We start from the raw sequence: 144,179 nt of genomic DNA on the forward strand, positions 1-144,179 counted from the left end.
CACTTCAAATTTCTTTACAATCTAAATAAGTTTAGGACCTATCTACAGGTTTGATTAGAACTTTTAGTTCTATGCTTTGGTTAGAAAAATCATATATGTTAGTCTATTTAAGAAATATATCCATAATATGTATTCATTTGGAAAAGTTGATTAAGAATTTTTAGAGATGCGTGCCGTCTATGCATCCAGAGTTCATGACTTGTTTATTTTAATAGTTGAAATTTTCTTTTCAGAAAATTTCTCAATGGTGCTGGGAATTTTGTGTATACAACTATCCTTTGTTCAGCTCAAGGCTCTGTTTTGCTTCATTCTGAATATTTAATAGCTTTATGGAAATTATGCAGGGAACGTTACAAGGACCTTATAAAGCAATGCCAGACAATGCATTCAAGCATAGGAACTGGTTCACTTGCCTATCCTGTAGGTTCAAAAGTTATGGATATGAGGACACCCTCCAAAGAAGCAAAAGTAGAGTGTAGAGAAGCTTCCACTGATGATACTGATAAAAGAGAGAAATATTCTGATCTCGGCAATAACTGTTCTGATAGCTCGTATATTGACCGAAGAGTGAATGTTAGTAATTCTGGTGACCTTACAAGTGTCAGGAGAAATGCTGACAGTGCTGCATACGATTCTTGTTCTTCATCGACTTCTGTTCCATGTGGTCCTTGTTCCTCAAAAAGAGGGGTAGACTGTAATGGGTCAGATTTCATAACTGAATGTGATTTTGATTTCCCCCCCTTACCAGTAACAGATTTGTTTGAGAAGAGTGAAGATGAGAAAGAATTTGATGCAAATGAGGAAGTGTTTTCTGCTCAATATAAATTGATGTTTGAGGATGATAATATGCATAGTTTTCAAATCAATAACAATGCTGATTTAATTATGGAATCAAATGTTTCATCCTCACTATCTAAAAATGTCTCATGTCGATATAACTCTGAAATTGAGTTGGTGACCTATTCTGATGACTATGAGCCAGTCCTCAGACCCAACAGTGTAAGTTATAAAACGGAAACAGTGAACAGATTAAGCATATCAAGTGTCCCAGAAACACCATTTGTAAATGCAACCAGATCACAAGAAGGGGCTGCCCAAGAAGAAAGAGTAAGTGAATGGCTTTGGACTCTGCACCGAATAGGTAACTTACATTATTTACGGCTCAAAACATTTTCCCCTTTCCTTATTCCATTGAATGGATTTTGTTTATTTGTTTTCTTCTTAGCTGACAGGATTCTTATTTTGTCAGTTGTTGATGTGGTGAGAACGGATAGTCATCTCGATTTCTACAAGGATACAAGAAACTTAGCTAGAATGTCTGATATTCTCGCTGTTTATGCATGGGTTGATCCTACAACTGGTTATTGTCAAGGTTTTTGTCTTCTGCTCATAACATGTTTTGCCGGACCTTTCTCTTATTGAATTGCTATTTATCTGGTCCAAAGGTGTGAAGATGCAACTTTAGGTTTTGAGTTTTAAAAATCTAATGCTAACTTTTTTACTTGAATTTTGATCATAGGTATGAGTGACTTGCTGTCTCCTTTTGTTGTGCTCTTTGAGGATAATGCAGATGCATTTTGGTGCTTTGAGATGCTCATTAGGAGAATGGTAATTTAAACTTGGTGAATATGTTTCTCTTGATCATTTAGGTTTTAATACTTGCACCTCTTTTCCATATGCCTCCAGCGTGAAAATTTTAAGGTTGATGGACCAACTGGAGTGATGAAGCAGCTGCAAGCACTGTGGCATATTTTGGAGTTTACAGACAGGGAAATTTTCGCACATCTCTCAAATATAGGTGCTGAAAGCCTTCATTTTGCATTTCCAATGCTGCTTGTTCTATTTCGGCGAGAGTTATCATTCAATGAGTCTCTTCGTATGTGGGAGGTCCGTGCACTTAGTCTCATTTAATGCTATCGTGATGTTGCAATCTATGGTACTACTATGCTATAATATATCTAGGAAAAAAAGAAGCATTGTGTTAAAATTTGAAGTGGCATGACTGTTGCCTGATTGAGCACAAAGCTAACAATAGTGAGGTTGAAAGCTTCTAGCACTGATTTTGTTGCCTATTTAGAGCATCGCTGCTGCTATTTATCTTTATTTCACTCTTGATTGGGCCCCATATTTCTGGAAATTTTTTACCCCCTTCTTCTTTTGCACCTCTGCAGTTTTCATGAGCCTGCCTATTGTGATATGTCATGGTTGTCTTACCTAGACAACTCCTTCTGTGGACTGATGGTATTTTTAGATGCAGGTCCTGAGTTCAACTTTTGGGGTTTGACTTTTGAGTACTGCATCTATTAGGGTGCTTTTACATTATAAAGTTAAAAGAATAGGGCAACAGGAAATTACTTAAAATTTCCAACAGATTTCCCTTAGCCCTGTAAAATGAGAGATCACTGCGAAGCTGTTTGTATAGCATGTAAGACGTGTTATTGGCTTGCATTTTAATTGAATCTCAAAATCTTGAATAACTCCATCTTTTTTTATTCTGAAGTTCAAATTCAATGTCTGAGGTGCAGTTAATGAGCATGGTTTCTTTTAAATGGAGCATAAGCCTATTAGAAGTTAAGAAAATAAATTGTATATCTCAAGAGCTTCTCATGATAAGCATGAATTATATTTAGCTTTTCATTTTCTTCCCCCCCCCCCCTTTTTATTTTTTTGAGATTTATACTGAGAATATCAACCTCAATATAGATGATGTGGGCAGCTGATTTTGACGAATCTGCCTCCTGCGATTTAGAGGACATTTGTCTAGAAGCATTGGTTGTACAACTTCCTAGGGATTTGGGGGAAGAAATTAGAGAAGAAAACCCAGAAAGTGGAGATGATGGCGTAAAGGGCAGCCTACAATCAAAGCATTCTTTGTCTGAGAATGCTGGATTTAAATCAGCAGCAGCTCATCGTTTTTGTGGTTTGACAAGGAATTTTTTGTCTAAAAATAATCTCCTCCAAATTTGCGGTCTTGTCTCATCAACTAGGAAAGGAGATGACAATTTGCCTGTATTTTGTGTAGCTGCTATTCTTATCATGAACCGTCAAAAAATTATCAAGGAAACCCATTCAATAGATGACATGATAAAGGTAAGTCTCTTAAAATTATTAAGTTATACTATCATCCTGTCTGTCTTTCCACTTACATCACATGATCAGCGTTGAATATCCATTCTATTCACAACCCCTCTCAAGTTGGATTTATTAAATTTACCTAAAGTTGAAAACGTTCTTGTTATGATGCATTGTTTTTATTTTACCCATCTGTAACTTCTACAAGTTGGAAAGAAATTTGAAAACATGGCCGATGGATTTGGTGCTGATCAAAGTGATACCTCAGCTTGGACATGATGATTTAACTTTCACTATGTTGCAGCCCTACAAGTAAAATTTGGTGGAGCTCACTCATATTGCTTGATTGATTTCCAAGTTGGTTCCATACTGAATTTTTTTAGAAACTACTTTTTGTGCTTAAGTGAAATTTAACTTACCACAGAACTCAGGTTTTTAGTGTAGTGACTGCATACACTTCCATGTTTATGGCCCTTTTATTTCCTGTATTATCTGTTATTTTTCAAGGCTTTCTCTCTGCTAAGCATAGGCCATTAAATTCCAGATGTGTGACGATTTTTTATGGAAGGGTTAATTTCTATGTACAACTTCTCGAAAGTGGAAATGACTGCTATCAATCCGTTTTTTTTTTTTGTATTGTTCTGTTGTAGAAAGAACTTAAAAATGAAAAAGGGGAAGATTTCCCTTTCTTTATTTCAATGGCTGGGATGCTTGTTTTAATTTCAAGTATTCTTCTTTTTCTTATCTATTGCAGATTTTCAATGATAAGCTTCTGAAAATCCATGTGAAAAGATGTGTAGGTTCTGCAATCAAACTCAGAAAGAAATATTTATACAAGGTTAGTAATTTACGGAATTATGAGTAGTGGCTATGTATGAATTCAACTCACTACTTTCCAATGAATCCTCAAAACTCTTTTTCTTTGTTTGGTCTCTTTTTCTAATGACAAAATGAAGGTGTTCTATATTGGAAAGGCTAATACAGTTATCATGCTTGGACATGTGAAAATGAGTACCCAATTGCCAATGTGACAAGATGCGAGTTAATGCATGATATGTATAACCCATGTCAAGAGAGGGAACAGAAGACTAAAAGGAAGAGGATTGATAGACCTTGCCTTTTACTTGGTTGCCGAGATATAGTCTTTAATGGAGCACAGTGGTTCAATATGACCCATATAGCAAATGCCATAGGGGGAAATGTGTAGTGTGTTTTTGGCAATGATTTTTCTTGACCATCACATTGCTTGCATTAGATAGTTTTCTGACAGGATTAATTCTCTTGTTTTAAATCGATTTCTCCTTTTGAATGGATTGGATGAGAATGTTAACATGTTTAACTAACATAATGAATTATCTCCATTGCTAAGTTACATTAACCAGGTGGCATATAAAATGTACAAAACTGTAGTAGGCCAAAGGACATGCATGGAATCTATTGTTTTGTTGCTCCATTAACTGTTTCACCTTCACAGTAACCTTTAGTAAATCTAATGTTTTGTTTTAATCAGCTAATCAAGAGCAAAAGTCACGCAGATCGGAAGATTGAGTAAGTCTGCAACATTTCTTACTGACTTTCATGGGGGGAAAAGGTGACAGCACTTTGAGCTGGTATTTTCTATCCGGGTTTCTTAGTTTGGACATGGCATGGAAGTTTATGGTGGGTTTTCTATGTTGGCATATAAAGCAAAGTGCTTTTGCTATCCAAAGACTCGTCCAATTTTTTCACCGCCATCATCGTCATGTCCGTTCCAAGGTAACTACTGTCCAGTTTCCATTTTGCAGCAGTAGTGTATTTGATGCAAAAAGAACCTATAATATTCTTGTAGAAATTGAGTCTAGCGGACTCAGTATTACAAGCTGGAACAACTTTTTCCCCTATCCTTCAGGTGACAGTTATTTAAGTCATATATAGTATTTTGGTTTTGTAAATTAATATATATATAGTAAATTTATGTATTACTAGGTGAAATCTGGACCTAGTTTTAATTTTATCAAAGACTTGAACTGTTGGTTGTCATTGATAGTTTCAGGGAACATCATCCTGTATCTGAGGCACATTGGGAGATGGGTGTAAAGTATCACCCTCCAAAAACCATCTAAATACATAAAAAAGAAAATAAACTTTTTAAAAAATTGAATATACCCATATCTGATTTCACACCCGTTTGAGTAATTTAGGTGTTTGCTAACAGTGCAATGCACATATGACATACTATTGATTCTCTTTTTGAACTATCAGTGGAATCAATTTATTTGCTTCATTTTTTGACACCTTGTTTGTGGTGTAACTTGCACAGTTTTCCTCCTTTTTGGCCCCTCGTGTTGAAGGCACCTAAAAAGAAAAAAAAAAAAGATTGAAAGTGGCTAAGAAGTCCCCATTTTATCGAGGTTCATACAGATATAGCAATTACAGGGAAATCTCTCCCAGGTTTGGCCAGCATGATCTGTTGGCTTCTTTTTACCATTATAGAGTTTAAATACTTTTTTTGTAAATTTAAATGTTAAGTTGTGCCTCAAAAGTATTTTATTTTCATTTTTATTTTTACACAGAAGGAAAAATATATGCTATGTAGTTAGAAAATGGTTGAACTTTTAGCTTTTCTATAGGATAATTTAGGGTAGGATTGAAGATATACAATTTATTTGTGGAAAGAAGAGATTTCTCCATTATGATGTTATTGTTTCTAATATTTATAGTTATACCGGAACAAGCTGACAAGTGAGGGTAACACAATAGAGTTTAAAGAAGTATTATATGGGCCAATTCCATTTGCTTCTATGGGGCTTGTTTCTCCTTTCTCAAAACATTTATTGTTCCTATTGATCCAAATACTCCATTATTTTAAGTTACTTTATGGTTTAGGGTGTGGAGTAGGTTGCAACCAATGTATTGGGTATCTGAGACTCTAAATCCCAATTCCGACCCCAACCATACCGCTTTAGCAAACGAGCATTAAAGAAAGAGATGATCCAGAGAATTACACATAGGGCAAGATTTATCCAAGTTTGGGTCTCTTTTATCAATAAATGGCTGGTTGGAAGAAGTGGAAGTGTTTGAGTATTTGAATACAGTTCAAATTTATTGGGAGGGTTTTACTTGAACGAATTTGAACTCTTTTCCTCTCTTGGCAGCCCATTATTAGTAAACCTATCTAAAAGTTGGGCCTTGGACAATATATTTTCATATTAGATTATTAGTAGACCTATCTAAAAGTTGGGCTTTGGACAAGATATTTTCATATTGGATTATTAGTAAACTTATCTAAAAGTTGGGCCTTGGACAAGATATTTTCATATTAGGGTTGGCTGCAAGTTGATACCTCAAGTATATCATTTATTTATATTTAGTTATAAATATTAGCATAGTTTTTTGATATGTTAAACTTTCTGTTATAGTAAATTAGGATGTTGGGTTGGTTCAGCTTGGCCCGGTTTGGGATTGGAGTAAATTTTTGAAAATTTTCTTACCAGATATCATTTAGAATGTTTGTTTTATGCTTCATAAAAATTAATGTTTTTCAAGACTACTTATTAGATGAATAAATTTTACTTTATTCAATTTATGGTATCAGTTGCTATAATTTTAGTAAATTTACTCCTTCGAGTTCCTATAATTTAAGAAAATTTTAATTTAGCATTTTTTATATAATGTTTACTTTAAACATGTTTGAATCAACATCCTCCTAAATGTTACAGTCATAACAACATCAATTGATATAAAACTCAATAGACATTAAATTCAATACTTGAATTTTCATTTCATCATACACGAGTTGTTTGTGCATTTTGTTTAAAAAAAAAACTGATGTCACAATAAACAATCAATATTTCAGGAACATCTCTAGCTCTATTAATTAATCGATTAAATTTCATAATACATTCATCATAACAACATTTATAAATTAATTAATTTTTATATTTTGGACTTCTATAATGTATTGGGCTGATATCTAATATATTTGACCTATCTATATTAGGTGATTTAGGTCTACAATATATTACTACTAATTTCAATTAACAGGTTAATTACCCAGTTTTATATCGAAGTAATTGATAATTAAAATTTCCAAAAACTTTTAACGAATCCTCTTTGATCAGTTAATTTGAATAGAACCAAAGAAAGCACACCCCTAGCTATGGCCATCAAACGACTTCAACCACCAAAAACAATAGATCTGGTGTGGAGGCTCCAAAACCCAATGAGATTCAACTAGGCGGCAACAACATTTTCTCCGCACACTAAAGGCCAATGGAGGAAGTGGTTCCTTTCCCCCTGAATACAATGATTGGAAGCCAAAGAAAAGGAAAAGGGTCGAAAATTGAAATTATTGTGCCGAGGGAGGAGAAGAAGAGAAGTCGGATCATGACAGCTAACACAAAGGCCGAATCACATTGTTGATGGTGAATAAAGGGAACTTTTCTCTTAAACTAAGAGAAAATGCCCTAGACAGATATGACAGAATAGTTTACTTTTAACCATTTTGATCGGTGGGAAAATCAAATGTATATTTTGATTAGAGGTGACAATTAGTTGGGTTTGGGTGGGTTATTTTGGGTTTGAGTTTTTTCGAGTTCTGATTTTTTTAGGTTTGGATTTTTTTAAGTTCATATCTTTTTGCGTTTAGGTTTAATTTTAGTTTGTTTTACTACTGCTAATACCCCCGTAGGTTGAGGAGCAAAAGGAGGAATCACCTCGAGGAGGGGCTCAAGTTTGATTAGCTAGTTGGTGAGACAATAGCTGGTCCGAGAGGATGATCAACCACATTGGGACTGAGACATGACCCAGACTCCTACAGGAGGCAGCAGTGAGAATTTTTTGCAATGGGCGAAAGCCTGACGGAGCAATGCCGCGTGGAGGTAGAAGGCCCATGGGTTGTGAACTTCTTTTCCTGAAGAAGAAGCAATGATGGTATTTGGGAAATAAGCATCGGCTAACTCTGTGCCACCAACCACGATAATACAGAGGATGCAAGCGTTATCTAGAATGATTGGGCGTAAAGCGTTTGTAGGTGGCTTCAATGTAACATAATTTAAATGTTTACATCGCAATATAGGTTATTACTTTGTTATATTTTAAGTAAACTTTTATTGTAATATAATTTTTAATTAAAATTAAAATTTGTTATTGTTACTTTTTACATAAAATTGTATAAAATTATTTATTTTATAAAATCAATTATGTCAAATAAATTCATTATAAAAATATGACATAGTACGAGTTAATTATATTGTAAAATATTAAATTAGGTGAACTTGATTATTAAATAATACATTATAATTTATATTATTATTCACTATGAAATAAGAAACTTTTAACAAATGAAATGAGTTTATTTGCATAATGGAAAGATTTTATGTTTTAAAAAATATAACTTGATATTCTATTTTTATTATTAAAGGCATTATCATTTTAGTTCATATAAAATCTTGAAAAGATATAATACTAAATAATAAAATATAATAATTATGTAAAAATATATATTACTTAAAATTATAAAATACATTATACTCTCATGTATTAATATTTAATCACATAAATTATGTTTTTAAGTATAAAACTTAAAATTAAACTTTTGTTTGAGTTTAAAATTATTTGCCCCAACTGATAAAAGTTTAAACCATACTTTATTATTATTATTATTATTATTATTATTATTATTATTATAACTTTTGGTTTTATAATTTCTCTACTTATTTTAAAATAAATAATGAATTAAATTATCTAATATAAATTTATTCCAAAAATCAAAAGCTAAATTCAATGAAAAATAATTAAAGAAAAAACTTGAAAATTAGGTACTAATACCATAGAGATTACGGTGTTTGTATAATAGTAGTTGTTAGGATAATTCACATCACCGATCCAAAGCTCGAATGAATTTTGGCCAGATTACAATAAGCTCGCAAAACATGCTTGCTTTCCCGCGAGGTTACATGTACATGTGTTTAATTTAAAGAAAGATACGTGTCAATAAACATGAGGCGTATCTATCTAGTAAGTTATATAAATAAACAATACATATACTACTAGTTGAAGAATATAAAGAAAAACATTTAAAAGTAGTAATATTAATTTTCTGAAAAATTAATTAAGAAAAAGATTTGAATAAAAGTAATAATTAAAGGTTGTATAAAAATGTTGGAAGTAGGGGTTGGGTTATTAAGTTGAGCACCTCCAAGGATAAGGACAATAATTGGGAATCTGACAACTACGGTATGGGGAAACCCATCACTTAAATCAAGACATTTTTGGAACCTCATTTTCTATGTCATTTCCCAATCCCTGCTTTGTGGAGACTCGAAAGTGCTCTTTCCTAATTTATATATTTATTTTTTTAAAATATTTTTAATTAGTAATTGTTACCTCAACTTCAACATGTAAATATCAAATAAAATGATGTTATAATAAACAAAATATCAAGATATTGAAAAATCTGAACTCAATCAACACCCGTTTCGTTTCCCTAATAAACAATCAACTTTTACTACACATTTTATTACATAAGGGTTTTAGTTTTCATTAACAGTAGTAATGTTTTCATTAAAAGGTATTAGTATTGTTATTACAAATGATTGTTGTAGTATTAGTGAATATTTTCCATTTTCTATAAAAACTCACTCCTTATTGGAAGCTTGAAAAAGGGCAAGATTGTCATTTAATAAAAGATAATATATTTCCCCTCTAATTCCGGTAATACAAAGAATGGAACTCGCAAATAATAATTTTAAAAATCTAAAAAACACAAGTTAATAATGCAAAGAGATGTACTTTTAGAACTTTTTTTTTTTTTTTTAACTTCAAATCAACACAGATTCCCATTTCCCAAATTGATTTTGATTGATTTTTCCACTTCCTTGTACTTTATCCATCCCATCTTCAATTTCCCTTTCTTATACAATTCTAACTAAAACCAGAATTACGGCTCCCTTCACTCTAATCTAATCATACCCCTACTCTTTTCCTTCTCCATCTTTGAATTTTTCTCTCTTCGTTTTCGCAATTCCTTACCAATCTGGGTTTTGCTTCTTTTCTGGCGGGAACTCTTCAGCTGGCTGGATGGAACCAACTTTCACTTAAAACATTTCTTTTTCTTTTAAATAAAAAATTCCTTTTGTGTTTCCATTATATTCTGTAGGAACATAAGAAAGGTGTGAAAATCGGAAATTTTTTATTTTAAAATTGATGGCGAACCCACCGGGGAACCATCAACAAGAAGCGAATCAAGCGTCATCTTTTAATGGAGCTCACTTGAACAACGGGAATCCTGTACCAGAGACCTCAGGTTCGGGTATGAAGCATAACCCTGGTATTTCCTTGGATTGGACCTTGGAAGAGCAAGCTATCCTCGACGACGGCTTAAAAAAGTGAGTCTTCTTTGCTCTTTTGGTTGCATGGGATTTTGGGGTTTTGGTGAAATTCTATTTTTGTGAAATTTCAATTTATAGTTCTAGAAATGTGAACTTTGTTGTTGTGTCATTCTTGATTGAATTTATCGTTTCTTTGAACTGGTTGGGAGTGTTTAAATTTATAAAATGGAAGGGAATGGAATAGTTCAGCAGCTAATACGCATGGTTACAACTTCCTTGTAAGAGTTTTGATGGGGATTGAGGTCTTTTGAATGTCGGAAATCTCTGTCGGTTGTTCTGGATAATCCAATTGATTTTTTTCCACATTTTACCGAATGAGCTGGTTATTAGCCTAATTTATTTTTAACTTTCTTCCCTTTGTTGGGATTGGGAGGATTCAAGTTCTAATTCTGATTCTCTTTGTGTGGCATCTCCTTGCAGATATGCGTCAGAGCCAAGCATAATTCGTTATGCAAAAATCGCCCTGCAGTTACAAAATAAGACAGTCCGGGATGTGGCTTTGCGGTGCAGATGGATGACGGTAAGCGTTACTGTTCTCAAAAGTTGATCTAAACTCATCACTTAACTGTTTGCCTGAGTTCTAGAATATATAGACTCATATATGTAGAACATATTTCTCAAGTGGCTTAAAATGCTGCTGCAACGAGGCAAGCTGTAATCATTGGAGTCAATTTATATTTTGCTGGCTTGATTCCATAATTCTACTCTGTGTTTTATATATAAAGTATATGTGTTTGTGTGTGCGCCTGCATGCACATGTGTGATAAGAGAACAATCTGATTTATGCTTTATGCAGAAAAAGGAAAATAGCAAGAGAAGGAAGGAAGAACATAATATAGCCAGGAAAAGTAAAGACAAAAAGGTGAGATTTATGGTTTTCTTTCTTCTGTGTGCTAAACTGTAATTATTTCTGTTTTCTTTACTCCTATGAGCATGCTCAGTTGTTTAACTCTTAGAACGCAAGATATTAGATATCCTTTAAAGGTAAAATATTCTCCCTGTGATACTGACTCGCAGAGAGCATATCTGTATTTAATTTTCTATTTCCTCTTTCACACGGGCACATCTGGAGAGATGTGAATGACTGCTTCCATTCACAACGGAAACCTCTCTTGTATATGAAAGGTAGTGGAGCAGAGCTCATTGAGCATAGGGAGGTCATTGAGTTGAACATAGTATTTTATATTTTTGTGGTACAGATGTTAGATGGAGATATTTTTTTGATGAATATGTTAGATGGAGATTTAATTGATCTTTAGACTTGTAATATATTAGATTCAAGCAAAATAATTTCTTTCAAAGTTGCCAATTCATGATAATATTTTGTTGACATAATAATAAATAGGGAAATATTTGTAGTTTATGATTTATGACCGTTTTGTGGACCAAAAGATGCTTAGGAATAGCTTTGATTTGTTTTCAGGAAAGAGTTGCTGATCCCACGGCAAAGCCTACTCAGTTTGCAGCTCGACCTAGTCTTCCTCCTTATGCACCCCCAATGATTCCTATGGACTATGATGATGGTATTCCATACAGGGGTAGGTGTTATCTTTGACTATTTTAAGTTGCTCTTAGTAGTTCAAAGTTTAGAGATGTGCTCTATTGGTTTAGATTTGATCTTTGAATCATTTTGATGCTTTCTTGGGGTTTTTTATTTACTTGATCCCTGCTATGCATATTGTTCTGATTTTAGATGTTCATAGCCTAAGCTATCTGTCAATGCTTTTGTAATTTATGTTGACAAAAGACGTCGAAACTTTGAAGGATTTGGATAGTGGGGGTGAAGCATTATTTCTGCCTTTTTCCTAGCCTGTGGGGCTTTAGTTGGCAGGTCTTATTTGATTCCCGTTTTATGTTCTGTTATGAGCTTTGTTAAACTACCAATTTCTAATAAAGACAAGAAAGTGAGAAAAGTGAAGAGGAAAATTTGATGTTCTTCCATAGATACATTTTTTGTCACAGAATGCAAGTAACAGAAGAAAGGGTCCAAGTCATGGCTAAAAATAGTCTATAAGAGAAGTAAGAAGTAGCCGTAATTTTTTATTGTATATGTTCTCTTCTTGATCATTGCAACAAATAAAGCTTGAATTTAGATTTATGGTGCTTGATTAAAATATTTTATGATGTTAAAATTGGAAATTTAATGGAAAGCTGCTTTATGCTATTTTACAGCTATTGGTGGGGTGACAGGAGAACTTCTAGAGCAGAATGCTCATGCCTTCAATCAAATATCTGCAAATCTTGCAGCTTTTCAGGTGAACTACCGATGTTATGAGTAGATTGTTTTATGTTATCCTTCTATATTTTTGGTGAAAATGATTGGTATTGAGAGGTCCCTTAACCCTATCTTTGGGACATCTTGATTTCTCACTTCTATGAAGTCTGGTATAAAGTATTTTACTAAAGCACATTAGAAGGAAATAAATCATCTCTGTTACATACTCTTCCCTGCATATGAAAGCAATCAGAAAGCAGTGCTGGAAAAAGAACTATTTGGTTGGATTCAACCTGGCTCAGTCTTCTAGCTATGACTTCTCATTGTTGTCCAACTTTCGTAAGATTAGACGAAATTGAAAGGAGTGCATGATTTCTATGTGGCTAATACAAGTGTCTTGACTGATTCATTTATTTGTTCAACCAGTTTGTGCTTCTGATGTATTTAAATAAAAGCTTTCGTAATTCTACAGTGAATGGGTCTGCATCATTATTTTCAAATATTTATGTTATTATTTAAACTCTGAGTCAATCGGACTCCAATTCAGTTAGGAAATTATTAAAATGTTATTCCTTAATTAAAATAAATTATATTATTTGAAGGTATTTTGGTCTTTTATTTTAAAAATAATAATAAGTTTACATGTGGTGGGATTTTAATATTATATTTACATTTTAATTGTATTATGCATACTTTATTGCTTCAATGAATTGTATATCTATACTTAAAATAAACCCTTGACTAGGAAATATAAAAAATTGCATGTGGCAGGATATAAACTCGTGTCTTTACATTAATATGTTAATTTGCCACTAAATTAAAATTTTATTTTAATATATTGTTTATATTTTAATTTTATTATGCATACTTTATTAATTGCATCAGTTGTATATTTATATTTATTATTATTTAAGCCTTTGAATGAGTTGGTGTCACGAGTCAATTGGAAACCAGCTCGATTAGAGAAATTATAGAATTGTCTTTTAGTAATTAAAATAAGTTATATTATTTGAGGGTGTTTTAGTTTTTTATTTTAAAACTAATAAAGAATTTGCATGTGGTTGGATTTAAACAAATGCTATTTACATCAATAAAGCATTAACTTTACCACTAAACTAAATCTTTATTTTAATATAATATTAACATTTTAATTTTATTATGCATACTTTATTATCTCTATTGATTATATATATTAATAATGTTGTTGATTGAGCTGGTGTCACAAGTCAACTCTATAATAACTTAAGATTAATAACAACATCATGATAAACAATTATAGTGTATTTAGTATTCTTAATATGATTTATGTGTTTAAATTTTATTTTACTTCCAATTAAAGTTTTATTTTATTTCAATATCTTACATATTTCATGTGTTCTAAATACGTAGCTTCTTCATATGATAGAATTTAGATATTTGTGTATAGCCATTATTTAAAAAGTATCTTCATTTAATATCAGCTGTGAGTAGGAGTTTGATATAAAAGTGAACAGCATTTTGTCTGATTGCTTGCTTCAGCTTTATGGGATTCTTGTTTTTATCTATTTTCAGATACAGGAAAATATTGGTCTTCTCTGCCAAACTCGTGACAACATTCTCAAAATCATGAACGAGTAAGTTTCAGCTTTCTATAAATGTTACTTGCTTTCTCTTGTCACATGATCTGCTAAACACTCCATTTACTTGATTAAAATATAATCCAGTTGCTTGAATTGTTATTCAGAAACTTCACTTTGGCAGTTTGCTTGATCATATTCATGCCCCATTTCCCAAATCCGAATAGAATTGTACTTGCTGCTACCGTCTTATTGTTCACTTTCAAACTTTTAATGAAACAATTAAAGGTGGTTATATGAACCAAGATATTTAAATACATATAAATTATGAATTTTCTAACGAATCTACTCCTGTTAATTATGCTATTGAATTTTTCTCATTGCTTGGTTAGCATTATGGATTCCCAAACTTGGTTATCATATCATACAAGTGATATATATATATTGCAGGTTGAATGACATACCAGATATAATGAAGCAGATGCAAGTACTTCCAGTGAAACTGAACGACGAGCTAGCTAACACAATACTTCCCCCATCATCCCATCCCATGCTTTCATGATGCTCTGCCTCCTGCTTAGTTTCCGATAAACGAGCAGGGGGTTGTGGTTGAGAAAATAACCGCCGATAAGGTCGACCCTCATTCCATTAAATTTTAAGAATAAACTGTGTTCCCCTCCCTTTTCTTGCATGTGGAAGGCTTAGTATTTTCTTACTTTTGCTTTTGTACTCTCTATAGTTTGTTTGTTAGTTCATGCAGGAGAAGGTGATTTAGGTTGCATTGGGGGAAGGGTTATATTACATACAGAAGTAGAGTTCAAATCTTATATTTTATTTCTCTCCGTTTGTATAGTTTTTTTTCTTTTCTATTTTGAAGTTTACAAGTGAATTTTTAAGAGGTTGACATTTATTTTAAATTTATTTTTAATAACCACTTAAATTAACATTGTACAAATGTATTATTTACAATTATTAGAATTTTATTTTATTTTTGCAATTGAAAAGATTTGATTTCGGTGAGTCTTTCTAACTTCCTAACTACTGTATAATGATAATTTGATTCAGTAATTCATGTATGTTTCTTTTCAAAAGTCATTTTCGTCATGCAAAAATTGTTTGCGATATCCTCACTTAAATTTTAAGATATTTTCATTTTAGTTACCTAAGACAGTTAATTGTACATTTCATATCATGTTTATACATTTATTTTGATCACTCAATTTTTAGATTGTTTTCAATTTAGTTGTTGAATTTTTTTAAAGTCTTGATGTTGGTAAAAAGATTTACAGATTAAAATTAAAAATTGTGGAAACTAAAATAAAATAATGAACTAAAATTTTCAAATTGTACTTGTCTATTCCATTGTAGAGAATTTTAATTTTTTTAGTTTTGAAATTTTAAATTTTAAAAATCAAAATCAATTAAAATTTGTTGAAATATTTTTATCTCTTGATAAAGTCAAGCAATTTGTTACCATAATATTAAAATTAATTTTATTTTTAAGTTTTAAAATTTTATTCTATGTTTCAAATTATCCTTAACAAAATCAATTTAAAATACTCCTATTTAATAATTATTTATGAAATTTTATTTTATTTTGATTTTATAATCTCAAATCTTCCATGCTAAAGGCAAAAAAAAAAAAAATTCTTGCAATTAACTAAATTAATTACTTGTTTTTCGTTTAGGTAAAGAAGTGATAAAAATAATTTTTGGTATTGTTGATTGGCATGGAAGATGAAATTAATTAATTAAATTAATTGCAATGATTTCTTTGTTTTTTTTTTTTTTTTAAGGGTGAAATCTTTGCTTTTAGTTAAGTAGGGATGATCCATGATCATGTAATCAAAAGAAATTTGGATCTCATAAATAATTATTAAAAATGAGTTACTTGATTTGATTTAATATGAAAACATAAAATTAAAATTTAAAATCAAAATTTTGGAAGGAGATGAAATTAATTAATTTTAATATTAAAATAACAAATTAACTGAAACTATTAAAGGATAAAAAATTTCACCAAATTATTTAATTGGTTTTGATGTTTTAAAATTTAAAATTTTAATATCTACTGAAAAAAGAAGAACTTTTGGCAAAAGAATAAACAAGTACAAGACAAATCTTTAATACATTATTTTAGTTATTATTATTTTTATTAACAAAAATATTTTATTAATAATTAAAATAAAATGCAAAACGTGTAGAATTAACTGTGGTTAAAAAAAAAAACTTTTGGAATTAAAATGTAAAATAGATTAAAAGGATTTGGTGTTGGAGATATTGTTTTCCATTGGCAGTCGGTTTTGAATGACGTTATCCTTATGCAATGATGTCAAAGGGCAGCCGTTTGATTTGAAATAAAAAAAATTTGACCGTAGTTAGTAAATACTGAATTTCCTTCCTTCAATCAATGTCTACATATGAATTATACGTTTTAGAAAAATGGGACCCACGTGTGGATGTTTATGTCTATGCAAATCACTTAAAAATGGAATATGATCTTAAACAACTTGAAGGCCGAAAGTGATTTTCACGCCTCCATTTCTACGTTAAAGTCACTTGAATTTTATATTTTAGCTTTTTAAGAAGATAATTTTGTTTGAATACAATTAAATATAATAAATAGGGAAAGATACACTATTAATATTTTAATAATCATTTAATTCATTACTATATTTATATTTTTCTAAATTCAAAGTAATACTAGTATTTTTATTATTTTACTATGTATATATACTAACATAATCTCAAAAATATGTGAAAAGTAAGTATAATATATATATTGTTGATATAATGATACAACAGGGAGAGGTTGCTATGAAGGTCGGTTCACTCAATCAAGATAAAGAGTTAGAGTTGATAAAGACCGAAGGTAAGGTGAGTGCTAAGGCTGAGAGTTGGGAGTTCAAGATATGCTAACAGAGTATTGGCTTGATATTTAAGAGGAGTCCCTCCTTTTTTCATCGTTCCAGGATGTATTTATAGGTGAAGGTCCGTGATTACGGAACACGTATTGGACTTGTCATTTAGCCATCATTATGAAACACGTGAGGTAGATGTTTTTGATGAGACAAAGATGTATGTGATGGGATAGATGTTGTCATTTGTCCTGACTTGATGGTATGAGGCAAGTGAACCCATATGATGGTTGATGACCAATAACTTTATGTTCCTAATGAAAGCTTAGGGACTTGGACAACGGATGATTTACACTTGTTTAGATGGTCGTTCCAATTTACTGTCAATTGACTTATTATTTGAAAACTTTTCTAGCTTGTCACATTCCTCGTGTGAATAGGAATATAAGATATATTAAGAAGGATTGATCATGTATAATCGGAAAAAAGAGGGATTCTAGTTGTAAGATATCTAATGAAACCGTCGCTAGAATTGAGATCTCATTCAAAGAGAAAGATATCAAATATCTGGAGTTTCTTTTTGTATATTATATGGATGATTCGATCCGTAAGGACCATTATTGAGAATTGTTTGATCGTCTTTCTCCGAGTAAGAGGCAAAACATAATCAACTTGAACTCAGGATAGCTATTTGAAATCTTAGTGAAAGACTGGATTTGTTGTCTCATGTTTGCTTTTCGTGAAAAAAAAATCAATTGAAATGGAGGATTTCTTCAAACAAAAAGGAGCTGGGTCAACTATTCAATCAAATGATATTGAGCATGTTTCCCATCGCTTCTCGAAAGGCAAATGGGTTATTTCTTTGCAAAATTGTGCTCAATTTCATATGTGGCAATTCCGCCAAGATCTCTTCGTTAGTTGTGAGAAGAATCCACATGAATTGAATTTTTTGAGGAATATATCGAGAGAGAATTGGAGTTGGTTAGACAATATGTATGGTTTGATAAATAAGAAAACAAAGGTAGATTTAAGGAGGATATATTTTAATTAATATTTGCTTTAATTTGAGGCATTACTATACATGATATAAAAATAATATAGAAACAAAGGAGAGTGGCAACGTGATTATAAAGTAAAAGATGTGAAACGAATTTTCATCCTTGTTCACGAACAAGACTAGTGATGTGTTTTTTTCAATCATAGAGGAAGGAGAAACAGCTTACGGTATTGGTAGAGTTCCCTCTACGAAGGTGTAGCGAGTCATAATCATAGTTAAAAATGAACATCAGGAGCATCTCAAAACTACTTACTTTGGCTAGAGTTATCTGAGTTACCTAACTACCTCCCATCTAAACAAGTGCCTTTGAATGTATTTCAACTTTAATGGCGGTTTACATATTACAGTGAAGTCTGAATTGAAGACATGCTTTTTACACTATTAGGCATATGTCTTTATCTTTTCTTTTATACACCACTTTTCAAACAACTCAACTTCACCACACCAACATTTTAAATTAATTATTAATTTAGTATTTATGTTATTAGTAAGGTTTAATTCTGCTTTCAGTCCATGTGTTCTACACATAATTAATATTTAGTTTTTTTTTTTAAATCTCACAAATTTACTTCTTTTTTCTATTGATTTAATAAGGTTAAAATATATATATGAAAAAGCTTTCAAATTACTATGTTTAAACAAGTTCTTATACTTATTTTGTAGTTAAATAAACTCCTAATCTATTTTTTCCTTTTAACACTCTTAGAAATTATATATATATATATATATATATATATGTTATTTTACACATGTCATAAGTTTATTAGTTACAAAGATTTATTTACTAAGCACTCAAAAGTATGGGATTAAAATTCTTTTAATCCACTAAAAACAACTATATATATATATATATATATATATTAAAACTCTTTCTTTGAAATTTTTCATACCCAATAGTTTGTTTTAACTAAGAAAAAAATTCAAACTCATTTACCTGAATTAATTAAACAAACAAGCTTAAAACAACAAAGGTGTATTTTTGACAATATTTAAAATTAATTTATTTCAATATGAATCTTAGATGGAAAAGGTCTAAAAGATAATAATTAATAATTAAAATACTAGTATTTTGCATGGGAATTCAAACTTTTTTGGTTGAAAAATATGAATTTCATTAAAACTTAAAAGCAGTTATTTTTAGATTAATTCCATATATTTGAGTGCTTAATTAAGGAATTTTTGTACATGTGTTAAAATAAAAGTAAAAGACAAAATTTCCTAAATTAAAATTAGGAGAAAAATTAATAGATTAAGAGTTTATTTAATTACAAAATAAGTATAAGGGCATGTTTAAACATAGCATAGTAGTTTGAACTTTTTGATATGTTAATCATTTAATATTTGAAATCTAATTGATAACACTATTAAATCACTTCCTACATTTATAAAATAAAAAAATTGCTCATATGACCAATTATTATATGTGAAAGTAGAATAAGAAAATACAAATGTTGAATATGAGGTTGTAAGAATTTTCAAATTTAAATTTAAATTGTAAAATTCTTCAACACTGTTACATAAAACTAAAGTCTTTTGCTCGCATGGCCCCATGTGACATTCAATTAGCAACACGAACAATAACAAAATTAAATATTGAAATTATTAATGAATATAAGTTTGGGAATTTAAATATAAGTAAAATTTATAAAAGGAGATATTTAATTGAAGAAAAAGGGACCAATTGGGGGTGGGGGGGCAATAAAGGCTAAGAAGTTAGATAAATTAATAAGCCATCGTTTTAGATTGAGATATGGACTTTGGTGCACCCGCATACGTTTTCTTTTCAAAAAGGAGAAAAGGAATTGCAGACGAATGACCACAATCTTGACGGAAAGGCAACCATTTTGACCATTTAATAATAAACTAAACTTGGTTTTTCTTGACTTTGGCAAAAGACACAGACAAACCAAATTGTTTTGGTTAATATCAGTTCCATTTATTTATATATTTGGTACACCCGAGGAGTAGTTGTTTCAGAAGTGGGTTCAGTAATAAAGAACCTTCAAACTCCATGTTTTATTGGAGATTTTAATCAAGCTGTCTCATCTGACTTTAGGATATCTCTGTTCTTGAAGCTTACAAAATCTGCAGAATCATTGATGACCTCATTCTAGAAGAGTCCAAGTCTGGGCAAGTTGTGTGTCAAACCAGAAGATTGAATTTTGAAGACTTTCAAATCATAAGCACCCATTCAAGCATTTATAGCAGAAAATTGTTGTTAAGGAGAGCTTTGAAGATTCATCATATTAACTTCTGTAAGTACTTTGAATGAAGTTTTAGCTTTTCTTTTGCCATTGTTACAAGTTGCAGATTGGTATTTGAAACTGCAACTTCAAGTTTCCATCGTATCTTCTAAACCAATCTTCTGTTTTACTGATTCTTTGATGTTAATTCAACTCTTTTACTAAAGGGAGAGTGCAGAGTCTAGAATTGTTCTTTGCTTGCTCACAAGTCATTGCTTTTACAAAAGTTTTGCATACACTTTATTAGTCTTATACATAACATGACGATGTATCATCATATATTAACCCATTTTTATAAATGAGAAAAGATATCTTTCTCTTTTCACACTTAAACTAGATGCCCTTTTTTGCTTTTCTTTTGCCAATACCTTGTTATTAAGTGCTTCAAGTTCCCTAGTTTTCCAACTAAACCTCAATGCTCCTTGCTATAAATCTTTGAAAAAGGTTATCATGTACCTTCTTGCTAGTTTCCATTTCTCTTTTCTAATATCTAATATTGCACTCTATGGTAGATAATTCTAGTCATCAATTTTGAAATTTAAACTCAAAATTTTCAAAAACAAGTCTTGTTATTAGGAACTTAATTTCAAGTGTTTTAGCTGTGCTTTAAACTTATCTGAAGGGTTTAGTTCATAGTTCCCTAGAATTTGGTTCATAAGTCATATTGACTTAATGGGTTAGTTAACATACCAAAAAAATTGGTTCGTTCCAGTTTGGTAGAAAAAAACAATGGCATTAAATTCTTGGATCAAATTTCCAGTCTAAATTCATAACATGTTTGCTTGTTTGACAGGTTGAAAATGGGCTTCACAAATGGCACAAGATTAATGGTGCCTTTATCGTTGATGGTGCTGATTTTAGCGTTAAATTTCGTAGAAATTGGTGGTAGTGCTTCTTCTCCAGGTCAGGCCTAATTAACTGACTTCTCTAATTTCCTTTTTAATTTCATCATATACAACTCAGTGACTCACTATAAACGGATACAAACTTTAAACTTTTTTGGCATTGTGGTTTTTTAATTTCATCATCTCTTGTGTTATACTATCTGTTGTATAAAATGCATAATCATTAATTTAATCCTCAATCTTTATATCATTTTTAATTTAGCTCTTATTTTTAGTTAAATTAGGCTAATAATTTTTCACAGAGTGAAACTGCTTTTCTAAATGAAAATGTTGACTACAATATTAATTTTTAATAATGTTGACCTATGTCACTTTAATAAATAAATAAAAATTTAAAAATTTAATATATATAAATAGTTCATAAAAATTTAAAAAAATAGCACAAAGTTTCTTGTATTTAAAAATTTAACGTTTTAGTCAGTATTTACATTTAAAAAACAATTCAATTTCTTTTTGAAATATTAGATGGTCAAATTTGATTCTTTTAAAGATATTGAGGTCAAATTTAACTAAAAAATTAAATTAAATTGACAAAATATGTAAATATTAAAGACTAAAATTATGATTATGCCTAAAAAAAACATATTTGATACAAGCCCAAAAATTTATAAGGGCCTGGTCTTTGTTATATAAGAAGTTTGTTAAGCTGAAGCAGTTAAATAATTGTATAATATTCATCATAAATTTAAAATGAAAATAAATCTATAATTTTTTTAATTTTTTTGTTGTTGTTGTTTTATTTTAATTAGATACAAATTCAAGCAATGAAGATGATACAGTAAGAGTGGATCCATTGGACAATTTCAACAAGTATAGAGGAGGATTTGATATCACTAACAAGCATTATTGGAGTGTAATTCTCTATACCAACCTCCCTTACAATTTCACTTTATTACATTAAATTTTTTATTTATTTTATTTTTTGCAGTCAGTTGTATTTACAGGGATCTATGGATATGCAATCGGACTCTTATGGCTTTTATGTGGAATATTGTGCGGCAGCTATCTCTTGGCAACTACTTACTGTTGCAAAAGAAACAGAAAACCCGACACAAAATCTGTCTGTCACAAGCAATGTTACTTATGGCCTATTCTCCTAGCCATAATCTTCACAATCCTGGCAGTGTAAGCTCTTCAACTCTCCAAAATGTTCATCACTTTGATTGAATAATGTCATGTTTTTCTAGCTTCAAAGATTGAAACCAATTCTGGGTTTTGTTTCCACCATTGATGAAAGCATTGTTTTTTCTTCAGAGCTGCTTCAGGTTTAGTTCTTGGAGGGACCGTTAGGTTCCATTCTGAAGCAAAAACAGTGGTGGACATTATTATTAGAACAGCAAATGAGGCATCAGACACTATATACAACACTACGGGCGCCATGAAAGAAATGAGGGATAGCTTGGGTGACACTAATGGAACTGGTGAGGCTTCTAGTTTTCTTACAACTACATCTCGGAGATTGGATGTTGAAGCTGACGATATTGCAAGACAGGCTAGAAAAAACAGACGAATGATCGATAGGGGTCTCCAGATAGTGTAATAAATCTCTCTCAAACTTCCCCGACATCTTTGCATTTTTTTTACTCAGACTCGAATGTTGATTATTGACCCTTTGTATCTATTTGTTCTTACAGGTTTATAGTAACCACAGTGACTATTTCCTTGAATCTGGTAGCAGTTATTGCTTTGTCTGGTATGTTCACCAATATTTTTGTATCTATGTATTTACTCATGCCATTGTTCTTCTGAAAGTTGAATTTTTTTTTTCCCTTCTGCAGTGACTGGAATTCTGAGAATTCGACGACCACTTTACTGGTAAGAAACTTAAGCATTCATGAATTTAACTCAATTTGTTGTGAATCACTCTGAGCTGAAGATTTTCATTTTTGATCAATTTTCAGGCTAATTGGATTATGTTGGATCTTGACAATTCTATGCTGGTTGTTCTTTGGGATATATTTCGTGTTGGAAAAGTGAGTTCAAGTTTTACTTTGATCTGATTTCCTCAATCTATATGTTATTTTTTCTCGAGTTTTTCCAGGTTGGAATTGAATTGAAAAACTCAAAAGGTAAATGTTTGAATTACAGTTTTTCAGGTGATACATGTACAGCTCTGGAAAATTTCCAAGAAAATCCATACAACAATACTTTGAGTTCGATTCTTCCTTGTGATGAGTTGCTGTCTGCAGAATCAGTCCTGTCTGATGTTAGTGCTGGAATTTATAACCTTGTTAATGAGGTAATTCAATGTCTTTTGTTCTTTTTAGTTCATATGTTAGCTGACTTGACACCAAATAACTTAAACTCCGAATAAAAAAAATGGTCCGAACCCAAATCCATGGAACAATTTAACTGACTTATGATTTCAGGTGAATGCGAACATAACGGAGCTGCGAGCAACAACATATCCGAATCTTGCTCATGTTTGCAACCCTTTCACCGCACCACCGGCATATACATATCAGCCAAATAACTGCCCCGCTAATACGATCAGGATCGGCGACATACCAAAGGTATGCAAAATCCAACATGTTCATTTCCTAGTCTCAGGTTCCATTTGTTGTTCTTATATGTTACTCTTTTCGAGTTCTCATGTGATAAACATCTGTAACGGATTTGCATGACTATGTAGATATTGGAAGTATTTACATGTTCGGATGCCAACAATGGAAGCTGTGGAGAGGGACAATTCATATCCAGCAACGATTACAAAACAGTGGAGGCTTACACAAGTTCAGTTCAAAACCTGCTAAATGTATATCCAGGCATGGAAAATCTAGTCCAATGCCAGTCCGTGAAGGACGCATTTTCCGAGATCCTCGGCCACCACTGCAAGCCGTGGAAGCGAGCCGCCCGCATGGCGTGGGGGGCAATGGTGTTTCTCTCAATCATCATGGTAATTTTGGTTCTCATATGGACGGCGCAAGCTCACCATGATCGACGACTTCATTCCTCAGACATTTCAACCAAACCCCAATCTCAAACAATGGATTCATTGGGATTAGAAGCAGTGAAAATCAAACATCATGATTCAGTTTAAAAGAAAAAAAAAGAAATGCAGATTTGAAGATTGTTACTTTGGAAGACAAAGCCGGCAGCAGCTTCCAAGAAACACTAGTTTTGTACAGGTGAGAGAGATACAACAAAATTAATTAAATTGAAATAAAGATAGATAGAGATAAATTATCAGAAATAGGTAAAGGAAAATAGAATACAGGGACCATTTTTTATGGTCTTAGATTGAAGTTTAGATTTTTATTTATTTATAATATTACAAGAATTACAGTTTTTGCTTCTTTAATTTGATAGTCAAATCTGGGGATCAACCCCTTAAATATAATGTAATATTTACTCGTTGACCTATAAAAAGAACATTTATTCATCTATATTTCTGGGTCAGTATCCTCCTCAATTTTTATTTTATATAGGTTTAAAGAATAATACTTTCCTAACCATATTCAAAGCATCATATGAGTCCAAACAAACAATACTGAATAAACTTTCCTTAAAGTGGTGCATCGTCAAGTTTCAAGGAACACTTAATGAGAATAAAGAGTTCCAATTGTTGTTGAGTTTAAACAATAAATGAAAAAACAATGAGAGTTGCTAATAGTAGCCAGCTGCCAGACTTCACAAGTAAAGCGACATCTCAAAAAAGAGCCCCAGATCCTCAAGTTGGCCGCAGTGAACACAGTCAGTTGGCAAGTTAATCCCTTTATTTAACAAGGTCGCCTTATAAGGAGCAAAACATCGTAAGCAACGAGGGGTATCGAGCTGCCCTACAAACGCGCGCAAGGACCATCCATGCTACCATGAAAAATGCTCGTAAAGGATTTAATCGCAAGTTTATAGCTAGAGCTCACCTTATACTGGCCACTCATATCAAAATGCCATATCTGACTCTATGGTTGCTGACTAAAACAAATTCGCATGCTCAGAATCCACTGAGCATCACAAGAAGTTAAAATTTGTCATGACTATATTTATTGATTTTTTAGAATTTGAATTAAAATTATAAATTTTGTAAATATTAAAGGCTAACGTTATTATCGGACCAATAAAAAAAATCATGTCAACACTTTTGTCAAATTTCAAATGGCTGTTAATATTGGATGACTAAAAAAATTTATTTTCGAATAGTTTAGTGACCAAAATAAAAACGCGAGTAATATTTTAGTAACCATTTCTATGCTTTCCCTCAATTATTTTCATTGAAAATGTTGCCGTCATAGACGAGAAATTCTTTAAATTAAAAATTAAAGAATTTTCAAAATACATCATTTTAAAAAATGTTAATGTTTATAACTATTTTGTTTAGAAAATTATTTTTCAGAATTATTGAACGAGAGAAAATAAATTCGGAAAAAAATGAAGAAAGATATTGAAATTTGTGAAAAGTGACAAAGTAGATATAGATAGAAAAGAAATACATTGACCAATGAATAAGATTTTATTTTAAAACACTATAATGATCAAATAAAGGTATTTTTATTTTATTTCTAAAAACAGGGTTATTTATCTAAATAAACATACAAAAGCCATTCCAACCCTTAATTTCAACTCTCTTCTAATTGTCTCTTACATTTTTTTTCGAAATCTCTTTTACCTTTTATTATACAAATAGTATGGGCAAAAATTAAATTGAAATTTTTGTAATGAAAGATATTGTAACATCATCTGTCTTTTTAATTTTAAAAACAAAATATTGTACACGAAATTATCATAAATAAATATGCTTTATTATCAGAATGATACAATATCTTTCACCCAAAAAAATTTTGAAGCCACCAAAATTTAATAATAAGTTATGAGTTTACATCACACTATTAATTCAAAATGTTAGGGTGGGTGTGTCTTGTAATTATCAGATTTCAGTATCGCTACATCAAAGTCAGTTGGCAATATCATGATGAGAATCTTCCCAACGTTGCGACGTGGCGACGTGTTTCCCACATAATCGGGTTTCTTCTCTCAGTTAAACCCTGCTATCTTTTCTAGTTAAATTCTTATTACTTTAGGGATATTTTAGTATGATTAGACTTCTAATCTTAGCCTCTTTAAAGGGACCTTATATCCCTGTTTTGAGAGACAAATTAATAGGCAATTAAAGGGGATGACAAGAAGTAGTTGCAGATGAGTTTTGGTGAGAGTTTTCGTAGTAACTATGAAGAGAATTTTGTACCCCTTTTGAGAGAACTCTATGAGAGTTAGGGTTTTGTTTTCGGGATTGCTCTATGAGAGTTAGAACTTTGTTTTTGGGGTTTGGGTTTATACATTTAGTACATTTAGGTTTATTTTCTCCATATTGTGCTCTCGTTTTTTACTCATTTGGTGAAAAGCCGAAACCTCCTTTGCCTGTGATTTTTATCTTCCTCGGAGGAGTTTTCCACGTAAAATTTATGTTCGATCTTCTCTACCTTTTCTATTTCGTTGTTTATACGGGTCGATCCCCAATAGTTAGCATTATTTAAATGAAAAAATTACTAACTTTAATTGGAGTAAAACAAAAATTTAACAATATTATAAGGGATTTCCTAGCCAATTTTGAGTAAAAATGATATTGTATCATGGGGAAAGGATTGTATGAAACAGTTATGCCACGTCATTCATGTCCCTTCCCAATCAAGTAATGACATGTCAGCTAATTTTTACATGTCATTTACACCTCATTTAATTAGATTTTTTAATCATCATTTAATGACATATCTCATTTACACCTTATTTAATTAGACTTTTTAATCACAAATCCCTAAAACCCCAATTAAAAATTACTCAACCCTAATAAAAATTCTATCTTTCCTAATAAAAATTCTATCTTCACGTCTCTGCCCTGCTGCCCTGCTGCTATTATTTTTTTTGGCAACTGCTTTGGTGCTTCACGTCTCTGCTTCACGTCTCTGCTCTGTTGTTATTTTTTTTCCAGCAACTACTTTGCTGCTTCAATTACTCTACTTCACATCTCGCCTCTCTTGTTATTTTTTTTTCCAAAGAATCGCTTTGTTTGCTGATTTGCTTTGGTTTCTATCTTCTCTAATAAAAATTCTATCTTCACGTCTTTGCCTTGCTGCTATTAATTTTTTTCGACAATCGCTTTCTTCGCTTCACGTCTACGCCTCATCATATTTTTTTCCAAAGAATCGCTTCACAACTGATTTGCTTTGGTTTTTCGGCGTGGTTGTTGCAATTTATTTTACATGTGAGTTTTTTTTTCTATTATGGTAAAATAGATAGGAGAGCAAGAAAGTCAATGCTAGTTCCTAATAATTAAATGAATAGTTTAAACTATTCTTGAGCAGAAAACAAAGATCTAATCTTTAGGCAGCTTTTCATGTAATACAATATAATTAAATAGTTTTAGATAAAATTAGTGAATTCTAGCATTATGCTCAATTGGATCAACATGTTAGGTTATTTTGTATAAGTTGGAAATATTGGTTGTAAGTTTATTGTGTTTGGGTTCTCGAACCTGAGATCCTGACCATTGGAATAAGCAACAACCTAGAAGTGGAATTGATGGCTTGAAAATGATGAAAAGATTACCAATATATCTAATATTAGTCGTTGTTATATCTGTTCACTATCAACCACTGAGGCGGAACTTTTAGTAATTGATCATGCTATTCATTGTGGAAAACTATAAATTGCCTACGACAAATGTCAGCATTGATTGCTGGAAGGTAATAGAGATTTGACTTTTTGATATGGATTACAACATGCAGGTTCGTCTTAACATTTGCACTGGGAGCTAGTCTTGGTCTAGGTCTCTTCTTACCTGAAAGTTTCCCAAATCGAATCTGCGTAAAAGCTATGGCGTTCTGTATGTCAATGCACTGGGTAATTTTCTCCTCTTTTCTTTTTCTCTTTCTCTTCCATATCATTTTTCCGAAGAGATTGTGACAGCTTTTGCAGCTCCGCAAGCTAGGATATGAAATTCTTAGGAAACAAAATAGAAATAGAGAATCTTATTACTATCTTCTGATGTTCTTTTTCTTGGTTACTTTTACATTACTCTTCAGGTAATCAATTTCATCGTTGGTTTGCTCTTCTTGTGCTTGCTAGAGTAACTCGGTGCACAGCTCTTATACTCGATTTTTGCCAGCATTTGCATGATGGAAGAATTTGGCAATAAAGTCACCAAACTCCAGCAAACTCCAGCAAGGAACCAAACTCCAGCAAGGAGCAACAAAAACGCTACAGCTAAGCAAGTGCCTGTAATAACTATTACTCTGCCTTTGTTCTCTTCAAGTTTCTGGTGATGTTTCAATGAAATTGCAGGTTCTAGAAAGGCCACCTTCAAAAACAAACTGTTGTAATGTTTATCATTGTGATTCAATTTACAAACAAATTACGTGTTGATATTGTGCATATTTAGTTGAGCTTCGATTTTGGCTATTCTGTTCAGCAATCGATTTAATATAGCAACTAATTGGTTATTGTGGATGTTTCACTTGCTCAGCGATAAATTTGTGCGGATTTTAAGTTGATTGAGATGAGGTTCAAGGTTAAATCTCTATATTTGTAAATCTTTCCTCCTTTCCTCATTACAATTTACTTATTCAATTGTATAAAAAAAATTAATTGGTTATTGTCGAAGTAACATGATCTTTGTTTAGATAACCGATTGAAAATAGAACAAATAATCTAAAATTAATATTTTAAATGATTTATAAGGGCCTTTGGTAATCCAACATACAAAATAAATAATAGAATAAAAATACATTGAATTACCAAAACAAAATACTTACAAAAATATTAATTGAACTTATTCCATATTAAATAATAACTAAAACAAAATACAAGATAACACTATAAAAACCATATAATAGTATTATTCTCAAAACATTATAAAAGAATTACAAATAATAATAAAATTGAAGTCTTTCTCATGAATTATCATCAGTCTTTTTGAGATTCTAAACCATTTGAGAAATGTTCCTACATTAAAAGTTTTATATTGTTAGATAAACCCTTGAATTATATATATAATAATTTGTGGCAATATAAGTAAAAACATATTACTTGAGTTTTGAATAGCGATGGATCATTCTCTTCCAACAATTTAGTATAACTCGTGTTAGATGAAGAATTGAACCTCCCATTTGAAGAAAAATATTTTTACAATACATGTACTTAAATATTTATGACTTTTGACATTTAAAAAGAATAATGCATTCAATCAATACCTATAGAGGATGAAAAAAGTGATTATGGTAGTTTGGAGTCATTAACATTGGGATTCGATGATAGGAAGAATAACCATGAGTTTGAGACTCCATTGGGAGAGGCACTACTGAAGAACCTTCGTGCATAAGTGATTTGTTTGTTTCCCTTGGTCAAAATAAAAATTATTTGTTAAATTCAAGATATAAATTAATTAAATAACATAACAAACAGATGCAAATATAATAATAAAGGAAAGCATACTCACTTGATATTTTCTCCTTATCTTTTGAAACTTGAGAGAGTATTGCCTTCTTTGTTTTTTTCTTTTGATTTTTCTCGAATTGGCTTTTCATTCGAGAATTTCTTGAGCCCTTTTTTTTTGCACATACAGGATCAAACATTAATTTTCACTTGATCATCTCCCATTTCCATTGATAGCATCTTGAAAAGATGTATGCTTTGAAATTTTCGAATCATTAACTTCTTGCATAGTTGCCATCTCTTTTTCAACTAAGTGCAATGCCTTAAATAGTTTTTCTTTGACAATTTGAGAGTCAATGAACCTTTTTCAAAAAGGTTGTAACTGATATGATTCAACTCACTGAGGCGCAATAAACAACTAGATTTTTCTTCATGTGCTGATGAGGCTCTAAAATCACTTGCCAGTAATGACTTTGCTTTTTTTGTCCATCTCCTAAGTATATATTTTTCGGGTATCTCTTTAATGTTATTCATAAGAAAAACCCGTAAAGCATGACGACAAAGTAATCCAAGACTTTCAAACATATTACAACTACATGAGGCAATGCTATTTGGAACATCAAACTCCATACAGTAAATTCTTTCACGTCCATCTTCAGTCACATGATATAAAGAAATATTTTCGATGTTACTAAATTCAACACAATTCAAGCCTATGCAATCCATCAACACATCTTCAAACCTTTTAAACATAGCAAGAGTGTAAACACTGGATGTATGCTTCAAATCCCATGTCCATTAACTTTGTTTGGTGCTCCATTTTTACAACGAAAATCTTGGTTTAACTCTATCTGGTGAAATTCTTTTGCCTTTTCCTCATAATATTGTATAACCTGAATAAGAGATAAAGAACAATTCATAATATGATGTAATATGCTATTCATACTCTCACTTCTTTGAGTGGATCTAATTCGAGTCGAAAAAATATCTATGCTAAAGGTAGGACCCCATTTTACGCGAAGCTCATATAGTCTCTTAAGCCAAGCATGATCTTGAAGTTCAAAATTTTCAATCATGGTAGCCTGACTTGATTCAAACTTTATTTCACTTTCACATCCATAAAAGTATTTATTAAATTGTGCTTTGAACTCGGCATTGACAAAACGACTAGCAAGATGTTGTTTAGCATTATTTGAAATATGCCACATGCATAATCTATGAGAAGATTCTGGGAGGACAATCTCTACTGCTTTCATTATCTCTTGATCTTGATCAGTAAAAATACTCTTCGGTTGTCGATGGCCCATGGCTTCTAAAAATGTTTTAAATAGCCAAGTAAATGACTCAGTGATTTCATTCGATAAAAAAACAGAACCGAACAAAACATTATTCCAATTATTGTTGATTCTGACAAATGGAGCACAAACTAAATTATACTTATTGGTTCTATACGTGGTATCAAACACAAGAACAGCTCCAAAACAATCGTAATCCAATTTTGATCTTCTATCTCTTCAAAAAAAATTAGCTAGTCGATTATTTTGGTTCACTTGCATTGAATAGAAAAACATAGGGTCTTCAGCTTGCTTATATTTGAAAAAATTGATAATGCTCTATGCATCCCCTGCTTCAATCAGTTTCTCTCTTTCCATTTACAAGAAATTACGACAATCTTGTTTGGTAAATGTAATATTTTCAAACCCAATCTCCTTCCTGAGAAACTAATATGAACTTGTTTGCTTAATTCATGCAGCAACCATTGAACGAATAACATCTTCATGTCCTTCCAAAATTTTTCTTCCTAATCTTAAATTAATTCTTTCTTCTGAAGTTGCTAAGTGGTGATTATGATAATCATTAAAGTAAGAAACAACCCAAACACCTTTTTCTATTGTAAAATGAATTTTAGCTTGACAACCTGTCCTTGTTTCTAGACGATTAAAATTTTTCACTTTGCCAATATCTTCATGTTCATGATGCCCAGATTTCGAGCATTAAAATTCACGTTGTCTCATAAGTTCAGTCATACTTCGTCTCTTATTTCCTCTTTGAATGCTAAAGCTCAAAGCAAACTGATTATAAATATTATAAGCCTCTTCTTCGGAATGCACTTTCAGTTCCACTTTTATTTCTTCAACAGAATTATCTTTTTTCTCAACAAGATGAACTATTTCATCTTGATTTGTCTCCATAAGTGAAAATTATAAATTAACAAAACCTAAGAATAAATTTTAATATATAATAAAAAATCATGATAATAGAATAAATCGTTAAAAATTTAAAAGAACAATTAAAATCTAATAAAAACACGGCTTAAAAATCATATAAATTTTTTTCAATACGCTAAGTCATTATTATTAAAAATCACAATTATTTCAAAGAATCTAAATAGAACTATATTTCAAACAAATAAAAATCAAGTGGAAATACTTAACATCCCAAACTAAATCACCCAACCAGCCTTGAATAACCTAACATGTTTATCCAATTGAGCATAATGCTAGAATTCACTAATTTTATCTAAAACTATTTAATTATATTGTATTACATGAAAAGCTGCCTAAAGATTAGATCTTTGTTTCTGCTCAAGAATAGTTTAAACTATTCATTTAATTATTAGGAACTAGCATTGACTTTCTTGCTCTCCTATCTACTTTAGCATAATAGAAAAAAAGAAAAAGAAAAAGAAAACCTCACCTGTAAAATAAATTGCAGCAACCATGCTAAAAAACCAAAGCAAATCAGCAGCAAAGCAGTTACTAGAAAAAAATAACAGCAGGGCAGAGACGTGAAGATAGATTTTTTATTAGGGAAGATAGAAACCAAAGCAAATCAGCAGCAAAGCAGTTGCTGAAAAAAATAACAGCAAGGCAAAGACGTGAAGCAGAGTAATTGAAGCAGCAAAGCAGTTGCTGAAAAAAATAACAGTAGGGCAGAGACATGAAGCAGAGACATGAAGCAACAAAGCAGTCGTAGGAAAAAACATAATAGTAGCAGGGCAGCAGGGTAGAGAAGTGAAGATAGAATTTTTATTAGGGTTGTAACACCCCCTAACCCCAATTTGTCGCCGGAACAGGGTTACGGAGCATTACCGGACCTATCAGACAATTTACAATTAATTCAAATAAATGACGTACATATCTTGCTTTAATTATAAAGTCCCTATAATGGACCCTCGAGGTCCAAATCACACGTTAGAATCGAATCAGGACTTATTCGAGTACTACGAATTTTTTTTTGCGAACTTAATATAACCCCTTTATAAATATCTAACCTTCCCTAAAATTCAAATCAATACCAATCCAAACAAATCAATTCATGAATTTATACATCTCTAATCATAACAAACTAATAATAATATAAAGTTCTAACATTTTTATGTTTATAACAATCTAACATAAGATGTCTAATTGATTCATTTAAATTATCATTTAACAAAATTGCCCAAAACTATGATATAGACTATGTTTAAGACATATGTAATTGTATGGAACAACCATTACCATCATTTATCATTAATATTTATGTATCAAAATAACAACAAATTACAACCTAGGTACATGCCATTTTCAAAAGAGAAAAGTACATCACCACGTATTTGAGTTCGGGATTGGCTTGGATGCTGAGTCGTTTGTCACTTTTGTACCTAACTTGCGCACGAAAACAAACCGTACGCTGAGTATGCACTCAGTGGTATTTCTATAAACCAACACTTAAATAATTATAAAATACATATATAACACTACTCAAATTCAGTAACTATTTAAATATTCACCTTTCAATCCAGTGCTATATTTTAATTCAAACTCAGTATCAATCATTATTTTTCAATAATAATGATTTGATTATAGTTATTCAATAACAATCAGTTATTCAGTATCAAACAATCAATAACAATTAGCTATTCAGTCCAGTAATACAATCATTCAGTTATTCAATGCAATAGTTCACCCCTATTAACATAGCTCGGACTTAGACGGATACATGGATCCAACCAACACGCCAGTACGACATTCAGTGCCTCATCGGCTTTGCCGAAGTAAACAGTAGTAGTACGGTACTTAGTACCTCACCGGATTAAACCGAAATAACAATAACAGTACGACACACGAGGTGCCTCATCAACTCGAAGTCGAAGTAACAGTACAACACTTATAGTGCCTCATCGACTCAAGGTCGAAGTATCCCTGAACACTTCCAATCATATGGCATGCCAATTATATCCGACTCAGACTGATACAGTTAATAGGGTATTCAATTCATTTCTTAGTTCATAGTAATTAATCATTTCAATATCCATTTCACAATAATTACATATTCACATATATTCAATTCAATATCAAAACACTAATACTTACCTTAATATCTTTCCATACACATATAATAATAAAATCAACAATTTAAATGTTAAGTTCGGTTTATAAAAATACAAACTATAATTCTCGAATTACTCTTCGTCAACCTTCTCCTTTCCTTTCTTTGTCGAGGTCTCTGGTATTACATTAGCTACGGAAATTAAAATAATTATACCATTAATTACAGCACTCATTATAACAAATAATTGAATTTCTATTCAATTTACACCTTATTTTCAATTAGGTCCTAACTAACTCATTCACTTTACTAACTTAATTCATACTCTATTTCTATTCAAATTTCATCCAAACTCAAATTTAACTACTAAATTTTTTAACATATTTCACTAATTTCAAAATTTCCTCAAATTAGTCCCTACAACATAAAACTTATAGCTTACTTTACAATTTAATCCCTTTATCTATTCTAACTTGAATTTCATTCATTTAAATCCCTAATTCATCTTTTTGTTCAACATAAACTATACTTGAAAACCTATGAACTTATAAAATATCAACTTAATTCCATCAAAATCTTGTTTTAAAACTTCTAAAACATCAAATTTAAGAGAAAATGGCTTAATTTAATTTACCAATTAAACTTCAAGCTTCAAATCCCTAGTTTTCCCTTTATTTTTCTTTCCTATTCTTTCTTCCCCCGTTCGAATGGCTTCTGCTGTTCTTTTTGTTTCTTTTATTTCTTTTCTTTCTTTAGTTTCTTTTATTTACTTTCTTTTATTTACTTTATTGTTTTAATTACTTAATAATTAATATAATATCAATATAAAATATCTTATGCTTAAATTTTAAGTAAATCAATTATTAAATTACATTTGTACATATTTATGTTGTTACACTTGTATAAATTTTGTACCATATATTTGTCAATTATCTTATTTATTTAATAAAAATCTATTTAAGAACAAATAATAATATTACAAATGTACATATATATTTTATTCATAAATGTACAATATCATCTATACCATACACTTGTAAAAATCTTATAATTCAATTCATTATCTAATAATTATTTTTACTTAATAAAAATAAATATCTTATACTTGAATGATACATGTATTAAAATTATATGTATTTTAATTAATACACTTGTATTAAATCATTACCATACATTTGTCTTTATTTAACTTATTTCATAATATAATAATTATTATAATTTATAATAAATATTAACCTTAAAATTTTTAATTAAACATCATGTAATATCTTCAATTCAATCAACTTATGCCACCTCATATTTATGAATTGGCTTAATTGCCATTTTGGCCTTTTCTACTTTTTTTAATCTATAATTCAACTTTTACACCTTATTCTATTTAGTCCTTTTTCCTAATTTCTCTTAATTAAACTAAATTCATCTAGTTAAAACTTAATTAGACACATTACTAGATTCATAATTACTCCTAATAATTATTTACGGACTCGGTTTACTAAGACGGAGGCCTAATAATGCATTTTTTCGATGCCCGTGAATTTTGGGTCATTACAAGGGTTGGGTAATTTTTAATTGGGATTTTAGGGATTTATGATTAAAAAACCTAATTAAATGAGGTGTAAATGAGATATGTCATTAAATGATTAAAAAATCTAATCAAATAAGGTGTAAATGACATGTAAAAATTAGCTGACATGTCATTAATTGATTGGGAAGGGACACGAATGACGTGGCGTAACTGTTTCATATAATCCTTTCCCTTGTATCATGCTGATAATAATGCATGCTAATATTTGGTAATTTTATGTATAATATGAAGAAAAATTCAATTTTGGATTTTTGTAACTACTTTTTAAATGATTTTTTAATCAAGAAATTCAATCATATCATGGATGATTAAGGAGAACAAAAAAAAAGGATTTAAATGTTGTATTGCAACCAACTTGGTGAAAGAGAAGATAAGAAATTTAGAAAATAATAGTATCGCAATGTAACATCCCGAAATATGGCAAAGTCAGAATAATGGTTTTGAGACCATAAATCTGACGTTAAAATATTTATATTATGATCATTATGAGATTTAAAATATAAGAATATGCATGTGGTAAAGTTTCATGAGGAAATTTTAAGAATAAAGTGTCCAATTAGAAAATAAGGACTAAATTGAATAAGATGCAAAACTTGGGTTTTAGATGTAATTTGTGTGAAATTGTTTTGAAATATGAATTAGAAGGTCTTAAAGAGGAATTTTCCCAATTTCTAAGTTTTTGGACAAAAATGGGCTTATATGGAAAAATGTGAAGGAAATGCATTAAGGGAATTTTGGTCATTTGGTATATAAATGAAATAAAAAGGGAAAATAAGCCAAAAATCAGCCCATTTTCTCCATGTAGCTGCCGAAAATTAGGGTTCTTCATAGCTAGGGTTTTCAAGCTTTCCAAACTCAATAGTAAGTGCTCCCAAGCCCCGTTTTTAATGTTCTTCATATTTTTGAAATCCCTGTAACTTGCTCTCTTCATCTCTACCCATATTTCATGCTAGGTTTTATGTTTAGAAAATTACCCATGCATGAGTTAGGTGTATTTTGATGATTTAGGGAGGAATATGATAGTTTAAAGTATGGAGAACAACTATTGTTAAGTGATTTTGAAAAGGACTTATTTGTAAAGGTTATGAAAATGAGTAGAAAGTGTGAAATGAAGGAAAATATGGGCTGTTATAAGTACAAGAAGTATTCGGCTAGGCTTACATAACCAAGAAATCACTTGCATTTCATCATACGAGCCTAGGGACTAATTTATGAATAAGTGAAAGTTTAGGGGTAAAATAGTAATTTTATCAAAGCATGAATTTGGGGTCGAATTGAGTAATATATGAAGTTAATGAACTAAATTTTCTATTATAGATCAAGAAAGACGAGAACTGAATCTTGATAAAGGCAAGAACAAAGTGTACGAAGCTTAGGCACTATTTCAAATATTTTGTACCGAGGTAAGTACATGTACAAATAAATACCTTAATTGATGTTTTAAATGTTTAAATAACATTTAGATAATTAATATGTTATTTGGTTACTTTGTTGCTATAAAATGTTTTGATGTTTTATGCTTATGTTACAAGTGTTGCCATGTTAGTATTTGTATATGATAATGTCATATGTTATGATTCCAACATTCCGAGAATGTTTGAAAAAGAGACAAAAGTCCAAAAATCCCATTTGAACTTAGGAATAGGTACGGATACAAGTGACATGTCACTAGGATAGCTATGTATGTATGAGCTCATTTGATGACATGATACATGCTAGGTCCGGGAGCTTGTGTAGCCCCATTGAGAGGCATGTAATTATGTGTAGACGCTAGGTCCGGGAGCTTATGTAGCCCTGTTGAGAGGCGTGGTTATGTGATGCATGCTAGGTCTGGGTGCTCTTATGTAGCCTTGTGGAGAGGCGTGCTATATTATGATTATGACACTTCGGTGCGTTTGTATCCGAGTATCTTGTCCATTATTCCAGATGTTCAACGGGTAATGTATACGAAGTTTGAATGTAAGCTAAGTAAAGTATATATGTGTGCAAGGAAGCAAAGGTATGTGTTTAAACTTGTGTACTCTTATGACTATGATGATTAATGGCAATACATGTCTTTGTGTACATGCTTGAAAATTTAGGTCATATGTTTTGATGAAATGTATGAAATAGTGACAAAGATGTAAATAATGTTCTAAGACCTAATTAAGATTTACTTTATTTGTATGTGTACTTACTAAGCTTTATAACTTACTCCCTCATTTTTTATCCCTTTTGATTCGTCAAGCCAGTTCGAAGGATCGGAAACGTCGGAGCTCGGGTCACACTATCAACTAAACTTTGGGTATAATACATTTGATTATTTTGAGTCATGGCATGTATAGGTGATTGTTATTTTGTTTATATGTCATGTGGCTAGCCCAAAATAATGGTTCTCTAGTTGGTATGATTACTTTGTATATGGCCAAGTGATTTGGTCCATATAATTAATTGGGATGTTTTCTTATAACTATTCTATTGAATGCATGCCAAATTGTATATGTGCTTGTGGTTTGTGCTAAATGGTAGGATGATATGCATGTTGGAGTGCAAGAGAGATCTTGGCTGACCAATGGCTTGGAAAATAGCCTTCAAATGGTCCACATGGATAGACATATGAGTAGGTTTTTAGACTGTGTGTGACACACGGGCATCCCACACGGGCGTGTCGTTCAGCCGTGTGTCCTCTGTATCCCGAAATTTTCATGTTGCATGCTTTGTAGTAACTACACGAGTTGGAGATACGGCTGTGTGTCTCAATCGTATGGAGTACACGACCGAACACACTGGCGTGTGCCTCTAAATGAATGATGACGTCATAAATAAAATGTCCAGGTTTTCGAAAACTGGAGAAAACATGAGCATGTCTAGGCCGTGTGAGGAACACGGGCCAAGGACACGGGCGTGTGTCTAGGCCGTGTGAAAACCACTTCACCTTGAACTGAAAAAAAAAATTCAGGATTCCATACGAGCTAGGGACACGGGTGTGTGGTGTGCCTCCACACGGGCATGTGAGGTCAAATCGAAAAATTTTCTTAAGTCTTTCATATGTTATCGGTTCAGTCCCAAACCACCTTTAATGTATGCTTCGGGCCTCGTAAGCCTATATAAGGGATAAAATGATGGAATTGGTTTGAAATGAAATTTTATAGCTCGAATTTTAGTTGAATGTTTGTATGTTTGTCTAGTAACACCTCGTACCTTATTCCGGTCTCTGGTACGGGTAAGGAGTGTTACACGCAAAATCTGGCTTTTTTACTTTAATAATAAAAAAATAAACAAAAAATACAAAAATGGTATCCCACCCACATTATTTACCAAAATGGTATGTTGTGGTGGTGTAGAGGCGGCACCAAGGTGTAGAGGCGGCACCAACCTTGTATTTTCATCCCCAACTATTTGCCTGCTGTTAAAAAAATATATTTTTTAAGGGTTGAGGGTGGTGTAGAGGCATCAATGCTTATATGATACAAAATACGAATATGAATACAGTGGGGATTTGGTGCTGCCGTCTTCACAGGCAGCACCAGTCTATTGCATTTCAAGGTTTCACAAAAAAATAAGGCTCTGTAGCTTATAAATAGTTTTAGGGTGTTGAAAAAAAAGATGTGCTTAGAAGATTTAGTTTAGTTGAGAAATAGAAGAGAAAGAAGAAGGTTAAAAAAAAAAAGAAACATCAACAACTTAATAGTAAAGAATATACAAGAGGAAGAAGAGGGCTTGAAAGGAAAAAAAAAAAGAAGATCTAGGGCTTGAAAGGAAAAGAAAAAAAGAAGATCTAGGGTTTAGTTTGGTGTTTCCAAATTCTTTGCTTTTTAAAGGTAATTTTTTTAATTATTTAATTTTTTAGTTAGTGTTTATTGTTATTTTTTAATTGTTATTTTTTTTTGTTTAAGGAGGAGAAAGCAACACTAAATTGTTATTTAAAGGTAAATTGATTTTTGTAGTTATTTGTTAATGTATTTTGTAATTAATTCTTTTTAGTACTAAATATTTGTTTGATTTCGTAGTTTTATTTGGGTTGAAGGTACATTGGTAAATTTTTTTGTGGAAAAATTTAATATTTGTTTGGATTTGTGGTATTGTGTTCTTTACTACTTTGATTTGAAATTTCAATTATTTAATTTTTTTGATGATTTTTCTTGAAATTGCATATTGAGAAATTTAATATTTTTACAAATTTAGTATTAACGATGGATAATCAATTTTTCACATACGTTTATTTCGATGAAATAATTTTAACAACAACTGTTGGATGTATATTTGAATGTAGCCAATAAATAGCTATGAGATTTAATAGAAATATCTCAGTTGATGAAATGAAGGAAATAATCAATACAAAAATTGTTAGACGTTGTGGGAGGAAGATCTCGAAACTATTCTACAAATTTCCAATTTTGTTAGATCCCATCAAATTCACCGAGATGAAACTTATAGACGATGAAGACGTGGAGACAATGGTCACTCTTTATTGCCGAAATTGGAGTCGCTAAACTGATCTGATCCAACTGTTTGCTGAGTTAGCTGATGTGAAGCCTGCTGAAGATTTCACTCCATTAAGTGAAGAACTTGAAGTACAGGATCCTGTGTACGGTGGTTTTGATAACATTCGTTGATAGGCAAGCAACTATACGCGGGATCGACATCAATCTTAATGCTCCACCTGCGTCTGAAAACCTTAACCTAGGTCCTCATTTACAAATACATCCAGTGGTAATTGAGACCGATGCAGATGGTGATGATGAATATGATAATAATGATCCTTCTGGTCAAGAGGTTGAAGATTTTAGTGATCCCGATATAAATAAGGTCCCGAATGATATTGATGATGAAGGCGCGAATGGTGATGGAAATGTTAACGTGTCTTTAGTTGGGAACCCGAATTGAGGCATTATGATACACAATTATCCTGGAGCACACATGTCGAACATAGATCTCAATGCGTTGCATGCATTTGAGTTCTCAAAGTACCCCGATATAGTACCTGCTCATCGGTTGATCGTAGAATTCAGATGTGAGGAGGTTTTTGTGGGACAGAAATTTGCAACCAATGAGGAGTACGTATTTGCCATTAAGTAGTATATCATGAATTTTTCGGTTGACTAAAAAGTCATTGTTTCTAAACTGACATTGTATATTGGGGAGTATTGGAGGTCAATAGAAGACTACAACTGGCGGGGTACAAGCCGCATTTATCCAAAAGTCGTAAATGTGGGAGATTCAAAAATTCGTTGGGCCTCACACATGTACTTCAACACGTATGATGCAAGATCACTGCAAACTTGATTCAAAAAATATCTGCACATGCATCATGCTAATGGTAAAAGACATGCCAACCATTTCTGTTTTGGTATTGATTGTCAAAATGCAAGAACGATTCCGTACCGAGAGTCATACCAGAAAGCATGAATAGCTAAACAGATAGCCATAGAACAGTTGTAGGAGTTTGCGATGCGTTATACAATGAGCTACAATGGTGTATAGCTGTTATGACAGAGTACGTGCCAGGGACTATCATTGAGTTGGAGACACGATCTTATTACGGCCCGAACGACCAACTACAACTGGGAAAAAGAGTTTTCTATCGGATGTTCTGGATGTTCGATCTATGAGTTGGACATTTCCCCATTCCAAGCTGATTGTATAGGTTGATGGGACATGGCTATACAGAAAATATATGCAGATCCTACTCATTGCGATTGCTCAAGATGGGAACTGGAACTTGCTCTCATTAGTATTTACCATTATGGACAAGGAAGACATGAAATCATGAGAATTCTTTTTGACAAACTTGCGAACGTATGTTGTTAGGAAAAAAAATATTTGCATTATATCCGATAGAGGAAAGGAAATAATTATCGCGATCAAGTGTTCCAGTGTTCTATGGAGATTCGTTTACTGCATCCTGCAGATTACGACTAACTTCCACCGAGACTACAAGAATGCAAACTGGTGGAGACAAGTTGTGAATATGGGTAAAATTTAGTTTCAACATATGTTTTAAATGCTTTTAATACTGCAACAAATTAATTCGAGACTCTAACTTGTCTTTTTTAATACATACACAACGTACGAGCTAGAGCTACACTTTTTCAAAAAAAATTAATATTTACAAATCCACATAGTAATTTGAGACTGTAACTTGTCTTTTCTTAGTATTCGAGTGTGGTTGAGATCCATGGTGCCATGACAATGGGCTCAAAGTTTCGATGATGGGGCTCGATATGGTCAAATTACCACCAACGTAGTAGAGACGGTTAACTCCATGTTAAGGTGAACACAACATCTTCCAATTTCATCTAGTTTCTCAGCTATGTTCTACAGGCTGACAACATTGATACCAAGAATGGGGTTGAAACAAGTCAACCAGATAGACGCGGGACACGTGTTTGTCAAAGATGTTAAGAAGACAATGGATACGAACCGTCAAAGATCGAGGTCAATGGATGTAGAACTATATTCTCGATAGTTTGAAACCTTTTGAGCTACGGATTCCATCGGTCGTCAACTCGATATCCCACCTAGGTCCTACAGAGTTGATCTTCGAAACAGATGGTGCGATTGCGGGAGGTTTTAGTCACTTTGTTACCCCAGTGCACACGTCGTTGGTGCTTGTGCTTACGCCTCGATCAATGTTGAACAATATATCGATGAGGTGTATGCTCTAGAGCCCATATTGCGTATTTGGGGAAACAAGTTCCCCATCTTACGTGATCTGTTTACATGGGAAGTGCCTCTGCTAACTTTTGAGCTTGTCCTAGACAATGGGTTACGTAGGAATCCGAAAGGTCGCCCAAAAGTCACCAGGATTCGTAATGAAATAGACACGGGGGAGAAAACTGACAGAAAACTTTGTGGCGTGTGCAGAGTAGTTGGTCATACCTGAACTTAATGCCTGCACCAAACCTACCATATTAGACAATCATCGCAATTGAGTAAGAATTGAGCTAATGTACTCCATCTTGAAGCTTCCAATAAAAATTTTATTATGGAATTTTCATTATCAAACCTATCATGATGGATCATATTTATATTTTGACATGTATAAAGTTCATTTAAAAAAAAAAGGTAACACAATTTTACACTAATTCTTTTGGAGGGTCTGGAACTACAAATCAATAACAACGAAATTTGGGAAACACTAATGTAAGTCGATAATTTATTTCTTAGAAATTATCTCATTTAAATTTATAAGAAAAATATCCAAAAATTATTCCAATAGAATTAAATAGATATAAGCCTGAAAGCTAAGTAAATAAAAATTGAGTTAAAATGCCCAAATTTTACTATAATTAAATAAATACAAACTTGACCATTTAAATTACAAGAACCCCTAAAATTGATGGTTCGATGGTGTGGTTCTAGGGGTATATCATTGTGTCGACGTTGACACTGTGGGTGCTAATGGCAACCATCGCTATCTTTATTCAGAACATCATTCACTCAATCCATCGTGAGTCCTAGAGGTATGCTAAACATAGTATGAAAATCGTATGCCCCAAACATTTTCCTGGGAGGAGTGGAGTACTGTGGTCTTAATGGGCTAAATATATCAAACATCATCAATCTTGGATCCGAGAATCTTCGATTGATATCCATTGCTCAACAAGCCTGGGAAATAGTTATCAACCCCTCACTTCGGATGATAAGAACTATCGTCTTGGGTTTGGGAGAAGGCTTCGACTTGGGTGTAAAAGGAGTGTTTCCTAAGTCGTGACATGTGCAGAGAGACTAACATCGATTGCCTACAAAATAAATACTGTTTCCCCTTTTTGAAGTGTAATATCCCTAACCCGTCTTCTTCGTCGAATTAAGGTTAAAAAACATTTCCATTCAACCAGAAATCATTTAACATTATAACATAACATTTATTTTAAACCAATCATTCATATGTATTTTGTCCCTAAATCGAGCCTTTGAGGCCCTAAAAATAACTTAGAAGGAATTTGGGACTAAATTGAAACAAAACAGAAGTTTTGTGAAAAAAATGAAAAAATGTGAGAACACACGACCGTGTAACATTTGAATAACAGATACACAACCATATCCCAACCCGTTGCCTCACCCTTGTAACTCACTGAGAAAGGTCACACGACCGTGTCATAGGCTGTGTGCTAGGCTGTGTAACTCTCTGAGTTGCCACATATGGCCGTGTGCCAGGCCGTGTGCTAGGCCGTGTAACTCACTGACTTGAAACATTAAAATTTTACAAATGACACAAGGTCGTGTTGCTAGACCGTGTGTATCACAAAGCCGTGTGACAACCCGTGTCTCAGTCCATGTGAACCCAAAATTTACCTAAAATTAAGCCATCTCAAATCCAACCATTCAAACCATTTGGGCACACATTCAAGGGTCACGTGACTATGTCATAGGCTGTGTAACTCTCTAAGTTGCCACAAACGGTTGTGTGCTAGGTCATGTAACTCACTGACTTGAAACATTAAAATTTTACAAATGACACAAGGTCGTGTCGCTAGACCATGTGTATCATAAGGCCGTGTGAACCCAAAATTTACCTAAAATCAAGCCATCTCAAATCCAACCATTCAAACCATTTGGGCACACATTCAAGGGATTCAAACACACATAAACATGCCTTTTCAAACATCCTAAATCACCTAACCAATATGCCATTCAAAGGCACCACAATTACATCCAACATTATGAATTAAACCAAAGCAATTTGACTATATCTCAAACACATAACCTAGTTCACTTAACTACCATACATGACCATTTGCAAGCCATCAAAACATACCAAAAGAACCTTATTTACAATCACTTAAAAGTGATATATGACATAACCTGGTAAGGCATTAAAGTGCACCAAACCAACATAACCTCAAAAGCTTAAACATACCAAAACATACATTACAAAGATCCTATACATGCCATTATTAACCTTGGCCAAAATATACAAAATTTACTGAAATGATTGTTAGATAGTGTGATAGGTCTCTGACGAGCTTCCAATCGGACGAGCTTCCGATAATCTATAAAACAAAAAAAAGTAACTACGTAAGCAACGAGTGCTTAGTAAGCTCGTATAACTTTAAACATAACTTACCATTTCATTTATACAATTCATAGATTAAGCATAAATCAGTACCAGTGCCATAAGTTTAGTAAAAGCCTATACAACATCATCAAACTCACAAGTTAGTACACTTGTCCATGATACAAATAAAATCAACCATAAGGTTTGTAGTTTACCATATATAAACACATCATTTAATTCATCAATGTTATCATATGATCATGATTCATTCCATTTGCATACTTACCATTTCATTTCCTTTTCTTACCCGTTGAACCATCTAGAAACGCATCAAATACTCGGGAATACTCACACATATAGTGTGCATTTCCATATAACCGTAACATTTCCTTTACATCAATGCTCACACAAGTTATAAAATGGGCCTACTTACACGAGCTGTGGGTCAGAATGTAATCTACATGATGCTGCTCACACGAGCTATGGAGAATCTGTAACAAATGTAGGACCTTATCCATCGGTAGGACATTCAAGACCAGCACCTGAAACACGAAATCCCTAATGACATGTCATTTGTACCCTAAGAATTCTTAAGGTTCAACTGGGACTCGTTATCTATCAATTCATCATAACATGGATACATTTATATATAGTTTCATTTATATTAAAACAACATAGCAAATAGCCAATTTAGCTAACATTAAAACGATCATAGTTCATACGAACTTACCTTAATAACTAGGGTCGTAGTGTTAGAGTCGAACTAATCCGAAGCTTTTGCTTTTCCTCAATTTAAGTCCAAATGTGGTTTATCTTGATCTAAATAGATAATTTCAATTAATTAAGTACTTCTTGTATTCAATTTAATCTACAGTTCATATTTACGCAAAATTATGAAATTTCCCTTAACATTTTAACTATTCACGATTTAGTCTTTAAGCTCATAACTTGAATATAACTCATTTTAACTTAAATCCAAGTTAACGAATGTTACAAGGGACCTTAAAAAAACTCATAATTATCAACAATTCACAATAAAACCCTTGGATTTATACTTTAACAGTTTAATCCCTATTTGCAATTTCATCAAAAATCATTTAACACAACATGTTTATTTTACAACAAAGAATAATAATCTATCAACTAACATCAAAACACATTTAAAAACATCCATGGCAAGTCTCTCAACCTTTAATATTTTTGCAAATTAACCCCCATGCTAGCTAGACTAAGCTATAACGAACTCAAAAACATAAAAATCATTAAAAACGGGGCTTGAATTCACTTACATGCAAAATGAGATCTTGGCCGAATACTTTAACCTATTCCAATGGTGATTTTCGGTGGAACTAAGAAATGAGGAAGAAGATATTCATCCTTTCTTTTGTTTATTTTCAACTTAATTACTAAATTACTACTTTACCCTTATTATTAATAAAAAAATTCAATAAAAGCTATCCATATTTGTCCATTAACATTAAGGATGGTTTAATTACTACATTAGTCCCTTAATTTAAAATTTCATAGCTATTTGACACATTTAACTAATAGAACTCAACTTTTACACATTTTACGATTTAAGCTTAGTTTGGATGGGCGGTGTGTTTACCTCCGGTGAGGTTAAAAATAGCGGTGGCAGTGAGATTAGTTACTGTAGCGGTGAGATTAGAAACAATGGTGGAGTGTGTGTTTGGATTCAAACGCAATTGTAATGTGATGAGGTGAGAATAAAAATTACTTATTAAGGACATCGATTAGAATTGATATATAATAGAAGTTTTAAAATTATTTTACTTTTATAAAATTATTAAAATATGTGAATTTATAAATTCATTTAATAAAATATTAAAATGTATCTTCCAATATTTTACTATAAATATTTTAATGAATTATATAATCAATTTAAATTATTTATTAGATAAAATGATAATTATTTTTAATTTTTATAGTTAAATATTCTTTTATAACAATGATAAATATTATTTTCACAAATAGTAACATTATACTTGGATCAAAATTTGAAGCATCTAAACATATAATTTTTAATAATAAAAAAATATAGTAACATAAGACATAACTGGTTTCATTATTACTAGAAATTAGGTTATGATACAAAATGTTTTTACAAATATGGATTCATTAAACTAGTTGCAATGGTTTCCCTTAACATCGCGATTTCAAGGTCACTTTCACTATTAGAAGAACTCAATTCACCTCTATCAAAATGGCCTGAAGAGACTGACATGTCGGGTATATTCTCAAATTGTCGAAATCTTCATCATTTGACCAAGCATGTCTTCGAAAGTAATTATGCAAAACCATTGTTGCAATAACTATTAAAACTTTCTTGTTGAATGAATAACTTGGAATATCTCTTAACATTGACCATTTTTTTCCACACTCCAAATGTTCGTTCAATCACATAGTGTAACAAAGAATGAGCATGATTAAAAATTTCTTTTTTTCTAGATATTCAATGATTACCTCGACGAAAATTAGGTAAATGATATCGCTCCCCCCATATGGACTTAGAAAACCTGCCATTTGTGGATATCCTAGATCCACAGGATAATATTTTCCTACAAAAAAGTAAAACATAATATCAAGTTTAAAAATAAATTAAAAATTTTAATATTGTTTTTATGTAAAGATTAATTAAAAAAATTAAAGTTCAACCTAGTGGAGGGTGTGGAAACTTTAACTCTTGTTTTCTAAGTGCTTGCAAAAAAATTCTACTGCCATGTGCTGTTCCTTCCCAACCAAGAAATGCAAAAATAAAGCACATGTTGAAGTCACAAATTGCCATAATATTTTGAGTTGGTTCACCTTTCTGTCCAATATAAGGCATTTGACAAGAAGGCGAAATGCATGCTTTTACGTGTGTTCCATCTATGGCCCCGATACAATCCTTTAAAATAAATACAAGTAATGAGATAAAAGTTAGAAATAATTTATATTTTAAAAATAAAAAGATTATGTAAATTTTACCTTAAAGTGAGGCCAACATCTTGTATCATGTCGAATATGGTTCGGTACTTCCTCGAATTGACCTTCAATGGGTTTAATCATATCTATTCCCATTCGAGCAAATATATGCAACATATCAATAAAAATTCGACTGACAGTTTCCCCAGATCGTTGAAATCGCTTTGTTGCATTTGAATTTGATTCTCTATTTCTAAGAATGTACAATGATAATGCTAACTTCTCCATTTCCGATACTTTCCCATGCTTTAAGCCATAATTTGTTTGCAAATCATGCAACAAGCCGTGAAATATATTTTTTGGCATCCTAAAACTATTCATGCAATGATCATCAAGCTCATTTAATATTTCGTCCACCCACATTTGACCTGTATAATTTGAATCCATACACGGTTGCATAGTGAAATAAATTTCATGGTGGACCAATATATTGCTTAACACATATTCTTCTTCTTCATGATAATTGTTGTGCTCAACTAGTATAACAATTGTGGCTATTCTTTGTTGAGCTTCTTCACTTAATTCAAGAGTATCATAATTCATATCAAAACTATTATACATATTGTTAAATCCATCCATAACTTGAAAAAGTAATCAAATGAAAATAGATTAATATTTTGTGACATTTTATACAACACAGACACTTGAATAAAAGTATAGCATAAAAAAACCAAACATAAAAAATATCATACACTAGTTTTACACATAAAAAAGTAGTATAGTTATATTATAGTAATAATTCTAAGGACCTTATGGTGGAGGTGGTTGATGGTATGGTTGGAAGGGAAAAGAGGATGTTGCTACCAAGGATGAAAATGATGCAATTGAATTTTGTTCAGCAAACTTACGTCGAGGCCACCAAACTCTAACATCTAGATCTAAGTTCAGAAAAACTTCTCGTTTCACCGGTGTTTAGAACATTTTGATGGCAAAATAGTACAGCTCATCTTTCTTTGGAATTTCATCTCCCAAAGCACGCAAAGCATCCATTGCATTTGAAATAGAATATTGAGAGTGAGGAAAAATAATTTCATTCCTTGACTTCCTTGGACTAGCCATACTCTCACACAATTTTTCAATCTGAGTAGTTAATATATTTCTTGATGATTTTCTATTTGAACTTGATTTTTTTCCTTTACCATATACAACCCCAAGTGTTTGCTTTCTTTGATTAGGAGTTTCATGAGAAGGGTTTGATGGTGCCTCATTAGGAGGAATACCTTCATTCTCATTTCTATGTTCATCTAAATCACCAAATCCCTCATTAGGTGTATCAACTCCCATAGGAACTCTGCTTGGAAGAACACCAGACGAAGGTGCCCATACATTCTTTCCAGTGGCTACAATGCCACCAAACATTTGCCACATTAACTCATTCAATCGTGGTTCAATTCCTTTCTTCTTAAACTCTTTAAAATCAGGATTTTCCTAAATAACATGTTAAGATTTTTATATTTGTAAATTGTTAATTTCAATAAACTTTATGCATAAAAATAATGATAAAGTTAACACTAACCTATTTTTTCAGTCCACCATTCTTTAATAGCATCGATCATCTTTTTAGATGGACAACATCCTATACTTGTAGATTCCTTAAGCAACTCCCTCCATAACCTCTATTCCTTTTTCAATGTATCCCACTTATTTTTCAATTGAGGTTTTCCATAATTTTTTTATGTTTTTGCTTGAAAAAGAGCAATGGCATTTTCCCATCCTTTTGAGTTTAAATGAGTTGTCCGTCTATTACCAGCATTGACTTCATTCACACAAAGTTCACAAAATATTAACGTCAGCTCATCATCCCAAACAACTTTTGTTGCTAAGGTACTATCTCCCTCCACAAAATTTCGTGTCTTTACCATCTATTATTATTATTATTATTTTGATTTTAAATGTCAACCGACATAAAACCATAAATGTGTATATGTATCATAATAAACATCATTTAAAGATCACCATTATAAAAAATATAAGCAAACATATATCTTAAGATATCATGGTATATATACATCCATGCATTTGTAAAGGTCATTCAATATTTCTCACAAAAACTCTTTAACAATTTGATGTATTGTACTAAACAAAATAATAGAATATAAGTATTTAATTTTCACTCATATGGGACATGCATACATGTATATCGTGTCTCCACATCGATTTCCAAATATGAATGAAAAAACCTAAGGGTGTCCAATATGAATACTTAAAAAAAATGAAGAGTCAATGTGACATAGTCTAGTATTAGCACCAAATCATACAATATTTCATTACTTCTTGGATAATTGTATAACCATGTTAGATAGATTTTCCACACCACCTAAGTTTCATATATCTAGATTTTCTAAAGACGTATAATAATTTGGCCTCTCAAACACAAAGATATGTAGGGGATTGAGAAGGTTAAAATTATTTCAAAAGGGTGATTTTTTAAAGCTGTGTTTCTCAAGATTTTTTGGTCTCAAAAGCTTACATCATTTGAAAGGAAAACTGAAGAAACATAAGAACGTATATACCTATATGGAAAGACTACACCTCTAATATCATTAGAGCAAAACTCAATTGCCTATTCAAATGCAATAAATTAGTTTTGAAACAAACCCTTTGTTCTTAGCCTACTAAGTTTTTGTTCTTCAAGAATTTTCCACGATTTATGGTTTGTTTCATCATTTCAATCTTGTATTAAGAAGAAAAACTACAACTAAGCACTACACTGCACTAAAAAATTCTTATAAAATTTCCAACTACAAGCTAAATTTTTGCATTCATTGTAGAAGTGGAAACTACAACTCATATTTGCAGATACCCCCAACTGATCAATAATCCGATCTAAACTCGAAAAATTTAAAAACGAGATGAAAACATAACATGAGCATGATACCATACTCAACACAAAAATATAAACACTAACCTTTAGGCAAAGAAAAAAGTAGTAGCCACAACCAAGAACAAAGCAAAAAACAGGGGAGAAACCAACAATAATCACTGTTTTAGTTCTCAAATCTAAAAAATAAGTGGCTATTTTGTTCCCAAATTTGAAAACAAATAAGGTTGGGAAAGAAATTAGTTTAACTTTCAAGGATAAAATGGTAAAATAATAAATAAAAGTATGGGTACTTTTGTCTGTTAAAAATGCCTACTGCTTTATTGGGTTTAACTGCTGTTGAAATCTCTAGTCACTTTTGAGCCTATCAGTGTGGTTGAAATCAATTTTGGCCGTACTGTGATGCTGAACCAAACAAGCAATCAGTGAGGTTGGTAGTAATTATCTACCCCAACTGCACCACACTGGCATTAAAAGCTAAACCAAAGGAAGCCTTAGTCCTTTTTACCTAATAAACCATTTAAATATCAAAATTTCTTAACGAAATTTTAATACGACATTAATATAATCTTGTAGACATTAAATAAATAAATAAAATAATTCACTTGTCGAAATTGTGGTCCCTAAACCACTATTTCTGACACCACTGAAAACGAGTTTTATCTTGTTGATAGATCAAACATTTCGATACAAACCCCATTTCCTGTTGAAAGGCTCAGTCAATGCCTAGGCCCCGCCCATGAAACCCTAAAATGCAGAGAAGGGTCTAATCACTTGGTGCCGCATGTCATGAAGGCACCATTAAGTCCCCACCATATTCATATTTTGTACTGTATAAGCAGTGCTGCCTATACACTATCCTCAACTCTTAAATATTGTTTTTTTTTTTAAAACAGCAAGCTAATGATTGGTGATGAAAATACAAGATTGGTGTTGCTTCTACACCATCCTCAACCACCCACAATAAACCATTTTGATAAATAATGTGGGTGGGATACCATTTTCGTATTTTTCTTTATTTTTATATTATTAAAATGAAAAAGCTGCGATATCTTTAAAAAATTTATATTTATTTTTACATTATTGTTTGAATAATAAAATTAAAAGATTTATATAAAAAATAAAGAGAGGTTAAATTAAGGGTTGAGTTGACCTTTTATGTTTTTAAAAATAAGAATAATACTTTTATTTGAGAATTAACCCTATGGAAAAAAACTCGAAAATTTAAAGACACAAACCATTTTCCTTAAATATAACAGTGAGCTTTTAATAGAAATGAAGCGGACATTCATTCGGTTGTTGATTTTAGCAGAGGCCATAGGAAAAGCAAGTCTTGGTAATTAATGGCGGAATCATTGCAGCATCAAGGTAATAGAAGATAGCTTGGTGTTTCCGCCATATCCACATGGATCAGACGTCTCTTCCTCTTACGTTGTTTGATATAATATAGAGTGGGTTGGTTCTTCTCCCATGTCTATGATTTCTTTTCACCCTTCCTTCGTCGGATTTTATGCCCAACCTCAAATCATCTCTCTCGATCATTTCTTCCTCAAATCGCCGACAGCAGATTTTGACCATCTTATTGGCGACCATGGAGGACATGCAAGTTCATAATTGGTTCATTTGGGTTGCTTTCCTTGGCCGAAGCCTGAGAGTAGAGAAGAGGGAAGGTTGGGTTGAATTTGAGTTAAGACTTTCCCAACATAAATTGTATAGCTTCAATGCTGTTTTTCAACAAGTCTTATAACAGCTATAATCAACTATTGAATCAGCTGGCGATTCACATAACTATCTTTAAAAGTTGGTATCGCTAAAAGTAGGTGTTCTCATGGGAAAAGTACGAGGAAAGTCCCAAGGGGTGAACAGTATTTCGACCTCTATTAAAAAAATGGAGAAATTAACTCTTTAAATTTTGATATATGCAAATTAGTCCCTCTGTTAAATTCCATACGTTAAATTGATGATGTGAACGTTAATTTAAATGATTAATTACTAAATTGGTCTTTGAACTATAGCTAAAATATCACTTTGATTTTTTTTAAATTCTTCTAAACAATAATTCTAAAAATTAAAATATATATTAAATATTCATGATTTATAATCCCTATTATAAAATTTCGATTATCCATTTTCACATCCCTTAGCTATTATAAATTTTCTCATTTGAAGATCTTATTGTTTAATATCCTAACTAAACAAGGACTCCATGTGTTTTGAAATTATATATTTTAACATGATTTTTAATATTTTTAATAATTTTGATAATTTATATTTATTTTAAAGATTTTTAATTTTTTAGAATTATTGTTAAGAATTTTTTAAAAATCAAAATGATATTTTAGCTATAGTTCAGGACCAAATTAGTAATTAACCATTTAAATTAACATTCCACGTTATCATTTAACAAAAAAAATTTAATGGAGGGGCTAATATACACGCTTTGAAATGTATAAGGGCTAATTTATCCATTTTTCAGTAGAGGTGTTGAAATGCAATCTGCCCTTATGTACATGGGCTACCTTGATACTTTTACCATGTTCTCATACCATCATGTCGGGAAATTTGGGGTGGTAGACATTATTTTTTGAGTCATCGTTGTCAAACAATCCGGGGTGACGAAATAATTTATCTGAGATAACCATTGTTGTTGGGCAATCTGAGATGGTAATAAATATTGTCTAGCGTCATCGTTGCCGAGCAACCCAAGGTGATACGTCCATGTATCCGTTTTGAGTTCATGTTGGTTAATAGGGTTATTAATGAACGAAGAGTTTAAGTGATATGTGAAATATCATGCCATGAAATGTCGAAATGCTAATGAATTGAAAATGAGCCCAAGGGCTAATGGATGGAGATTGAGCTTATAGACTTGGAAATGGTTCTTATGATACTTGAGATTGAGCAAATATGATTGATAAGAAATTGCAATTATGCTTGTGACATATTGATGAGTTATTTATGTGGAAAAAAGATAGAATGTATAAGTATGTTCGTTAAAACTTGAAGTAGTTGAGATGAATGGCATGGAATTGTGTATGGAAGAAACTTGAATAAATTGTATCTATTGTATATTCATTGTTATGTTAACTTGAATCACAGTTTACCACTAAGCAATTTGCTCAGCGTACGGTTGCTTTTCTGTATGCAGGTTAGTAGATTCTCGAGCCAGCAGCTAGTAGATCTCAGCATCTAGAGGATGATCCCTCGACTCAACAATCTTTGTAAATCCCATTTTGATTTTAGGCAGGCATGTACCTAGTTGAGTCAAAATTTTGGATTGCTTTAAAGTTCTTAAGACTTTTGGGGTTTAGTATTTTATGATATGTACATATGCATGCCTATATGTCTATAATGTCCTATGAAATCTTGCTTATATGCTCTTATTTATAAATTGATATAATGTTAATGGCTTATGGGAAATTTAATAGTCATGTGTAAAACTAGTATGAAATGTATAGTGAGATAACCTAAATGATGCTTAGGCACATTATGATTAAGATATGGAAGTGCATTGTTGAAGTTAGTAAATGGTATATATGGATTGCTTATGAATTAATAAGGTTTGAAGTATTTACTTAAAGAGGCTATATGATTGAGGGTGGTGAATGAATGTATGTGTGTATATTTTTCATGACATTGGATTTGGTATAGACTTATGTAAATGATAGGGAAGGTTGATATGCTTGATGAGTGATTGAAATGGTGCGAGTTTGATTGTATTTTGAACATGTTGTGGCATAATTTTGAGTTTGGATTTGGGATGAATTAAGTACCAAACGCACGTTTTGGAAATTGGCTATGACGTATCGCTACCTTGGATAGGGTATCGGTACTTAGTATTTTACAAATAATTTTTCGAGAAAAAAAATTTCAAAAAGGTATTGGTACCAGACTAAAGTAGTGATACTTTACATTAGAGTACCGATACTTTACAAGGGTATTGATACAATTGTTTTTTATTTCCTTTTTCTGTTAATTTTTGGCAAAATATTGAACCTTACAAGGGTATCAATACAATTCTTTTCTTATACAACGATGTGGAAAACTGAAAAAGATCTTTAATGAAAGAGAATGCATAAAAAAAAAAAGAGAGTCAAATCTTCACTTTCATTTTCATACAATGATAGAGAGATTCCTACATAACACCAAAAAAAAAACACTTTTTGAAGAGTGAAAAAGTAATTGAGATCAATTTGCAAATTTGTTCAACTGAAATTTTTTGGCTCGTTTTCTTTTGCCCTCTCTTTTCTTTGCTTGAGCACCAAAAGTATTGTTGTTTCTTTTGAATCGATCGTTTGTTGTCTTAAATCGATTCTTTGCTTTTTTGAATTGATTGTGTTCTTGATTGACTCGATTATTTTTGTTGTTTGAATAGATTGTTTATTGTTTGAATCGATTCATTATTGCTTAAATAGATTCTTTGTTGTTTAACTCAATTCAAACATCAACACCATTTTAGTATCCGACCCTTTAATTCCATTAACCTTTCAATAACAAAGAAAATTTATAAAATGAAAACACCCTAAAAACAAAAGGTGAAGAAAGAAGAAGACTGGAAGCTTAAAGATGGTAGAAGCAGTTGAAGCTTGAATATGATAAATGGTGGAAGCTTTCTACAAGGAAGCAATCAATTGTTTTGTTGGGTGTTTGGGTGATGAAAAAATGGAAGAAAATATAAGAAAATCTAGTAAAATTAACACTATTATATTGACAGTTGGGGTAAAATAAATAGATATATACGTGGCAAGTTGTGATTGGTTGAATTTTTTTTAACGGGACTAACAGTGGGGTAAAATGGATAACAATTTAATAGTTTAAGTACCCATTCTAACAAAAAAATAAGTTTTAAGTACCAACTTAGAAAAACTAGTATTAGTATAGTTTAATTACCATTTTTATTGTTTAAGCTTAGTTTAGATGGGCGGTATGTTTACCTCCGGTGAGGTTAAAAACAGCGGTAGCAGTGAGATTAGTTATTGTAGCGATGAGATTGAATACTGTAACGGTGAGATTAGAAATAATGGTGGAGTGTGTGTTTAAATTCAAACGCAGCTGTAGCGGTGAGGTGAAAATAAAAAATGACTATTAAACACATCATATTAGAATTGATATATAATAGAAGTTTTAAATTATTTTTCTTATATAAAATTATTAAAATATGTGAATTTATAATTTCATTTAATAAAATATTAAAATTTATCTTCCAATATTTTATTATAAATATTTTAATGAATTATATAATCAATTTAAATTATTTATTAGATAAAATGATAATTATTTTTAATCTTTTATAGTTAAATATTCTTTTATAACAATAGTTTCCCTTAACAGCAGGAATAGCCCATTTTTGCCTAAACATTTTGAATTTTTCCAAGTAGAAAAATTCTCAGAGGAAATTAGAGCAATCACTAAGAAAGAAAAGTTAAGCAAAGTAACAACAAATCTAAAGAAGCACTTTGTTTATGGAAACTAAAATTTGTGCAGCATAATACACAAAGATGTTCCATTCCATCATCTAAAGCATTACTTATCTCCTCACTTTCGCTCGTTTAAGAGCCCTGATACGGTAACAAGATATATGACAAATTTTAACTTCAACAATCATAAATTGCACCTTGGCAGATCCTTGAACTGGTCTGGAATCACTGGTGTCTTGCATGTGACTATCTACTTCTGCAGATCCAGATGTCAACAATGGATTTTCAGAAGAGCTTAGAGATAACTCCAGATCGATAACTGAGCTTCTATTCAGTGGTGATAAAGCAATGACTGAAAAGCAATGACTTGTATTCTTCCCACCTGAATTATCACAATTATATTTATTGAGCTTTCCGGGGTTAACAAGAACTTCTATAATGAAGCACTAACCTTGTTTGTATCTTCACTAAAACAAGAAAATATGAGCCCAATAAATCCAGAATCTAGAAGTTGATACATTGCCTGAGTCCGGACATCTGCAGAAGGTAAAAGTAGAAAATCTTTTCAATGCCCCGCAATCAATCATAAATATGACACTATCTAAAAAGAAATAACCAAAAGTGGGCTTCAGTTAAAAGTAATGACCAATAAATAATCCCACTGTGCCTACACAATGAAGAATCCTCTTCGTCAAGTTTCACCAATAAGCAAACACTCTCATATCAGCTACACAATGTCATGGGTTCAAATCTTAAGGATGTGGTTCCATACTTGCCAGGTTGAAAATTAACAGGACTAGAAAACCAATCATCTTAATTTGCAACCATTGGATTAAATATAAAATACATCCAATAGTTAATAGGAGAGTGTGACCGAAAATTGAATAACCTAGACATGCAAAAAGGACTAAGCACCTGTCCATTCAATAATTCATGATACAAGTAAACAAACAAAAACAACTTAGGATTTCAAAAAGGGAACTGTACATGTGAAATTTCTGCTCAAACTGAAACAAAAGAGTGCACACACAAAGATTATCATGTTATTCTCCCAACCTATTTCAATATAATGCTTCAAACAGACGAATATATTTTCGTATCAAAAAGCTAGGTCAGCAAATTAAGATTTTTTGCAAAAACAAAACTAAATGTTCAAAACTTACCAACATGAGAAGGAAGAACAGTAATATGGGGATGTGAATGGTACCACCCAATAACTCGTGTTGTTCTGCCTCGATGCAGTCATTCTGTACCTTGAAGTTAATTTCACAACAAAGCTAAGAATCTTGAACATGTCACTAAATCAGAACACACGAAAGATATTTCTAGTAAAAGTTATACTAGCTCTACGTTTTTATGCCGATGACATTGGTGTAAGTTGCAGAAATTAACAAATTCAAGTTAGCTCTAAAAATGGCTTTTGGTGAAAGCAGCTAAGCAGAAAAAATTATCATTTCAAATTAAACACAGTGCAAGCATATTTATAAAAACTAAAGCTTTAGATAATAAGGCAATTGCTAACGAACACAAAAAACTAGTCTCTTCTAGACACTTATCATGATTTACAAGATTTAAATCATCACTAGGAATCACTGGAAAGGCCAACACTAGTGACCAGAGAACTAATTTTCTTTTATACTGTAATGAACACAAAATCAAATGCCAATTCATTAACAACAAAGAAAAAATGCACAAAGTTTTAAGGATATATCAGCTTGAGCTGATGCAGCTGCCAACTGTTCAGGATTTGTCTCAACTCGGTCCTTCTGCCGATCAGATCGTGATTGTGGTGATGCTCCCCATATCAATGCAGTGACATTTCCATCTTTTGAGTACTGGAATTTGCAAGAGGTGAACAAAGGAACATAAACTGAATCATAAAATCCAGAAAATAGAATGACAAAAGTGCAAGACAAACCAATCATATTACAGAGCAATACTCTTTGTCATATGAAACCAATGTTTAAAAAGATCAGATTTATCATCAGTTAAGTTACGTATAAAGAGATCCAAGTTCCTAGGACCGTGTTTCAGTAAAAATGGCTTATTGAATGCAACAATCCACAAAGTCAAAATGAACCAAAGGTAGATACACTTCCAACATTGTTTTTTAGAAATACATAACAAGAACTACATCTGCTAATGTATAAAATTAATGCAATAAAGGGATTTTCCACATCAAAATCAGGAAAGAGTAAGGTGTGAATTTCTTCAGTTTATTTGCATTATCCAAACTAAACAAGAAATTGGTAAAATTCAGTCCCTTAAACAAAAAAAAATTAAGATATATAATCTATTGCTTACTATAAGCACACACATTCAGAAGAAAAAATCAAAGACTAAAGTACTTCCCAAGGATCCAATTAACCTCAGCCTTAGAATAAGCAGAAAGTTACACCAATTGTTGGATCAACAAAGAAATGAAGAAAACCCAAAGTTTGAAACAAAAGAAATAGCAGAAAAAAAACTATGAACAAAAATCATATTGCAAATGGAGAAATCAATTAAAAAAAGAAAGGAAAAGAAAACAAGAACTAACCGATGCCATGGTCAAAGAAAGATGATAAAGTTGGGTCAATGAATGAAGTCTGTCTTAAGAATGGAAAAAATGAGGGATTTTTATTAAAGGCATAAGCCATAGGGTGGAAAGCAGATTGGGAGACAAGGGAGGTTTGGGGATAGTGACAGGGCGTGGGAGAGAAAAATGCACAAATACACCCAGAACTGAAAAGAAATGGCACACAGAAAGCATCAAGAAGACTCCAAAGGGATAAATTTGAGCTTAACACTTACAATCACAGGCTTATCAGTCTTCGATTGAGGAGGAGTTGACACAGCTTGCAGCAGAGGTATTTCTTTCCCCGTTATCAGCAGAATTTGGCTGCCAAATCTGAAAAAAAAAATAAGATTGATAAAGAAACTCTCAAGGATAAAATGGTAAAATAATAAATGGAAGATCAACCTCTGCTGCACGAGTGAGCTTACTGCTGCTGAATTTTAATTATTGGAAGTGATATATTAAATGGTTGAATTTTAGTTAATTCAAGTTGTGTCTTATTGGTAGAGTGACATATTTCTCTATAAAAAAAAATGGTTGAATTTTAGTAAAAGAAAGACTGAATTTGAAGCTTGTACCTCTTGAAAACCATTGGAATTTCCTTCACGTCTTACCCGATTAAACCATGTGGAATCAATCGAAATCCTTTGAATGTGAGAAATATTAGGCCAATCCGCACCAATATCCCTTCGGCATCTTTCCCTTAACTGCGGACAAGTAGAAATTTTCAAATGTTTCAAAGAGGTGAGGCAATGCATCCCTTCTGGCATTGAAGTCAAGTTAAAACATCTTTCAATCCTCAAATCCCAAAGTGAAGTTAGGTTTTGCAGAAACTCATCTGGTAGAGAATCTAGCTCTTCCATGTCTTTAAGCCACAGAGTTTCCAATTTGCAAAAAGGAGTAAAAATTGAACAAGAAGAAGATGGTGCTAATTTTAACGTTGCACTCTTCATCTTTATTGTAGGTTGGATCAATGGCTTCCACCTGGTTTCTTTCAAATACAACGTTTCGATTGAAGGAAACAATGGCATAGAAGTTAGATTAGGACACATGTAGATATGTAATTCTGAAAGGCAAGGAAAGCAAGGCCGCTGTGCGTTTGAAGCTTCTCCAACATCACCTGGTCTCCACCATCCTTTAAGATTTGGGCAATCTCTTATCCACAGTTCTTCCAAGGACGGAAAAAATATTGTTGTTGGTTTTGCAGAAAACAACTCCTTTTGCATTTCAGTCTCCGAAACATTTTCCAAAGCTACCAATCTTGAAAGCTTCAAAAGTTTGAGGGAAGAGAGGCGATGCAATGGTGGTAGATGCTTGCATTTAGTACAATTTTTTAACGTTAGTTGTGTTACATTCATCATGGTCATGGATGACAACCAGCTGGAAAGTTTGGTTCCTGCATACCCTTCCACCTTCAATATCTCCAGATTTGGGGGTGGTTGGAGGCATTCCAAAACCATTTCATCTTCTCTCCTAGTCCAGCTCCATCTGCTCCACTTAAATTCTAAAGATTTCAAGTTCAGTTTATCTTTCAAGTAAGTAGATCCGAGCTCTGGGATACCAGCATTTTCTAAACATGAAACACCAAGTTCTCCTTTGAGGTTGTTCAACCCTTGCAATTCCCTTAACCCGCAAACTTCCCTACCTTTCTTCTTCCCCACAACAAACTTGCATAATGTTTGTAGACAAGTTAGTTTCCCCAGCCCACGCGGCATGTAACACAAATTAGTACATTGTCTAATATTTAGATGCATGAGGCTTACTAATCTACTTGTTTTGCTTGGTAAATTTTCAAGACTCCAACACCCAAAAAGATCTAACGTCTGCAAATTTTGAAGCCTGCATAAAGAACCAGGTAATTTTCTAATGTCACGATTTCCAGAAAGATCAAGGTCCCTTAAATGCTTCAATTCACCAATGGAATGCGGTAACTTCTTAATAGCCAAGGAACTCAAATCCAAATTCCGTAGATACTTGAAATTAGAAATGAGTGCACTGCAAGTGGATTGACCCATGTGCCCACCTTTTTTTTGATTAAATGATAGATCCATGTGCCCACTATTGATTTGAATAAATGACCTTACTCTAGTTGCTTTGAGCAAGGTGGTTGGAATTCCATGAGAGAAATATAATCTGTCTTCAAATGAAGCATGACGAGTTCTTTCATTTACATTTTCTGCTTCCAAACTTGCAACACAACACTCAGTTGCAGCAACAGAGCATGCAAGGTCATGCATTAGATCATGCATTATGAAGCACTCTACATTTCCTGAATCTTCATCTTCTTCATCAGCTTGAAAAAAATATCTCCAAAGCAAATCTTTGAAATACTCATGACCAACATCTTCTAGATCACCATCATTTCCACTTGTTGGTTGGATAAACCCTTGGGCCATCCAATATCTGATCAGCCTTTTCACCCCAAACTTAGTATCCTTGGGGATTAAAGAGCAATAAGCGAAACATTGTTTCAAATGTGGTGGAAGATGATCATAACTCAACTTCAAAATTGGTAGAATACCACTCTCTGGTCGAGCTATATATTTATGTACATTGTCCTTCACCTTAACCCATTCCACTTCTGCTTTTTTATATAATACCCTTCCTATTGCCCTTAAGGCAAGAGGAACCCCTCCACACTTGTCTGCAATCTCCATCCCGATTGCTTTTAAGCGGGAACCATTAGATTCCAAGCTTTCTTCTTTACACGCCATTTGCTTCAATAGAGACCAGGATTCACTTCTTGACAAACCTCGAAGCAAATGTGACGAAACGGTGCCTGTGATTCGTGCAACCGCTTCACTACGTGTAGTGACAACAATCCAACTTCCCTTGGCACCATCTAAGAGCAAAGTTTTCAAGCTATGCCACTTTTCAAGGTCGTCATTCCACACATCATCAAGAACTAGCAAGTACTTCTTTCCATCAATGTTGTCTCGAAGACGATTTTGCAGTGTTTGCATCTGAAGTTCCTTATCAGGTTTGCTTTCAGTTGCAGCCTCGCTGATGTTTTGCACAATGACTTTTAACTCAAACTTCTCTGAGACACAGACCCACATTTTTAGCTCAAAATGCTTCACCACGTTTTCATCATTGAACAGCATTTTAGCTAATGTGGTCTTTCCTAACCCTCCGATCCCAACAATAGGAACAATTGAAACATTTTCTTTAGCTTTGGATTCGAGCAGTAGTTTCACAATTTTCTTTTTATCATAATCTCTTCCAATTATTTCTTGTGCACGCACAAAGGAATGTGTTTGATCCCTCTCCCTAACTTCAATTGGTAGCTCTAGGGGGTGGTTAGTGAGGTGAAAATTGGCTCTATCAGCTACAATGGCATCTAGTCTCTCTCTAAGGGCTTTAACTTTATGACCCATCTTGAGACTATAAGCAAGTTGGTTTGATTTGGAGAAGAAAAGGCGTACCTCTTTCACCGTGTCATTGCCTGCTACTAATTTCCGCCGAAGAGCTTCAGTAGAGAAATCGTCCAACAAATCTTCCACATCGTAAAGCACATCCTTGAGCTCCTTGAGCCACAGAGTTAGTTGATGATTGTTATGGTTGCGATGATCTTCCGCATCACGTAGCACTGCTCTGATAACCGAAGCAGTTTTGGAGAGCTTATTGATTTCGTCCTTGAAACCCCATGCCACTCCAAGCTCTTGTGCTGCTAATGATGCCAGGCCCTCCACCACATCTCCAGCAAGATTGAACAGAATGCCCTCTGCCATTTCTAATATTACTTCCTTCGCTGCAGGAAATACTAAAGAAAGGTGTGGTGCAAGAAATTTGATGAGAAGATAGTAAAGTCAACTCGTATTATACCACGTTGTTTTATATAAACTATGGAAATTCGTCGCAGCATGCATCGGGATTGTAGTTTGCCAAAAGGAATTATAAAAACATTGAAAAAATCAAAATTCAAAAAGGAATTATAAAAAATTCCTAAAACTACACATGGGTAATATTTATAAATTTAACATTTTAATTAATATTTTTGTTTAAAAAATAATTGATTTTAAAAGTTTGATGGTCAAATTTGATTTTTTTTAAAGGTTGACTCGGTCAAATTTAGCTAAAAAAGAATGAAAATCAAATTGATAAAAAAATAAACATTAAGAGCTAAATTTAAAATTATGTTGAATTATTTATTTTAAATATATAATTAAATATTAAATGTTTAGAATTATAGTTGAATTAGGTAAGTTAGGAAGTATATAGTAGATGAACTAAGTTGTAAAGTGAGTAAAATAGAATTGAGTAAGGCCTTATAATGGTTATATTTATTAAGGTCTTTAAATGCTAATAAACCATAATTGAAAATTAGGATCATAGCGATTAAACTCCATTAATTCTTATCATGTTAGTTAACAACCATTAGATTTAATGTTAAAATTATAAATTTAGTTAAATTATGAGTTAGTGGGAACAGATGAAACAAACATTGACTTCTTTTTCTTCATCTATCGCCGAAACTAGAAAGAAAGAAATTGGGAAGTTTCATGCTTTTTTCTTCTTTCCATTGCCATGAGCCATATTTAAGCATAGGTTAGGTGAGGAAACTTTGCATCTTAAACTTCCATTACCATAACCATATTTAAGAAAGAAAACGTGGGTACATCGGGAAACAAAGAAAAAAAATGAAATCGTTGATAATTAGTGATATTTTGGTTTTCTCATAATTTTATTTCAATTTATATTTTAATAGATAATTACTTATAATTGATTAATAATAATTCCAAATATAAACCGAGGTTCAATTTTGAGTTATACATGTTGAAATGTATGTAAAATTGTAAATGTGCTATCGTTTTATGATAATGTCATGTTATCTTACTTAAAATGTGTTTGATGACTCATTGATAATGTTTGATTGTGTTGACTCTTTTGAATCAAGAGAAATGGCATGTTATTGAATAGGTAGATAATTATAAACAAAGGGTATTGATGATGGATATGATTTGAAATATGTTTGAAATATAGATACGGAATGACATTGTGATATCATCTATATTAGAAATGATTTTATATATGTTCAATACGTGTATATATGAATTGATGTTGATGTTGCAATATTATATATATTATAATGTGATTTAATAATGATTAATAAAGAATAATGTCTTATTAATAGTGTTGGATAGAGTTAGCATTTCATAGGATTCGTTTGATAGGTGGGACTTTTAGCATTTTATGCGTGTTATCTTTAATGTTTTATGCATGTTATATTTGATTCAACACTTTATGTGTGTTATACTAGTGTGTTGGTGGATTGATTCATGTATTTATACTCAAATCCGAGTTAGTTAATAAGGGCTAAAATGATAATTGATGTGATTAAAATGTGAAATAATATATTAAGTATAAGTATTATTGAAATGTGAATATAACAACAATATGATATATGACTTTGACATGATTAAACAAATGCAAATACCCTAGTGGTGCATCACAACTTTGTATATGTAAGCAAATATTACATTGATACAGATATGGTTACTTGATAAATAACCATAGAATATCTTGAGGTTTTAATGGCTCACATGAATATATGTTTATATGAATATTGATAATGAAATGGTTTTGATTAATACGTATATTCATATTATTTAGCTTATTATTTTGATTTCTAATATATTATAATTGAATTCGAGTTACGTTTGCATCATTGAGTATTCAATACTCAACGTATGGTTATGTTTGTTTCCATGCGTAGGTTTCGGACGAGATTTTAGTAAACCGAAGTTACAAAGCATCGAACGCTAGTAGCTCAGCTCAGCTCATACCTAAGGTGATCATATGGTTTAATAGTTGTATCTAGTGCCTTGAGTGTAATATATTCATTTGTAAACTTGTAATTTTTTTTTCGAACAGATTGGCTAACAAAAAAATTTCATTGATTACATTAGTATACTTTGTATGATTGTCCTCTTAAGGTTTTTACACACAAAGCAAAATGAAAGCAAATGTTGCTAATTGGTTGTCTAATGTTTAAATTAATATTAAGCTGTATTACGTGGTCGTATCGTAATACAAAAAGACAACTTATATTAGTAGATGAACCTAACATGTCCTTAGTCTAATCGAAAATGAACAAACTAATTAAAAGACTAATATGCCGTCTATTAAGTTCAATTGGGGAGATATTTTGTCTTGGAAATCGGAGCGGGTGACTCTCAAAAGATAGAGACTATAACACCCCTAACCAGTATCCGTCGCCGAAACAGGGTTACAGAGCATTACCAAAACTTTTAGAACATTTACAAATAATCAACGTTAATTACTATTCTTTTACCAAAATTATCTATAATGTCCCTTAAAAGGACCTTCGAGGCCCAATATGAGTATTAAAATCGAGTTGGGACTTAATCGAAAACTCTATAAATTCTTTGTGAAATTTTAAAAATTTTCCAAGTTACATGGCTCACACTCCCATGTGGTCCAAGGGACACGGCTGTGTGACCCTAGAACACGCCCGTGCTGCAAGCCGTGTTCGACCCCGTGTAACTCTCTGACTTGTGCCACACGGCCAGCCACACACCCATGTGAGTAGGCTGTGTGATCAATTTAATTTTCAAAAATTAGGTGCAGGGTTCACATGGCCAAGACACACGCCCGTGTTCCAAGCTGTGTAACACACACGGTTGAGACACACGCCTGTGTGCTCAATTCTGAGCATTCTGTTTCTCAAATTTAAGATGCAGGGGACACAAGGCCCAACCACACGCCCATGTATTAGGCCGTGTGTCACACACGGTCTAGACACACGCCCGTGTGGAAAAAATAAAGCCATTTCTAGCTTTATTTCTCACCCAAAATTTTACAAAATAACCTGCACCAAACTTACATCCAGATACCAACTAATCCAAGCATTGAATTCAAGCAAATTTTAACATCTAATATGATATGACAATACATACATACATGTTTAAAATCTTACCTTGGTTTAACATAAACATAAAACATCATTTGATCATTCCTATTTAACAGATAGGTGTTTATCATAACATTATACTTTATAAATACCAAAACATACCATTATTAACCATTCCAATGGCTAGATTACAAATAACATATTTAAGACATCTATGGCCAAGTTAGCCTATACATGCCATTATACCAAAATAGGTTTACTTTTTATACCAAAGTAAGCTTGTGGATAGTATGATGATGCTCCAATCGATCACCACCCTTCGCAAGCTACCGACCACTATAAAACAGAGAAAATAAAACCTAGTAAGCATTATATGCTTAGTAAGTTCGTATAATAAGAATTAAACTTACCAATCTCATTTATTAAATTTATGCATATAATAACATGTTTTCCATCAACTTAGCAAAATTGCCTAAACACATGCATTCAATCAAACATGTTAGTCACTTAATTCTTATATACATCAAGTAAACATAGATAAGCTCTTTATACTATATTCTTTCAAGACATTATTTATTTTGTCTCATAATTCTCATATCATATCAAGTATTTTATCCGTGGAATTATTGAAATTTTGATGGATACTCAGATAATACACTCAAGGTGTACAATTCAATAACCCGTCAATTTATATTCAAGAGTACCCATTATGGTACTTAATCAGATAGCACATTCTCGAGCCACATATCATATATCAGGATTACCTATCCAAGCTAAATCTTTTCTGTAACATGTCTCAGAAGAGCTCAATTAGGATTACCAGTCCAGGCTAAATCCTAATTGTAACATATGCTCGAAAGGGATTATATCAAGATTACCCGTCCAAGCTAAATCCTATTTGTAATGAGGTCAATAGGATTACTCGTCCGAGCTAATTCTCTTCAGCAACAAATGCAAGACCTCATTCAATAAGGGAAATCACATTTATCGATCGAAATTCAATATTCAAATGGAATTTAACCCTTTTTAAACCATTTCAAACATGTATTCCTTCTTTATTATAACATTCAATTTAATTCACATAAATATAAAACACATTCTATACAAACACAACATTCAATTTAACATAAAACACATTCCATACAAACACAACATTCAATTTAACATATTTACAAGCTCGATTAAGTTACACGAACTTACCTTGACACTTGTTCGCGTATTTAAATCTACTAATCTGAAACTTTTTCTTTTCCTCGATCTAGCCTCGAATTTGTGTTATCCGGATCTATATAAATGAATTTAATCATCAATTTATCACATTTCATATTTATTTGGACTCAATTTACATTCTGCCTCAAATTTGTGTTATCCAGATCTATATAAATGAATTTAATCATCAATTTATCACATTTCATATTTATTTGGACTCAATTTACATCCTAGGTAAAATTACCATTTTGCCCCTAAACTTTTCATAAATTCCAATTTTATCCCTAGGCTCGGAAAATGAAATTCATGCAATTTACTCCCTATTCCAAGCCTAACCGAAATTTCAATATACAATTTACAGCACATATATTCTATAAATTTCAGAATTTTTCTTCAACTTTAATAACTTTACAAATTAGTCCCTAAATCATGTTTTTATCAAAAATCACTTTGTAAAAGTTGTTTATCTATCAAAAATCTTTCATTTTCTACCATAAATTTCTAATTTTTAGCATATTCATCTATGACATAATTTTTATATTTTGATAACTTTTCAAATTAATCCCTAAATAGATAGATTAAACTATTCTGGTTTCAAAAATATCAAAATTACAAAAAACGGAACAAGAAAACTTACCCAATTAAGACAAGAAAGATTGTTTTCTCTTTCCTAGGGTTTCCATGTATTTTAGGGAAGAAGATGACATAAAATAAGATGTTAATTTTTTTTTAATTATTTATCATCTTTTAATTATTCCCAATTAAGACAAGAAAGATTGTTTTCTCTTTCCTAGGGTTTCCATGTATTTTAGGGAAGAAGATGACATAAAATAATATGCTAATTTCTTTTTAATTATTTATCATCTTTTAATTATTTCTATTTCCAATTTAGTCCTTGCCTTTTCTAAATTTCCATGGATGAACCATCAAAAATATCTACTAAATTTTTATTAATGGTCTAATTACCATATAAGGACCTCAAGTTTTGAATTCCATAGCTATTTAATCCTTCTAGCTACTAGAATTTAACTTTTGCATTTTATGCGATTTGGTCCTTCCTGTAATTAAACATATAATTGCTAAAATTTTCTTATTAGAATTCTCACATGACATCTCTATCATAATAAGGACCATGGAATAAAATTAAAATAAATTTTATTTTCAGTTCGGATTTGTGGTCCCGAAACCACTATTCTGATTTCACTGAAAATGGGTTGTTACAGAGACATAGATGTAAATAACTGGACAGATAGTACATCGGACTGAACCTAAGAAAAATAGATCTTGAATCCATTTATGAGTTTATTCACTTGTGATGTTCATAGTGTGGTATACCTAAATCCTGAGTGGATGATGGACTATATATGTGTGACTCGTATACTTTGATGTAAGTAAAAGCCTGAGTTTGAATAGATAAGGAACCAAAAGCTGATGCATTAGATGTACGACTTCTACAGTATGTAGCGTCATTCACAACAGTGGAATTCATAGCCTGAGACATGTGCCAATGATATCCTCTCATTGGCATTACATGGTTGATGAAAAGTAAATGTGGCCACGGGTCGTTCGACTTTGTGATGGATGACTTGATTATTATTTTATAGTAATTGATTTTTCATGAAGGAAGATGTAATGGTTACTATAAGATAAAATAGGATCATATTGGAAGAACGAATATTATTCTAAAGAGATTAAGATATCCTATGAAGTAACACATTTATGACAAGGCCATTAGATAAGCACTGATCGAGTTGTTTTCGTAATGGTATGTCGTTGGGGAGAGCTTAGTCACGATACTATAATGGAATAACTTTGTCAGTAAATGAGTTTATAATTAATAGGCGAAAAGCTGGAACCTAATTATAAATCATTTGAGTCTCAATTGTGTATGTCCAATTAGTTCATCAACTAGCTCGTTAAAACTAGAAATAAATTGCATTTTGAATCAGATGAACAGAAATGAATAGAAATGGTGAAATAAAGAAATATGATCATTTGGAAATGGTTATGGTTTTCTCCAAAATGAAAATGAAAATGGAGAAATGGAGTCATTTGGAAATGAATGTAGTTTTCTTCAAAATGAAAATGACCTGAAAAATAAATTTATATTTTTCAAAATAAATGAAGTTCGAAAATTGAAATAAATCATTTGGTCATGGTGAACCTTTGCTAAAATATTAAATATATTTTCCAACAGATTTTTTACAATAAAGTTGACATGATTTTAACGAAATTAGAATTGGGTTGAGAAAATTATTTAATTAGAAATATATTGAAGTTTATTTTTAGGAAATACAAAACAAATATTGGGTTGGATCAAATTATGAAATATTGGGTTAAAAGCTCGGAAAGTACTTATAATTGGACCCAATATGGAAGAGGCTCAAAAGCCTTTATGTTATAAGGTAGGACAGCAAACCCTAGTATTATTAACCAGGGTTATCGCCCCCTACATCCTAATTAAACTAGAAGTTCATTTTTCTAATTAAAATAAATAGATGGCACCTATAGGGCCTTTTACACAACTTTTAGATACCGTTATTCTGCTTGAAAATAGAGACTTTTATTATCTAAGAATTAAATATATTTTCGAAATAATGATTATGCCACTTTCTACTTGAGAAGAGAACTTTCGTTTTCACTCCAAAAAGAAAGAAAATTATTTCTAGTTATGTGTTTGATTTGAATCGTTCAAACCTACACTTGAAGCAATTCGTGGTACGAGAATAGCGAAGAAGTTCGTTTGGTTGAAAGCTAGGAATTTAAGGATCCGTCTATCCGAAAACACAGGTACAAATTCGGTGTAGGTTTTATTGTTATAAATATCACAAATCGGATCGGTTTTTAAAATTTTTTTTTTTGTGCAATAAAACCGTTTTCGAACCGAAATTTTTCCAACAATTAGTGGTATTAAAGTGTCAGGTTGTGCTATGTTTAAATCGAGACCAAAATTCTCTCTTCTTCATGTATGATTATATTTGATAAGATGTGACATTTTTGTAATTGTATGCATGTTCAGGAAAATGTATGTGAATGAATTCATGATATTATTTTATTATTATGGATGATAAAGTAAATTTGCCAAAATTTTACAATAAAAAAATACTCAATTGATAGTAATATAACTAAAAAACTGACATTGTGATATACATGAATTTAGCAAAATAATTTTAACACAATTAATAATTGAACTTAAATTTTAAAATCTAAAAAGTAAATGAACTAAACTTTAAAAAAAAAATACAATGACTAAATTTCAAGATTGTCGAGAAATACATAACCATAGAGGCATATTCAAACCTCTTATACGAAAACTAAAAAATATTACACTTTCCAAATATTTACATATTCCTATTTTCTCAAGTTTCTTTGTTCTTTTATTATTATTATTTCTCTAATATTGATTTTAGTCCTAATAAACTTCTATAAGAAAAATAATTTAACATACAAAATTTTAAAATCTATGTATGTATGTAACCCTTTAAATTAACACAAATACATTGGAAACATTTAGAAATGTGTGGAGTTTGTTTTACATTGTTGTGATTTTACTAAGTAGGTTGCCAAATTGATTTTGAAATTTGATATTCACTCCATCCATTATGAAATTTATTCACCAAGTCAAGACCTTAATATCATATTTATCATCCATAACGTTCATGTGACCCGCCAAAACAACTCAACCCAAAAAATCAATACCACAATAAGTTTCCCACACAGAGGACAGAATCCAAACAACATTAACTTCCATCCACCAAAAACATTTCAGAACTAGTCTGACAGATTTTGCACAAAAACAAAGAATAGATATTATTCATATAATAAGTTTGTTAAAATGTGGTCTAAAAGTAAAGAGAAATCTGGGAGGGAACTGTACCATTTGACAAAATGATGTATAAATTGAAACCACTAATGAACATTGCGACAACAAAATTTAAAAAACTTGAAAAGGTCGAGTTGAGGGCATTCAACTACAACCAGCTCCGTAATCTGCCAAAAGCTCAATGTAGCCATCGATCCCTTTATTTCCAAGTGAGAAGATAAGCAAATTGTCAGTTCATCACAACTACAAAAAAAATCCTAGTTATGTTGATGAAACCATGCTTACCTAAAGGTTTGAAGTAGATCTAGCAACACTTTTGAAGCTTTCTCCATAGATGCTCATTGTGCAATATTTTGATTTAAGGCAAAAACATGGCCACTGCTCGTCGATTTATAGTTTACACGAAGAATTCCAGACGATTGGTCATTTTTGAGATGCAGGTGCAGTTTCACTCAATGATGAGCCTAATCGAAGCATAAGAGGATACACAGGACTGAACTCCTTGTCTCTCCTAACCCTAACTTTTGTAGCATAATCATCTAGAGTTGCCTTGATTCCTTTCCAGATCTGATCTTCCCCTTGAGAATCCAGCCACAGTGAATATTGCAAATGAGTAAGCTTGTTCCTCTGGAGTGGTGATTGCAAGTCGTCAGGGCCTCGGGAATAAAGATGATGAAGTATAACACTTGGAGGTAAATCTTGGAGAAGAGGAGATGCTCCTAGTTGAGACGTTTCCAAGAAGATAAGCGGTCGGAATGCTCTAAGAGCTCGGTATGGTGCACCTAGTTGTTCTACAGGGAACAAATTCTGGCCCACAGCTAATTCTAGCTCAGCCATGTCTCTGGCCATTCTCAGCTTGCCTGATTCTGAAAGGGGTCTGACAAGAGAAGCATGCCTGATAAAGAGTATCAAAACCCTTGAAGCCATGCTCCTAACAAGCCTCGTGCATATGGTTTCTGTTCCTGCAGTTGTAGCGTTGGCTGAAGATGGCAACAGCCTTGATAGGAACTCACGACGAAAGTGAAGAATGCACTTTTGCAACTCCTCCATGTAAGGCGAGGCATTGTTGTCCATAGCAGCATCCATGCCAAGGGCAGAAAAGTTCTGGTCATGGATTTGCAAGATGCAAGACTCCAGACGATCAATCATTGCCTGGAACAAGGATGTTATAGAATCACAAGCAACACCATATATTGCACCAAGTGAAGGTGATAATACATCTGCAGCTATAGTTGGAAGCCCCATAATCATAGAAGTTACGCGAGTATGAATTTCTTGTAGATGCTGACATAATGCAAAATTCTTGACCTGAGCTGCCGTAGCAGGACCAGATACTTGGCGTGCTTCAGGACCAGTGGATATCTGCCAGAAAAAAACGTAACATACACATTATTTATATGTGTGTTTTCATTGTGAAATTTATGTACTATGTAACACAGGCACACAGTTCTACTAGTTGATATACTCCTATAAGATTTGTAAAGACTTGGGTTTTGAGGACAGATAACCTAGAGAAATTAAAAAATGGGATTAAAGGTATCACTAACAATCAAATCAAGTCCATGATTACATCAAATAGTGTTCGAGAAAATGCTAAAGGCTTATTATGCATTACTATCACTTAATGCCAATGATATATGCCTAAACAAATTACCACACAAAACAGAAAATTTTGTACTTGTAAGACACAGAAGACATGACATACAGTCAGAAAAGCTGAAAAAAAGAAAGGGAAATGTTTTAACCAGTTAGCTTCAGTAGATAGATCACCGTAGTATTGCATAAAACCTTATTGGCAGAAACACATTGTATGTTATATATTTCTCAAGTTCAGACTTTAGAAGTAATAATATCAAATAGCATTGTAACTTTCAGTGATTTTTGTTTATTTGATGATATGAAATTTAAACATTGCCCCATTTAGTTAGGTCATGAATTGCAAAATAAGATGCAATAAAATCACATTGGGACTGTATTTCCCAAATATAACAAACTACTTCCTATGACACTGCAGGGATGAAATACTAACAACAAGTTCTTAGGCATAAACTTGTTGTATATATAAACAATAGCAGATTTAGGTAAGGCAATGAGGCAGTAACCTCCTTCATCCTCCTCTGTCCTGGTACCAATTCCAAATCAAGGCTATAATGTATTTAGTATATGCTAATAAATAATTTCTCACATAACAGATATTCTATTCAGTAAAGACAAAAAGATTTTGCACACAGGAGAAACGGGATACCAGATATTCAGCTCGTTCTGCGATCAGCAGCAAAACTTTACTAATTTCACGCAGCACAAGAAGTGTTAATCGAGCATCCAACTGCACAGCTTCAATCTCTTCCTGAATACGAGAAAGAATTCTAGAGATCTGTTCCTTGGAAGGAACACTACCACGGCTGGAGACTGGAAAAACAGAATTAACAATATCTGACAGCCGGCTTAAGCAGCTACCTAAGAAAGCCATCTGGAATGTTTCAATAGCTGCAACCATTTGGGCTTTTCCTTCTAAAGTTATAGCTGGTAACACCCCCTTGACATCAGTGTCACCCAAAATTCCATCAAGAAGGTTTTCCATCATAGAGTAGAGCTTCGGATAACCATTTGTGAATATCTCTTTAACAAAACTTGATGCAGTAAAAGCAGACTTCATTTGAGTAGCAAAGGCCTTAACAAGAGCTTCCCAAACTCGATCAGTTAGCATGGGATCGCCCTCCTACACGGAACAGCATAAATAATTACAGTCAGGCAGGGAACAGCAGTTTCATGATGTGCCAATTCCTGTGTTGTTATGACTCTTCTTTTTCATGAACGTAGAGATATAAACATAGAAAGACGTGGAAAAAAAACAGAACATACCCATGCAGGACTCATAATAGTATCTAACTCTAAAGTAGTCTAATTCAATTATGAATAGAATTACCAAGACAGAGAATAAAAATAAAATGAAATGGGGGGCTTACCTTAATGATTTCATCAAGCAGCAAGACATGTGTAAAAGGGTCTCTCTTCTTAGACAAAACCCTCTGCAAATGCCAAATTGCGACCATTATAGAATGCAACTGATCCATACAACTTCCCATCCTCTGCCACAACGCCTCTCTTGCCTTCCCACTGCCCCCAATCTGTGGCGTTCCACTCCCTCTAATACCTCCAGGACCAAATCCGCCACCTCCACCACCAGCTGAAATGGCCTTCATATCCAACGCCACACTCACACTCTTCACACCCATTCCCTTATATTTACTCACCAATTGCTCCACCGTCGCTCTCAACTCCCCAAGATTGTAAAACACTTGCAACCCAGTTCCCACTTCAGCCTGATTCAACCCTTCCATCCCCTTTTCCAAAACTTTCATAGCTTCACTTCTTAACTTAGTCCCTATCTCTTTGACCGCATTGATTTCCTCGTCGATCATATCAATACCGCCAAGATCATATTCCTCGCACAAGGTCAAGATATCATTATGCAACTGAGCAGCTTTAGCAAGATCCAACTTATCAGGCTCAGCTTCAGCAGAAGCCATAAGGTCCCGTAGCTTTTTGGAAAGGCGAATAGCACGTATGGAGTGGGAGAGAAGCTCGGAAGTCCTATGCAAATTGGAGAGCTGGACAGTTTTGGAGAGGATTGAATTATGGGGTTCAGAGAGCTCAGATCGGACACGACGAACCGAAGATTGAAGAGAAGAGATGGAGGATCTAAGAGTGGAGAGGGAAATCTCAGCGTTGTTAAGAGAAGATAACTGTGTGAGGAGGAGAGGGTGGTTGGAAAGGACGTGGGAACGGATTTGGGAATCGAGTTGGCGGATGGCTTGGAGGAGGTGTTCGGCGGTGGAAGCAGGGGATCCGGAGGACAGTGCGGCGGAGGAGAAGGAGGTGGAAGAAAAAGAAGGAGAAAGGAAGGGGGAAAGGATTGGATCTTTGGCGAAAGAGTCAAGAATGGAAGATGGGGGAGGAGGAGGAAGAGGAGAAGCGGCGGTGGAAGAAGCAGGAGGGGGTTTGAAAGTGGAGAGACGGTGGAGAGGGGAGGAGGACGTGGTGGTGGGGGATCTTTGGAGTGCGGCTGGAGAAACCATTTTCTTTTTTCTGGGGGGGCGGGGTGGATCTATCAAATGAGAAAGGAAATTTAGGGATGGATGGCAGGAAAATGCAGAATCAGAGTGAAAAACAACGGCCGGCGAAACGTATCTCCGTTGGCAGTGGCCAAGACACCACTTTCATGTAAAACTAGTTGTTTCTTTCTTGAGTAGGCTGACAAAACAAAAACAAAAACAAAATTATTAATTAAGTTGCATATTTTACATATCCACTTCTGCCTTCATTTTACCCATTTATTCAATTAAATCATAATTACAACTATTGAGCCTTAATTCTTCTTACAATATAATTACAACTTTTTAAGTTATTTTCAATAATTTACTATTTTTTCACCCACCACTATGGGTTCTAATATTTTTTTATTGGTATCATTTTCGTAACACTGTTATTATTTTTATACAAAATTAAAAATTTAAACTCGCATCAAGTAAATTTTTGATAAAAATTTTAACTATTAGCCGTTACAAGTTAGGTTTGGGTAATGTCATTTTTAAAATAAAATTACAATTATAATTATAAATAATACATATCCAAATTAATTATAATCAAAATCAAATATTACAATGATAAAACCAGTCATGTCAAATTTACAATGTGGTTTGTGTTTTAGCTTATGTCTATATATCACTCTAAAATAAGATTTTTCTTATTTTGATCACCTTAATTAAGATACTTGTTCAAACTAATTATCGTTGTTAAAAATTTTATTAATCCACTAACATATTACTGACGTGACACATGAGTCAAAATTTAAAAATCTCTATATAATTATTCCAAAAACAATTTATTTTTCTTCTCTTTATTGTTCTAACCAGGCTACTGATGCGGTCGTTGAGAGCACCAAAAATATCCTATTCCCTGTAAAATAATGAAAAATAAATAGTAAATGGGAAGTAGGGTCGAATCCTCAGGGACCGGATTATACAAATGCTTGTCTCTCGAAATCCTGGGCAGAATCATGCTCAAGAAAACCTGCGTTCCTGGAAAAAAATAAAAAACAGAATTTAAGAATTGATTTTGGAAGCGAAAATAAAATAAAAACAGAATTTAAAGTTTATTGAAATTATGATTACGAAAATAATAAAAATAATAAAGAGAGTTTTAAGAGAAAAGAAATTCTTATGGGAAAGTTCCAGCCTCCGGTTGTCTCATTCCGCCTTGGGCTCAATCCTTGGCTTTTGGATGATCCTTCTCGACTCGAGTAAGCCGTTATAGTGGAAGAGGACGCCTCGACCACCAGCTCCAAAGATTAGACTTACGATTTTAGGGAACCCGACTCTAGCCAAGAATCTATGCTAGATCAACGCTTCTCAATGGTGAATCCACGCCATTTTGTCTCTTTGGCTCGCCAACCTCGACGCATAAGTTAACGAACCGACTATGCAATCCTTCCAATACATACAAAGCGGCCGCCTTTGCATATGCTGAAAAGCTTACTTCTTAAGGGCCATGGATGAGCGTCGCCACCAGTAGTGCGAGAAACGATGAATACTTGGCGAGAAAGCTAAATCTGGATTCTAGGCCTCAAGAACCTTTTTGGGGAAATATTGACAACTTTTGGCTAGAAGGGTTTTAGTGGCTCATGATAATTGTGGGAAAGAAAATAAATAAAAATATGAAAAAGAAATTTTATTGAAAAGAAATATGAAAGAACAAAAGACTTTTGGGGGAGAGTGTTTACAGAAAAAGATCCTCCCAATAGAGTCACTTCACCCCCTATTTATAGTGCTAGGGAGATAGTCTAATTGAACTTAAATTCTAAAAAGATAAATACATTTAATTAAAGATAAACAAAGATAATTAAAATAAAATCCTAAATTTGAATAATCCTAATAATTATCTTAATATTAATTATCCTAATAGAATAAAAGAAAATAGAGTCTTCCAAAATAAAATCTCTTCTATTTGCTTTTAAGTCCTTGTGCCTTCCATGTTCGCACTTTTGGCACCATATTTATCCCACGTTGCATATTGGCCCATTTAATCTCCAAATTGACGCTTTTTCCCTTAAATTTACTTTTCGCCTCCAATTTAGTCCCTAAAAGATAAAAAGACATAAATAGCTCAAATTAGTAGGCTCAAGCTCAAAATAAACACATGATTAATATATAAAAATACGTCATTTTAGAGTATTATCAGCTACTCGCACTTTGTGACCCCATCTGACTCCTTTATTTCAATTTTCAGTTTTTTTGAACATTTGGTTTTTAAAAAAGGTCAAGGTTTGAATAGTGTGCATGGTTGTAGGTTGGGTTATATGTATTAAACATGGATCCTTGAAATTGGGTATCTCCTCTTATCACTTATTGTTGTTGTTTTCACTTTACAAGTAATCTCACCATCTTTATTTCAATCATCAAACAACCTCATTTATAATAGTATATATATTGGGTTCATTATTGACCAAGTTTGAGCAAAAATCTTGTAGGATGGTAATTCTCACTACATCAAACCATTGATGCTTGTACTGCTCTACAGTGTTATTGGAGCTTGCTTTTTTATATCCAAAACTCCTCTATAACCAAGAATAAATTATCATATCACTTGAAAAACTTTCTTTTTTGTTTTTCTTCATATTTTATCTCAAACCAAAAGATCCAACTTTCAAAGTTTGAGAAAGTAGGTAAATTTTTTAGATTTTTTTTCTTCTTTTACGAATAAATTTAAATATTACGGAACTAAAGGTTAATGAATATATGATTTATCGAAATATGATGAATTATTATTTGAAACTTTCAATAGGGATGTCATCATATACATTTTATTTTGCATGAGGTGTTTGCTTCTTGATATAAATAAAGAGGAGAGTAATGACAAGCCCAGATATAATCTAAATAGAGAGTGGTAAGACAAAGAAAGAAAAAAAATTAGAATAATTGAAAAGTAAAAAAAAAAAAGGTCACGTGTTATCTCTCAATTGGCTAATATGCCACGTTAGCAATCCATTAGTGGATTAATGAAAATTTTAATGATAGTGACTAGTTCAAATAATTATCTTAATTAGAGTGACTAAATTGAAAAAAAATTAAAATGATCAATTTTTAAATGCCAAAAAATAAAATATTTACGGGACTAGACCGATTGAATGAAAAATGACAGGAATGGGCCAATTTTTAAAAAACACTTCTAACTGGAAGCTTTTTCAGGTGATACGCAGAAAAGTGTTTTCAGCAAGAAGCTATTTCAGCCAAGTCAGCAAAAGCACCTCCAACAGGGAGCTATTTTCCCCTGATTTTTCCAACGTCGTTTTTTATACGATTAGGGTTTTGTTTACTTAGAGTAGGGTTTAGTGGTTTTTTTGAGATTTTTAATTAATTATTTTGTAATAATTTTTTGAGATGTTAAATAATAATTTAATTCAAAATTAAAAAACATTGTATTTTTACACCAATTGTATATTCGATTCCTAGAAAATTGAATTGAATTCATAATCGAAACTTTGTCTATTTTGTATTAGAAAAATATTTTAGGAAAATGTTAAGGTAATTTAAATAAAATTGAAAGAGCGAAAAAAATTAGAAAATTTAAATGAATTTTGAGAGAATTTGAGAGAGAATTGATAATATGAGAGAGAGTTGAGATTGAATTGAAAAAAATGGAACGGGGAGTGTAGGAAATTTTTTTTATCATGGGGGGAGGGGGGGCCAACGGCTAATTAATGAGCCGTTGAAAGTAGGTGACCGTTAGGGGAAAAGAGCTTCCTATTGGAAGCGCTCTTGTTAACTTGACGGTTTGTTAACTTGATAGAAAGAGAGTCCTACTAGAAGCGCTTTTGCTGAAAAATGGCGAAGAGAGCTTCCAACAGTAAGCACTTTTCTAAGTATCACTTGAAAAAGTTCTTAGCTGGAAGCGTTTTTTAAAAATTAGCTAATTTCCGTTATTTTTCATTCAATTGACCTAGTCCCGTAAATATTTTTTTTTTTGACATTTAATGGAAAATTAGTCTTATTTTAAAGTGAATTTGAATGTAGTTTACTCATTTCGCATTTTCTCAAGTCATGTGTGTTTTTAATTTAAAACTATTATTCTTTGTATTTTTATCGTGTTAAGGAAAGCAAAGAAAAATGAGATAACTGAAAATAATATAAATTCAAACCGAAGATTCGATAACAAAAAGCCAATTTGTACGTCTCATAAAAGATGAAACAGCTAACGCTAACAATGGATGGTCGAGGAGGGAAAACCAATTTACAGAGCAACGAAGCGAAGCCATTATCATCGATGCAAAATGGCAAGAATCAACTTCACTTTCTCAAATACAAAATCCTAGTCGGTAAAAAACGAACGTCGACGACGGTGAATAAGCGCGGTCATTTCGGACACAACAAATTTACCTACACAATCCAAACAAGCCTTTTGTCACGTTGCAGATTTAAGAAACAAATTGAAATTAATTTGGATTTTATGGAGCATCAGTGAACCAACCAGATAACAATATAAGACATCTTACTCTCGTTAAACTCATGAAGCATGGGTTAAATAGGACAATGGATTTTAAGGGTTTGAATAGAGCAGCCAACGCTCGAATTTGAAGGAAACAACACAAGTAAATGGGTTGATAACGATATTTTATTTTATTTCTTTTGACTATGAATATGGGCATTTTCAATCAACAATCACCAAGTCGCTTTGGGTGTTCAAAAGTTGAGATGTCCGCGGATACCAAGAAGAGATTTAGACACTTGCAAGCTTTGGATTCGGATATTGATATATGCCTTCGTTCACACGTTTGGATATATATGTGAAGCACTTGCGTAGAATAAGGTTCTTTGAAAAGTTGGATTAACATACTCGATGAGAAAGAATCAATCAGAAGGGACGGAAACGTGTGTATGTATATAATGTACTTCATACATACATAAACACAACATAAACCCTTTTTCTCTTTTAAACATTCAACCCTTTCCCATCAAACCAAAGCTCAACCTTGTTTTCCATTTTTATATATTTTCAATCCATCATTCTGACCATCAATATTTGACATCCTTGAAACCAAAAGGCTCCATGATCTTGGAGAAGCTATTTATCTAAACCCGATCGAATGAGTTGCAACTGTATAGAATGGAATCAATTCGTGCTTACGAAACGTCGGATTTCCAATGTTTTTAAGATTAAAACACAACAATAAACAACTTCCTTCTAACCTCACTTATCTAACTCTTTATACACTTATATCACCAACAGAGTTTCATGCCGGTTAATCTATCAAGTAGGTTGAGTTTTGGAAGAATCTATGTTACCTGGACTCTAATTACCGGGTACGGCTATGCTCATTTTTTTTTCTAAATTCCTCCATACATCGGGGATCATATCCCGTACCTATACTGGAATATGTGTTGAACATGGATAAGGATGAGTCCAGGTAAAACAATATTTACATTTTTACCATTTCAACATAGTCTTTCAAATTTAGTAAATACAAAGTAAAATTACAAATTTAAATCCCATAATATTTACAGTTCAAGAATTCTAAGTTTCATCCTATTGTCTATTGAGAAGTGCAGAAACTTCAAAATCAATGCAACAGTAAGATTTTAATATTACATGAAATGCAAATGTATATACCTTGGTAAGGCTTGCAAACAAAAGAATAACTCAACTAATATATATATATATATAGACCGATTTGCAGATAAATACATATGTAAAGAAGATAAAACAGTGGGAGAAAAAAAAGGGCTAAAAACAACCAAATAAAGATCAATTTCATTCAACCAAAACAGTTCAGAAAAAGCAATTTAACATCAAACACATAGAGCAGAATAGCGCTGAGCAAGGAAAACTGAGAACCCAAACCGGATTTTTTTTTTATTTAATTTTAAATTTTATGATCTAAAAATAAATATTTTATATTTAAAATAGTGAAAATAACTTGAAGTTTTAATATAAAAATTAATTTTCAAAAATACTATATAAGAGTTATTGATTATTTTATTTACTTGAACTTTTTTTTCCTGGAAATATTTATGGAAAAGATTTGAAAACTTTATCAAATAATGTCCAAAAGTTATAAAACAAAGCTCATTTTGTTAAAATAAATACAAAACCCCAGTTCCAAAAACTAGTATAAAAAACCAAGAATCGAGCTGAATTGTCAAACCTTGATTTAGCTATAAAATAATCACTGTTGTACCTATTCTAAGTACTAAAACTACAGAAACCATCTGCAATAATAACGAATCAATAATAGGTTCATGGCTGACATGGGAAAGGCTAAGAAGAATGTGATGCATATGTATGATACTGTGTAGTAAGGTGCCAAATACAGTTCAAACAAAAGCAAAGAATCAATTTAACATTCTGCGAGAGCATTGAAAGTAAAAGAAACTTCAACCTGAAACCTAAAAGACTAGAAGTTTTCGACTTTAGATTACATGATTCCTTAGCACTAGCTACAAAGGAATCAGCTTCAAACACCTTATGATGATGTCTATAGGATACAATGGCTGATGTAAATAAGCCACCATGGAAATAACCTCTTCAAATGCAGAAATCAGATTAAGTAAACTCACATATCATTTTTGTCACAAACAAGACTATAACATACTTAAATACCTTGGAACACTTCAACAAACAAACAAAAACTTCCAAGCACCTCATTACATCACATAACATTCAAAAATTCCAGCATTTATGCCCCTTTTGCTATTCTCGAAATAGTAAAAGGTCTGACAAACCCCACACATACTTGCCATATGCACTACCACTAATATTTCTAAGTTCTAAACCCACAGGGTTTTACTTGTATGAAATTTTTAGAATGCATATGCAGTGAACTAAAAGGATAGCAATGGTCGACTAACAACTAGCATCACACAAACAAACAAAATCAAGACCATTCCCTAAATTAACTACTTAAGCACGTAACAATTCAAGAAAAAGTTATGGCAAGAAAACTTACCTAGACTGAAGGAGCTTCACAGTTAACTCCCAGTCCCTTGTCCATCAGGAGTATTTGTCTGCTGCTGTTGCTGTTGCTGCTGCTGAATCTGGAGGAGCAAGCTAGCAGCAAATTGCAAAGTTGACTGGTATCGCTGATTCTTATCAACCTCCACATCTGATGTGCCCTGACCAGATCCAGAAAGCACGGATTGCAGTGGCTGTGCTTGACTAGGAAGCTCCTGATTTTTTCTGTCAGCTTGCATCACATTTTGAGGATGGGAAACATTAGCACCATGAACCTGATTAGACAAAACATTAGGATTGCTTGGCTGCTGAAGAGCTGGTGCACCGTACAACCCAGAAGTATCAGTTGCATGCATCATTCCACAGACTTTCTGCATACCGGGAGGAACTTCAGGCTGATACTGCTGGCTAATAGGGGCAGAGAATCCACCACGATCACTTTGAGATGGGGTATTGAAATTATTCAATGGCATTGATGACGCAGCACCTTGCTGTGGCAAGCTAATGACAGACTCCTGAAACTGAGTGTTGCCAAGGGCCTTTTGGGCAGAAGAATGGATGGGTGTACCCGATATAGAGGAGTAATGCTGAACTGGTGACAATGGTACTGAAGGATTAAAGTGTTGGAAAGATGGGGCTACAGGCTCAGAAGCTTGCTGGTCCTGGTTCCAAATTTGTGCAGAAGCTCCTTTTGGTGCTACTGAATGAGCAGATGAAGACTCTGTAGTTGACGTCATTAATGGAGGCTGAACACCTCCTACAGCAGCAGACTGCGAGGTCGTCGGGAGAAAGGAGGCTAGCGAAGCAATCAGATCAGGTGTTAAAGCAACACCAGTTTGTGATAGTGCTGCCGAACTATTGGGTGGTTGACTTGGCATGGTAGCTTGCCCAAATGGTCTTACAGGAGGTTTGGAGTCCTCGTGCAGAACCCTTCTATATTCCATCTGCAGGGGCAGTTCTTCCTTCAAGTGACTATAATCGGGCTGAGAAAGAAGAGGTGGATTCGGTAGCGGTGGTGCAGCATTCGGTACCTGTGGAGCCAACTTTAAAACAACACCATAGAGCCGTTCAGGTCCTAAAACGTTTAGAACCTTTGTTAAGAATTCAGATGGAGGAACCAAAAATAACGTAGTCCCATCATCGAACTTAGCAACACCAGCTCTGTTTTTTGAACCAAGGTAGCGAAGGAATTCAGTGTACGATGCAAAATCGTCTTCACTGTCTGGTAAGAAGAAAACAATATCGAAACCAATAGCCTCACGATAGTGTTTTGCAAGCATATCCAATCCTGTTCTGGCTGAACAGTTAACAACTTCAGGACTGAAGAAAACAGGAAATTCAGTAAGTGACAACTTATCTTATACCAGACTACAAGGAAATCAAACAAATACAAAAAGGAAACACTCAAATCTAACACACTTTGAGGAAGCCAGCCTTCAAAATAGAGGACTGTATTAGGCAATGTCTCAACCACAGAAACAGAGAAAATTCCTTAGCAAATATGAAACTTCACTCAAACCCTGAGATACTAAAGGTGTTGATGACCAGTAAATGTCAAAATTGCACCTAAGATGTAAAATGGCCTTTAAAAAATCCAAGAGGAATTAAGTTATCCAATAAATTACAAGTGGCACAAAATTATTCCAAAAAGGCAATCCAACTTTAAGCTACTTTATCTTTTTTCAGTTGATGCGTATCTGATGTGTCTGAATATCTACTAAATTCCCCTTTTTTCAAATTTCAATGGAATTTTACTCGGACTCAGGTGTGAGTGGTTAGATATGGATACATATATGACACAGGTATGTTCACTTTTTAAATAAGTTATTCCATGTGTGAGGAAGGTCCTTGGAAGGTCATATCTCCATAAAGTCAGTATATGAATCAGAAACGAGTATCAGACACTACTTCAAGTAAAATGAACACTCTGAGTAACATAGAATAGGATACTAACAATAGGTATAAAGTAAAAAATAAATGCGCATGTCCAACAAACATTCTATAAAACGATCCATCAGGTAAAAACCACCATATGCTATGTTGAAACATTCAAACCTGAAAGCAAATCACATTTGATATCTACAAGGATCAAACAAGGAATCGAGCCTTTTCTTTACACAATGAATATCCACAAAGCTGGTGAAGTACCAAGGAAAAAATAACACTTACATTTCTGTCTCCAACCCCTTTCCGATGGGAACACATCGAGCATGACAAACAGGCGTTCCACCCTTAGCAATAATGCCTCTCCATATGTAATCACTATCAGGAGGGGACAGTCCAGGTCCACCAGCAGTGGCCATTCCAGGAGTTGGACTGACACGACCCTTCCCCTGGACATTCACAAATGGACCTGAAGCACCCCCACCAATCACTGGTGCAAGATCATCTACAGGCATGGCAGCCTCTATCCTCGAACGTTTTGCATCTCTCTGAAATTGGTTCACATCATAAACATCCCATGAACCAGATACTTGTCTTGGTGAAGGCCTAAAACCTTGAGCAGAAGGAACAGGAGGAGATAGCCTTCTCCGATTATGCTTTGCAGACAAATCATTGTATTCTTGACCTGAAAGCAAAGGATCATAGCTACCTTGATGACTAAAAGACCTGATCGGCACATTTGATCCAAAAATGCCACTAGATGGTAATGATCCAGAGACCGTATTTGGTAGTAATGGATGATTTTGACCAAGACTGTCCATTTGTGAAGGCCTAAATGGATGGTCACCAAACAGCATGCCAGGCCTTGGCCCCTTTATGCCTGAATCAAAGCCATATTCTTTCCCTGGAGCAAGTTCACTACTTGAGAACATAATAGTAATCCTTGGATCATTAAATAAACGACCCTGTAAACCCTCCTTCGCACGGCAAGCTTCCTCCACACTCCTAAACTCCACAAAGGCATAGTGTCTTGAAGGGAAGCTTTTCATTTTCTCGATCTCACCAAAGAGTATCATGGCATTATGAAGCATTTGTTCATCAATTTGCACAGAGGGAGGATAACCTACCCACAAAACTTTGCTAGGCTGACCATCAACTTTTCGGCCACCTAATTGAGAATACTGCAAAAATTATTCAACATATTAGAATGCAAAAATATTAAAGTCAAGTGGCATAGGAAAAATGAAGAACATTATGCATAATCTAGACCAAAAGCTTTTTGGTTTAGAACTCACTGGTCTTTTTGCAATGGAATGGACATCAGAAGACGCCATCCTACCAGAAAAAGTGCCATCTCTAAGGTCATGAGAATTAGGCCATTGCTCCTGTCAAAATGATCGATGAGAATATTCATTCAGCATAACAACTAGCGGCACATTAAAGCATTCAAAATGAGTGTTTCAAGATACATGGAAGGAACAGAAAACTGGTTCGAGATGCATTAAGCACAGGAAAAAGTCCAGGAATATATATGCCAATTCTAACCAATAGGTAATTACTATGTTGTTTTGACTCCTCATTTTTCTTGATGTAACCCGTGTTAGAAACATATCAAAACATAGTTATAGTGATATGCCTTCCAAGGCCCTCAAAATACATGAAAAAAACTTAGAAAAAATTGAACACGCCCGTAATAGGCACATACTTAAATCTAACACTCTCACACAACTCCAAGCAAAATAAGGTAGCTCCAAAAGTTAATAGCAGACGAAAAATTCCAAATTCAGGTACTTACTCTTCTTGAAGGGTGGGATCTCAAAAAATCAACACGTATCTGTTCACCGCCTATTCGCTTGCCCTTCATGCTTATCATGGCCTGGGAAGCATCTTCCATTCTAAAATATTCAACGAATGCGGTATTACGATCTCTAAGGAACTTGAAATCTTCAATTTTACCAAACTTTCGAAACTCTTCTTCCAATTCTTCCCTCGAAATAGTTTGGCTAATTCCACCAACCCATAGATTCTTACAAGGTTTTGCCTGACGAATTTCACAACAAACCCCAAAAAAGTACAAAGGTTAGACATGGTTTCTTACATAAGGCAGGACAATGTGGGAGGGAAAAACACATTAAAAATATTGGAGGAATATAAATCATAAAATTGCAAAGATAAATTACAACCTATTCATCTCTAATACTAACATCCAATTGCTTAAATTTTATATAATTGCAAATTTGATCTACTATTCGTTCTACTGCAAATTATGGCATCCTACCATCCTTCAAGTTAAGTGAAAAAAGCAAGGAAGAAAAAGAGACCACTTTCTACATGAAATAATTCTAATCTCTTTCAAGTCAGCCGCATTTAACAAACAAGGAAGAAAGAAAGAGGCAGGCTCTAGGACCGTGTTGCAGCGAGTTGTAATTTATATAGGATGTACTCTCTTTCAAGTCAACCATAATTGAAGTGGCCTCTTTCTACATGAACAAAAGAGACCACTTTCTACATGAACAATTTCTACTCTTTTTCAAGTCAGCGATATTTAACAAACCCAAACCAGCTTGGGACCAAGGCTTAGTTGAGGTGAGTTTAACTTACTGTCTTCTTCAACCCTAAAATGATATTTTGATCAAAATGCATCAATAGATATTTTTCTCAACCTCCAGAATGAAAAAGGGATATATGGTTGTAAAGGTCACATAATCATTTCAATTAATAACCTAGGCAATAATTTTGTTAAATTCCTTTTAATCACCTAGTTTGTTTAATTTCCACTGAACTAAGATCAATTAGCATCCATCATACAAGAAAATTGCAAAAGCAGTGGTGGAGGCACAAACAAAAGCTCATGAAACCAATTTGATCAAATTCCATATTATACAAATACGTCTACCAACCTTAAAGCTTCATTCTTTGATCAAAATGTTTTGCATGGAACGGTAACGAAAGTCAATTAAAAAAATCAAATCAGTTTTAAAGGAAAATTATAAATTGTTAAATGCCTTGACCCTATATTGCTCTGGATTTTCATTTTCTTTTTGAGTCCCCATATATAACATCCTTGTTTACATATTCGAACATCAGAACTAAGATAAAATCTTCCTAAGGAGATTAAAAAATTTAACAGAACAAATTGAATATACTGGTATCAAACATACATCTCACACTCATACATAACCTACCTTGTGTATCAAGAAAAGAACTTTGTTCAATTGAATTAGGTTAGCTGATAATTTTATTTCTCAGAGGTTTCTTGTTATTGATACAAAAGGCTTCCTTTATTGATAAGTCATCAATTGGTAGTTTTGCCTCTCATGGTTGGACCAAGACATGACTGGTACCAACGTTGTCAAAAAAAAGGTAGGAAGGAACCCTGATTATATTTTCTAATCATTGGTCCACGTCGTCTGCCAATTAACCCATCAACCGTGGGATTGATTTGACGGGAATATTTTATTTTAAGTAATGAGTTGGAATTCCATTATTTTCAAACATTTTCCTAATTCTACCTCTAGAAAAACAAAATTTTGCTTGATCAAAACTCAGACTTCGAATCCGAGAGCGAAAACAAAAAACCTGAACATTTTTCAAGTATAATTCCAAGGTACAAACTTGTTTAGAGTGATGAAATTATAAAACCTACAGCAGCAACGGCCCATTGTGTCTATATTGAGAGATTGATTGCAGGAAATATAAATCATCCATCGTGTAAGATTTTTTGCTGTTTGCTATAAAGTAACAAAGTTCGATGTTTTGGTCTTCTAATTGTACATTTTTTTCTTTTCACTTTAGACGAAAATCAAGTTATATTACAACAACCAAATTTGTGTTGCAAATCTTCAACAACCAAATTTGTGTTGCAAATCTTCATCATTACTCCACTTTCAACCCTTAAATCCGTAGATTTTGAAAGCCTTTAGCCGTTGCGAAGATATCCCAGTTCCATGATAGATAAAATTATCAAAATTTCACGATCTCTAGACCTAATTTGGCTTCCATCATCTATGACCAAATTAACTCTTGATTCATTTTTAGTTGGTAAAAAAATTATAACAGATTGAGCTCGCATTAGTTTCATGTTTTTGGCTGCATTTAAGTTCCAGAATATATTTCGAGTTTTCATGAGAAATGGGCGAATAGTTTGTGAAAAAAATTGTGCAAAAAAGGTAAATATACGAATTTGGAAGACCAAAAACATCGATTTGTCCTCTGTTTCCTTCAAAATATAAACAGGAATAATTATACAAAAATTGCGAAAAGGATGAAAAACCTAACGAGACGGAAAAGAAAAGAACAACGAAACGAACCGGTCGAGCGAACTCAATCTTGATTTGGTTTCCGTGCAAGGTGGCTCCTTGGAGAGCGTCCTTCGCCGCCTTCGCATCCTCCACGCGCTTAAAGTAGACAAAAGCGTAGCTTCTAGAAGAGTATGTGGTGACGCTATCGAGTGCGCCGAATTTGTTGAACAACTCCATCAGATCCGAATCAACCGTCTCGCCCGACAGATTTCCGACCCACAAATGGTTCGACGGGGTTGCGGATTCCTCCGATTCTTTCCCTAGCTTATGTGGATTCATCGGCGGCCGCATTGTAGCTTTAAGAATTTGTTAGAAAGAGGCAGAGAGAGGGAGTTATGAAACCCTAAAGTGTTAGAAAATCGACTAAAAATTAATTTGAAAAAGAACCATAGAAACAAGGAGAGATTTGGGGAAGTACATTTAACGACAGGCAAGGATAAAGGATAGGGCTACCTGGGACGATGTCGTTTGGAAACAGAGAGCCGACCCACGTCGTTTTGTTTTTATAGGATTTTTAATTCCTCCCCTTATTGTTGTTTTGTTATGTTACATGGGTGTAAGCCAAGTTGGAGCTCCACTTAAAATTTTGTGTTTAATTTATCATTTCACTTCACCTTCATATAAAACTGAGTTATTCCATCTCGAGTTGAATTAAATTTATTTATCAATTTTTATACTATTTCATTAAATTAATAATATATTTTAATAATATAATAATATGAAAAGTTCGATACTAGTCAATCAATAGTTCAAGTTTAGCTTGATAATTATCGGATCGAAGTCAAATTTCTTTCAAGTCAAACGCAAATAGTTTCTGAGCACCAGTGTCTTATTTATAGCCTTAGGCAGAGGCAAATATGAAGGTGGAGGCAAAGCCTTGGCCCTCCCAAAAAATGAAAATTTTCAATTTAGTCCTCTTATAAATAAAAAAAATTATAAATTAATATATAGTGAAATTACACTTTACCCTTCAAAATGAAAAGTTTTCAATTCAATCCTCTTGTAAATAAAGAAATTATAAATTAATATATAATAAAATTACACTTTAGCCCCTAAAATAAAAAATTTCTATTTAGTCCATTCAAAAAGGTAAAATTATAAATTAATACATAATAAACTTATATTTTGATCTATGGAAAAATTATAAATAAATTCCGACCCTTGCTAAAAAAAAATTGAATTTGCCTCTGCCCTTAGGGTAAACTACATTAGTGTTCACCCAACTATAAAGGTTTCTTTTTAGAAATAACCTAAATTCTTTGATTAATTACAAAAATAACCCAACTTAAAAATCATGTATGTAAATAACTTGATTTCTACAGTACTTGTCGTTACTGCTAGACACATCGGCGACATCACTCCCCATCATCGGCCAATGATTGCATTTAAAAATAACAATTTTTAATGGTGCCGCCAATTTACTGAAGTGTGATTATATAAAACATTTAGGGTCCTAATGAAACAATTACACTTTAGATTGGCTGAAAAAAAGGGGTGCCGCGAGACGCACTAAATTAAATGCTTTTTAACTTTTGTTCTATTTGCATGTTAGGTCTGTCACTTTTTAGATTAAATTTAAATAACCCTTAAAATATAAGAATAACAAAATAAACATTTCTCATTTTTATTTTTAAAAATAATAAACTTAAAATTATATAAAATTCTTATTTAAATTACCCAAATACATCCTTAAAAATTTCCTCAAGTTTATCTAAATGTAAACATTTTCAATTCATTCCCTAGCCTATTTGAATTTAGATAAATTTGAGTAAACTTTTGTGGGGATATATTTGGGTAATTTAAATAATAATTTTTTATAGTTTTATTGTTTATTATTTTTAAAAAAATTAAAAAAATGAGAAGGGTTTATTTTATTATTCTTATATTTTTAAGGGCTATTTAAATTTAATTTCAAAAAAAACATACCTAAAATGCAAATATATCAAATTTGGAAAGCATTTAATTTGATGGCACATTTTTTTCCAATCAATCTAAAAAGGGTAATTGCTTCATCAGGTCCTTCAATGTTTTATATAATCACACTTCAGTCCGATGCCGCCAATTTATCTAGTGGCACCCAAAAAAAATTTTTTTTAAAAAGGTTGATGATTGCTTAACGATGACGGCACCAGCGTGTACTGTAGGAAACAGGACATTTTCATACAATTTTTTGTATATGGTCATTTTCGTAATTAATCAATTCTTTTGGGTCAATTTCGAAAAAAGCCAACTATAAAATTGTTTTGGTCATCCAAATATGAAAAGTTAGGAAATATCACCCAACTATTAGTAAATATCTTTTTGGTCACAAACTACGAAAAGTTACAAAATGATTACCCAACTATTCAATTTGTCTTTTTTGATCACCAATTGGCTAATGGTGATAGCTTTTAAATTTTATATAATAGCAACTTTAACCCTAAATATTTATACATTATGTAATTTGGTCTTCTCTGTAGTGTTGCTTTTCTTTGTGACCCTTTCACCTAATTTATCAACTAAATTTTATTGAAAAATACAAAAAAATGGAAACACCCAAAAATCCAAGATAATAATTTTCATATTTCTTATTCTTTTAAAATTAACCCTCAAAGTAAAATTACAAAAAGAAGAAGAAGAAGAAGAAGAAGAAGAAAATTACACGATGTGTAAATGTTGAGGATTAAACTTTTTTAGAATCAAGACTAAATTGATATAATTTTTATATGTTGAGGGTTAAAGTTGTGATTCCTGTAACAACCCATACCCGAGTCCTACGCCGGGACTGGAACGAGGCGTTACCTCATATAAATACATACATTCCAACGTTTTCGAAATCATTAAGACTTGATCAAACTTAAAACTTCTTCAAACTTTATTTAAATTTTCTTAACCAGGGCCTACGAGGTCTCAAACGTCCATTGAAAATCATTCGGGACCAGTTCGAGTCCTTATCCAGCTTAGAAAATTAACCCTTGAAAAACAGGGCACAAGCCCGTGTGGAAGGGTAACACACTCTGTGGTCATTAAGACATGGCCGTGCTGATGGCCTGTGTGACACACACGGCCTAAGCAATTAGGGACACACCCGTGTCCCATGATCGTGTGAATTAAATTCTATATTCGAACCTACAGGGGTTTTCACAAGGCCTGACACACGCCCGTGTCTTTGGCCCGTGTCCCTCACATGGCCATGACACGCCCGTGTTCTAGCCCATGTCTAAAAACCTTGACATTCTGTTTCTAACGTCAACATCCAATTTAAGGCACACGGCCGAGGCACACGCCTGTGGCCAGAGGTCGTGTCCTCCACACTGCTGAGACACACGGCCGTGTCTCTACCCGTGTGTTTACTACCATGCATACTGACTTGAAAATTTTACGTGCAGGGGACACACGGCTGGACAACACACCCATGGGGCTGGCTCTGTGTCACACACGGCCTAGACACATGCCCGTGTGTCTACTCGTGTGGACAATATAGGGCTATCTACCAAGCCTTTTGCCACCCTGAAACACAACATAACAACAACCATAGCTAAGGTCTATATACAATTCATATATTTCAACCATACTGACAATTCCTCATTCATGAAAGACTACTTTACATTCAAGTAATAACTTTCATAGTAGCCATTTTTCATGGCCTTGTACAAAATGAGTCAAATGTTAAAGCAAGCCAACACACTTGGCCCCATAATAATGTGACACTAAAACAAAATCAAAGTCTTATACATGCCACAATCAAAATAAAGAGATCTAACTATACCAAGTGCTTCGATTGATAGTGTGATCGATGCCTCCGATGACCGTTGATTCTCGAGCTAATTAGGCGGCATGATAAGAAAATGGAAAGAAATAGGGTAAGCATAAAGCTTAGTAAGTTGTATGCAAATAAATATAACAATAACTTTACCATCCATCATCATACTCATAATACAAAAGTAGGCATAAGCACCACTTACTCGTCACTACCCAATACAACTCACATAGCCTATTTTAAGCTCTCATCTCATACATTTCAAATAGGTACATGTACCACTCACAACATGGTTATACTTTTATCGCTAAACTTAAACTGAATTTCTCACAGTCGAACCATTCGAAATGCTATCAGATATTCATTAAACCTCAAACATAGGGTATAATGTCGATGTCATGTCTCAAACATGGTCTTACACTGACTCTCACATATCTGTGCTGATGCCCTGTCCCAAACATGGTCTTACACTGACACATTTTGTAGCCGATGCATGTCCCAGACATGTCTTACACTAACTCTTGTCTCAATGCCGATGCCATGTCCCAGACATGGTCTTACACTGGTTCCCGTAATGTGGCCGATGCATGTCCCATACATGTCTTGCACTAGTACACAATTAACCCGAATGTCATGGCATGAATATCTGATTTATTCCCTAAGGTTCAAACGGGAGTTCTATTATCTCAATGTTCATCTTGCATAATTATTTCCACAAACAAGCAATTTCTGCCATATCAATTCAAACACATATAATAACAACGTAGTTGTATTATTTACATACAACTTACCTCGGATTACAAAATGTAGATGACTAGCTCGGCTTAGTCCATTTACTTCGCTTTTCCCCAGTCTAGGCCGGGATTTTGTAATTCTTGATCTAAAATGATAGAAATTCATTCATCTCATCAGCAAATCACTCTAGACACTCGAAAATTCATAATTGGGCAAAATAACCGTTTTGCCCCTAGACTTTCACAAAATGACCATTTTACCCCTAGGTTCAAAAATTGATTTTTATCACATTTTCTCACTAACCAAGCCTAGACAATCACTTTTTACTAAAAGTAGCCCACAATTCTCATTATTTCTCACATTTATCACCTATTTTACAACTTATGCAAAATGGTCCTTTTTAGGGTTTTCATGAGAAATCTCTTCACAAAAGTTGTTTATTTCACAACCATGATTCATTTTCTTCCATAAAATTTTAGAAAAAAACATGAACACTCTTATGGTAAAGCCCTAGACTTTCAACTATTTTGGAAAATAGTCCCCTCATTTGAAAGCTCATGCTACAAGGGTTCTAAAAATGCAAAAATCATTAAGAAAAATCATCAAAATCACTTACTTGAAGAGAGACTAAATGGCTGAAATTCCAAGCTTCAAAAACCCCTCCAATGGCTGATATTTCCGGTCAAGAATAAAGGATGGAGGAAAAAGATGATGGCTAGGCTTTTAGGGTATTATTTTATCACATATTATGTCATCAAATACTTAACATTTGACCATTAAATTTTCTTTGTCTCTTGGCAGGCCAAGCACTATTTTAGAGCCTAATTTCACTTTAAAGACCCCAAATTTATGATACATGGCAATTTAACCCCCTTAGCTATCAAATTAAGACTTTTGAACTTTATGCGATTTAGTCCTTTTTCACAATTAAGCTCACAAACGCTAAAATTACTTCACCAAATTTTTCATGCACTAATATAAACATGTTATAACTCTAAAATAATAATAATAAAATACTTTCTCTGACCTTGAATTAGTGGTCTCGAAGCCACTGTTCCGACTAGGCCCAAAATCGGGCTGTTACAATTCTAATTTTAAAAGTTATCATCATTAATCAATTTGTGACAAAAAAAAGTAAAATTGAATAGTTGGGTGACCATTTTGTAACTTTTCAAATAGTTAGGTGACAAAAAAAAGATTTATTAATAATTAGGTGACTTGTGGTACCCCAAACCCGGCTGGAATGAATCGACCCAAATCTGAAATTGTCATATTAGTCACTTACATCACCTCCTTACCGATCACCAATCACACTAGAAACCACCGAAACCATCGATCACACCACACAAATGCATGCATAATCATCAATTATTAAGTAACATAACCATAAAAAGGAAACCTAAAACATGCTTTTCTAGTAAAAATCATCAAATAACATCCAGGGGTAAAATTATCATTTAACACGCCATACAAAACAATTATAGAACATTAGTTAGGCATACATATAGTTATAATATTTTACTCGAGACAATTTTTGAAAGAATTAGCTAAAATCGACAAGAAAAACTCATTTGAATTTAAAGACAAAGTTTAAGGACCAAATCATAAATTTAGAAAAATATCCGAAAAACCTTTTTTACAAATTTAAGGATAAAATTTTTAAATTAAACATATGATACTTAATCATGCAAATTTTTAAGAAATTTCATCGTCTTTAAGGACTCTAATTTGATTGTATAAAAGTTAAGACTAAATTGCAAATATAATAAAACAAACCCAAAACCATAGCTTGCCACGTCATGATGACACAATTACTCACATCAAAATGCCATCTAGAAGTAGGTATCGTCCCTACAATGCAATAAACGGCGTCGCAACAACGATCCATCGTCGCAACGTCGATTATAAGTTGTCGCGACATCGTATACAATTTCTACAAAAAAAAAATAAACACAGCAACTTGCATATGACAATTTGAAACTAAATTAGACATGCCATTTCGTGATTTTATGCCAAATTCTCTATTCTAATCTATCATATAGCATACATAGATCATACAAAACATGCTTAATTACATTAAATCATTTAGAAACCTAACTTAACAACCTTGGTAAACAACTATGCTAGCATGAAATCCTTAAGTCACAATTCAATTACTTAGCATAGCAAATTTAGTATTTCATGCATTTCTAGTAGAGCAATGATGGTTCACTTCATACCAATTGATCATTTTAAACATGTCTAATCCTACAGCATACTAGTCTAATTATCATATCAATTATTCAACCATTCTTATGCATTTTACACAGATGGGCATAAACATTACATAACATGCATTCCAAGCATAATTTCCAATCATCCTAACAATCACAAACCAGTTATAAAGTCCTTTTACACCATTAACAAAAATAAAGTCTAAAACCCTTACAAAACAATCCCACATTGCCATTTTTTTGCTAGTTGAAAAACTAAATCATATACTCGAATAGAATGCCTTAGATGGATCAGTTGCTTGCACACTTCCCCTCCTTAAAAAGCTACTTCTTTGCAAAAATGTTCATAAAAGGAGTGTGAGCTTAACCAGCTTAGTGAGTGTTCAAAAATGCCACAACAAGGTACAATATTAAGGTTAATGGTAAGCATACTATCACATTATTACATGGCATAGCACAAGCATCATCCCTAGCATTTTTTAATGATATATTGGCATTTAGTGCCCATGAAACATATATAAAACATAAAACATTAGATACAAGGAACTCCAAACACAACCAAGGACTTAGAGTCTAGCAGATCCTATGAAGTGTAGCATATGGCTAACAATCTCCAAACATACCAAACATATCTCGGTGAATTGAGTTATGCTCGACATTCCCTTATCCCTCCAACATATCCTGAGGTCTCCTCGCCCAAACATAAACATATAATTGTGAGTACTCACAATCCTATGACATATCAACAATATCTAATGGTTTCAAGAGATCACAATGCCAACATATTCATTTTAAACACATACACTTACTGTTTTATGCACACTTTCACATATCATTTAACTCATGTTCATATCACATTATCAAACCTCATATAATGCACTTCAAGTGCTCTAAAAATGCTTTAAAAGGCATATCATATAGATCTCATATAGTGTGCATAAAATCAGCAAGACTTAAATCATATTTAGTCAAAACACATAACATTTTCATTGATATTTCATGATAAACCAGATAGCATAACTCATCTCATAAACATGATTTTGCATAACGATAATAAATTGAATAGGGATACTTATGCTCGGAACTTAGGATAGGTGTTTAGGCTAACCCAAGTTTCCTAATAACTCATTGAATTGTGCCTAGAAGTACCAATTATGATCACTTATCGTATTGTTTTCACCCGAACGTCAAAGGCTAGGGAAACTTCTCTTTGCCCTTTGCCTTGCTTGTAGAAGGTCCCGATTGATCTGACACTTTACATGCATAATAAATACATTACACATTCACTATTTACAGCCTTGATCACATTCAAACCATAGTAAAATTGTAGATCTACATTCTTTTTTCTCAATACTAAAATCTAACTCATTTTTATCGAAATAAGAGGTTTTATCACTTAATTTTCATTTTAATCCATAAATTTGTTTCCAAACATCCTAAATATCATCTAATTATAGATCTAAGTCATGAATTTCATCTGATTATTTGAATTTAACTTTTCCAAAAAACTTAGCTTTACGAACATTTTATAAGAGGAAAACATTCGATTCATAGAATTTCTTTAACAATCTATAAAATTAACTTTACAAACCTTTTAATTAGTTCAAAATAAGTCTAAAATTAATGTAAAACAAGTTTCCTTAGATATTTTATATTTCACCTTTAAACCATGTTTTGATTAGAAAGCATTAAATCTATCAAAATCTCATTATAATAAATTAAAACTCAATTTGAAATAACAACATGCTTAATTTTAACAATAGAAATAAAAAAATTACCTCAATTTTAAAAACTATGACTTGTAGATACTAATTCAATGATGAACATGAGAAGAGATTGAAGAAATTGGTGAAGTAAACATGGATTTTCTTTAAAATTGGGAGTTGACTAGGTGTTTGAGAGGTTAGAAAATCTAAGTTGTTTGACTAATTGGAGAGAAAAGCTTAGATTGGGAATTTTAAAAGAAAATCAAATGGAAAAGATGATGGAGGGAACTGACAGGTTGTTGCTTAAATAGCGAACCAATTTTTAAAAATTGGGCAATTACTCTTTTAATCGCTTTGAATTTTCACTTTTTAAAATTAGTCCTAATTTAATTAAAAACCAATTTCTTTAATTATTTTTCAAATCTGATTTCGTATTTAAAATCTGTTTTAGATTAATTAATAATCAAATGTTTAATTTTAATTTCCTTATCTAAATTTTAGCCTCGATTATTATTTTAGTATTTTTACCTAATTATTACTACGAACCTAATTTCGACATCCGGTCCACTAATTTGATTCTACTAACCCAATTTTTGGGATATGTCATGATTACTAGTGTAGTTTACCCTTGTTTGCCAAGGCTTGTGCTTTCAAAAAAATGATGTCATGATTTGCTTAGAGAATAGGTTAAAGCATTGGTTGGGTATCTAGATGACATGAGTTCAAATTCCGTCATCTCTTCTCTCTTCCTCAATATTATAATGATAAGAGATCCACAATCATGCTATCTACATTAAGATAAGGGTGAGCAAAATTTGATTCGATTCAAAAAACTTGATAAAAAATTCAAATTTTGAATAAAATAGTTCGAGTTATTTGAGTTAATCGAGTTATTTGGATTAACTCAAATAAAAAATCAAAATTTTCGGTTTAACTCGAATATACAATACAAGTTATCAGAAAATTCTTATGAGAAAAGGCAAAACTATGCCGTTTTGATAAATATTTATATTTTCTAAAATTAAAAGTCAAAACCATTAAGTTAAAAGGTAAAATTACGTCGTTTTGATAAATGTTTACCTATAAAGTTAAAAGGCAAAACCATTATATTTATGTAGTTAAATAATATTGTATTTCATCTACTAGTTAAATAATTGGTTCATGTAAACGCAACATAGTATAAATAATAGGATTCATTAACTCGACTCGAAATATTTTGACCCAATTTGATTCGAATAATTTCAAATTGAGTTCGGTTGTTAAAATAAGATTCGCCAACTCGACTAACTTTAAAATATTTTGACTCGATTCAACTTGACTCAATCGAATGCTCACCCCTAGACTGAGTCATACCATCTCTTTAATTAAGGCCATTGTGTATTAATATGTTTATTATATTGAAATTTAAGATTTAATCTTTTTTATATTTTTAAAATTATAATCATAATTAATACACATCTAATCAACTATGAAATATATCCTAAATTATATTAGAATAGCTTTAGAAAAAAACCTACACATAATGAAATTGCACATCCAAATCAACCATAATCCAAAAATACCTAGAATCAAATTAAAATAATTTTGGAGAAAACCCACACAGCGTGGATTTAAGAGCTCATACATTATCTGCACATAATGGAACTTGAATTGATGCTCTTAATGTCTCAGGGCTTTAGCCTTTATCAACAGTGTTAAAGTTTTGTAGGTAATTTTTTTATTTTAATTTATCATCATTTGATCCTCTACTCTTATAATATTTTTAATATATAAAATTAGTAGTGGTATTGGGATGAGTTATGTTGAATTTGGACAACTTATGTATAGCATTCATAATATGTATTGTTATTCAAGTCTAATTTTGTCCACAAATATTAACCTCAAGGTTTACCCATATTTGAAAAATATTAATTAAAGTCTATTTAAATTTGATTGAGTCTTAATTCGGTTGACATTAATATTATTGTCAGTGTACAAGTATGTAGGTTTGAGTAAGCTGAAACACATTTATCATCCTATTTATGATGCGGGCATCTTTACACTATTGTTTGCCTTGATATTCAACATTCCCTTTCCCTCTTTAAGGCTCCTAGCGGCAGGGTTCTTATGACTTTCAAGGAGGTTATCCTTTGTGCCATAGTAAGGTTTGGATATGAAATAAGGCAAGATTCCCGTCTGTGCCCTATTCTCCCACAAGAGAAGCAAACCTTGTCAATACCTTCACATTGTAGCATTTGTTTCCTTCGTTGGAGCACTATGAACTATCTAAGGGGATCCTCAATATTGACTTGAATACAAAACCCTACCCACGAAACTAGTTGCATTATCGACTCAAAGAAAAGATGACCCATGCTCTGGGCAACTTTAGCTTGTATCTCCTATTCATAGTATTCTATGGGAAGCTCTGGCAGCCTTACCCAAACAACCACCGAATTAAAAGAGGCCTCCAAGACTCTAAAGTTGGGTTTCCATTTCCTCATGGTGAAGAAACTATAAAGTTGAAATATTTGAGATAAATTTAAGCTTTAGTTATGAAATATCGAAAAACAAATGTTTTACGTATTTTTTTACCTTAAAAAAAGGTATTTTTTCTAGTACACTCAGCATGTGTTACCGATGCAGATACTTATGTGCATGTATCCCTGACTCGCTTTAAAATGAACCATTGCCTAGAAGTGACAGACTTTACGTGCACCTATGACTAATTCTCTAGGAAAATAATTGCTATGACCCGATACTACATATGATCCTTCAAGAACCTTCCAAATACATGAATAAATTTAGAAAAAAATTAAACATACCCATGCCGGGCGCATACACTCATGCCTATATCTGACATTATAGGTTTGATGCAAGTCAGTGATGGAACTAAAAAACTACCAGAGCATGATCCGGTTGTTTCCACTCCTTTACTCGAGCGGGAACTTTTTCTTGATTCAATACATTGTCGTGTTGAGAAAATGAGGAGATGGAAGCTGGTAGTTTCCTTAATAACAATCCTTTTAATTCCACGATACCACAGAAGATAAGAATCCTTAATGCATCAATCTCTGCTTCATATTGATCATAAACAAAAAATGCAGTGAAGGCAAAAACCAGTACTGCATTACGGATTATTTTTTATGTCAATACCCACAATTAAACCAAAGGAAATGCTCATTTATTAGTGGAAGTAATTTGTTAGTTTTTTCCTCACCGATGCCAAAAAGCACAGCTACGGAATAAGCCTGTATCGACTTGAAGAGATAAATGGAAATCACAACCTGAACAAGTTACATGCGTAAGTGAGAAATTCAAATTTCTCAATGAAAATGAAGAAAGCTTGGATAGGTAAACCAAAATTCACCATAGAACTTAGTATTATGCCCATAATTGTTCATTGTATGGACTCATGAATAGTTTGTACAGATTAATCAATCAAAAAAGTTGTGTATTTTCCTATTTGGCAAGTTTGATACGAGTCAAAATGTGCAAGAAATCCACATTGAATTTTGGGCAAAGTTTATGCATGTAAGCTATGTTGCTACTCTTCATTATTATTTTTTAGGTATTTGTATCTGATACATATCTAAACATGAGAAGAAGATATGATTCTCTAAGGGCCTCTAAGTACATGAAAGAACTTCAAAAAAATTGAATATACCCATGTTAGATACATACTCATACTTGACACTCACACACACCCAAATAGCATAGCATGGAAGGCTAGCTAATAAAAGAATCTAATCCTGCAAAAGAATCTAATCCTGGATTTAAAGGTCCAACAAAAGCAAAACCTTATATGGGGCGTCCTGGATTTGAACCTGGGAAGTCCAACTTCAGATACCAAAATCTTGAGAAATTATGAGTATCCAAAGAGTACAATACCGATTATAAGCATGACATGGTGCTACGTAGAAAATGAGACTATCTAGTCAATCGGTCATGACAACATTCATACGTTTCATGTGTATGGGAAGGTCTTAGGTCGTGATCTAAAATTTTAGACCATATAAATACAACCCAATAACTTTGGAAACATAAGTTTACCAGAATGCACCTGGAAACAAGATCTAACCCGAACCAGGAGGATTTCAAGAGAACAAGTATAATAAAAAGTGCTAGATTGGAGATTTCATATTTTGCATGTTCTAGAATAAAAGCCCTTAAAACAAATAAACACTAAAAAATCCATGAAACCGTTGAAAGAATTGCCATCAAAATACATACCCTGAAAAACTTGCTCCAATCCTCTCCCTTCGCCAACGATGTGATTCTACGTACTCCTTTATTCCATGTATGTGCTATGGATCTCATTGCCTGTTGAGCTTCTGATTCTGTGACTTTGAAACGAGACGAAGGTATCTCTTGAACAGCAAAACCACATCTGTTTCAAAGGCAGTTATAACTGAGAGACATTTATATATGCATATTTGTGAGGGCGCATTTGTTTGAAAAACATATTTAATAAAAAAAAATTACAAAATTCAACAGGTTACCGAAGGAAAAGTAAAACTTTCAGTTTATAAGTTGATAATGGGAGTGTAAATACTTAGGAGAGAAAAATGTTCTGGTATGTCAAGTGCTCTATACCATGTACACAACTAAACCACATTCTTTTAGGGGGAAGTCACGGTATCTAATATTCTGGTTTTATTGTATGGGAAGAAAGCCTGATTTAGTCATATTAACAGAAATGGTAAAAGTGCACAAAGGGAAACATGAAAAGTACTGCATAGCATCTACTTAACTATAAAAACTCAAGAAAAAAACAACAAATATCCCTTCTCATCCCCTTAACTCTGATGGCCCATGCGAAATTGGAGCATAAGGAAATTTCTACATTACTCAGATTCGGGTGTGAGCATCACAGATGAGTCGGACCCCAGTACCCTTAAGAAAAATGAAGAGCCAGAGCAATTTAGCCAAAACAGTGGAATGGAAAGAAAGATATGTCCTAGAAAAAGATAATATTAATAGAAGAGTTTGGCATAAAACATGGACAGTGGAAAAGAAAAAGGATGAAATGGGAAAACCAAAATGGGAATGAGAACTGAGCTACTGCTTAAAGTTCCAGATAAACTCAGTCAATGTGTAAAAATGGGGCTCAGATGAACTTCAGCAAATTGAGGGTGCTGTTAAAAGGCCCAATGAAATGCCATCAGACAACCTAGCATATTATTACCAATACTCACATCTTTGATGATAAAATGCCATGTCCATAAAGAGCGACTATAACTAGAAGCAGAAGGTCGGCTAAAGACGATGCAAAAGTTCTTCCACAGAGAAAGAACCAGCAATATACCAAAACCAGAGTAAAGAAGCATGCAAATGTTCTCCTTTCATCTCTCCACAGCAAGATGTCTGCAACTGAAACAAAGTAATTTAAGGTCATTATATAGTTGCATTATCAAGCCTCGATTATTTACAGTAGCATTTTTGGATGCATCCAAGGAAAAGATGCTGAGTCAAGCGTAATGTCTTAAGTTTTTAATTTGATTGTACAGTTTGCCACGAAATGTTGGCTTAGGCTTCAAGCTAAAGTCAACATGGACTGTATAGCAGCCTGTTGGTTACAATTACAAACCCAAAAACCTTCATCAACATTTGAAGGAAGAAAGAATTGAATTTCAACTGTTCCTCCCATAGTACAATCTTATTACATAGCATGCATCAGAAAGCACCTGGACTTTGAAAGTTAGGTATAATACTGGTGACCTAAATAGTAATCAGAAGAAATAAATGGTTCCAACATTAAAAATTAAATTGAACATGTGCTCAATCATTGAAAGAAAACCACTTGAAATTCTTTGGCCAAACATAAACTTCAGAGAAAATGCCTATTGAACGCTATTATGAAGTTCTGCATAAAACATCAAATAATAGACTACCTATCCCGCTGCCCAGCATCTTCTCTGCTTTGGATTGTTCATTAAAATTTCCGTATTTCGTATAAAATGAGACATTGGCTAAATGAGAGAATGATTGAATTGTTAACTTGATACCATCCTGTATTATCAGCAACAAGAAACAAAAAAGACGTCAAACTTTCAGATAGAAAAAAAGCTAGCAGACTCTGTGCAGGATCTTGAAAAACTATTTCCAGGTAATCAGAAAATGAGAAGTAACAGTATTCGAATCAAACACTTCTATGTGCTAAATTCAATCAGCTAGAGCTTGAACCTAACATTAATTATCTCTTATGTTGGGACGGAATGTAAGAAGAGTGGAAACCGCATAACAGGGAATGAAAATGGTCTTCTGCTTATCAACTAGGAAGAACGAGGATAACTGCATGAGGACAAAAGATTTTACTGGATTCCGCAAGAAAACCTACTCTGAAAGGCTATATTTTTCTTTTTTTAATTTCACGAAGCAACAAGGATACCCAATTCTACAAAATTCCATTCTTCTTATCAGTTCTGTTCTAGGAAATAGGCGAAATTAACCTCACTCCATTTACCTTGCCATCAAAAACAATCCATCTGTCCCTCACAAGGGATATAGTAAGGAACTAGAACAAGAAAGCACTACCATTATTATTTATTACCTATTTGCATTACAGCTTATCAGAAAAATAAATGGAAGCCAAGAATGTTTAATTGACTGTAGAAATCAACTGATGAGTTATAACGTGGTCAATGTTTCAGAAGTGGAAACAAGGAGTAATGCTTCAACTCTATAAAGAAGTACATTATGGAAACAAAATACCGACAGACGAAAAGAAAATACAAAATCAGAAAAAGAAATTGAATGCAATATATACTTACATTGGCCAATCAACTGATAATAAAAGTTCTAGTTTTGTAGAACTCTCAGCATAAATTATGAAAAAATAGGCTAACAGAAGATCGAGAAAATATTCTATATAATATAGGAGTGCTAAAAGAATAAACAGATGATGGGTACATTATTTAGTAGAAAAGAATGCATTTACATTAAAAGAAAGATGGCAGAAACATACCTTCATGGAGACAACAGGTGAGTATCCAAGATGATTTTGAGCTGCAGAGCAGTCAAAAGTTCTGGTGCGTGAAGCTAGTTGAAGCATGTAGTGAGGTGATACGCTGTAATTGTACAATTTGTCATTTCTACATTGATGAAGTGAGACAATACATGAAACCATCCAAGTAGGAACCTTTATGTAAGGTCTGCAATACAATTGACAACTTCAGTTAGGCAAAAAATCACTAAAAGACTCGCACAATCAAAACAAAGGGAAAGATTATTTTTATTGTTTCAGCAACCAATGCAGCAGAAAGACAAAATCACACAAATTTTTACTAAAGCAACTGAAATTCAAAGAAGGAAATCAAACAGGATGGTAAAACATATAACAACAGATTTTGTATACCATAACAGTAGATATCATCTGCAATCCACTGCTAAACAAGAAAGAAGATTATTCCAATGTAAAGATCCTTGCTACTAATGGTATGGCAAAATTCAGCAGCACCTTGTGCTGGTGAATGATATATCATGCTTCACTTATTATGAAAATCAGGAGGCTTTACCTTTGATACCCTAAGCCTCCAAGTATGAGAGACACAAATCCCCAGAACATTATCGGCTCGAGATTTGTGATGAAAAAAGCCTGCATATTGGGAACATCTCCCTTATACAAAGATTCAATATAAATTAAAATATGAGAGAATTTTGCACATCTAATGACACTTTTAAGGAGAACCTTTCCAGCCACAGAGACCACCCGAGAATCTAGAGTTTCTGCAGCACAGATATGAGCATGAGCAACATTCTCCGTATAGGTAAAGTCAGACATATTTTCACCGCATCCTGTAATAAACTGAAATAAGAAACCCAGTCAATGTAAAGAGAATTAAATAGAAATATTCCACGTTGCATCATAACATAAAATAGACATTTTTTTTCTTTTTTTGAAAAAAGCAAGAGAAATAATAGAATTTTACAAACAGATATCCTCCTGCACCAAAAGCATAAAAAAATCTAAGATGCATAACAACTAAGGTTCTTATGTGAGATAAATCCAAAATTGAAAAGTTAGGATAAAAATGAGTGGTTCTTACAGGCAAGCTGTTGTTTTTCTGTTTCAGCTACTATTGATAATAATCAGGTAGTTTCCAGATAAAAAAGATAGTAGTAAAACTACAGCTCTATACAGACAAAGTTATATTGTTGAGACAGTTCACAAACCTTTGCTAAACCAGCTTTGGCTAGATTAACTAGCAAAGGCACAAACCGTGTATCACCTGGTCCAAAGACATTGCTAGGCCGAAGTACACATGTTAGAAGACCATCAATATTGTTTGCTAACCTGATTAGTCCTTCCGCTTGAAACTTAAGGTCAATCAGCATATCCTTAAACTGTATTGGTACGTTGATAAAATAAAGGACAGTTAGCAAACAACAAATAATAACCAAATTCCAAAGTGTTTCATCAGATTGCAGCAATATAAAACATACTTTCCCCGGGCAAATGAAAGACAAATCACCATCAAGTATATCCCGTGATCCATCAAAAACAATATCTGCAGAACTGTTGTATACAAGTCGTCTAACTTTACATTCCCGGCATGCATTAATGACATTTTTTGCACCTGAATATATGATCTCCACAAGGGTATCAATTAGAAATATAATATATAATTACAAAGCTAGAATATCAAATGAGAGGGGAAAAAACCACCAAAAGAGGGGGGGAAAGATCCATTACCTTGAACTATGATCATGTAACAATTATAGAAATCACGTATGTCTAAATCAGTTGGCTCCATGTAAAATACAACATCTGCACCTTTAGTTACTGCAAGTGGTGCATTGTCAACACGGAGTCAATTTCTCAAACATTCTCAATGTAGTAAGGAAATTTTAAAACTGAAAATAAGACTAAAGATATTATATTATGAATTCAATGTATTTCCTCATCATATCAGTATCTTTCAGTTTCCTAAACAGAGAATTCAGAAACTACTATATTTTAGCTAATCTTCTTGCAACCAAACAATACCAATTCCATAAGTCCATCTTTGGTAAGTTTGTAAAGGAAAAATAAATAAAAAGGATTGATTAAACTTAACATTTTTTTTCAACTTTTCAATTATCAAAATATGTATTTCTCAGGAACAAAATATTGGTACCATAGACCTTAATTTTCCGTTCATTCCAGCTATCTAAATCATCCGGTAAGACATCTTTGCTAGCATTTTCCATTTTATTTTTAATTTCTGATAAAAAGAAAGTTAAAGCAAAAAGTTCTTCATTTCAATTAACAAAGGACAATGTAAAACTAGTAAATCTGGAAAGTTTGTTTTTCCAAAGAAAAAAAAACGGTGTTTGAATTTAAAAGCAAACAACATTTTTGCAAATGTAGCAAAAGAAAAGCTATTTCTTTTATTTACTAAAACACAGGATTTCACCTCTTTAGACTAAGGGTGAGTTTAGCATTACTTTTCAGAAACATTTTAGAGACAAAAAGTACTTTTGAGATAAAAGTATTATTAAATAAAATGTTTTAAATTTTTAAAAGTGCTTTTAGGAAAAAAATTTTTTAGAAAAACACTTCTTTTATCAAATGAAGAATTAGAAAATTTTAACTTTTGATAAAAAGTATTTTTTTACCAAAAATATTTTTGAAAAATGCTAAACTAGTTATAATTATAATATAATTAGTGTTACTTTTTGACCATTTTCATTTTAAAAACTATGAATATGCTTTTACTTTATCGCAACGTCATTAGAAAGCAAAAGGCAACGATCAACTAAACCTTTAAAAAAAAAAATTAACTCTTGCGAAATTTAAGTAAATTCAAACATAATGATTAGCGTAGACTGGTCTCTCAGCTAAAATAAACTTAAAATCACCCTAAATTTGAAAATATATAAAAAAAAATAGATTACTGATCAAGTATGAAATGCTTATACATAAAGAGGTCTATATTCGCATATTGAACGTACATTTGTTTACATACATATATACATATAATATACGAATCATTTTATTTTCAAAAAATATATGAATCATTTTGCTTTTACCTATAATGATTTGAGATATGTCGCGAACGTCGACATGGCAAAAGGATGCTTGACCTGAGCAAAGAGCATTGGAGAGGAGAGAGTCGGAAACGGAAGGATCGGTGAGCAGCGAGTGAGAAGATGAATCGGCGACTCGGACGATCCAACCTCCGAGTTGCAGCAGCCTGGCAACGAGCGATCTCCCTAAGAATCCTCGGCCTCCGAGAACGACGCACGTCCTCTTCTCGGTGGCCACGTCATTCGCCGTCGTCTTCACCACCATCGTAGGGATCGCCAATGTGTTCGATTGGTATGCGGTGGATTACAATTATAGGCGTCGTTAACTAACGCGGTGTTTGGCGGGGAACCATTGCATTAATTTCTTTTTCCTCGGGCTTCCTTGTTTTGGAGAAAAAAAATAAATAATAATAAAGCATATATATGTAGGAGAAGAGGGGGAGAAATAAAATATAGTAGATAAAATGGATCGTGGGGGTTGGGGTCCAATAATAGGTGGCGCCTTCAGGTGAAAACTACAACTCCAACTAAATGTTATTTTGTCTTTTTATTTATTTGCGGCATTTTTTAAGGAGCAATTTTCTTATTTTTTAAAAAATATTTTTATTTTGATATATAATATATAACACGATTTAGATTTGGTGAAATCAAACCCTGAAATTGTTTTTCTCTTAAAATGTGTTGAATCTAAATTATTTTCAAGTAAATATAACTACATCAAAGTAAAATTTAATTATTTAATTAACATGTATATTATAATTTATATATAAGTATTTATTCTAAAATATAAAACATATTATCACTTAATATTAAAATAAATTAACTAAGTCTTAACTTAGTAAATATTATTATTATAATAATAAAAAGGTGAATTTAAATATGTTTAAACATATTTAACCCTCCAACTTAAAAATTAAAGGTAGAAGTAATTTAAAACTGGTAAGAGTAACTTGTGTTGCACGCCTAAATGCTTCCTAGAAAATGTTATCTTGATTGTGGAAGGCTTGTTGGACATTTTGGTGGAGAAAAGACTATTGGTCTGGTGGAAGACTTTTTATTGGCCAAAAAATGTGAAAATATGTTGCTAGAGTTGCGGAGAAATGCAACACATGGCAACAAACTAATATGAAAGCTCAAAATACAAGTTTGTAGACACCTCTTCCTACACTCAACTTGCCTTGGGAAGATGTGAGTATGGACGTTCTCTTGGGACTTCCTCCAACAAAAAGGAGTTATGATTCCATCGTGGTGGTGGTGAATCGATTTTCAAAGATCGTTGATTTTCTGTGGTGAATCGATTTTCAAAAATCGTTGATTTTCTTTTATGTCATAAATTTATGGATGCTACTCACATTTATGATTTGTATTTTAAGGAAATTGTTTGATTTTCTAGAATTTCAAGAAATATTGTGTCAACTAGATATGTAAAGTTTTTTAGTCATATTTGGAGAACTCCGTTGAGGAAGTTGGCTACCACTCTAAAATTCAGCACTTCATACCACTCTCAAATCAATGGTCAAGCTAAAGTGGTGAATCATAACTTGGGATAGAGAGTGAGAAAAACTCGAATTGACTTGAATTTTTTTTTATTTTGAGTGAATTAAATTGTGTTATTTGAGTTATTCGGCTTTACGAGTCAACTCGAATAAGTAATTCAATTAACAGATTGGTGTTTATACCCCTTTAGTCCTTATCAATTTTGAAAAATAGTAAATTGATCTCTATTAAAAAATTACAAAATAATTTTCAAAAAGTCAAAATATTTAACAAAATTCTAAAATTTTATAATTTTTAAAAATTATTAAAATATAAAAATTCTAAAAAAATTAAAAGAATATATAAAAATGTTTAAAATTTCTATAAAAAATCCAGAATAATAATTTGAGGACCTAAACAAGTAAATTACAAATGCAAGTTTATTGTACTGACTCGATTTTCAGTGGTATTGAAAAATGCAGTTTCAGAACTCCATTTCTATAAACCGAGTCCGTAATTATTAAATATGAATATTTACAAGGATAGCATAAAAATATATTAAAGATTGATATAGTAATTTTGCCAAATAAATAATTAATTAAGGCTCAGGGATTAAATTATAAAGTTCCAATCGCTATAGATTTTTAATTGACAAACAACTTGAGGATTAATACAGCAATTACCCAAAGGTCCTAAATGAAAAAAATTGGATCATCTTTAAATAGAAGAAAGTGGATGATGATGGTAAAATCCACTAAAGTTGATTAAAGTTAGATTAAATCATGATTATGCTAATTAAATTAGTTTAATTAAACTTTAATAAAGCTATATAAACCAAGTTAGTGGGAAAACATCCGGAATCCATCCTTTATCTTCATCTCTTTGTCATCCATAAGAAGAAAAACCTAGCGGAGCTTAAAAACCATTCGACCATGATTTGGAAGGTAAATTTATGTTTTTTTTTCTCATAATTTTTATAGATTTGAGGTCATAGAAGCTTAATTTGGCTAGCCCATGTACCAATTTGTGAAACTGTTAAAAAATTTCATAAAGTTGTCATTGTTTAATTCTTGAAGAGTTAGACTTGAAATTGATAGATTTTGAGCTTAGAATATGAAAAGAACTAGATTGTAAAGTTAATTTAGCTTGTTTGTCAACTTTGTTACATTAATGACCAAATTAAATAAATGTAAAACTTGTCATGAAATTATATTAGAAAAAGATAATATAAGGGCCCTAATGAGAATATATGAAAACGGATTTTAATCCAAAGCTAGGAATTAAAAGTTATGCTTATTCTGAGTTCAAGTACTGAATTGAATAAAATATAAAATATGAGGGGAATCAAAAAATATAATTATATGAAATCATTCATATCATGATAAAGTATGGAAATGTTTGGTATTGATTGGTGATATAAAATAATTGTATAGATCAAGAATTGGATCGAAGTGAAAATAATCGGGGAAAAACTAAAATTGCGAATTAGTCCCGGAAGTATCCTCTCTTTTCACATTTTGAACAGGTAAATTCATGTGGAACTTACTAGTTTGTTTTATGTTGTATATGCTTTTGAGTTTGATTTCATATATATACAAATGTTAAATATAATTAGATTCCTAGCGAATTTGGCATATAAGGCTAATTATGGAATGAATTGAAATCTCATGTGATTATTGGTTATTAAGAAATAGTACATGACACAAATGTGAAACTTGATTGATTACATGACATGTAAATGAACTATGTGATCATGTACAGGAATTGGTAATGACATATATATGGAAATGATGTTCATGTGAACTTAGTAAAATGTTAGGATACATTTGACATGTCAATAGGGTTATACTTCACTTGATTAGGGATTTTCCAAGTTATAACGTAGTCTAACATTTGTTGCAGAGTCTCAGGTTATATGTGATTTAGGTTTAGCTCGAACGGGTAACCTAATATAAGTCAGCTTGTGTGAGCAACCATGATATAATGTCACCTTGTGTGAGCAACTTAATCACTCGTGTATCCGAGTTTATTTTACTATAGTTCCATCAGGCTGTATTCAATTAAATTGTAATGGAAAACTTGAAAGTGAATTGGAAATGAAATAGTATATGCTTATAGCTTGACATATGACATGTGATTTTCTTAAGGTTAGTGATATTACTTATGATATGTAAACATGACTAACATACTTGATTGGAAATGTTGATATGTGTCTAGTTATGTCATTATGTGCCAAGGATAGCCATGTTAAATGCCAAATGATTAGTAGATATTATACTTTTAATTATCAAGGTAAGTTTGGTATTTCCATTTTGAACTTACTAAGTATTGGTATGCTTACTCTAATTGTTTTTCCTTCTCTTGTGGATCGACACCTTGTGAAACTTGCCGAGTCGAATCAATAGTGGAGCTTACACTATCAAAAGATGGTAGATATGTTCATTTTGATTGTAGACATTGTGGCATGTAAATAAAGACCTTTTTTGTGTAATTGGTTAAATTGGAGTTAATATCTTTGTGAAAATGTGATAATGGTTGAACTTATATAATAGGCTTGGTATGTGATCAAATTTATACATGTTTTGGTCTTGTGTTGATGCTTGTATGTATAATAGTCTTAATTAGTAGATTTTGGCATGTTAAAGGTGATAAGTATGATGGTTGGATTAGCCAAGTTGATAAATGGTGGGTTTGAATGTTAAGTATAATATGAGTTTAAATGTATACTTGTCTGATTCATATTAGTCATTTAAATAGTAAGTTTTTAAATTGTACAAATATAGTATTTTAAGTCAGTAAATGATGTGTTTTGAATATATTTAGTTGGACTGAATTTGAAAATGCCTTCTAGTTGATTGATTGAGTTGTATAAGTTTGAATGGTTTTTAGATGTTTACATACTTGGATTAGTTTAAATGGGCATGTTTAATGGCATTACTCTTGTAAATGGTTGATAAATATAATGTAGATGTTGGTTTGAAAGCAAATGAATAGGTACCAAAGTGCTAAGTTGCCAATACAAGGCAAAGTCGCAACCTCGACATTTCGACGTCGCAACATGGGTTGACAGTGAGTGATGTCACGACGTGGAGGTTATAAAGTCACGATGTCAATCCAAAACTTTGAAAACTTTACAATTTGATCATAAACTACCCTTGGATTAACAAAAGAGCTTTCGTAGGCTTGTGTGGGGCTCAAGAATGATTTATATTCAATTGCATATATGAATGATTGTATAATGATTATATGATGTTAGTTTTACAGGTAATGATCATGAAATTTCATAACTCAAACTCGGCGATCAGGTCGGGTATGTGGTGTTACATTTATCATACTATAATATTCTATTTTTCTCTTATTTTGCTTTGAAAGAGTTCTAAAAAATACATGGCTTCAAATTTATGTACTTTAATAAGGAATTAGTTATATTGTAACATAATTTTTTTGGCATGTTTAACTTTTTTAATTTAACTAGAACAATTTCACTCGATTTAATTTGAATTTTATTTTACTTGTCTCGATTCGTAAAAAAAATCAAATCAATTTAAAATGATAAAATAGGACATGTCAACTCGACTAGCTTAAAATGTTTTTCACTCGATTTGATCAAATGCTCAACCCCATCTTGCGAAACATCCTTAAAAGCTTGATCGAGAATAATCTCAATGAATGACATTTACTTTTGCACAAGTTGAATTTGCTTATAATTCTTCCAAAAGTTGAACAACTCAATTCAACCCCTCTGAGGTTGTTTATAAGATGAAACTATTAAGTCTATTCGAGTTGAATCATCTTCCAGTAAAGAAAGAATTCAATGAGGAAGCTGATAAGAGGTTAAGCTTTTGAAAAAGCAACATAATGAGGTAAGGCAAAATATTCTGAAGCATAATGAATAGTATAAAAATCAAGCAAAGAAGAATCAAAGGCGAGTTGCTTTTAAAGAAAGAGATTAGTGTAAATTCATTTGAGGAAAGAAAGATTTCCAAGCAAAATAAAGTCCAAGTTACAACCTAGGGCTGAAGGTGTAACAGCCCGATTTAGACCCTAGTCAGAATAGTGGTTTTGAGACTACAAATCTAAGTTAGAAGAATATTTTAATATTATTTTCCATGTTTATAATATGTGAATTAATATCTGTGAAAGTTTAGTGCGAAAATTTTATTGTTTGTGTGTCGATTTGATAAAAAGGATCTCATCGCATAAAATGTAAAAGTTGCATGCTATATGTTAAGTGTGCCTAATTGCTATGTCTTTTTAAATGAGAGGTCCTTATGTTGCAATTAGACCATTGAACTTATGAGTGGACATTAATGGCCTTAATATATGTGATTTTATAATGTTTTAACCAAGGTTAAATTAGTAATTAGAATATTATGCTAATATAATTAAAACAAAACATCAAATTAGTCATTATATTCATCATTTTAGCCGAAATTGAAGAAAGAAAAGCTAGGGTTCTTGTGTTTTGATATTCAACGACTTTCAAATTTGATTAAGGTATGGTTTTGATTCAGTTTTAGATAATTTCCACGTTTTTGAGATCGTTGCTTAGTAATCTTTCAAGCCCATGCCTAAATTTCTAATTTGGATGATGATTTTGAGTTATGCCATTGTTGATTTTGTGAGTTTTGTAATGTTTTTTGATGAAATATGAAAGCTTGATGATAGATGCATATGTTTTGTATTAAGATTTTTGATGAATTTGAGTATTTGGGGCTAATTTGTGAAAATGAGAAATTGAAGGACTAAAATGTGAAATAAATGAAATATGTGGGCTTATATGAACTCCATGAAAATTTGGCTAAGCATGTGTAAAAGGAAATTTTATGTATTTTGTGATTTTATGAATTAGGGACTAAATTGTTAAAATGTGAAAATGTGAGGGCTAATTTGTAAAATGCCCTAAATATTGTATATGGATTGATTTGAATGAATGTGAGATTGAATAAGTCAAATTTGAATGTGTTTAGATTAAGAACCAAAGAAAACGGATTTAGATTGAGGAAAATCAAAGTCGTTGAATAGTTGCTCGTTTCCGTTCATTTCCATACGAGGTAAGTCGATATACAAATAAATGTATTGATTTGAATTATCAATTGCTTATATGATATTTGAATTGCGATGAATGTATTTGAAAGTGAAATATGTGAAATCCGAGAAAGTTCTGATAATGCGACGATGTCCGAAAGGTCCCTTCGAACCATAGGAATAGTTAGGATACATATGTCATGACATAGGATTTTTTATATGTGATTTTGTGTAAGACCACATCTGGGATGTCGGCATCAGTTTGAGATTTACGTGTAAGACCATGTCTAAGACATCGGTATCATATTTGATTTCGTGTAAGACCTTATTTGGGAGTGGCATCGATATTTGATTACATGTAAGACCACGTCTGGGACGTTAGCATTGTAAGAGCTTTTCGAGTTATCCGCGTATCCTATTTGAATCCGAACAGTTCAACGGGTATTTCGAGAAAATGAATGACGATGTGTATTTGTATCCGATTCATATATGTTTGAAATGTATATTAAGATTGAGAATGAAAGGTAAGCATATATATATGTGAACATATGAAATATGTATAAGTTATTTGAGAATGAGATGTGCATATGTAATTGAATTATGAACATTTGAGCTATATAAGAATTATAGATATGTGGTTATGTTTTGCCATGAACTACATGAATGAAATGGTTTAGAAATGTGTTATGTGATAAGTTTATTTGAATATGGCTTACTAAGCTTTTGAAAGCTTACTTTGTGTGTGTTTGCATTGATTTATAAATATCGAAGCTACCGAGAGCTCGGGGATTATCGAGGACCATTCCCATACTATCGAACTCTATTTTAGTACCTTTTGAAAATGTAAATCTGAAGTATGGCATGTATAGGCTAAAAGTAGTTAAATATATTTGGTAATGTGTATATCTAGCCATGTGATATGGCTTGGTTTTGGTTGTGTTTATAAATAACTTTTGTGTATAAGCTATATGATGCAATATGGTCAATATAATATGTTCATGAATGGCTATTAGAATTGGTCATTTTGGTAAGTTGAAGTATGTGCCTATTTTGGAGTTTGGTAAGGTTTTGGCATGTGAATGAATGAAGTAGATTAAGATTATGTATCATATGTTTTGATATGACTTTGGTTTATGATTTGGTATGTTTTGGTTTGGATATAAGCATGAAATTGGTTGATGAATACATGGCATAAATGATGTATGTATTATGGATGAAATTAGTTAAAATTATGGTGTTATTGTTACCTATTTGTTGCTTGTAGAGTGAACCCTTAATGGGTGGCAATTTGGTTCTGCAAATAGCCTATTTTGTCCACACGGGTAGAGACACGGGCGTGTGTCTCAACCATGTGTGACACACGGTTATGTTACACGACCGTGTATCCCTTAGGGTACCCTACGATTTAAAGTCAGTATACCCCACAGTTTTGACACGGCCTAGACACACGGGCTGGCACATGGGCGTGTTCAGCCGTGTGATCTAAGTCAGTAGCCTCCCTAATTTTCACACGGCCTGGTATACGGGCGTGTCATGTGGTCGTGTAGAGAAGTTAGTACGTATGCCGTGTGAGGCACACGGCGTGTGACCTTTGTAACTTGGAAAAATGTTTAAGTTTTAAAAAATTTTGTATATGCTCGGTTTAGCCTCGACCTCTTTCTAAAGCATGTTTAAGGTCTCGATGACCTAAGAAAGGGATTTTATGTTGATGTTGAGTATGATCCAATTTGGTTCTGCAAATAGCCTATTTTGTCCACACGGGTAGAGACACGGGCGTGTGTCTCAACCATGTGTGACACACGGTTATGTTACACGACCGTGTATCCCTTAGGGTACCCTACGATTTAAAGTCAGTATACCCCACAGTTTTGACACGGCCTAGACACACGGGCTGGCACATGGGCGTGTTCGGCCGTGTGCCTTTTAACCCTAGTTCGGCGACAGATACGGGTTAGGGGTGTTACATTTGGCTGGTACCAGAGCTACGGTTTAGTCGATTCTAAGAGTAATGTAATATTTGTGAGTCTAACTATTCATGCCAGATATATGAACTGCGATAGTGTGATGATTCTTGATATTTAAAATGTGTTTTTATATAAGAAATGGATCCCAAACGAGCCGTAGCTGACGATGTTGAAAGTAACATGCCTGCTCCTGTTCAAGGGACAGTACCATCTGACTCTAGACCTGCTACTAGTAGTCACGAGGGAGAGGCTAAGCAAGCCTTTTACCAAATGATGAATGATTGGTTCACCAAATATATCAGAACTAATTCGGCTATGCCACAACCTTCATCCCCGCTTAATCCTCCGCAAGTCCCTGTCATGCTACAAACAAACTCGATTTAGTTGAATAAGCCTTTACTGGATAAAATTAAAAAATATGGGGCCGAAAAGTTTCGAGCTACTACTGATGATGATGCTGAGAGAGCTGAATTCTGGTTAGGGAATACGATATGAGTGTTTGATGAACTATCGTGTACTCCAGAGGAATGTCTTAAATGTGCTCTGTCACTTTTAAAAGATATAGCGTATCGTTGGTGGAAAACATTGATATCTGTGGTTCCGAGAGAATGAGTCACTTGGGATTTCTTCTAAGCTGAATTCCGAAAGAAATACATCAGTCAGAGATTCATTGATTAGAAAACGTAAAGAGTTTCTTGAACTAAAATAAGGCCGCATATCTGTTACAAAATACGGGCGAGAATTTGTGAGATTGAGCCAATATGTAGGAGAATGTGTCTCGACTGAAGCAATTATGTGCAAAAGATTCAAAGATGGCTTACATGAAGACATCAAATTATTAGTCGAGATTTTGGAAATAAAAGAGTTTGTTGTGCTTGTAGAATGAGCATGTAAAGCTGAAGAACTCGGGAAAGAGAAAAGAAAACCTGACTCAGAAGCTAGAGATGTTAGAAAGAGATCCGCAAGTAAATCATTTCAGTCTGTGTCATAGAAATTTCGATACGATTATAATCGTTCAAAGACTAATGTGAGACATTCTAGTAAAGATCGTGTAAGATCACATTCGAGTTTTTAAACTCTAGCTACTTCGATTGCTGGTGTCAGAAATGTTAGATCTGATCGACCCGAATGTAAACATTGTGGTAAAAGACATTCTGGAAATTGTAGACTGTATGATCAGGCTTGTTTCAAATGTGGATCTTTAGATCATTTTATCTGTGTTTGTTTTGAGTCTATTGAGCAAGGGATTGTGCAAAATTCGAGCCCGAGTGGCAATACAGCTCGAGGTAGACCGTCCAAAAATACGAGTAATATGAGTGGCAGTCAGAGGGGAACTAAAGATACCGTTGTTAGATCTGAGGCTAGCGCACCTGCCAGAGCCTATGTTTTTCATGCACGTGAGGAAGTTTCGTCTCCCGATGTTATAACTGGTACTTTTACACTTTACTATACTTCTATGATTACATTGATAAATCCAGGATCAACGCATTTGTATATATGCATGAATTTAGTATTCAGTAAGACTTTGCCTATAGAGTCTACTGAATTTGTGATTAGAGTATCAAACCCCTTAGGAAAAAGTGTTTAGTTGACAAGGTGTGCAAGAATTGTCCGTTAATGTTTCGAGACATTTGTTTTCCAGCTGATCTAATGTTATTACCTTTTGATGAGTTTGATATAATTCTAAGTATGGATTAGTTAACTTTGCATGATGCTATTATAAACTGCAAATGGAAAATTATTGATTTGAGATGCAAGAATGATGAAATAGTTCAAATTGAATCTAGTGATATTAATGGTTACCAGCTGTGATTTCATCGAAGAAAGCTCAGAAATATATGAAAAAGGGTTGTGAAGCCTACTTTGCTTATGTAATCGATTCTAAAGTGACTGAAAGGAAAATTGAATTAGTACCTGTTGTTTGTGAATTCCTTGATATGTTTCCTGAAGAATTTAAGGGATTACCTCCGATACGAGAAGTTAAATTTGGCATTGAGTTAGTACCGGGAACTACTCCGATTTTGATAACTTCGTATAGAATGGCTCTAATCGAGTTAAAAGAATTAAAGTCTCGGTTGCAAGAATTGACTGATAGAGGATTCGCAAGATCGAGTTTCTCACCTTGGGGTGCTCCTGTTCTGTTTGTGAAAAAGAAAGATGGTACGATAAGAATGTGTATTGATTATCGCCCGTTGAACAAAATAACTATCAAGAACAAATATTCTCTGCCCCAAATTGACGATTTATTTGATCAATTGAAAGGAGCTACTGTGTTTTCAAAGATAGATCTCAGATCAGGTTATTATCAGTTGAGAGTAAAAGATTCAGATTCTCCGAAAACTACTTTCTGAACAAGGTATGGACACTATGAGTTTTTAGTTATGCCTTTCGGATTAACGAATGCACCTGTTGTTTTTATGGATTTGATGAACAGAATTTTCAGACCGTATTTAGATGATTTATGGTTGTATTCATTGATGACATTTTGATTTATTCATGTGATGAAACTGAATATGCCGATCATTTGAGAATAGTGCTACAGACTTTGCGAGAAAATAAATTGTATATGAAGTTTAGAAAATGTGAATTTTGGTTACGAAAGTCAGTTTTCTGAGACATATTGTGTCAGCATTTGGTGTCCGAGTTGATCCGAGCAAAATTTCAGCTATTTTGGATTGGAAGCCTCCGAGAAATGTTTCTGAAGTTCGCAGTTTTCTGGGACTTGCTGGTTATTACCGATGGTTTGTAAAAGGCTTTTCTATGATTGCTACTCCGTTGACGAAATTGCTTCAGAAAGCTGTGAAATTTGAATGGTCTGAAAAGTTTCAGAAAAGCTTCGATCAATTGAAAGCCCTATTAACAGAAGCTCCAGTGTTAATACAACAAGAATCGGGTAAAGAATTTGTGATCTACAGTGATGCTTTGTTGAACGGTCTGGGTTACGTTTTGATGCAGGAAGGCAAAGTTATAGCTTATGCCTCGAAACAGTTAAAGCCACAGGAAAAAAATTATCCAACACACGATTTGGAATTGGCAACATTATGTTTGCTTTAAAAATCTGGCGAGATTATCTGTTTGGTGAGAAATGTCACATATATTCTTATCGTAAAAGCTTGAAATATCTGATGACTTAGAAAGATTTGAATCAACGATAGAGAAGATGGTTAGAGTTGCTGAAAGACTACGAGCTTGTTTTTGACTATCATCCGGGAAAGGCCAATGTTGTTGCAGATGCTTTGAGTTGGAAATTATTATGTGCATTGCGTGCAATGAATGCTCATTTGGTTCTGTCTGATGATGGTTCGATTTTAGCCGAATTAAAAGCGAGACCATTGTTTTTACAACATATTATTAATGCTCAGAAAGTTGATAATGAGATAATAGAAAAAAGAGCTCAATGTGATTTGGATTCTAATTTTGAATATCGAATTAATAATGATGATTGTTTGATATTCCTAGGTCAGATTTGTGTTCGGAGAAATCTAGAGTTAATTCAGATGATTTTGAAAGAAGCTCATAATAGTCATCTATCTGTTCATCCAGGAAGTACAAAAATTTATAATGATTTGAAACAACATTATTGGTGGATTGGAATGAAAAGAGATATCTCTAACTTTATTTCTAAATGTTTGATCTGTCAGCAAATTAAAGTTGAACATCAAGTGCCATCCGGTTTATTACAGCTAATTATGATTCCCGAATAGAAATGGGATAGAGTGACAATTGATTTTGTTTCGGGTTTACCCCTATCTTCAAGAAAGAAAGATGTGATCTGGGTTGTGGTTGACCGATTGACGAAATCATCTTATTTTATTCCAATATGATCTAATTACTAACTTGTTAGATTAGCTGAATTATACATTTCCGATACTATGAGATTGCACGGGGTGGGTAACGACCCGAATTTTACGGTTATTGAAAAATATATTTTCAGGTCTCTGTTTCTGAAAAACGGATTCGTAAATATTTATTAAAAATATTTATGAAGTTAATCGAGTGGTTAATTAGACTTTAATTAAGTGAATTTAGCTTAATTAAGAGTAATTAGAAAAAAAAAACTAAATTGAATAAAGTGTGAAAGTTTAATTGTAGATTAAAAGAAAATAAAAGGATCAAAATGACAATTATGCCATTTGTCCTAAGTGAGGTGGCAAATACATAAAAATCTTTGATTTTTATGCATAAATATGTATATTATTATTATTATTATTATTATTATTATTATTTTATTATTATTATTATGGTTTTATATTTGATATTTATTAATGTTATTTTTATTAAATTGATATTTTATTATGAAATAAATTAAAGTAAAGACAAATGTATAGTAATAAAAATATACATGTGTAATACATATATTTGTACAATTGTAAAATAATTATTTAATTACTTTTTATTTAAGTAAATAAATTTTTTATAAAATAAATAAAATAAATAGTTGAAAGACAAATGTGTGGTTATGATTTGATACAAGTGTATTAATAAAAATACATACAATTATAATACATGTATTTAATTATTAATAGATATTTATTATTTATAAAAGATATTTATTAATTAATTATATTACAAGATATTTATATAATGAATAAATCTTATTTTTAACAAGTGTATGGAGTTGATAAATCCATGTGGAAATGTTATATACATATAATTATTAATATTATAATAAACTTAAATATTAAGTATATGTGTGTATATATATTATATTATATTAAAATAAATAAAAGAAATGAAAAAGGAAACAGAATATGAAACGAAAACAGAAAAGAAAAGAAGGAAAGAAAGAATATAAATAAGAAAGGGAAATTTGAGGGTTTGAAGCTTGAGGTTTAAATAGTTAACATCGCATCCGAGGCATCTACGAAGAAAGGAAAAGAAAAGGTGGACGAAGAATAATTAGAAATTATGGTTTATATTTCTATAATCCGAATTTAATTATTAATTGTTATATTTTAATTTAAATGTTTATGGTAAGAAAATTAAGGTAAGTGTAGTATATTTGATATTGAATTGAGTATTTTGAAATTATAATTTATATGAGATTTGAGCATTTGTATTGAATTTAAATTGAGTTGGTAATTAATCTAAATTTTAATTATTAACTGTTATATTCTGGTTTATATGTTATTATAAGAAATTAAGGTAAGTATTAGTAATTGCTATTGAATGGAATTTATATGGATATATGTGGTTGATATGAAAATTGAATATTGGATGTATGTTATATTTGAAAAATATATTGATTGGGAATGTGATGAAATTAATTATGAATATGTGATTATTGTGAAATTTAAATATTTGTTATTGAAAAATAAAGTGAATTGTATTGATTTGAGAATATATGTGATTAATTGAAATTTGTATTGGTTGAAAAAAAAATTGAAAATGAAATTGAAAACCCTATTAACCGTATTCGGGCTAAGTCGGATATAGTTGGCATGCCATATGATTGGAAGTGTTCAGGGATACTTCGACCTTGAGTCGATGAGGCATTATAAGTGTCGTACTATTACTTCGACTTTAAGTCGATGAGGCACCTTGTGTGTCATATTGTTATTGTTACTTCAGATTATTCCGATGAGGTACTCTGTACTGTACTGTTACTGTTACTGTTTACTTTGGCTTGGCCGATGAGGCACTATGTGCCGTACTGTATTGGTGTGATGGTTGGATCCATGTATCCGTTAGTGTTCGAGTCATGTTAATAGGGGTAAATAAAAGTAATGAATGACTGACTGTTACTGAATAATTGATCGTTTTTAATAACTGATTGCTACTGAGCAAATGATTGTTACTGAATAACTAATTGCTACTGAATAATTGAATGTTACTAAATGAAACTGATAAATTGAGTGACACTAGAAAATATTGACTGGTATTGAGCTTGGATTATACGGGTTACTAAATGAAATGTAATAGTTGAATATTACTTACTAAAATTGAATATTGAACAGAAGTGTAAGTGAGACATATGAATGAAAAATATTATTGTTTTAAATGATTTGTGAATTTACTTTGAAAATCTAATTCGGTTGATAGATGATAAAAATTGAATGAGTTATAAAGAATTTATCCATGAAATGAATAATTGAATATTTATGATCATTATATGATTTTAAGTGTATGTTATGTTATTAAGTGTTCAGATTATAGAAATACCACTGAGTTCATACTCAGCGTACAGTTTATTTCCGTGCGCAGGATAAGTTAAAGTCAGATCGTTGAATCGGCATCCCAGGCCGATCCCAAACTGTAAGTGGAGAAGTATGTTCATTATTGGTAATGGCATCTACCTTGGATGTCAAAAGTGGTTACTTTGGAAAGTTATTGTAAATGTTGTTATAAATGATAATGGTTGAGTACACAGCTTAATTAAGTTTGGTATAAAGATCCTAATTTGCGAATAATTATAAATAGGTTTGATTAGTAAATTATCGCTAGGTCTTGTTGATAAAAATTGTGGTACCAATAAAGGTACATTGGCTAAACACTTAAGATGGTCAATTTAATATGTTTTAGATGTGTTTGATCGTAATTTGAGTAAGTTAAAAGATTAGAAATTATGTTGTTTGTGGTTTATGATTTGCAAGGTTGGAAAACTTAAATTGTAAGACTCAATTTGAATCCACACAGGCTGGCACACGGGCGTGTGTCTTAGCCGTGTGAAACTAATTTGTTCATAAGTAATAAGTCAAAAAGTTATATGGGTAAATGACACGGCTGTGTCCCTTAGACCACACGGGCGTGCGGGTATTGTTTGATAAGAAAATTTTGAAATTTTGAGAAAAATTCGTAGTGATTTTAAATTAGTCCAGAATTGATTTTACTGTTCATATTGGACTTCGAGGGCCCATTAAAGGGATGATACATTAAATTTAGGATAAGTGTAAACAATTATATTAAATAATGTCCATAATTGAACTGTATTGACTGGTAATACCCCGTAATCCTATTTTGGGGACGGATAAAGGTTAGGGGGTGTTATAGGGTGCCTTTGTCTATTATGTCAGATAGAGATCGGAGATTCACTTCGCGATTTTGGAAGAAACTACAAGAGGCTTTATGTACAAAATTACACTTCAGTACTACTTTTCACCCGCAAACGGATGGTCAATCTGATCGGATTATTCAGATTCTAGAGGATATGTTGAGATGTTGCATTCTTGAGTATGAAAGTACATGGGAACAATATTTTCCATTAATTGAATTTGCTTATAATAATAGTTTTCAATCGAGCATTAAAATGACACCGTACGAAGCCTTATACGGTAGAAAATGCAGAACACCTTTGTATTAGACTGAGCTCAGTGAAAATAAAATACATGGGGTTGATTTGATTAAAGAGACTGAACAGAAAGTGAAAACAATCAGAGAAAGCCTGAAAGAAGCTTCCGATCGTCAAAAATCATATGCAGATTTTAGAAGAAAGGACATTGAGTTTGAGATTGATGAAAAAGTCTTTATAAAATTGACTCCATGGAAAAAAGTACTTCGATTCAGCAGAAAAAGCAAATTGAGTCTGAGATTCATCGGGCCATATGAGATTATTGAGCGTGTCGGGCCAGTTACTTGTTGATTATTGTTGCCTCCTGAGTTAGAAAAGATTCATAATGTATTTCAGGTATCAATGCTTGGACGATACAGATCTGATCCCTCACATGTGATTTCTCAATCTAAGATCGAAATTCAATCTGATATGACTTATGAAGAGGAACCGATCCGTATCTTAACTCGTGAGGTTAAAGAAATACGAAATAAGAAAATTTCGTTAGTAAAAGTAATGTGGCATCAACACAGTGTTGAAGAGGCTATGTGGGAGCCCGAAGATACTATGAGACAATATTCGAGTCTGTTCAACAGTAAGATTTTAGGGGACAAAAATCCCTAAGGGGGAGAGTTGTAATAGCCCAGTTTCAACCCTAGTCAGAATAGTGGTTTCGAGACCACAAATCTGAGTCAGAAAATATTTTAATATTATTTTTCGTGTTTATAATATGTGAATTAATATCTGTGAAAGTTTTGTGTGAAAATTTTATCATTTGTATGCCGATTTGATAAAAAAGATTTAATCGCATAAAATGTAAAAGTTGCGTGCTATATGTTAAGTGTGCCTAATTGCTATGTCTTTTTAAATGAGAGGTCCTTATGTTGCAATTAGACCATTAAACTTATGAGTGGACATTAATGGCCTTAATATATGTGATTTTATAATGTTTTAACTAAGGTTAAATTAGTAATTAGAATATTATGTTAATATAATTAAAACAAAACATCAAATTAGCCATTATATTCATCATTTTAGCCGAAATTGAAGAAAGAAAAGATAGGGTTCTTTTGTTTTGATATTCGACTACTTTCAAGTTTGATTAAGGTATGGTTTTGATTCGGTTTTTGATAATTTTTACGTTTTTGAGATCATTGCTTAGTAATTTTTCAAGCCCATGCCTAAATTTCTGATTTGGATGATGATTTTGAGTTATTCCATTGTTGATTTTGTGAGTGTTATAATGTTAGTTGATGAAATATGGAAGCTTGATGATAGATACATATGTTTTGTATTATTTTGGGCTAATTTGTGAAAATGAGAAATTGAGGGACTAAAATGTGAAATAAATTAAAAATGTGGGCTTATATGAACTCTATGAAAATTTGGTTAAGCATGTGTAAAAGGAAATTTTGTGTATTTTGTGATTTTATGAATTAAGGACTATATTGTTAAAATGTGAAAAATATAGGGGCTAATTTTTAAAATATCCTAAATATTGTATATGGATTGATTTGAGTTAATATGAGATTGAATAAGTCAAATTTGAATGTGTTTAGATCAAGAACCAAAGAAAGCAAATTTAGATCGAGGAAAGTCGAAAGACGTTGAATAGTTGCTCGTTTCCGTTCATTTCCGTACGAGGTAAGTCGATATACAAATAAATGTATTGATTTGAATTATCAATAGCTTATATGATATTTGAATTGTGATGAATGTATTTGAGAGTGAAATATATGAAATCTGAGAAAGTTTTGATAATGCGACAACGTCCGAAAAGTCTCGTTCGAACCATAGGAATAGTTAAGATACATATGTCATGACATAGGATTTCCGATATGTGATTTCGTATAAGACCACGTCTGGGACGTTCGCATTGATTTGAGATTTACATGTAAGACCATGTTTAAGACATCGGTATCCTATTTGATTTCGTGTAAGACCTATTTAGGAGTGGCATCGATATTTGATTACATGTAAGACCACGTCTGGGACGTTGGCATTGTACGAGCTTTTCGAGTTACCCGCGTATCCTATTTGAATCCAAACAGTTCAACGGGCATTCCGAGAAAATGAATGACTATGTGTATTTGTATCCGATTCATGTATGTTTGAAATGTATATTAAGATTGAGAATGAAAGGTAAGCATATATATATGTGGACATATGAAATATGTATAAGTTATTTGAGAATGAGATGTGCATATGTAATTGAATTATGAACATTTGAGCTATATAAAAATTATAGATATGTGGTCATATTTTGCCATGAACTACATGAATGAAATGGTTTAGAAATGTGTTATGTGATAAGTTTATTTGAATATGGCTTACTAAGCTTTTGAAAGCTTACTTTGTGTGTGTTTGCATTGATTTATAAATATCGAAGCTACCGGTAGCTCGGAGATTATCGAGGATCATTCCCATACTATCGAACTTTATTTTAGTACCTTTTGAAAATGTAAATCTGAAGTATGGCATGTATAGGCTAGAAGTAGTTGAATATATTTGGTAATGTGTATATCTAGCCATGTGATATGGCTTGGTTTTGGTTGTGTTTATAAATGACTTTTATGTATAAGCTATGTGATGCAATATGGTCAATATAAAGTATTCATGAATGGCTATTAGAATTGGTCATTTTAGTAAGTTGTGGTATGTGCCTATTTTGGAGTTTGGTAAGATTTTGGCATGTGAATGAATGAAGTAGATTGAGATTATGAATCATATGTTTTGGTATGACTTTGGTTTATGATTTGGTATGTTTTGGTTTGGATATAAGCATGAAATTAGTTGATGAATACATGGCATAAATGATGTATGTATTGTGGTTGAAATTAGTTAAATTTATAGTCCTATTGTTACCTATTTGTTACTTGTCGGGAGGACCCTTAATAGGTGGCAATTTGGCTTTTGTCCATATGGGTAGAGGTACGGATGTGTGTCACAGCCGTGTATGACACATGGTTATGTTACGTGGTCGTGTGTCCCCTAAGGTACACTACGATATAAAGCCAGTATACCTTACAGTTTTGACACGGCCTAGACATACAGGCGTGTTTATCAGTCGTGTGTGGCACACGGGCTAGCACATGAGCGTGTGGTCGGCCGTGTGATCCAAGTCAGTAGCCTCCCTAATTTTCACACAGCCTGGCACACGGGCGTGTCATGTGGCTGTGTGGACAAGTCAGTATCTATGCCCTATTTTGCCACGGCCTAGACACACAGGCGTGTCTAATGCCATGTAAGGCACACGGCCTGTTCACACGGACGTGTGACCTTTATAACTTAGAAAAATGTTTAAGTTTTGAAAAATTTTGTATCTACTCGGTTTAGTCTCGACCTCTTTCTAAATAATGTTTAAGGTCTCGATGACCTACGAAAGGGATTTTATGTTGATGTTGACTATGATGCTATGATGTTTGTGATATGAATACGAAATATTCCGATATGTCCGGTATTGCCTTTTAACCCTAGTCCGGCGACGGATACGGGTTAGGGGTGTTACATTTGGTTGGTATCTAAGCTATGGTTTAGTTGATTCTAAGACTAACGTAGCATATGTGAGTCTATCTATACATGCCATATATATGAACTGTGATAGTGTGATGATTCCTGACATTTAAAATGTGTTTTTATATAGTAAATGGATCCCGAATGAGCTGTAGCTGACGATGTTGAAAGTAATGCGCCTGCTCCCACCTAAGGGACAGTGCCATCTGACTTTGGACCTACTATTAGTAGTCATGAGGGAGAGGCTAAGCAAGCCTTTTACCAAATGATGAATGATTGGTTCACCCAATATATTCGAACTAATCTGGCTATGCCATAACCTTCACCCCCGCCTAATCCTCCGCAAGTTCTTGTCATGCCACAAGCGAATTCGATTTAGTTGAATAAGCCTCCAGTGCATAAAATTAGAAAATATGGGGCCGAAGAGTTCCGAGCTACTATTGATGATGATGCCGAGAGAGCTGAATTCTATTTAGAGAATACGATACGAGTGTTTAATGAACTATTGTGTACTCCAGAAGAATGTCTTAAATGTGCTGTGTCACTTTTAAGAGATACAACGTATCATTGGTGGAAGACATTGATAGCTGTGGTTCCGAGAGAAAAAGTCACCTGGGGTTTCTTCCAAGCTGAATTCCGAAAGAAATACATCAGTCAGAGATTCATTGATCAGAAACGTAAAGCGTTTCTTTAACTAAAACAAGGCCGCATGTCTATTACAAAATACGAGCGAGAATTTGTGAGATTGAGCCAATATGCAGGAGAATGTGTCTCGACTGAAGCAATTATGTGCGAAAGATTTGAAGATGGCTTAAATGAAGACATCAAATTATTAGTCGAGATTCTGGAAATAAAAGAGTTTGTTGTGCTTGTAGAACGAGCATGTAAAGCTGAAGAACTCGGGAAAGAGAAAAGAAAAGCTGACTCAAAAGCTAGAGATATGAGAAAGAGATCCGCAAGTAAATCATTTCAGCCTTTGTCATAGAAATTCTGAGACGATTATAACCATTCAAAGACAAATGTGAGACATTCGAGTAGAGATCGTGTAAGATCACATTGGAGTTTTAAAACTCTAGCTACTTCGATTGCTAGTGTTGGAAATGTCAGATCTGATTGACCCAAGTGTAAACATTGTGGTAAAAGACATCCTGGCAATTGTAGACTGTATGATCGGGCTTGTTTGAAATGTGGATCTTTAGATCATTTTATCCGTGGTTGTCCCGAGTCTGTTAAGCAAGAGATTGTGCAAAATCTGAGACCGAGTGGCAATACAGCTCGAGATAGACCACCCAGAAATACGAGTAATGTGAGTAGCAGTCAGAGGGGAACTAAAGATACCGTTGTTAGATCATTTTGGTCCCCGTTAGTTTTGAAAATGAGCAAATTGGTTTCTCTATCAACAAAAATTACAAAACAATTCAAAATAATTTTCAAAAATTCAAAATATTTATAAAAATTCCAAAATTTATATCTTTAGAAAAACATAAAAAATTTAAAAGATTCTAAAGAATATTTAAAGAAATTTAAAATTTTAAAAATTTTCTAAAATAATAATTTTAGAGAACTAAATAAGTAAATCAATTGTTCAAGTTTATTTTTATAATTATTTTGTTTTGGAAAAGTTTTCAAATATATATAGTTTCAAATTTATGTGCTCTAACATGTAATTAGTTATACTCGAACAATTCCACTCGAATAAAAAAATTCAAATCAAGTTAAGATGATAAAATAGAACTTATCAACTCGATTAACTCAAAATATTTTTTATTCAATTTGACCAAATACTCACTTTTACTTTAAAAGCTTAACGAACAACAACATAGTAACCTAATTTAGGCAAAAGATTCTTAAAAGACTTTTGAACTCATTTAATAAATTCTATGCTTCCATTAAATAAGTATGATGCATGAATTAAGAATTAATGCATGAATAAATGAATGTGCATTAAGTACATTTCTTTAGTTAATTAAAGTATGAATTTTGAAATCATACATGAAATAAGGGTTAGATACATGTATTTAGTCCTTAATCATTAATGTAATTATTAAAACAAATACTTAGCCTTTAAATTTTTTATGTTTGGGGATGTCCCAAATAATCTATATTTTGATAACTTTCGTTCGTTTATTTGTTTTGGGTGAATTTCTAAAACAATTAAACATCTTTAAAATTGCCTCATAAAAAAAAATTGAACTATAGCAATTGGTGTAGGTGGTGAAAATAAAAAAGATTATAAAATAAAAATTTTAATAGTTTAGTGATTTAAATAAAATTTTTTGAATAATTTAATGATAGTATTATAACATTTTAAAATTAAATGATTAATAAAAACACAACTAATTTACTGACCTTAAACCAAAATAGACGATGTAACCGGTGTAACCACTGGTTTAATTTTCCGAAATAACGGACATTGAAACGGTGCGTTTGAAGGAGGTAGATACAAATGATTCGGTGCGAGTGTTATATACCCTAACAGCTCTGTAGATAACAAGAAAACTCAGCCCCAGAAACCTCGAAGTAGAGCAATTAGCTAATGGGCACTCTCCTGAAGTGCTACAAACCTCTCTTCTCCATCCGATTTTCTTCGTTTCCCAACTCACTCCACTCGGTCCAACTCAGGACTCACTCTTTCAATAACCCAAAACGTAGAAATCCAATCCGTCGTTGTTTCAGCTCGTTGAGTCCATCATCACGGCCGTTAATCAATGGCACAACATTGGACAAAATGGACGGCAATCGACAGCCTGGCAGTCCATCATCGGAGATGTGGCTGCACAATACGATGAGTAAAAAGAAAGAATTGTTTAAGCCCAAAGTTGAAGATAAAGTGGGGATGTACGTTTGCGGTGTCACCGCTTACGATCTCAGCCACATTGGGCATGCTCGTGTCTATGTAACTTTCGATGTTCTTTACAGGTCTTCCTTCTCTGTCTTTCCAAATTGATTTAGTAAAACTTTCAATTTTATTGTGATTGGATTGAGACCATGAGTACTAATTAGAAATTTGATTTTTTTAATGATTTGAAATTGTGGAATTAGGCAGATATCTTAAGCATTTGGGCTATGAAGTTTGCTATGTTCGGAATTTCACTGATGTTGATGACAAGGTCAGTTTACACACGCTACATGTATTTGTATGTATATCACGCACTCACATAGCACTTTGTACTTTTTAGCTTCAAAATTTTGCCCTTTGACAAATTCTGAGGTTGGCTTGTTTTTGTGTGTCTGTATGATTGTTGAATGTAGTGTCTGTAAACCTTAAGTTTGAGTTTGTTACTTTTACTATTCCTTTATTAAAATTCTTTTGAAAGAATGGAGGTAAAGGTAAAATTGTTTAATTTAGCATAATTATTCTATATAAAGGTAAACTTATTTTTTTTTTTAAGTTTAAAATGTTGCTTGCTTTTATATTTGGATGTTTTTCTGTAAAAGTAATAAGAAAAGGGTTTTTCAATTTTTAGAGGGCATTCCATTTCTTTGATAGATATTTTTAAGTAACAAATGAGTTTAGATTTTTGTTGTTATTGCTAATTTGCATGACAAAAGTTCATGTGATTTTTCATCTTGAATTGCCACTGCTTGCAAAAACATCTTTAAAGTTATTTTCTTTTCCTTCACCTTTATATTTGAATGCCGACTGTTTTCTTCTAATTGATATGACAGGATAGCTGAGTCTGCACTTTCTAAAATTCTGTAGATAATTGCTAGAGCAAATGAATTGGCGGAGGATCCGATCAGTTTGAGCAGACGATACTGTGATGAGTTCATTCAAGATATGGTGCATCTTCAATGTCTGCCCCCCTCTGTTGAACCTCGTGTGTCAGATCACATGCCTCATATCATTGACATGATCAAGCAGGTAGTTTCTGGACTAATGATTGATTGATTGTACGTTTTCTTACTCTTTGGCAATTAATTTTTTTTCTTTGGCATGGTATACTGGTAATGCTTGCAGAAGTTGTTATCTGTAATAATTTTACATTGCATTGTTTGCATATTGCCTAATGACGGGTGTCCTTGAAACACTCAAAAGTGCTGGGAATGATGTAAATACTCAGTAATACATCTTGTTTTAAATTCATGGTGTAACATTGTTTATTATAGTAGTATCGAACATAATTCATAATTTTGTTATCATTTCATGTTCTTTATGTTAGTTATTTGCTAATTTTTAAGAAAGAAGGAAGTTTTCTAGGGAAGGAGGGAAAAAAATTCGTGTATGTTGTATTTTTGGAATGTGAATCTTACATTTGTTATAGATTAGAACCTTTGTTTGTAACATAAGTACTACAATTGACCTGTTTCACCAATGCCTCACAATCTCAATTAGACATTTTTACTTGACACAAAGTTCCGTTTGAGTTATGCTTTAGCTGAATTTTCTTTTAATCTACAATTGACCTTGAACAGATTGTTGATAACGGGTATGCCTACAGAGTTGAAGGTGATGTTTTCTTCTCAGTGGAAAACTTTCCAGAGTATGGCCAGTTATCTGGTCGGAAATTAGAAGATAATCGAGCTGGGGAGCGTGTTGCTGTTGACTCAAGGAAGAGAAATCCAGCTGATTTTGCATTATGGAAGGCAAGCTTTAAATAATGTGATTTGTGTCATGCATTTATAATATACTATCATCAGAAGTGGAAAATACGTTATATCACATAACGTACCTGACTCTGCGTAGATTAAGATGCAGTTTCACTTCATTATTTGCACCCAACCAGGTATGGATAAATTGTGAACTTTGGGTGATTGATACTCAACCTACGTTGTTAAAGAGTAGGACGGATCAGGCAGCCCATGGTATCCTAAATGGTACTTGTAAATTTTGGTGGGACTAAAGATGTTAAATGGTTTCATGCCATGAGATAATAAGTAAATATTACTTCGAAATGCAATTTTTTCTTGTTTTTATTCTAAGTTTCAGTTTTGTGAAATTGGTATATCCCAAAAACATCTTCAAGGTTGGTATCTAAAAAATCATTGGCAGTACATGCTTAAGAATTATAATCAACTAGTGATTCAATTGAGCCTAATTACTATTCTTTATCTTGAATTTATGTCAACTTTGCCAATTTTATACTTTAGACAGGAATCCTGTATGTTATACTTATGCTTACCACCAAGCTCGCTTTGTTATAATTTTCAACTTGACATAGTATTTTTCTTTTATTTAATATCATTTGAATTTTTTCAGTCCGCAAAAGAAGGGGAGCCCTTTTGGGAGAGTCCATGGGGGCCGGGAAGACCTGGATGGCATATTGAGTGCAGTGCCATGAGTGCTGCTTATTTGGGTTACTCTTTTGATATACATGGTGGAGGGATGGACCTTGTGTTTCCTCACCATGAAAATGAAATTGCTCAAAGTTGTGCTGCATGTAAACAGAGCAATGTAAGCTACTGGATACACAATGGCTTTGTCACTGTTGACTCTGAGAAAATGTCCAAATCGCTAGGAAACTTCTTCACAATTAGGGAGGTAGGTTTATGGTGATCTTCTTTGACACTTACTATTTTCCTTTAAGTAAATAATAACTTTGTTAGGATCCTTATGTTGCTAGCCTTTTTCACTGTTTCTCAGGTTATAAATCTTTACCATCCATTGGCTTTGAGACTTTTCTTAATGGGAACCCACTATCGATCTCCAATCAACTACTCTGATGTGCTACTTGAAAGTGCTTCAGAACGTATTTTCTACATTTATCAGGTAGCACAGTCTCTTCTTTGCTCTCTATGCATGCATGTGTGTATTTAAGTGTGCAAAAATATAAGCTGTACAAGTTGTTGGACCAATGAATCTTGTCAATCATATTCCTTCCCTGAGTGATTTTTTATTGCTGTCTAGTTTAATCTGCCACGGTTTATACAGCTAGTGTTACTTTGTCTTGTAATTTCTGATACAGCTTTTCCTTTTGGAGATGCATAAATTTCAGAACTGATAACACTGGGAACTAGTTCAGCATCTTTGATATGATCCATTCTGTTGATTACTATTTGATGAAAGCTTATTTCCTGCTCTGTCATTTGTAATGTTTTCCAATTGGCTGCAGACACTACACGATTGTGAAAATGTTCTGAGCCAGCATGACAAAGGGCTTCAGGAGTCCATTCCGCCTGAGACTTTGAATGTCATCAACAAGTTCCATAACGACTTTTCAACTTCCATGTCTGATGATCTCCATACTCCAGTTGTTTTGGCAGCATTATCTGACCCATTGAAAACCATCAATGATCTACTACATACGCGTAAGGTATCAGGTTTTAAGATGATTAATTTTGTGCATTTATGTTCAATTTCAAACAGCTTATCTGTAGTTTAACCATAAGCAAAGCATGGCCCCAAACACAGAATCATAAATTACTATCCACAACCTGACCCATTCCAGGGATGAATGGAAGATGAACCCATATTGAACTGTTGAGTCCTTCTGAATTAGGGGCCAGTTATTCTTTAGAATTGATATAAGGAATCCTTTCAGGGGAAGAAGCAGGCAACGCGGATAGAATCGGTGGCTGCTTTAGAAAAGATAATTAGGAATGTTCTAAGTGTGCTGGGGCTGATGCCAACAAGTTACTCTGAGGTAAAGACTGCTTTCAATAAAGTAGAATCTTCTTCTGTTAGCCAATCAGTTTACACAATTTCACATGGATGTTGTTGATGCAATTCCTTTATGTAACCATATGCTCTTGGCCTATATTTTGAATCTGCAGGCACTGCAGCAGCTGAGAGAAATGGCACTGAAGCGGGCGAAGTTAACGGAAGACAAAATTTTGCAGAAAATAGAGGAAAGAAGCGAGGCAAGAAAGAACAAAGACTACGAAAAATCAGATGCAATTAGAAAAGATTTAGCTGTTGTTGGAATTGCTCTAATGGACTCTCCAGACGGTACTAGTTGGAGGCCTGCCATTCCACTACCATTGCAGGAGCAGCAAGTGGCTGCAACGTAAAAAGAAAAACAAAATCACTTTTGGTGCCAAGTTTGTCACAATTTATACCGTATTTATTTATTTATTTATTTTTGTCAGGCAACATTCCGAGGAGATGCATTTTAATGAAACTGACAATTCTTTTTAATATCGACTACATAAATAGATTTTTTAATATTTATTTTTAAAAGTTTTACTATATTTTTAAAATTTTTCTTTTCAGTGAAATTTTTAGACATCATAAATAAATAAAGGGTTAATAATAGTAAAAATTTTTTAAAAAAAGATATTTTATTTTATCTTTTAAGTTGGTGTGGAATAAAAAAAGTACATTAGTAGTGTCTGAAATAAATGACATATATTTTCTTTTTAAATATATATTCCTTTAATGTTTTATTATACCATTATAAAAAAAAAACAATTATCAATCCTAAAGTTTAAAAATTCCATTCACAATTAATCAAATATTTTTTCTAATATTATGTTTTTCTTTCACCTGTATTATAAAACACATTTGGAGAAAATGTATACCTTTTATACCTGATTACGATATAATTGCCAGTTTGATGAGATGAAAGACGTGATTGCATAATTAAAAAGTATAGGTTTTTACATGTAGATATAAAAATTAAGGGTAATTAATCTAATTTGTCATTTTTACAGTGTTTTTGTTTTGATTAATAAACTATAAAATTTTTTAATTCAATTAATAGACTTTTCAAATTTATTTTTTAGTTACTTTGTTATTAAATCTGAAACAGCTGGATGATGTGACCGTTTATTTCTTAGATAAACTACATAATGGTCACTCGACTACGAGAGTTCTTATTTTGGTCTCCCAATAATGAAAATTTTTCGATTTAGTCATTAAATTTTTTAAATTGGATTTTGTAATCACCTTGCCATTGAGTTGATAATGGAAGTTCGATGTGGCCTTTATTATTAGTCTAATAACAAATTTAGCCTTTCAATATTTATAACTTCTACCAATTTTGTCCCAATTTAAAAATAAATAAATTTAGCCTTCGATATTTATAAAATTTATCAATTTAATACTAATTATGGGCCTTTTCCCCCTCTCTACCTATCAGCAATAACTACTTAAACAGATTAACTACTTCCAATTAATTAGTTCATTCTTCTATTAGTTAGTTATCTTCTATAGTTATTGCCTTGTTATTTTAATCAATGTATAAAAGCACACTCATTGTACCTCAAATGTCATGAATCAAAGATTCTTCAACTTTATTTCTTGTTTCTGTTATGGTATCAGAGTAGATTTTTTTTTTCTCTTTTCTTGCTTCCAGCGATGGAATCTGTAAGTTTCAATTTTACAAGTGGGAGGTGTTTTAATCCTGTTGCGTTCGCTACTCAGAAGGTACCAACTCTTGTTGATGACAACAATTTTTTTGGCTTGGAAGCAACATGTGTTGCTTGTCCTCAAAACTCATCATCTGAAACAATACATTGATGGCTCTGTCCTCGTCCCATCTCGCACGGTCAATGATGCCATTAGTCATTTGGTTGAAAATCCAACATTTGCTCAGTATGAAAAATAAGACTCGACACTCTTGGCTTGGCTACTCTCTATTGTGAGTGCATCTTTCCACAGTCAATTGATTGGAAATTTGTCGTCGATGTTTACTCTTTGGGAAGCGCTGACGCAAATCTTTGGCACACAATCTACCCAAATCATTTGCTCAGAATTAAGCATATTTGCGATTGTTTGGAGAGCTGAGGTCATTGTGTTTCCATGAAAGAGCATCAATCGGCCATTATAAATGGACTTCCACCGAAATTTAACCATGTCGTTTCTATTATCACCACTAGTCAAGTTCCGTTTGATCTTTAAGGTATCACAACGACTCTATTGGATGCTGAGGCCTATCAACAGGCTCACCTTTCTTAGGTGACAATCTCGACTAATCTTGCTCTGGCTGGCAAATCCTTAACGCCGTCTCTTCCTCCTTGTACTATTAAAACTCCTTAGTCTTTCAGATCCAACCGTGCACCTATTTTTTCTCGCGACCACGGGTATACTTGTTTTGGGGGTCCGTCAAGATCATAATGCCAAATCTGTGACAAGATCGGCCACATGGCTCGTCGTTGCTTTTACTGTTACGATTCTTTTTATCATGATGATAACCTTAAGGTTTCTCATTCCGGATCAGGTTTGGTGCATTTTATTAGATCCTCAAGTCCTGTTGGTTTTGTGTTTTTTCAGCCCATTTATGTTACTTGGATCAAGGCTTTTTTTATGAGTTCTAGGTTTAAGACACATGTTCCTTACTCTAGCACACATCAAACTGATTTTTCTTCTAATATATCATCTGCAGAAGATCAACACCTGATGCAAGCAGTTACTTGCTCCACACCTACTACTTCTTGTGTAGTTGGTGACTCGGCGTGGTATCCTGATAGCGGCGCCACTGCTCACCTCAATAATGATCCTCTTAGTTTTCGAGTTGTCACCCATACAGTGGTTCTAGTCAAGTAATTGTTGGCAATGACAACTCTACCTCCATCTCTCATGTTGGTGAGTCTTCTCTCTATTTTGGTTCTCATCAGTTACCCATCAAGAATTTGTTGTATGTTCCTGCCATTCACAAGAATTTTTTATCTGTGTACAAATTTGTGAAAGATATTAAGATTTTCTTTGAATTTCATCATTCCTGTTGTTAGGTAAAGAACCTGGTCACGCACAAGATTTTGCTTCGAGGCCTTGAGGTGAATGGTGTTTATCGATTGCTCCGATCAACTCCTGACAACATTGCTTTTGTATGCAAGTTGGAGCACCAACTACAGATGATGATTCTTCAAATTTTATGAGTTCTATGTCCGATTTAAAACTCACTCGATGGCATCAACGCCTTGGTCATCCCTTTGTTGTTGTATTACATAATGTGTTACATGTTAGAAAATTGAGTTTGAAAACACAGCGGAAAATAAATTTAGGGAAAATAAAGTTTTAAATTTTTTTTCAAAATAAGATCTTGGTTGTGATATTTAAAGTAATAAACACTTAATCAAAATTGTACCTTTTTGATTTGTCTAGGATGAGCGCTTCGGCCGAGTAGTCTCTCTGTTATCTTCAAGCTCATTTCTGCCAAGTGTGAGCTAGCTTCGAATTAGAAAATTTTTCACAAAAATTATTAGTAGGGTAATTTCGTAATATCTCCAAACTTTTGGGTCAAGTTGTAAATTAAAAAAAATATCTCTAGAAATATTCTAAAAATAATCTCTTCAGAGAATTTTTCTCTATAACTTTCTCTTGAATTCAAGATTAAATTTAATATTAAATCTTATTAAAATAATAGAATATCTATCTACAAGATAAATATTGAATTAAATTTAATAGTAAGATAATCACTTTAATATTAAATTAATAAAATACTATAAATATAAGTATTAAATCTAATTTAATACTAAACTATTAAAATAATATTATTTTTGAATAGTTAATTTGAAATCAAATTCTATGGCAGAGTCTAAGTAAGAGTGTAACTCTTCCACTACTCAACCACCGAAAATCAACTGCCACCGGCCACCGGAACGCCGCTAGCACTGTTGTGTCCGGTTATGCAAGTGCGATACCCTTACAGAACCCCGAGTCAATTCGGCTACTACTGGTTCGGTCTGAGTCAGTAATGACCCGGTCAATCTAGTCTAGCCACCAATTGGATCGTCGGTCAGATTTCACATATCGGGTTCGGTTAGACCAGGTTTTTGGTCTTGGTCTCGATTTGGGCTCCTAGGCCCAATTTACGATCTTAGGTCCAATTTTTAAGTTCAATTACCCATTGGGTCAATTGTCTGACTTGAAAATTAATTTTCAAAAATATCATATTAATTTTAATTAATTTGATTAATTTAATTTTTCTTATTCAAAATTAATTTTTTCAAAAATCACTTAGATTTTCCAAATTAATTTTTTAGTAAAATTCTTTAATCAAATTCTCTAGTTGAATAATTCTCACGACTACCTAATTTAATTTCACACTACAGTAAAACATGTTTTTAGCGGTGTTTTTAGTGGCGTTTGGACCAAAAATGCAAAAGGTATACATTAGTGGGGCTAAACGGAAAATGCCGCAAAAGGTTAGAGCTATGGCAGCATTTATGAGGAAAACACCGCAAAAGGTCCAGCATTGGCGACGTTTCCCACACAACTGCAAATTTGCAATAATAAATTTGACTCAAACGGTGTCGTTTCATTACAAAGCATTAAACTTTTAGTGACATTTTTAAAAAACGCCGCAAAATTGCAATAACCATTTGCCTTAAACGAGTCGTTTCACAACAGGGAACTAAATTTTTAGTTGCGTTTTTCACAAAAGCTGCAAATTTGCCATACCAATTCGACTCCAATGGCGTCGTTTCATTACAAAGCATTAAAATTTTAGTGGCATTTTTAAGAAATGCCGCAAAGTTGCAATACCATTTGCCTTAAACGCCATCGTTTCACAACAGGGAATTAAATTTTTAGTGGCATTTTTCACAAACGCCGCAAATTTGCAATACTAATTTGTCTCCAACGGTGTTGTTTCATTACAAAGCATTAAAATTTTAGTGGTGTTTTTAAAAAATGCCGCAAAGTTGCAATACCATTTGCCTTAAAAGACTACGTTTCAGAACAAGGAATAAAATTCTTCCCTAAATTCTTTCCCCTAATTTCCCCAAATCCTTTAGTTTTTGATAAAAAAATGTCACAATAAATATGTTATTTTAGGGTTTAAGATTTAAGGTTAAGAGGTTATGGTTTTTGGTTTAAGGTTTCAAATTTATTAGTTATGGTTTTAGGGTTTAGTATTTATGGTTTAAATTTTAAAGTTTAGTGTTTAAGGTTTCGTGTTTAGTGATTATAAGGTTTGTGATTTATGGTTTCATGTTTAGTAGCTATATAGTTTAGGGTTTGTGGTTTAAGATTTGTGGTTTTAAGGTTAGGGTATATGGTTTAAGGGTTATGGTTTAGGGTTTAAGATTTCGTGTTTAGTGATTATAAGATTTAAGATTTATGGTTTCATGTTTAGTGGCTATATAATTTAGGGTTTTTGGTTTAGGATTTGTGGTTTATGATTTAGGGTTTTAGGGCTAGGGTTATATGGTTTAGGGGTTATGGTTTATGGTTTAGGGTTTTATGGTGTTCCTAAAATTGACAAGAAAATCATTTTATTTTAGAATATAGGGTTATATGATTATTATCCTATTGTTTATGAGTTGGGAAGGTATTATAAGTAGTTTTAGACATAATAACAAAAAGAATTTGAAAAGTTAAATTTTATTAAAATCGATCAATTTGGATAAATTTTATTAGGTGCACAAAAAATTAAACTCATGGATACAAACTCTTCGTAAGGAAGTTTGGTTTCATTTTTTAAAATTATTTTCGTACACAATTATAAAATTTTAAAAATTAAATATATTGTTTGAAACAAAACAAACATAATTTAAAGGAATTTACGAAATAATTAAACTATAAATATTTATTAGTATCAAAGGCATTAGTGGCGTTTATGATAAAAACGCCGCAAAAGGTAAGCAATAACGACATTTTTTCATAAAAAGCGCCGCAAATAATCATTTTACTAAACCAAAAGGGCGCCGTGTTGGGTCGCGTTTTTAGTGCCATTAGTGGCACTAGGTTAAAAACGCCGCAAAAGATCGACCTATAGCGACGCTTTGTGAAAACACCGCAAACTGTCACTTTTGAGTTTATCAAAGCTTTGTAGTTTTGCTCTCCTCTGTTGTATCCCAGCAATATACCCAAAATTCACCATTTTTTCCCCCTAAAAAAATTCTCCAAAACCTTAAATTTTCCCCAAACAAAAATCGCACCCTATCTCCTTCATCTGCTGCATAGCCGTGCATCTTCTTCGCCTCATGCATCTGCTGCATAGCTGTCGAGTGTCCCTTCTTCTGCTTCGCCGTCCTCTGCCGCAACCAATCAGTAATTTTTTTCCGTTGTACACTCCGCCACTGCATATTTTTTAGCCTTAATTCGGTAATAGTTAGAGGGCATTAAGGGTAATTCCATTTCTTGCTTGAAGAACATACTACTAGAGGAGAAAGATAATTCAGTAATGTTTGTAAGAAGATACAAATATATATGAGATTAATTTGCCTAGCTAGTTGATGAAGGAGAGCATCATCCCACATTATATTCCCATTTCCCATCCACTTTGATTTTTCATTTTGTTTTGTTTTTTCTTGATTATGGTTTACTACCCTTTTTAACTATTTTAATAGTTTAATATATAATGTGGAGAAAAATCATTTTTTTTTAAATTGTTACTAAATGTAGAGAAATATGTTTTATTTTTATTTTTTGTTTTTGTATTAAAATGTAGAACAGTATATTAAACTAGTCCACTAGGTTCTATTTGCTAGGGATTTTGGTTTTCAGGCAAATATAAATACTTTGTCTTTTTATATCTATTTGCTAAGGGTTTTTGTCACTTACCTAAATTTATTTTATGTTTTTTATTTTTGAATTCTATGTTTCCCTCTGTTGTATTTTTGTTGTTTCGTGTCATGGTTCTTTCATTATCGTGTATGGATCTTTACTTCAGCATTGTGATTATTAACATAGTGATTATTTGAATTGTACGTGGATATATATAGGATTGAGCAATTTGACAAATTTGAAGAAATTCAATTTAAGTGAGAATCAAATTGAAAGGTTTCAATCTTTTAAAGGTTATATTTAATCAAGTACCTAAATTCTTACATATAATTTTATAAATTCTTCTTCTTCTTATGAACTTGGAAGATCTTGATTTGAGTAATAGTCTCTCTCGGAACAATACAATTTCCTCTCTTGAAGGACTTTCAAGCCTAAAGTTTTTGACTTTGCGCAAAAACCATTTGCAAGGCTCATTAGATATTGAAGGTATTAAAGCTATAACCTTTTTTTCTTTTATTATTTACTTTTAGGCTTATATCATAGGATGCATGATCATCCTTGTTTTCTTTCTTGTTTTTAGTCCCAAGATTTAGTTAGTTAACACCGATTCAACCACTGTTTTTTTAACAAAATAATATATATGAAGATTCTGAAGAAAGTATATAATATAATAAAATTTATAAGCTATAGAATAATATATATAGATGCATAAATAACACGAATTGTTATGCATAAATGACACAAATTTTTTGCCTGGAGTTGTCAATAATTTTTTTTTGTGTATGCATATATTGAACGAAACATTTTTACATATTAACTATACAAATTATTTTCTTCCTATGATAGATGGAACACGATTGAGGTTAACAAACTTGGAGGAACTTGATTTGAGTTATAATCTCTATCCGTACAACACAATTTCCTTTCTTGAACGACTTTCAAGCCTAAAGTATTTGACTTTATATCGCAACCATTTGCAAGGCTCATTAGATATTAAAGGTACTAAAGCTATTTGCAATTTTTTTGTACTAAAGCTATCTGCAATTTTTTTTCTCTATAATTCTATTTAGAACTTTTTAAAATCATTCACATTTCACATTTGAGGATTTTCATCTTCACTTAGAGTTTTAGATTTACTTTTTTTTTCATTTTATTTCATTCAAATATTTAATAATTCAGTAGTTACATTTTAATATAATCAAGTAAAACAAATCAAGAAAATGTAACTCTGAATTATTAAATATACTTCTATAAACACATTTGAATACGAAAGCATAATTAATTCTTATAAGGGCATTTCAATGAGGCTAAATTGGGCTGCTCTAGTAATTTTACTTTTCATCACTTCTTGCACTTTCCATTTCTTCTCTTCTTCCTTTTAAGAAATGGATTGCACATATTTTAATTTTGTACAATTCTAATCAGTTCAGCATTCTCCTTTAATTTTTTTAATTTATGAATATTCAAATAAATACCAAACAATACTAAACGTAATTAAAATAAAGATGCTAATCATAACTTACATAACTTACATAATACATAAATAAATACCATATCATAACTTACATAACTTACATAACTCACATAATTTACATAACTTACATAACTTGCATAATTTACATAACTTACATAAATAAACATCATATCATAACTTACATAACTTACGTAATTTACATAACTTACATAAATATATATCATATCATAACTTACATAATTTATTGCCAATTTTAGACTTCACGAACTACGAAATGGATAAGAGTTGGATAAATTTGTCAAGAGCAAGTAATAACTATCGAAATGGAGTACAAACTTTTCTAAATTTTGCATTTCAAAATGCAAGCAAAGAGAATATGATTCTTTTCCCGTGTAAGAAGTGTGGCAACATCAATTGGCATTTTCGTGAAATTGTCTATGAACATCTAATTATTGATGGCTTTATTCAGGGGTATACAAATGAATTTTCCATGGAGAGTGTACATCTAGTAGAACCTCTTCAACGATTAATCCGACTTATCCTCACAGTGAGTCTGTTATAGAAGATGACATGGAAGGTATGTTGCGGGATGCATTTAATATGCACAGTCATGGTTTGCAACCGTTTCCACCTGACTTTATTACATCCAATGATTGTAATATTGGTGGAAATGTTTTTACTGAAACTGGAAGAAGTGTACCTGATGAAGAGCCAAATGAAGAAGTGGCGAAGTTATACAAGTTACTTAATGAAATGAACGAAGAACTTTACGAGGGATCAAAATATTCGAAATTGTCCTTCTGCATTCGTCTATTTTACTTAAAATGTTTGGGAGGGTGGACTGGAAACTCTTTTACAATATTGTTAGAGTTTTTGAGAGATATGTTTCCGTTTGCAAAAATCCCTCAGTCTTATCAAGATATAAAGAAAAAAAAAAAATAAGTTAAGACATTTATATGCAACCACTTATCGAAGAGTTGAAATAGTTATGGGCGGGTGTTGAAACATATGATGTCTTCAGAAAGAAGAATTTTTATTTACGTGCAGCCTTGTTGTGGACTATTTAATGATTTCCTATCTTCTGCCAAGTTATCTGGTTGAAGTACCAAAGGACGTTATGCTTGTCCCTGTTGTGCAGCGCAAACATGTTCGAAGTGGTTATATAATGGGGAGAAGTTCTCTTATATGGAGCATCGTCGATGGTTAGATGGAAATCATAGATTTAGATTTTAGAGGACACTATTTGATGGTACTGAAGAGTTCAGAGAAGCTCCTGAGCAGACCATTGGATCTAAAATCTTGTTCATGTTAAAAGATATCAATTTCAGTTATGGGAAGATAAATCAACCAAACAATACGCAAACAAAGAGAAGACCAAGTGAGGTGTATGTCAGCAATGCTGACGGGGAGATTGATGATGAATCTGATGAAGAGGATAATCCTAATGAAGTGGACTTGTGGAAGAAAAAAAGTATTGTAACAGCCTGATTTAGACCTTAGTCAGAACGGTGGTTTTTGGACCACGAATCTGAGTTAGAAAAATATTTTAAAATTATTTTCTGTATTTATTATGTGTGAATTTATATCTGTGAAATTTTCGTGATTTAATTTTATCGTTTGAGTGTCCGATTAAATAAAATGACTTAATCGCGTAAAATAAAAATTTGATGGTTAAATTTAAAAGAGCTAATTTATTGTTGTCTTTATAAGTGGAGGCATTTATTATGCAAATAGGCCATTAGTAATATAAGTGGACGGCTAAGGACATGTAAATGTGATAATATAATGTTTTTAAACTAAGGTTAATATGGTAAATTAATAAAACAAGTTAATATAATATAAACATATCATAAACAAAGCCATATATGTGTTATTTTTATGTTCTTGCCAAAATAAGAAAGAAAAAGAAAAGAAACTAGGGTTCGGTTGCTTTCCAAGCTCAATCAAGGTAAGAGTTTTCAGCTCAGTTTTTGATAATTTTTACGTTTTTGAGATCGTTGCTTCAAGTACTGCAAAACCAATGCTTGAATTTTTTTATTTTGGTGAATATTTTGAGTTATGCCATTGTTGAGAGCTTGTGATTTTTGTTGTTTGATGATGAAATATGAAAGATATGTTTTAGATTAACATATTTTGTATTGGAGTTTTTGATGATTTTGAGTAATTAGGACTAAATTGCAAAACTTATAATTTGAAGGACTAAAATGTTAAATAAATGAATTATATGGGCTTGTATAGACATGGGTAATATTCGGCCTAGCTTGGATATGGAGAAATTTGGTGTATTTTGTGTTTTGTGCAATAGGGATTAAATTATAAAAATTGTAAATGTCAGGGGTAAAATGGTAATTTGTCCATTTATGTGTTTTTGGACTAAATTGAATGAAAATATGTTTGAATGAAATTAATTTGAATATGTTTAGATCAAGAACCAAAGAAATCGGATTTGGATCGAGGGAAAACAAAAGTCGTCGACTAGCTACCCTGTTCCGTTTTATAATGTCCGAGGTAAGTTTATAAGTAAATAAACGTATTTAATTGTAGTTAAATGCTATATATATATATGCTGTTATGAGATGAATGAATTTATACTTGTTATGGCCGAATATGAAAATGCTTGACTACTACATTTTCGAATTCGTTTCGACCAAGTTTCGACGTCCGAAAGCCCCGTATGAACCTTAGGAATAGTTAGGATAAATATGTCATGACATAGGATTCTGATTTATGTGTGTGAGTAACACCATGGCATCGATATGTGATTCCGATATATGTGTGCGAGTAAGACCCTGTTTGAGACAGTGGCATTGATATGTGATTACATGTAAGACCACGTCTGAGACATTGGCAATGTATGATATATGTGTGATTATCCGAGTGTCCTATCCAATTCCGAATGGTTCATCGGGCAAAGGTAAATTGAGTTCGAATGTGTAAAACGAGCTATATGCTAGGTATGAATTAACTTGTTACCAACTTGAGGTAAGGTAAGTAAATACCTTGGCTATTTGTTACAAATCGTATAAAATGCAAATATGTGCATGTGATATGTATATTTGGCTTTGTGAATAAGTAGTAAGTATGTTATGAATAGTCATTATATTTTTGTATATATGATGAGATATGTTCAGTTATATGATTAGTATGTGTATATGAGATTATATTGTGACACATGGGCTTATGAGTCCATGGTGTGTGAACTAGGTTTGTGATGATTATTTGGTTGTGAAAGTAAAATGGTAAAATGATAATTTAGCTACATGAACATTCGGTCAAATTGATAACTAAGAATGGATGTATATATATTATGAACTTTATATGTTTGGATTTAAATGTGTTATAATATTATAAGTTGTCTTGGTTTAATTCAGTTGACAATGTTATTGAGTTGTTTATTTGCTTATGACTTACTAAGCTTCAAAAGCTTACTCTATGTTTTATGTGTGTTTCTATTTTATAAATTTTGGATTCAAGTTACAAGCTTGGGGATCGTCAGCCAAGTCTATCACACTATCCATCGTCTTCGGTATTTTATAAACTGAATTTTGGAACTATGGCATGTATAGGCTGAATTATGTTTTGAAATGTTTAGTTTTGGGTTGTGTAACTATGAGCCATGCAAAAATGGCTTAATATTTAGTTATGCTTAGTTTTTAATGCCTTGTTTTGATGATGGTTATACTTGGTTGTGATTTGGTGTTATGTTCAATATATGTCTTCAAGTGAATGATGGTTTGATTAAAATGTTTGATACGATGGGCTTGATAATTTAGTTTAGATGATTGAATAATAAAGTAATGCTTTGAAAATAGTTGGTGATTTTGGATATCTGCATTTAGTTGATTTCGTGTATGACATATGATAAATAGGTGTATTTGCAAACTCGGTTATGGTTTGTGATATTTTACAAGTTCATAATGTATGCTTAAAGTGAAAGAATTGCTATAAGTTTTGCAGTATCGTTTTACATGATTCGCATTTAAATATGCATAAGTATTTAATGTATTGGTATGTTGTTTATATATATTAGGTAATATATATATTTGTTATGTATTTATCTTAAAGTATAAAATATATGTGTGACATGTATGTTATCAAAGATGGATGTATACAGAATTGCAATTGAAAATGGATAAATATGTTATATGAATTACATATTTTGATAAGTTACAAAATGACTTTGCCATATCATAAATTTGATTATCTAAAGTGGGTAATTATTGATATTAAATTTAATATAAGATTTGTTATATATACTTTGCTTAAAATTAATAAATGATAAGTTTGCATATTTGGTTATTGACAAACACATTTGATAAGTATGCATACGTTATATTTATATATGTT

At 32.6% G+C, this 144,179-nt stretch overlaps 9 protein-coding genes and 2 long non-coding RNA genes across 19 annotated transcripts in view; 4 read left to right on the plus strand and 7 right to left on the minus strand.

The window, feature by feature from the left end:
* Nucleotides 1-5,744, plus strand: part of LOC108489662 (rab GTPase-activating protein 22-like) — a 9,054-nt gene extending 3,310 nt beyond the window's left edge. For all 3 annotated transcript variants that reach the window (XM_017794345.2, XM_017794346.2, XM_053020109.1), the window contains exons 4-11: nt 345-1,141; nt 1,250-1,372; nt 1,520-1,608; nt 1,687-1,887; nt 2,704-3,090; nt 3,827-3,910; nt 4,583-4,827; nt 5,372-5,744. In XM_017794345.2, the coding sequence (XP_017649834.1) occupies nt 345-1,141; nt 1,250-1,372; nt 1,520-1,608; nt 1,687-1,887; nt 2,704-3,090; nt 3,827-3,910; nt 4,583-4,624 (1,723 nt within the window). In that variant the 3' untranslated portion in view covers nt 4,625-4,827; nt 5,372-5,744. The remainder of the gene's footprint in view (nt 1-344; nt 1,142-1,249; nt 1,373-1,519; nt 1,609-1,686; nt 1,888-2,703; nt 3,091-3,826; nt 3,911-4,582; nt 4,828-5,371) is intronic.
* Nucleotides 5,745-9,781: 4,037 nt separating this feature from the next.
* On the plus strand, nt 9,782-15,219 carry LOC108487332 (uncharacterized). Its single transcript, XM_017791644.2, has 7 exons — nt 9,782-10,439; nt 10,863-10,962; nt 11,239-11,304; nt 11,866-11,980; nt 12,615-12,697; nt 14,209-14,270; nt 14,664-15,219. Exons 1-7 carry the CDS (start codon nt 10,258-10,260, stop codon nt 14,773-14,775), a joined length of 720 nt encoding a protein of 239 aa, XP_017647133.1. The 5' UTR covers nt 9,782-10,257; the 3' UTR covers nt 14,776-15,219.
* A 4,647-nt stretch (nt 15,220-19,866) lies between these two features.
* On the plus strand, nt 19,867-24,662 carry LOC108488543 (uncharacterized). 2 transcript variants are annotated; one of them, XM_053020110.1, is made up of 11 exons: nt 19,867-20,383; nt 21,165-21,274; nt 22,026-22,129; nt 22,205-22,401; nt 22,531-22,812; nt 22,911-22,969; nt 23,055-23,091; nt 23,178-23,249; nt 23,365-23,515; nt 23,646-23,789; nt 23,909-24,662. In XM_053020110.1, the coding sequence occupies exons 2-11, from the start codon at nt 21,172-21,174 to the stop codon at nt 24,314-24,316; spliced, it is 1,557 nt and encodes a 518-aa protein (XP_052876070.1). In that variant the 5' UTR covers nt 19,867-20,383; nt 21,165-21,171; the 3' UTR covers nt 24,317-24,662. The 2 variants fall into 2 exon arrangements, with proteins under 2 accessions (XP_052876070.1, XP_052876071.1); XM_053020111.1 differs by lacking the exon at nt 19,867-20,383 and adding an exon at nt 20,651-20,815.
* A 23,754-nt stretch (nt 24,663-48,416) lies between these two features.
* On the minus strand, nt 48,417-48,872 carry LOC108487987 (uncharacterized). Its single transcript, XM_017792310.1, has one exon. It carries the CDS (start codon nt 48,870-48,872, stop codon nt 48,417-48,419), a length of 456 nt encoding a protein of 151 aa, XP_017647799.1.
* Nucleotides 48,873-55,708: 6,836 nt separating this feature from the next.
* On the minus strand, nt 55,709-56,996 carry LOC108487434 (uncharacterized). The gene is made up of 3 exons (XR_001871639.2): nt 56,906-56,996; nt 56,194-56,279; nt 55,709-56,124 (listed from the first exon to the last, which is right to left on the minus strand). It is a non-coding gene; the product is annotated as an uncharacterized LOC108487434 (long non-coding RNA).
* A 469-nt stretch (nt 56,997-57,465) lies between these two features.
* Nucleotides 57,466-58,855, minus strand: LOC108487433 (uncharacterized). The gene is made up of 3 exons (XR_008272220.1): nt 58,705-58,855; nt 58,536-58,632; nt 57,466-57,577 (listed from the first exon to the last, which is right to left on the minus strand). It is a non-coding gene; the product is annotated as an uncharacterized LOC108487433 (long non-coding RNA).
* A 54-nt stretch (nt 58,856-58,909) lies between these two features.
* LOC128279348 (putative disease resistance protein RGA3) lies at nt 58,910-61,718 on the minus strand. The gene is made up of 2 exons (XM_053020253.1): nt 58,979-61,718; nt 58,910-58,944 (listed from the first exon to the last, which is right to left on the minus strand). Exons 1-2 carry the CDS (start codon nt 61,674-61,676, stop codon nt 58,910-58,912), a joined length of 2,733 nt encoding a protein of 910 aa, XP_052876213.1. The 5' UTR covers nt 61,677-61,718.
* An 8,448-nt stretch (nt 61,719-70,166) lies between these two features.
* Nucleotides 70,167-74,566, minus strand: LOC108489475 (conserved oligomeric Golgi complex subunit 5). Of its 2 annotated transcripts, XR_001871975.2 has the most exons (4): nt 73,172-74,566; nt 72,451-72,924; nt 70,491-71,567; nt 70,167-70,402 (listed from the first exon to the last, which is right to left on the minus strand). XR_001871975.2 is itself a non-coding variant. In XM_017794049.2 (3 exons), the coding sequence occupies exons 1-3, from the start codon at nt 74,282-74,284 to the stop codon at nt 70,629-70,631; spliced, it is 2,526 nt and encodes an 841-aa protein (XP_017649538.1). In that variant the 5' UTR covers nt 74,285-74,549; the 3' UTR covers nt 70,167-70,628. The 2 variants fall into 2 exon arrangements, 1 of the variants encoding a protein (XP_017649538.1); XM_017794049.2 differs by having other exon boundaries at nt 70,167-71,567; nt 73,172-74,549.
* Nucleotides 74,567-78,371: 3,805 nt separating this feature from the next.
* LOC108489415 (flowering time control protein FPA-like) lies at nt 78,372-87,991 on the minus strand. 2 transcript variants are annotated; one of them, XM_053020113.1, is made up of 7 exons: nt 87,851-87,991; nt 87,407-87,693; nt 84,892-85,137; nt 84,392-84,481; nt 83,382-84,277; nt 81,208-82,532; nt 78,372-78,640 (listed from the first exon to the last, which is right to left on the minus strand). In XM_053020113.1, exons 2-6 carry the CDS (start codon nt 87,686-87,688, stop codon nt 81,230-81,232), a joined length of 2,817 nt encoding a protein of 938 aa, XP_052876073.1. In that variant the 5' UTR covers nt 87,689-87,693; nt 87,851-87,991; the 3' UTR covers nt 78,372-78,640; nt 81,208-81,229. The 2 variants fall into 2 exon arrangements, with proteins under 2 accessions (XP_052876073.1, XP_052876072.1); XM_053020112.1 differs by having other exon boundaries at nt 87,816-87,985.
* A 10,305-nt stretch (nt 87,992-98,296) lies between these two features.
* Nucleotides 98,297-106,235, minus strand: LOC108488634 (3beta-hydroxysteroid-dehydrogenase/decarboxylase-like). 2 transcript variants are annotated; one of them, XM_017792925.2, is made up of 12 exons: nt 105,781-106,235; nt 104,462-104,551; nt 104,212-104,345; nt 103,942-104,112; nt 103,457-103,573; nt 103,284-103,363; nt 102,734-102,920; nt 101,661-101,778; nt 100,965-101,139; nt 100,000-100,156; nt 98,987-99,053; nt 98,297-98,891 (listed from the first exon to the last, which is right to left on the minus strand). In XM_017792925.2, exons 1-12 carry the CDS (start codon nt 106,040-106,042, stop codon nt 98,659-98,661), a joined length of 1,791 nt encoding a protein of 596 aa, XP_017648414.1. In that variant the 5' UTR covers nt 106,043-106,235; the 3' UTR covers nt 98,297-98,658. The 2 variants fall into 2 exon arrangements, with proteins under 2 accessions (XP_017648414.1, XP_052876485.1); XM_053020525.1 differs by having other exon boundaries at nt 103,284-103,573.
* A 21,265-nt stretch (nt 106,236-127,500) lies between these two features.
* LOC108486943 (cysteine--tRNA ligase, chloroplastic/mitochondrial) lies at nt 127,501-132,103 on the plus strand. 3 transcript variants are annotated; one of them, XM_017791114.2, is made up of 9 exons: nt 127,501-127,944; nt 128,072-128,135; nt 128,729-128,890; nt 129,442-129,612; nt 130,226-130,507; nt 130,610-130,735; nt 131,079-131,279; nt 131,508-131,609; nt 131,740-132,103. In XM_017791114.2, the coding sequence occupies exons 1-9, from the start codon at nt 127,562-127,564 to the stop codon at nt 131,974-131,976; spliced, it is 1,728 nt and encodes a 575-aa protein (XP_017646603.1). In that variant the 5' UTR covers nt 127,501-127,561; the 3' UTR covers nt 131,977-132,103. The 3 variants fall into 3 exon arrangements, with proteins under 3 accessions (XP_017646603.1, XP_017646604.1, XP_017646605.1); XM_017791115.2 differs by having other exon boundaries at nt 127,796-127,944; nt 128,068-128,135; XM_017791116.2 differs by having other exon boundaries at nt 127,875-127,944; nt 128,695-128,890.
* Nucleotides 132,104-144,179: the final 12,076 nt, after the last annotated feature.

This window comes from Gossypium arboreum, chromosome 10 (genome assembly GCF_025698485.1).
Source record: "Gossypium arboreum isolate Shixiya-1 chromosome 10, ASM2569848v2, whole genome shotgun sequence".
Lineage (NCBI taxonomy): Eukaryota > Viridiplantae > Streptophyta > Magnoliopsida > Malvales > Malvaceae > Gossypium > Gossypium arboreum.

Bases quoted from the DNA above. Each gene is read 5' to 3' on its own strand.
- LOC108487332 (XM_017791644.2), top strand. From the start codon at position 10,258: ATGGCGAACCCACCGGGGAACCATCAACAAGAAGCGAATCAAGCGTCA. The intron at 11,305-11,865 runs GTGAGATTTATG...ATTTGTTTTCAG, and splicing joins GGAAAAGTAAAGACAAAAAG to GAAAGAGTTGCTGATCCCAC. The intron at 14,271-14,663 runs GTAAGTTTCAGC...TATATATTGCAG, and splicing joins ATTCTCAAAATCATGAACGA to GTTGAATGACATACCAGATA.
- LOC108488543 (XM_053020110.1), top strand. From the start codon at position 21,172: ATGGGCTTCACAAATGGCACAAGATTAATGGTGCCTTTATCGTTGATG. The intron at 22,130-22,204 runs GTAATTCTCTAT...TATTTTTTGCAG, and splicing joins CTAACAAGCATTATTGGAGT to TCAGTTGTATTTACAGGGAT. The intron at 23,790-23,908 runs GTATGCAAAATC...ATGACTATGTAG, and splicing joins GGATCGGCGACATACCAAAG to ATATTGGAAGTATTTACATG.
- LOC108487987 (XM_017792310.1), bottom strand. From the start codon at position 48,872: ATGTGGCAAATGTTTGGTGGCATTGTAGCCACTGGAAAGAATGTATGG.
- LOC128279348 (XM_053020253.1), bottom strand. From the start codon at position 61,676: ATGGGTCATAAAGTTAAAGCCCTTAGAGAGAGACTAGATGCCATTGTA. The intron at 58,945-58,978 runs GTGCGGATTGGC...TCACATTCAAAG, and splicing joins AAGATGCCGAAGGGATATTG to GATTTCGATTGATTCCACAT.
- LOC108489475 (XM_017794049.2), bottom strand. From the start codon at position 74,284: ATGGTTTCTCCAGCCGCACTCCAAAGATCCCCCACCACCACGTCCTCC. The intron at 72,925-73,171 runs GTAAGCCCCCCA...TGTTCCGTGTAG, and splicing joins TGCTTGATGAAATCATTAAG to GAGGGCGATCCCATGCTAAC. The intron at 71,568-72,450 runs GTATCCCGTTTC...TTTTTCTGGCAG, and splicing joins CAGAACGAGCTGAATATCTG to ATATCCACTGGTCCTGAAGC.
- LOC108489415 (XM_053020113.1), bottom strand. From the start codon at position 87,688: ATGCGGCCGCCGATGAATCCACATAAGCTAGGGAAAGAATCGGAGGAA. The intron at 84,482-84,891 runs GTAAGTACCTGA...TCATTTTGACAG, and splicing joins GATCCCACCCTTCAAGAAGA to GAGCAATGGCCTAATTCTCA. The intron at 82,533-83,381 runs GTAAGTGTTATT...TGTTTTCTTCAG, and splicing joins AAGGGGTTGGAGACAGAAAT to TCCTGAAGTTGTTAACTGTT.
- LOC108488634 (XM_053020525.1), bottom strand. From the start codon at position 106,042: ATGGTGGTGAAGACGACGGCGAATGACGTGGCCACCGAGAAGAGGACG. The intron at 104,552-105,780 runs GTAAAAGCAAAA...CACCACTTGCAG, and splicing joins CATATCTCAAATCATTATAG to TAACTAAAGGTGCAGATGTT. The intron at 103,574-103,941 runs GTTTGTGAACTG...TTCTTATTTCAG, and splicing joins CCAAAGCTGGTTTAGCAAAG to TTTATTACAGGATGCGGTGA.
- LOC108486943 (XM_017791114.2), top strand. From the start codon at position 127,562: ATGGGCACTCTCCTGAAGTGCTACAAACCTCTCTTCTCCATCCGATTT. The intron at 130,508-130,609 runs GTAGGTTTATGG...ACTGTTTCTCAG, and splicing joins ACTTCTTCACAATTAGGGAG to GTTATAAATCTTTACCATCC. The intron at 130,736-131,078 runs GTAGCACAGTCT...AATTGGCTGCAG, and splicing joins GTATTTTCTACATTTATCAG to ACACTACACGATTGTGAAAA.